This window comes from Eubalaena glacialis, chromosome 3 (genome assembly GCF_028564815.1).
Source record: "Eubalaena glacialis isolate mEubGla1 chromosome 3, mEubGla1.1.hap2.+ XY, whole genome shotgun sequence".
Classification (NCBI taxonomy): domain Eukaryota; kingdom Metazoa; phylum Chordata; class Mammalia; order Artiodactyla; family Balaenidae; genus Eubalaena; species Eubalaena glacialis.
In genome coordinates this window covers 44,263,318-44,398,955 of record NC_083718.1, presented here as the reverse complement: position 1 = coordinate 44,398,955, position 135,638 = coordinate 44,263,318, and the positions used below count along the sequence as shown (strand labels likewise).

General features: G+C 39.4%; 3 protein-coding genes and 1 pseudogene across 7 annotated transcripts; 2 read left to right on the top strand and 2 right to left on the bottom strand.

The window, feature by feature from the left end:
* Nucleotides 1-3,374: 3,374 nt before the first annotated feature.
* On the bottom strand, nt 3,375-3,767 carry LOC133086979 (small ribosomal subunit protein uS8-like; annotated as a pseudogene).
* Nucleotides 3,768-24,379: 20,612 nt separating this feature from the next.
* SPATA45 (spermatogenesis associated 45) lies at nt 24,380-24,670 on the top strand. The gene has a single exon (XM_061183749.1). It carries the CDS (start codon nt 24,380-24,382, stop codon nt 24,668-24,670), a length of 291 nt encoding a protein of 96 aa, XP_061039732.1.
* A 22,252-nt stretch (nt 24,671-46,922) lies between these two features.
* TATDN3 (TatD DNase domain containing 3) lies at nt 46,923-62,453 on the bottom strand. 5 transcript variants are annotated; one of them, XM_061185580.1, is made up of 10 exons: nt 62,334-62,453; nt 60,615-60,647; nt 59,618-59,691; nt 59,317-59,401; nt 54,895-54,957; nt 53,874-53,983; nt 53,654-53,709; nt 51,825-51,937; nt 50,132-50,212; nt 46,923-47,213 (listed from the first exon to the last, which is right to left on the bottom strand). In XM_061185580.1, exons 1-10 carry the CDS (start codon nt 62,397-62,399, stop codon nt 47,070-47,072), a joined length of 825 nt encoding a protein of 274 aa, XP_061041563.1. In that variant the 5' UTR covers nt 62,400-62,453; the 3' UTR covers nt 46,923-47,069. The 5 variants fall into 5 exon arrangements, with proteins under 5 accessions (XP_061041563.1, XP_061041564.1, XP_061041565.1 ...); XM_061185581.1 differs by having other exon boundaries at nt 50,132-50,209; XM_061185582.1 differs by lacking the exon at nt 60,615-60,647.
* Nucleotides 62,454-62,531: 78 nt separating this feature from the next.
* On the top strand, nt 62,532-114,300 carry NSL1 (NSL1 component of MIS12 kinetochore complex). Its single transcript, XM_061185579.1, has 6 exons — nt 62,532-62,783; nt 64,625-64,703; nt 70,143-70,273; nt 71,977-72,031; nt 111,847-111,914; nt 113,816-114,300. Exons 1-6 carry the CDS (start codon nt 62,553-62,555, stop codon nt 114,092-114,094), a joined length of 843 nt encoding a protein of 280 aa, XP_061041562.1. The 5' UTR covers nt 62,532-62,552; the 3' UTR covers nt 114,095-114,300.
* The last annotated feature ends 21,338 nt before the right edge of the window (nt 114,301-135,638 follow it).

Genomic DNA, 135,638 nt, shown 5'->3' with positions numbered 1-135,638 from the left:
TGAAGGAATATGTGCATTTTATGTCTTCCTTGGTCATCCTATATAAATTGCACATTCCACTCCTAATCCCCTTCATTTTTCTTCTTAATGCTTAGCACTCTCTAAAATGTCTTTTTTTTTTTTTTTTTTGGTTATTTCCTCCTTCCCCACTAAAATGTCAGTTCTGTGAGGGCAGGGCTGAAAGTTTTTTTGCTTTGCTGATGTTGCTGTATACTGAGAACCTGAAACAGTACTTAGCAGTAGGTGTTCAATAAATATTTACTGAATGACTGCAACTAACAAGCATTGGATATTTTAAATAATTACTTATTTTTAAAGTGAATCCATTTCTTTTTTAAAAAAACTTGTAAATTTCCTCTGCAAATATGATCTTCTAAACACTGATTTAGATATTATTTTAGATGACTGAGTGATGTCCTCTGAATGAACAAACAAATAACTAAATGTGGAATCCAAAGGACTTCATTCTTAGTTAAGAAGTCTATTATATGGATTTCTGAAAAATGAACTAATTGCATTGCTTAATATTCAGTACAACTCACTATTCATTATTCTGAGGCTTTTTTGTTTTAATACCTTCACGTACCATGAAACCTTCGACATAGCTCACACACACAAAAAAATACCTGTTCAGAAAGGAAATCAGGGACTTCTCTGGTGGCGCAGTGGTTAAGAATCTGCCTGCCAGTGCAGGGGACATGGCTTCAAGCCCTGGTCCGGGAAGATCCCACATGCTACGGAGCAACTAAGCCTGTGCACCGCAACTACTGAGCCCGCACTCTAGAGCCCGCGAGCCACAACTACTGAACCCGCATGCCACAACTACTGAAGCCTGCGCGCCTAGAGCCCATGCTCCGCAACAAGAGAAGCCACTGCAATGAGAAGCCCGTGCACGTCGACGAAGAGTAGCCCCCGCTCGCCGCAACTAGAGAAAGCCTGAGCGCAACAACGAAGACCTAATGCAGCCAAAAATAAATAAATAATAAAATAAATTTTTTTTAAAAAGGGAATCCAATGGATAAAATTTTATTTTATTTTTGATTCTTTTTTTTTTTTTTTGAAGCATAATTGACCTACAACACATGTTAGTTCCAGGTGCACAACATAGTGATTTGATATTTCTACACATCTCAAAATGATCATCACCAATGAGTAGAATTTTAAACAGACCTTTCTTTACTTGCCCCAGTAGTACCTCCAATCCACATGTTCACAGTAAACATTCAGGTATCTGCAAACTTCTCACCCCCTTCCTGAAACCAAAAAGTGGCAAATTATATTAGGCTTCATTTCCCCATTATCCAGTGAAGATTGGAGATTGTCTTCTGCCAGACTGGAAAGATAACTTTCCTTTCTGCACAGAGGCAGCTTCCTGAATGTACTCCTGCAGAGACGCCATTCTTTTTGATTCTTTAGGCTCCATCTGTTCAGAGATAATTTGTCTTCTCTATGTCCTTAGCAAGAATGATTGGGGTTGGGAGTTGGGAGTCCTCTGAGTGTCCCGGATACCAGTCAGCATCTAACTTCCCTCCATGGTGGACTTCCCTGGTGGTCCAGTGGTTAAGACTCTGCGCTTCCACTGCAGGGGGCACAGGTTCGATCCCTGGTGGGTGAACTAAGATCCCTGCATGCTGCTCGGCGCCACCAAAAAAAAAAAAAAAAAAAATTTCCCTCCACGCTTTTACCAGCTTGTGCCTATCTTATTCTTTTCCACCTTGTCATTTGTCTTCCCTGCACTTAACAAAGTTCTGTATCTGACACCATCATCATCTACATGGAGAATACCACCAAGAGGATCTAGAATAGTGGAGAAGAGTATCAGATCTAGAGCCAGGCTACCTGGAGTTGAATTCCAACTTCAGTACTCACTAGCTGTGAGAACTTGGGCAAGTTACTTAGCTGTTCTGCAATAGTGCATGCCTCGTTAGATTGTTGTTGTGAGGATTAAGTGAGTAAATAACACCTCTCACATGGTTTAGGCATTCTTAGTTACAGTTATTGAGATAGTCTACTATAGTGGTTAAGGGTCCAGGCTCCAGAGCCAAATGACCTGGATTCAAATTCTAGCTCTTTGACTTACTAGTTGCATGACTTTGGACTACTTACTCTGTGCCTCAGTTTCAACAGGGAAAATGAGGACAATATTCTTCATGAGATGGTTGTAAGAAATAAATGGCTAATAAATATAAAGTACTTAAATGGTGCCTTGATCCCTGATGTATAGTAATACTCAGTAAAATGTTATCTATAGCCATTATTATCAACTCATATCTCCTCAAAGTCATATCTCATTCTCGTGTTATCTTAGATTTGATCCCATCTTGTCTATTTAAACCTGCTTGGATTGTCCTGGAGCTACTCCAAGCTCTTTTAGACTGAATTTATGGTGGTAAAGTCCCTCCCTGGAAGATGCTCTGAGGATGTCCCTAAAGGGCAGTATGCAATGGCATATACTAATTACCCTTAACCTCACAAGAGGGAGATTTCTTATCATCAGAAGTGGCCAACAGTTGAATGGACCATGATGTGACATATCTAGACAAGAGTTAGATGAAATCTGTGTTGGACTAGGTATGTGGTGGATAAGATTCCCAAACTCCATGGAAAAGTGAGCTATGTTAGATCTAAGATTTCTTCTGACTTTAAGTTTCTATGATTTATGAAAAGTAAGATATTTCCAATGAAAGGATTTGACAAAATTTGTATGCCTCTTTCAGCAAAGTTCCATAAAGTAATAAATGGAGTACAGAAAGGGGAAAACTCAGGAGTATCTCTTTGTATTATCATTCTAATCTCTTAACCTTGTCTCCTGTCTCTTGAGGCTTCAGTGGTAGATACTTATGTACCAATTTAGGCATGAATCATACTTTATATCATATGTTTGGATATATAACATAACACGAACCTTAATCTCTGCCAGAGAGGACAGTACTGAGAACAGCACTTGGCTGGGAGTCAAGATGAGTTTGAGCTACATTATAGATGTGAAATGCCAAGTTAGACCAATTTGAGTGAGTAATAGTTCAGTGATATGAGATCTGAATGACACCCAGGAGCCAAGGTCCAAGATACTATTAAGAGTGATGTGGCTATTCCTGAGTAAAGGCTTCCTGAAGTCTAAGAGGGTAAGATACAAATCAGAACAAGATCCCTAGATGTAAAATCCATGTTTCATGGAGAGGGGTAAATTTTAGCAGCACTGTTTTCAGTTGGCACCACTATTACCATATCTGTTCACCTGAGCGGCCAAGGCAATGCTGTTCTACTCTGTGGAAAGGTTAAGTTGGGAATAGAGGCATGGAGGAAGCTGGAAATCAGAATCCTCCCATGGTGTACTTTTCCCCCCATTGAAGTGATTTATCTGTATCTATATGTTACATTCCTAGAAAAAGAATCCTAAGGATTTTCCCTTATGTGTGTTTTTGTCTTGCTTCCTCTTGGTCCATGATGCCAGTTAAGTTCATCAGCACAATGAAACCAAACTGACAGGATAGGAGCAGATTATTCTGCCATTTTTCTAGATCTTTGAGTTACACACCTAATCTAGGGCTGATCACTCCACACTTTAACTGCCCGGGAGGTTCACAATTCTCCCAACTCTGTGATCATCAATGACTTCGAATTTACCTATGTAACCATGCTTCAACATCAGTTATAAACCAGGCAATGACTTTGAAGCAATGCCTAGTAAGGATTTGACATTTGGGCCTCTTTTTGGCATTATTGATGCTCCTGAGAGCATCAGCCAGGACATTCATGCCTACCATTGCAGTGGCACGGAAAGATGGTGGAAACCATGTGTACATTTTTGTGCAGATGTGCTAGGGATTTAATTCTGAAGTGGAAAGAGCGTTCTGCCCTAAAACATCTCCATGGATTTACTAAATTAGATCCTGCCTCTCCTAATCTGGCTTAAAATTTGCCTATTGAGTGATTTAAGTACAACCAATGTCAAATCACACTAAATTATCCATATTATATCTTGTTCCTATTCCCTTTACCTGAATGAATTTATCAGATTTGGCGTGTTGGTTTTAAAGATGGTGAGATTCATAACAACAAATTTAAAGAAGAGATTTCCATTCACACATTTACCCCTGATGGCTCCCCTACCCCCAGCCATAGTCATTTGAGCTTATTTTGTTTGTTTTTTAATGTTAAGGGAGCATTTTGTGCTCAGGAAAACAAAACAAAACATGGTTACTTGTGTCTAAATCAATACAAAATTTATTAAAGTTGCTAATTTCAAATTTCAATCTCAGCTTCAGTGACATCATGTAGGTAGCGTGAAATTGACCATAATGGGAATATGTACACAGTGAAACTGGCAAATGCTACATCTACCAATGCACCACTGCTAAAAATCTAACAAAACAAATCATCCAAAGTATTTTAAACACTACTTACAAACTTAATAAGTCCAAAATTTTTGATCAAAACAAATTTTCTTAAACAGTGAAATACTGTTTGCAAAGAAACTCTTTTACAGCTGTGAGATAATACATATATATATATATATATATATATATATATATATATCGGTCTCTGTCACCACCCCTCACCCTGTTCCTGGCACAAATCTCCTAAAACCCTTGTAATTTCCTAATTGATAAGAGCACTAGGAGCATCTTTTGTTTTAATATTTGGTCTTTGACCCTAGTTCCTAACACAGAGTTGATAAATCCATTGGAATTTCCCGGGTGATAGCAGTGTCATTAGTCACTTTTAATGAGGTAACTCTTGGTGGGCTACTGGATGGGGGTTGGCCACCAGAAAGACCAAGCCATGATTAGAAGCTTGGACTTTTCAGCCTCACTTCCCATTCTCCAGAGAGGAGAGAGGGGCTGGAAATGAAATTAATGATCAATCATGCCTGCATGATGAAGCGTCCATAAAAATCCCAAAAGTACTGGGTTAGGAGAGTTTCTCTAACACCTGGTGAACACCTGCAGGTATGGAAGAGTGGTGCTCCTGGAGAAAAAATGGAAGCTCCACATCCTTTCCCACATACCTTGCCCTATGCATCTCTTCCATCTTGATGTTCATCTGTATCCTTTATCTTATCCTTTTATAATAAACCAATAAACAGTAAGTAAACTGCTTTCCTCAGTTCTGTGAGCTGCTCCAGCAAATTAATCGAAACCAAAGATGGGGTCATGGGAACCTTGATTTATAGTCAATCAATTGGTCAGAAGCACAGGAGACAACCTGGACTTGCAATTGTCATCCGAAGAGGGGAGAGGAGCAGTTCTGTGGGACTGAGATCTTCACTTGTGGGATCCGATGCTATCTCCAGGTAGATAGTGTCAAAATTGAGTTGAATTGTTGGACACTCAGAGGGTGTCACAGAATTGCTTGACATGGAAAAAAATCCCACACATCTGGTGTTGGAAGTGTTGTCAGTGTGATAGTAGTGTCGGAGTAAAGAAGAAACACATGGGAGGAAGAGTTTTCCCTATACAGAGCTTTCCAATAAAAATACTACAAGTGGGGGACTTTGCTGGTGGTCCAGTGGTTAAGACTCCATGCTCCCACAGCAGGGGGCACAGGTTTGATTCCTGGTCAGGGAACTAAGATCCTGCATGCTGTGCGGATCAGCCAAAAATAAATACATAAACAAACAAACAAAAGGACAAAAAAAAAACTACAAGTGGAATAGCAATTAAACATACATTAAAATCACAATTCTAGTAAGTCAGATTCTCTAATATATCAGGGTCTCTTAGCCATTCATACATTTAAACTAACAAAATTCATACTGATTATTATGATTACAAAAACATTACCAAAAATATTATATTATGATTTCTTCGTTTTCTTGTAGAGTAAGCAAATAAATAAACAGAAACCTCAATTAAATAGAGTTGGAAGACCAGCAGGGGGCGCTCTCACACCCCGCAGCAACAGCAGAGCGCAACAGGAAGAAGAAAGACTCCTTTCCTGACAAGGACTCAGCCAATGAAAAGCCACGGACTCTTTGTCTACTATAGCCCTCCCAGCTTCTTTCTCCCCTTGATAAAAGCATTCTCCTTTCCTTACTGTACAGGGAACTTGCATGTGGCTCGCCATGGTTGCAGACCCTGAATTGCGATTCTCTGCTGATCTGAATAAATCCATCTTTGCTGGAAAAATATCTAGCAGTATATTTGTTTCAGGCCAACAAGTCATGCAAACAAAGCTCAATTCAGTCCACTTTGTGAGACCAATACCATCTGGGTCCTCTTCCTTGCCTGCCTCTGGCTAAACTTCCCAAGGTCAATAGGAGACAACCTCGGATCCAACCCCATCATCTGAGAAAATTCCCACACTATCAGTTTTTGATAAATCAGTCATTTATGGGAAATCAGTCTCTTAGTCCTTAATTTTATCTTCCTGAGGGCACGTGCGAAAGATTCTCCATTTTATCTCCTCCAGTTCTATTTTGGATTGGAATTCTTTCACACTATCATAGCAAGTCAAATTCCTCATGTCCAGGCTTGGGAGGGTGAGGTCGCTAAGACAGTGCCCCCTTTGGTCAGGAGTGGTGAAGGAGCTGGGCATGGCTGAGTGTACAGAGTGGAGACAATAACTAGAGCAGAGGAGGACTGGCAGAGCAGAAAGTAAATCACACCACATTAATCCTCTCAGTGCAGCCAGGATGCCATGTGCATGTTTATCATGCAGTTGTCCTCATGATCTGCTAAGATTTGCTCTCCATATTCTCTCAGTTAGGCCTACCCATCCTTTAGGGTCCAAGTCAGCTCAGTTCCCACCTCCTTCCTTAGTCTCTCTCCATGACTGGAGCCCCTACAGACCTCTCTCTCTTCTGACCTCGTAGCACTATTAGAGCCACTCACCGAACTCTTCCTGGCAATGTTACTTAACTTCCCTTTGCATATTTTACCCCTTTTCTGGATTTGAGCTTGCTAAAGCCAGGGACTGTATCATATAGTATCTTATTTTATAACTCCCTCAGTACTTAAAAAGGCTTTTTACTTGGCAGTTCATGGCGTACAGAATCACTTGCACCTAACTTGGTAAACGCTTTTAGGTGGCAGTGACTAACATTAGGAAGATAGCCGGCTCCATTATTGTAAAATTTTAAAATTTAATCTATATTACACATTAAATCATGCCTTCTCTCCTTCTGAAATGTAACTAAACACAGTTTAAATTTAATTTTACATAGTTGGCCACAATTGTGCATGCCTAGTGTTGTATCCTATAACCCTAGAGTGGGAATGAAGTAAGACCTTGGTAAGGTTTTGTGAAATGTGAAATAAAATAGATTCACTTATGTCAAGTGGTTTTAAAATGGAGCCAGGAGGCCATTAAGGAGGTGAACCTCACACACGGATGGAACCATGGACTTTTGAATTGGGCCAAACCACAAATATTCCAAGGACTCTGCAAGAACACGTGAAACTTGTCACAGTCATGGACCGGACTTTCCCCTCCCTCTAGTGTTAGCCTTAGCACTCAAACCTGTTTAGTCAACACTAGCTTCTGCCTCCAACTACAATTAAAATTCTTTGTAATACAAATCTCCTGTCTTTGCCTTTAAAAGCTCCTGACTTTTATTCTCCAGCAGGACGCTATTTAGGTTGCTACCAGAATCTATGTGACATGAATTACAATTCTTTGATCCCCAAATCAGTTCCTTCCAAGACACAAATTCTAAACTTTCTGAAAAGATTTCTCAGTTACAAAAGACTGGTAACTCTTCTGTCACCCCCTCCAGCTCCTCAAGTCTGTCCTCCACACTTCCCCCCATCTCCCTCCTTCTTTTCCTCTTCCCTTGCTGAACTCCCTTTTTACTCCCCAAACCCTGAGGCCCCCCTTGATCCTCCACCCCCAACCTCTTTCATTCAACCAATTCAAACTCACAGGTTTAGGGAATTCCCTGATGCTCCAGTGGTTAGGACTCCGCACTTCCACTACAGGGGGCACGGGTTCGATCCCTGGTCAGAGAACTAAGATCCTGCAAGCTGTGCAGTGTGTCCAAAAAATAAATACATAAATAAATAGACAAACTCATACGTTTAAATTGAAACCCAATAATGAGGGCACCCTTTTAAATCTAATTTACATACTTGGGACTAAGGCAGAATTGCTAGCTATAGCCAAAGAGCTTTCCAAGCTTACTGAGAACCCTCACCATTTTGCAAAGGAATTTAACATTGTCATTCAAATCTATGAGCTTGTGTTTCCTGATCTTTATCAATTTTGAGGGAAGGCAGGCCCAACTTTGGATGGCTAAAGCTGGCTGGAATCATCCTTTAGAGGATCTTCAATGTTTCATGCCAGCTGACAGCTCTGAAGCCCAAGAAATAGCAAAATCTTTACATGAAGCCATTCCTTGGGCCTTCCCAAAACCTGTTGATTGGAATAAAATCAAAGCATGCACTCAAGGACTAACAAACCTGTGCATGACTATTACAACAGACTTGAAATTGTTTTTAAGGAAAATCCTGGACTTGTAACAGAGCAGGACCCTATGGGGCCTTCCCAGGACAGGCCTTCCCCCATATCCTCTGCTTTAGCTTCTCTCTGAAGTACCTAGATAATAGTTTTTTTTTTTTTCTTACAGTTCATCTCCATTTATTTCAACATTACATGTTTAATGATGACTTCAACATTATATTTGCAGTTTTAATATAAACTTAAGTAGGCTTTAATTTTTTAAAATAATTATCTATAGAACTACTTTTAGGCAGGCAAAACATGTTCAGTGATTTTTTTATCCTCAGCCATTGTCTTACTGCTCATTTTATCAAATTAATCCTTCCTGTCCCAAAGAAAATTAAGAGATCACTTTTATCTATAAATTGGGGGATGAGTTATAAAGTCTTTGTATATTATATGTTACATACATATATACAATATACATATGCATTTTATATATGTGTGTATATATGTAAAGTATCCTCCAGTTTTACAAAGTTTTAGTTACAAGTCCTAAGAGGGATAGAATATATAGAGACTACTTATTAAATCTTATTTGGGAATTGCTGAAATAGAATGTTACCATATTTGCCTCCTAATAACAACAAACACCATAAAACATAACTCAGTCAATAAATGGAATTCAATGAAAAATTTAAATATTCTTACAAACCACAGAGACTATAAATTCCAAAGAAAATCTGATGTCTATTTAGGTCACTAAATAAACATTTTTCAGTAAATCTACAGATAAAGAAGATTTCAGACTGAATGGAAAAAAAAAACCATTTGGAGGAAATTTATCTTTAAGTTCAAAAGTCACAAAATTAATCAACTGCATCAAAAATTAAGTTCAACACATTTCTTAACAAACACAAAGAATTCCATACAAGAAACTGATTATAAAATTCTGATAGGACTTCCCTGGTGGTCCAGTGGTTAGGACTCCGCGCTCCTAACGCAGGGGGTCACGGGCTCGATCCCTGGTCGGGGAAGATCCCACATGCCACATGGCAAGGCCCCCAACAATAAATAATTTAAAAAATTTTTTAAATACAGAGAAAGTAAGGAAAAGAAAAATGAAAAATAATAAGGTCTAATGAATAGTAAATATTATATAAATGAACGCAAATAAATCATTTATTGCAATAATTTAAAAAAAGAATTCCAGAGGAACAAGACAGGGGCTATTTTAATACCAGGCTGCCCGGCAGCAGCAACGGGTCTTCCTGTTCTCATACAGGAGACAAACTGCCCTCCCTCCACCTCCAAAACTTACACACCACACCTGCACAGCCTGCAACAGAGAAACTGAGTCATAAGGGAGCAGGGTCAGCAACCTGATGACCACCAGAAGAAATGAGACAGAGGTCTAGTTAAAACACAGAGGAGCAACACGTACATAAAGCTAAGACATGCCACAAAGTCAACAAAATGAGGCTTCAGAGCAGTGCAAAAATGATTTTCGTGTGCTCCAGAATACTCAGCTCCAGCCAGGCTTGCTCAGGTGCCAGGTCACGATAGTACCACCACTGAATATGCCCACATGCAGGGACATCAGAACTTAAAAGAAGTCCTCTAGGAATGCCTACTGGTGATCTCCTACAGCTGACTTCTCAGAGGGGAATTGAAACAGCAAGTCTGATACGGTCTCTGCAACGGTCTCTGTGCTTTAAATCACAGTCATTAAGGAAAGTTGGGGGAGCAGGTATGTTGCTGCTTATATCTCTAAGTAGAGCGTGTGGCCCGTTTCCTTGTTCCACTGGGAGTATGCCTACGATTGTCCTTTGTTTTGTAGCTTGGCTGTCCCTATTAAACGAGGACAACCCTGCATGACTAATTTCCACCCCGTCAGTCACAGGGGCCGCTGGAGATCCACGGGGCAGACCCATCATCACTGGAGGTTTTAAACTCCAAGTCGAAGAAGGACCCAACCTTGCTGTGTGGATATAATAATATCCCTCTCACCGACAGCACTCACAAAATCCTATAAAGCAGTCATTCACAAAGCCAGCTGTCCTCCAACGTGATAAACTGGGACCAAAATAGGAGAATGTCTCTTCTTTGTCAACACAGACACCTTTCACAAACGCTTCTGCCAGTTGCTCACAGATAACGGCTCCAGCAGGCTCTTCCCGGCACCGCCGCTGCCACGCTAGCCACGCGCACCAAGAACCACCCGGCCCAGGAGGGTCCCTGAGGCTGTCGGTTGTGTCGTAGGGGAAGTATTTTTGCTGCAGTCATCTGCGTTAGAAGAGGTGGAAGCTGGAGTCATGGGAACAGAATTATTGCTATTACCAGCGCAAGCTTTTGACTTATTTATGTTCTTAGGTTTTCGTTTCCTCGTTTGAATTCCCTCTTTTTTCATAGCAAGCGGTCAAGGCACCCCGCGAAGTTTCATGTAGAGTCCACAAGCATTGCACACAGGTTCACCCTCGGCGTTTCTGCGCCACAAAGTGGTGGCTGTGGTGTGACAGTTGGCACAGGACAATCCAAGCCAGCGGGAGGAAGGCTGGTTATTGTAAATAAGAGGTCCCTTGAGAGAAAAACCTTGAAGTGTAATTAGGTTGACCTTCCTGGACCAAAGTGTGCTCTATCCAATACGTAAGATTCTAGATAATAGTGTTTGATGCACATTTCCTGAGTTGTTTTGCAGCTGTGAACCCCCGTTCCCACACCAAATGGAAGAACTACTTGATGACCATGAGCACATAGCCCCAGCCCTCCTGGAGCCTAAGGACTGATAATGTTAACCCCTGTGACACCACCCTGCTGCCTTACCATCAGCCAATCAGAGAACTGTGCACAAGCTGATCACGTGCCCTGCGACCCACCCGTCTCCTGGCCTTTAAAAATGCTTTGCCTAAACCGTTTGGTGAGCTCGAGGCTTTTCAGGGCATGAGCCACCTCGTCTCCTTGCATGGCCTTGCAATAAACTGTTCTCTGCTCCAGACTCCGACATTTCAGTTTGTTTGGCCTTACTGTGCGTTGGGCACATGAACTTGTATTAACAGACTCTCTTTCGGTGCAGAGTCCACTAAGGTGGTCTTTAACTCCATGTTTAGAAGCGGCCCAGGTGAAGATCTCACAATTCTAGTAATGCGAGCCCAACTTAATTGGGAAACCATGGCAACTCCTGATTTGGTTAATTTGGCAAACCGACTGGGCCAGGACTATTCAAAATTCAAATAAACGAGAGGCCACTAAAATCATAAACTTACTGCTTCAACAGCTATCAAACTCCTCCCAGAGGCTTCAACAAACTAAATCAAAGCCTTCAGACTCTAAAAATATCTGCCATTTGTGTAAGAAACTTGGCCATTGGAAAAAGAATTGCCTTAAACTAAAACACTTTAAACAATCCTCCCGTGTTAAGCCTTTAGCTCCTCTTATGGACTGAGCTTGCTCTGAGGACAAACAAGGGGCTTTCCAATCCTTCCCCTTAATCATCTGGGTGAAACTTCCCTTATGATTGGAAATGAGCTCCTTGTCTTAACTGACACTGGAGCCACACTTTCTGTGCTTAGTCCCACCAATCCCAAACAACCCCTTCCTCAGAGCACTGAGATAATTCAAATGGTGAGAATATCTAGTAAACCCCCTATAGTTTATAAATCCCCTCCCTTCCCTTTCCAACTGGGCTCCCTCCAGGACAATCATTCCTTCCTATTGGTTGGTTCTTCTCCTGTCAACTTCCTAGAATGAGACTTTTGAGAGAAATATCATGCTGTCATCTCTTTTTCTCAAAAGGGGGAAATTATTCTTGAGATTGACTCAGTTCCCTCAACAACTCCTGGCACTCCAAGCTCCTCAACCCTATTAGCAGTTTTTGCCCTTAGGACAAGCTTGGAAGATAACATAAACTTAAAACTCCCCAAAGAAATCCCTGAGACATTCTGGGAAAAATCCACAGCTGACATTGGGTGGATTCATTCAGCTCCCCCAATTCAAATTCAAATTGACCCTGGTAAGCTCTTCCAAGCATTAATCAATATTCTTTAAATCCTGAGGCCTTAGCAGGAATTCAACCAATCACAGAGGAATATAAGACACAAGGCCCCATAGTTCCTTGCACCAGTCCTTGTATTACACCCATTCCCCCTATTAAGAAACCCCAAGGAAGAAGAGATTTGTCCAAGATTTGAGGGCTAGTTAGAACATCGTTATCCCTCATCATCTGACCATCCCTAACTCTCATAGGCTTTTAATAGCAATACCTACAGAGGGTAAATTTTTCACCATAATAGACCTCTGTAGTGCCTTTTTCAGCATCCCCATGGAACCTGAAATTCAATTTTTATTTGCTTTCACGTGGGAAGGGCAACTCTACACCTGGCTCTATGGAAAGCCCTTCCTACTTTTCACAGATCCTAAAAATGGATTTAGTAGACGTCATTTTTTTCCACAAAGGTCTGTCTACCCTCTTACAGTATGTTGATGAACTTCTCTGTTCCTCTTATAAGGAAGCAAGTGAGCAAAATAGCATCAGTCTCCTCAAGCCATTAGCAGCTAAAGTTCATTAGGTCTCTAAGGAGAAATTAGAAGTTGTTCAAATGCAGGTCAAATACCTAGGGTACTGATCTCAGATGAAGGACTCCTTTTAGACCCTAATAGGATCCAGTGTCTTACATTTCCAGTAGCCACAGACCAAAAGACAACTTCAAGTGTTTCGGAATCTGGCTGGATACTATGGGAACTGCATACCTGATTTTTCCTTAATTGCCCACTCTCTTTATACACTGCTCAAAGCTGAAAGACCAGATCCCTTAGATTGGGAAGGAAATGTCTTTATAACTCTCCAAAACCTGAAAAGCAGACTTCTCAGACCACCTGCTTTAGGTCATCCTAATTACCAGCTTCCTTTTTCCCTCTTTGTGTACAAAAGGGAGGGGAATGCCTTAGGTGTGCTTACTCAAAGGCACAGCTGTCAACACCACCCCTTGGCTATTGCAGTCAACAATTAGACCCTGTAGCCAGAGGTGTTTGCCCATGCCTGAGAGCTATTTCAGCCGCAGCAGCAGCTCTTACAAAATCAACTGAGGAAATAGTTATGGGCTGTCCACTTATCATCTGTGTTCCCCATGCTCAATTCTTTTTTTTTTTAATATACCTTTCATATCCATATCTGTATTCTTTTTTTTTTAATTAATTAATTTATTTATTTATGGCTGTGTTGGGTCTTCGTTTCTGTGCGAGGGCTTTCTCTAGTTGCGGCAAGCGGGGGCCACTTTTCATCGCGGTGCGCGGGCCTCTCACTGTCACGGCCTCTCTTGTTGCGGAGCACAGGCTCCAGACATGCAGGCTCAGTAGTTGTGGCTCACGGGCCTAGTTGCTCCGCGGCATGTGGGATCTTCCCAGACCAGGGCTCGAACCCGTGTCCCCTGCATTAGCAGGCAGATTCTCAACCACTGCGCCACCAGGGAAGCCCCCCCATGCTCAATTCTTATCACACTCTGCCTTTCTATAAGCCGTCTCACCTCATATGAAATATTGTGACTAACTTCTCACATAACCCTTTCCTACTGCAACAACCTTAACCCTGCAAGCCTTCTCCCTTTACCTACTGATGAAACTCCTCATGGCTGTTTGACCCTGACTGATCAGTTATTAATCCTTGGAGCTGACTTACAAGAAACCCATATTGCTAATGCTGAAATTTAAGTATACCGATGGTTCTTATTTGAAAAATGACAAAGGAAAATATTGTGCCGGGTGTGCAATCACCTCTTCCTTTGAAGTAATTGAGGAAGCTCCACTGACTACTGCTACTTCAGCTGGCATGCAGAACTCCATGCTTTAACTGAGCTTGCACCCTAGCAGAAGGTAACACTGTGAATATCTATATAGACAGTCACTTTGTGGTAGTTTCTGACCTTGGCACTTTTGAAACAGAGGATTCTTGACCTCAGGCAGGAAACCAGATTAAGAATGGAAATTGGGTGAATGAGTTGTTGGAATCAATCCAACTTCCATCTGTCCTAGTCATCGTTAAGGTGCCTGGGCATTCAGAATTAAATTCAGATGAAACCAAAGGAAATAATTTGGCTGATCAGGCTGCAAGAATAGCTGTCTTATGAGCCACCCAACCTGAAACGGTTATATTAAATTTTGACTACATTCTGAAAGAGGATCTAATGGAAATGATCAAAGCATCCCAAACTAAGGCACGGCATAAAGTCTTTATTGGGCTGATAATGGCTGTATTTTTATCCCATTAACTAATTTATAGTATGGCCCCAAAAGAAGACCTGTCTTGCCAGAGTCCATGTAAAGACCCCTGATGGAAATGACTCATCAGATGACCCACTGGGCCATGCGAAATGAGACAATACTGTTGGGAAAATATTTTTAAGGCCTCCAAGGAGGCACAATTAACTTGTACTGTACATCCTTAAAAAAAAACCAGAGAAACTATCCAAACTGCCCCTGGATATTTTGATTTCCCTAAAGGGCCTTTTAAGGTATAAAAGGCTATAAATTTGTTCTTGTTATGATTTGCATGTTTCCTCATTGGATTGAAGCATTCCCTTACTGGCAGGCTACTGCCTCAGCAGTTGCAAAAATATTGTTGGAAAATGTTATACCCACATGGGGTGTGCCCTCAGAACTGCATAGTGACCAGGGAATACATTTTACTGGCCATGCTATGAAACAAGTCTGTGAGGTTTGGCCTATTCTACAATGTTTTCATTTCAGTCCTCTGGACTGATGGAAAGAACAAATGGCATTGTTAAGACTCAAGTGGCAAAATCTATGCAGACCTTAAAATGGCTTGGCCTAAGGCACTTCCTCTGGTCCTTTCAATCTGAGAACTACCCCTTTTGGGAAACACAGTCTGTCACCACTTGAAGTCATTACTGGTAATCTATGCATTTGTCTCTCTCTGCTCTCGATATAGTCAACTAGTTAAAGGAGACATGCTTCAATATTGCAACGGACTAATCAGAGCACGGACTAATCAGAGCCTTAGGTAAAAAACATACCCTGGTAGAACAATCTTTCCACAGTGTGCTCCTGGGACACAAGGCAACAAACATCACATTCGATAAGCAGGTGGTTTTGTCTACCTGTAAAGACATCTTCAAAAAGATTCTTTTTTTTTTTTTAAAGTTAAAAAAATTTTTAAAAAATTTTTTTTCAAAAAGATTCTTTACAACCTAGATGGAAAGGACCATATCAGGTACTCTGAACTAATTCTTGTCCTGCAAAGCTTGAAGGTGTTGAGTCTTGGATTCATGTTTCTCTTTTTTATTTTTTTGGGGCACGTCACACAGCTTTCCTGACCAGGGATTGAACCCAGACCCCAGGATTGGAAGCGTGGAGTCCTAACCACTGGACCACCAGGGAATTCCCATGTTTCTCATTTTTAAAAGGCTCCAATGCCCAGCTGGACTTGTGAACTGACTAGAGAATTAAAATGAAAATTAACTAGGAAGTGAAGCCGACAACATCTGATGCTGACAGCTTTCCCAAGATTCAGGACCAGGCCTCTATATACATACACACTACTCTAACCTCATTACTAAGCCTTTCATAATTGTTCTGCTCTATTGTACTGATAAATTTACTGAGTTTGTTTGTTTTTTTTTCTTTTTTTTGGTTGCATCAGATCTTAGTTGTGGCACGCAGGATCTTTCCTTGCAGTGCACAGGCCCTTCGTTGTGGTGTGTGGGCTTCTCTCTAGTTGTGGTATGTGGGCTCCAGAGTGCACAGGCTCAGAAGTTGCGGTGCACTGGCTCTCTAGTTGTGGGACATGGGTTCCAGAGCATGTGGGCTCTGTAGTTGTGGTGTAAGGGCTTAGTTGCCCCAGCATGTGGGATCTTAGTTCCCTGACCAGGGATTGAACACACGTCCCCTGCCTTGAAAGGCAGATTCTTAACCACTGGACCGCCAAGGAATTCCCTTTATTGAGGTTAATACTAATTCAACATTCTTGCTAAGGAAATCCTACTCAGTTGGCTGGTGGTTTCAGAATATCACTTAACGACTTCCTTTATTATGTCCAAGATGGTGACTAGTCAGCATTTGGTTGGAATTTGTTTAATGTTAGCTGAAGTTTTTACCTTCCCTGAGGGTACTTATTTGGCAAATGGGAAGAGAATATTCTAGTGAACTATTCCCAAACTATAGTAACTGGAGGACATCTCTCTGAGTGCTGGGTATGTTTCCAAGGCCACAATCATCCAGATCTAAGGACACTCTAGTTATACCCATCACCAATTTCTCCTTGGTTCCCAATGCTACAATAGATTTTAAGCACTCAGCCCTTAAAATTGTCTGCAGAGTAAAACTATATGATGGGTGTCTCCACTTTGTTTTTGTTTGACCCTGCCACAAAACATTTCTCTAAAGCCCTATTCCTTTAACATTCCAACTGCCTGGATCCTCTCTCTTTTTCCTTTACCTCTGGCATGAAGCAAATGGCTGACCAAAATTTGTAAGAAATGTGATCCCACAAGTCTATGTCAAGCTTTTTGTTGCACTGGGGCCAGATGATTGTCAGCTGACCCCTTAATAGGCTGTAATGGCTGCACGGATCCATGGCTAGAACGTATCCCTAAGTTCATAACCTGTCAGTGGAAACGTGAAAAACCACTCTTGACTGGGTACACCTTTGTATGTGATTACAAAGGAGAACCATGGGCTTATGAATGTCTAGACAGCTGGCATATGACAGGACAATGCCTTTTGTGATACCATAGCATTTCACTTCAAGTTCTTGTTAAAGAAAAAAATGCAGCCATAATCTCATAGATCTAGATGAGACTTGGCTGTGCCCTTTTAATACCCCATATACTCTCCATTGATTACCACTGTGAAAGGATTTGTTCCTTGGACTGGTGCAGTCCATACTGACCTGTTGAACCACAGCTAAATTAACAAATTCTGCCACTTGAGGCTTGGCTCAACAGCAGTGATCCCTGGATTCCCTAGTGAGGGTTGTACTTCATTATCTCCTTGCAGAACAGGGCAGCGTCTGTGCCCTAGCCAACACCTCCTGCTGCAACTAGATTAACACTTCTGGTGAATCTGAATTAGAACTCAAAAAAATTAGGAAAACAGCACAAAACCTCTCTGTTCCCTATCAATATTTTCAGCTGGCTGTCTTCAGCTATAGGCACTTAGATAAGATCAGAACTTCAAATATTATTTATGATTATTATTAGAATTTTGCTATGTGTGCTTGTATTTAAACTTCTATGCTACCCCTCACTCAGACCTGCTGCAAAACTTCTACAAACACCAAGACTGTAGTCTCTGAATGGACTGAAATGATAGTAAGTCTTATTCACTTGAACATTCGGGTAACTTGATGAAATTCCTGGATGATGAAATTGCCTAAAGTCATTTCCTGAATGCCTCCCTGTGGCTCAGATGTGGCCTAGTCCTTATGACGCGACTTCTTGACGTGCCTATTTAATCAGAGGTTAAAAATTCCCCCGGATATGGGATCTGGTTTTCTGGGAGACGTCCAGTCCATCCCAGTGATGTGAGACAAAGCATATCTATAAGTTGATCAGTGATGCTTTCAGAGACAAATCTGGATCAAAAGGGGAAAATATGAAATGTGAAATAAAATGGATTCACTTACGTCAAGGGTTTTTTTTTTAAAGATTTATTGATTGATTGATTGATTGATTGATTGCTATGTTGGGTCTTCGTTTCTGTGCTAGGGCTTTCTCTAGCTGCGGCAAGTGGGGGCCACTCTTCATTGCGGTGCACGGGCCTCTCACTATCGTGGCCTCTCTTGTTGCGGAGCATAGGCTCCAGACGCGCAGGCTCAGTAGTTGTGGCTCACGGGCCTAGTTGCTCCACGGCATGTGGGATCTTCCCAGACCAGGGCTCGAACCCATGTCCCCTGCATTAGCAGGCAGATTCTCAACCACTGCACCACCAGGGAAGCCCTGTCAAGGGGTTTTAAAACGGAGCCAGGAGGCCATTAAGGAGGTGGATCTTATGCACATCCTCACCCAGTTAGACCATGAACTGGGCCAAACCACAAATACACCAAGGACTCTGCAAAAACACCTGAAACTTGTCACGATAATGGACTTTACATCCTTGTAGTGATAGCCTCAGTAAATCACTAGAGGGAAAAGTCACTAACGCAAACTTCCCCCTTTTTTTTTTTTTTAAAGGAATTAGTTTTTAATTTATTTTAATTTATCTTATTTTTGGCTGTATTGGGTCTTCGTTTCTGTACGAGGGCTTTCTCTAGTTGCGGCAAGTGGGGGCCACTCTTCATCGCGGTGCGCGGGCCTCTCACTATCGTGGCCTCTCTTGTTGCGGAGCATAGGCTCCAGACGCGCAGGCTCAGTAGTTGTGGTTCACAGGCCCAGTTGCTCCGCGGCATGTGGGATCCTCCCAGACCAGGGATCGAACCCGTGTTCCCTGCATTAGCAGGCAGATTCTCAACCATTGCGCCACCAGGGAAGCCCACAGACTTTCCCTTTTTGCCTTTAAAAGCCCCTGACTTTTACTCCCCAGCAGGGTACTGTTTGTGTTGCTACCTGAGTCTGTGTGCCCCCAATTGCAATTTTTTGATCTCAAATAAACACGTTTTTTCTTGATTGTTTCCTCCCAGGTTTATTTAGTTTGACAGTTTGCAGAGTGTAGCAAACGAGAACAAGTCCAAGAAAATGGGGGTGGGATACCTTAGAGTGCAGCCTGAAATCTCTTCTGGGAGAGTAATCTTTGAACAAGGAAAATTTGTTGGCTTAAGAATTATTCAAATTGGGTTTCTTATGTCACAAATTATTTTTTTAAATTTAGTTATTAAATTTATTTATTTTTGGCTGCCTTGGGTCTTCCTTGCTGCGCGCGGGCTTTCTCCAGTTGTGGTGAGCGGGGGCTACTCTTCGTTGCGGTGCACGGGCTTCTCATTGCGGTGGCTTCTCTTGTTGCTCTAGGCACGTGGGCTCAGTAATTGTGGCTCGCGGGCTGTAGAGCGCAGGCTCAGTAATTGTGGTGCACGGGCTTAGTTGATTCGTGGCATGTGGGATCTTCCTGGACCAGGAATTGAACCTGTGTCCCCTGCATCGGCAGGTGGATTCTTAACCGCTGCGCCGCCAGGGAAGTCCGTCACATATTATCATGTTGTAAAATAATGAGTGTTGCGCACAGCACACACAACTTCCTGAATTAATAATCTAATCTATTATACATTTTAGAAGAACTCATAATGCTTGTATTGTACTTTATAGTTTACAAGTGCTTTCATCTATTATCTTGTTTAATCCTCACAATACTGATATCAGCCCCATTTAGCGGCTAAGGAAGCTGAAGCTCAAAGATGTAGAAATCTTCCTCCAGGTTGCACTCTGACAAGGGAGGACTTGAATATAGCCCCTGGCCCTCAGGTGCCAGGGTTGTGTCCAACTGATGAAGTCTCTTGATAAGTTTTTTGCATATCTGGGAGCTTTGTTTTAAAAAAATGAAAAAAATACCTTCTTATCTTTAGCAAGTGCCCTGCATTGGTCTGAATGGTTTTTGTACTCCAGTCTCATTAGAGTTGGGGGATTTAGTTTCTTTTGCTGACCCTTGATATAGTTCTTTAGGGAATTAATTTCTCTGGCATTGTGAACTGCTTTCTTCAATACCAATTTCTTCCTTCTATCACTAATTTCTGTAAAGAGATAAAGAAATGATGACTTTTGTATTTGTGAAATGTATTTCTGAAGATTTTTTTAAGTTGGAGACATCTACTTCTGAGAAAAAACATTCGAATAAAATAATTACCCAAGTAAAACATGAAGTTTTAATAAAATCAGTAAAAACAGCTACAATTTACTAAGTACCTACCACAAGCTCTCAGACTATAAGCTCCTTAGGGGCAGGTACCTATTTGTCCTCAGTACCCAGAACAGTACCAGGCACAGAATAGGTGCTCAAGAAATATCAGGGATATAATAAATTGATGCCAGGCACAATGCAAAGAGCTTTATATGCATATCTCATTTAATTCTGTTAAAAAACAAAATTCAGCCAAGTAGATCTGAACATCAAATTGGCTTTATTAGGCAATTCATGACCTGGGCAGCATCCCACCTAGCAAGTAGAAGGGCACTCTAGGCTTGTACAAAATGGAAGGCTTTTATAGGAAGAAGGGTGGGGAAAGGGAGCTATTGGCAAAAGAAAAAAAAGGGTTGTTTTTAGGCCAGGATATCTTATTTTGGGGTCGGGGGGTGGGGTCGGGGGAGAGAAAGTCAAGGTTTTCATCATGCAGATTGCCTCTTCTTCCTCTGAGGGATGAAGAGGGCCTACATGGCAGATTACCTTTTTGGTGCTGACCAGAAAATTCCAGACTGGTTGATTAAGACTGCATTTCTGGTAAAGATGGAAACTGCAATTACATTAGGTATTAAATCTAGGCTTGGCATCATGGGCTTTAGTATAAGTGATGCAATTTGGGGTCTGTGGGTTTTCTCTGTAACAATTCCAACTCCTCCCTCCTCCACCGTATACACACAAACACACAACTTAATGAAATAGGTATCTTTATCCCATTTTGCAGATGAAGAAACTGATACTAAGAGAGATCGAGTAATTTATTCAAGGACACATGGCTGATAACTAAATGGTCTCTCTGACTCCAAACTCTTAACCAGGGTTCTATGAATGGAATAAAGTTGGAATGGCACAGATCAGAGTATTCCATCTCCAGGGTAATATCTCAGTAGGCTCATCCACACCAGTGGACTTCAAATAGGTGTTGGGTTGCTGTATGTTAAAAGGTAATTTATAATAATATACCTATAGAAAAATATACCTATTATATACCTATAATAATATACCTATAGAAATATACTATAGAAACAGTAATATATTTTCTATATATATACATTTGATTCTTGTTATTGTGGTAGTTATGTTGTAGTGGTAGTTACTGAATTAACAGATATTGAGCCACTGTTCTTAGGGAGAATACAGGGTTAGGTTCCTGTGAGCCTTTGGTTACAGCATTTTTGTCAGCCAATCAATATATAATCTTCTCTTATGTGTGTTTCAGTTTAAAGAAACATATTTAATATATGATGTTGATTCATTAATGTTGAACTCACAGCCGACAGCACTATAACTCATTATTGAACAAGGCTGATCTAACACACATAAGGCACATCACAGCCTTCTTGCTGCTTAGAAACACAAGACAGCACTTTAGCACTATGCTTGGGGGGCATTCCAAACAGTGAAATCAATGAAAAGAACCAAAATGAAAAAAAAAAGATGTGACACTATAAGGACCAGGAAAAGGACACACATGGTATGAGAGCTGAAATAAGAAGGCAGAGAGCTGCCTTTTGCACCTCAGCTGGGGATGTGCACATCAAGGAGACTCAGATTTTTTGCTGCTCTGTGCATGTTTGGGGATGACTGTGAAAGCTCCACAGTATTGATTATTGGATAACAAATAAATTTTAGTGAGTAGGAGAATTTGCAAATATGGAATCTGTGAGTAATGAGGATCTACTCTGTATATGTGCTTAATATTTTCAAAGCCCTTTAAACAGCCATAGGTTAGGCACATTATTTATCTCCATTTAAGAGGTTGTAAAACTGGGTGAATTAACCATAGAAATCAACTTGTTCCTATGTCATACGTACAGTCAGTTTCATAGGCATGTGGCCTCTACACTCACACAAGTGCCAAACCTCTTTCGCCACCAAAGGGCCCCACTTGGTCTAATGCTCTGCTGTCACCATCTTGAAATTCTCCGTGATTTTTCAACAAGGGTCCCTGCCTTTTCATTTTGCTCTGGGTCCCACAAATTATGTAGCTGTTCCTGATCACATAGCAAGTAAACAGGTTAATAACTGGGGGGACAAAAATACTATATATTTATCCAACTGAACAAAAAAATTTTTTTTACAGTGCCTAATGAATATATTAAACTTACCATTTATTGAGATTTGGTTGTACTAAGTTCTTGATAATGTATTAGCTCATTTAATCCTTATGACCCTCTGTAATTTGGATATTTCCATTAAATATATAAGAAAACTGAGGCCCAGAGAAGGTAACTTAACCAAGGTCATACAGTTAGCATAGCGTGAACAGGAATCAAATCTTTTTTTTTTTTTTTTTAATTAACTTATTTTTTTTGCTGTGTTGGGTCTTCGTTGCTGCACGCAGGCTTTCTCTAGTTGCGGTGAGCGGGGGCTGCTCTTCATTGCAATGCGCGGGCTTCTCATTGCAGTGGCTTCTCTTGCTACAGAGCATGGGCTCTAGGCGCACGGGCTTCAGTAGTTGTAGCACGCGGCCTCAGTAGTTGTGGCTCACGGGCTCTAGAGCGCAAGTTCAGTAGTTGTGGTGCACAGGCCTGGCTGCTCCGTGGCATGTGGAATCTTCCTGGACCAGGGCTCGAACCAGTGTCCCCTGCATTGGCAGGCGGATTCTTAACCACTGTGCCAGCAGGGAAGTCCCTGGAATCAAATCTTTTTGACTTCAAATCACATGCTCTTACCATTAGACTCTTGCTGTTTCTAATTTTAGTTGGCTCCAGTTTCCAGGCGATTTGTAATAAGGGTTTGAATTTTGTGATCTTCTTAGTGAATTTGTGACTAAGACATCTACATTTCATTTGCAGTAAATCTATATAATAGGCATTTAACAAAATATAAATTAGCTCAAAAGTACATAAGAGGGGCTTCCCTGGTGGTGCAGTGGTTAAGAATCTGCCAATGCAGGGGACACAGGTTCGAGCCCTGGTCCGGGAAGATTCCACATGCCACAGAGCAACTAAGCCCATGTGCCACAACTACTGAGCCTGTGCTCTAGAGCCCGTGAGCCACAACTACTGAGTCTGAATGCCACAACTACTGAGCCCGCACGCCTAGAGCTGGTGCTCCACAACAAGAGAAGCCACTGCAATGAGAAGCCTGTGCACCGCAACGAAGGGTAGCCTCCGCTCGCCGCAACTAGAGAAAGCCTGCGCACAGCAACGAAGACCCAACGCAGCCAAAAATAAATAAATAAATAAATTTATTTTAAAAAAAAGCCTTTGATTTCAACATGAGTCTTGTATTCTATTTATAAATTGAGTTATTTTCGTGTAAAGAATGATCATCCTTATTTTTTCTGAAATTAATGTTCGGTTAACCCAAGTTGAAAAGACTAAACACCTCTGGTAGTGTATTTACAAGTCCTTTAAATATTTTAAATTTCCTTTGCAAATTTAGCATATCTGAGTTTTAAGCACTTTAAATGCCCAAAAAGACAAATTTACAGGCCTAACAAGCAAAATCTTCCTAAATAGTTAATAAGACTTATACATTTTAAAATTTGTTTTAACCATAGCCAGTTTGATGTCTTCTGTACTTTTTTTTTGGCTGTGCCATGTGGCTTATGGGATCTTAGTGCCCTGACCAGGGATTGAACCTGCACCCTGGCAGTGGAAGCACGGAGTCCTAACCACTGGACTGCCAGCGGATTTCCTATACTTTTAATAATAAAATACCTTTGGATATTTACTGGGAAAGAAACATCCAAAAATGTTAACTTGGTTGTCTCTGGATCACAAGTGATTTTAATTTTTCTACCTTATACTTTTCTGTATTTTCTTCATTTCCTACAATAAATACATATTATTTTTATAATCAGAAAAAGCAACAAAAGTTCCTAAAAGCAAGAATCAATGCATAGTATCACTTAAAAAACCAAAATATATTCTCTTACGGTATCCTATTTTTTTGGCCTTTTTTTTCCCCTGAGGAAATACCAAGACCTTAGAAAGCAATAAGAAATGGAGAGAGGTTGGGGGAGGGGGCACAGTGGTGGTGGTATTTGCAGGAGGAGAAATACCTGACTGAGGTAATCACCTGATAAAGTAACTGGAGGTGCTGGTAAATACCTGATTGTGAAAATTGGCTTCAAGGTCAAGCAGGCAATTGATAGTATTTTTTTCATTTGTTAGCAGGACAGCAAGAATCACTTGATGATTAGTTTGTCAGCATAATGGCATCTGTAAACAGAACCAGTGAAATAATTAAAAAACTTAAAGCAGACAAACATCTCCTGGAGGAGATAAACGAAAGGCGTGAATCCAACTGCTTGGTGGAAAGAAGCAATCAAGTCAGCTTACTGAGAGTTCAAAAGAGGCATTTCAATGGTGCCTACAAGTCCCTTACTCATGCCCAAATCAAAGAACCTGTTCCTGACAGTGGCAGGAGCTCCTGGGTCAAACTGAGTCCCCTTGTTCACAAGGAGAAAAGGCACTTTCCACTAAAAAGTAAGATGTTGTGGTAGGATTCCTACCCAATCAACAGGAGGAATCCAGAAGTAAACTTAGGAGTTATTTCTGGGGTTGAAAGAGGTTCATATATATTGCTCCGGGATAGTTGAAAGGCAATCTGTCTGAAGTTAAAAGCATCAGTAAACTAGGCTAGTTGATGTGAGATCTACTACAGACCAGAGATTCTCATATTCTTGTGCTTATAGGATCCCAGAGTCCATCTCCAGGCTGGCTCATTCAGTAGGCTCTAGTTTGGGCCCTGGAATCTGCATTCTCAGCAGGCTAAGGTGATTCTGATGCTGATGGCCTGAAAACCGTATTTTGAGAAAACTCCAGAGGCCTCCTCTATCATCAATTTCTGTTGCCTCTGCAAAGGTTTCATGTGCAAAACTGAGATAAAATGGAAATGATTTTGATGACAAATATCAAACAAAAAGCCCTGAGAAACAATAAAATGTGGAGGGAGTTTGGGGTAGGGGTGTGTGTGGTGGTGGTATTACCTTGTAGGGGGCGGAAGAGGAACTGGTAAATACCTTAGCTGTGAATACTTGTTTCTAAGTCAAGACAAGCAATTGATGGTATTTTTTTCCATTTATTTGGAAAAAAAAATAAAAGAGTATAATTATGTTAAATACAACCAACAAATGATTAAGTTAGATAAGAAACAAAAGAATTGCCATACTGGAAATTTAACTTCTTTGATGAGGGGGCTGTGACTTTACACTTGCTCCATACTCTTTGTACGTGGGGTAGAGAGGGCAATGCAGCATGGCCTGGAAAACTGATGTTTTAAAGCTAATCTGTAACAGCCATGTTTTTATTTTACTCAAAAAGTAACTCTTTTACAAGGAGGAATGCCTTTAGTGTTCCTAATTCTAAGAGAATCTGCACAATTTCAGCCATAAAAAAGAATGAAATAATGCCATTTGCAGCAACATGAATGGACTAGAGATTATCATACAAAGTGAAGTAAGTCAGAAAGAGAAAGATAAATACCATATGATATCACTTATATGTGGAATCTAAAATACGACAGAAATGAACCTATCTACAAAACAGAAACAGACTCACAGGTATATTGAAGCTCTCTCTTCAATCTTCCAGTTGTAGATATGGAGGCCGAAAGAGGGACAGTCTTACTTAAACTTGCCTTAAATACAGAAGACTTGGTGTCTTAGTTTGGGCTGCTATAACACATTACCATAGACTGCGTGGCTTAAACAACATTTATTTCTCACAGTCTGGAAGCTGAAAGTCTGAGATCAGGGTGCCAACATGATTGGGTTCTTGGAGTGCCCTCTTCCTGGTTTTCAGAGGGCTGTTTTCTTGCTGTGTCCTCACATGACAGAAACAGCTACTTTGGCCTCTTCCTATAAGGGCACTAATCCCATTCTGAGGACTCCACTCTCATGACTTAATTACCTCTCAAAGGCCCCACCTCCAAATACCATCACACTGGGCCTAGGGTTTCAGCATAAGAATTTGAAGGAGCACAAACCTTCAGCCCATTGCACTTGGGTTCAAGCTCTGCCTCTGCCATGGAGTAGTCTCATGCTTTTACTCATTTAGTGTCTCTAAACCTTACTTTCTGTATCTGTGAAACAGTATTTATCCTCTCTGCCTTCAGCGTTATTTTGGAACTATGAAATGTATTATAAGATATGTGACAAATACTTATTTTTTATTTTTCAGATAACACCATATTTGGATAAAGTACATCTACAGAGACACATAGAAATACAATCTCTTTGATCCTTCTTCAACGTCTGTCTCAATTATTTATAAATATTAATTATAAAAGAAGCCAAAGAAAACTATTCACTAGATCACCAAGAAAACATTGTCACATAAAAGATATTACACCTTCATTCCATTCCATCATTTAGACTTAGATGTTTTGAAAGAGGATTTGAGTTATTAAATATACTTTCAAAGATGGATGACCTAAAAGTTCACTTTACAGCGATCTTCTCTTTACTAATCTAAAATGTTTAGTTTATATTGTTTCTTTTCTTTTCTTTTCTTTTTTAGGGTTTTGGGTGTTTTAATTTTCTTCTTAATTCTTTAAAAAAATTTTTTTAATTGAAGTATAGTTGATTTTCAATATCATGTAAGTTTCAGGTGTATAGCACAGCAATTCAGTTATATATAAATATATATATATTCTTTTTCAGATTCTTTTCCCTTATATGTTATTACATAATACTGAGTATAGTTCCCTGTGTTATACAGTAGGTCCTTATTGGTTATCTATTTTATACATAGTATACATAGTAGTGTGTATATGTTAATCCCAGCCTCCTAATTTATCCCTCCTCCCACGTCCCAGAGTTTATATTGTTTCTGTAAATCAGTGGAATGTGTTGACCAACTGCATTAATCAAGTTGAAGTCTAAAGTTTCCCAAAGTTAACACTTGCTTCTATTACTTAATTACATTAACTTACTCTGTTAGAGCTATGATTTTGATAATTTGAGTAAGTACATACTTGAGAAGGTAATAGAAGGTGCCTATAGAGTCTTTCATTGTATGTCGTTGCCCATCCCCGAAGTGGGCATTGCTTGAATCATCTCGTGGCCAAATCCTATTTGGTTACTATCACCTCTGTGTCACTGCTGCTTGGACATCAGACTAATTTTCAAATTTTAGCCTGGCTTGTGTTCTTGTCCATAATTTGTGTTAATTGCCATTCCATTCCTATTAATAGCCTATTCCATACAGCAAGCTGAGCACAGCCGGGCCTGGAACCCAGCTGTTTCTTGGCATTTGTCTTTATACCAGTGAAATATTCACCTTTTATTTGGTTGCCCTTTGCCTCCATAGAAAGCTCAGATTCATAAGCCAAAACATTTTAATACTGGAAGGGAGATGGATCAGTCATCTGGCCTAAAACCCTATCTCAGCCAGGACTACCGGGGCACAGTGTGGATGAGATTCATCAGCTCTGAGGGCATGTTAAATAAGCCAGACCCATAGCTGAGTTTTTGCTTTTCAAGAAGGCAAACACCTAGTGTCAAGAGCTGTGAAGGGTTAGCCTGCCACAGTTTCATGGGCATTGACAGAAGACATAAGACCCCCGATTCTGAGGTAAAGGACTTATTACTCGGAGCCCAGCAAGTAGTACAAACCTCATATTCCTGTCGGTTCCTCTTGCCTTCCCCTCCATCCTCCTTTCCCTAAAATCCACGGCATAATATGGAGCTGTCCAGATAGACACCACCCACACAGAGGTTCTGCCTCACCGGTAAAGACCATTGAGTTCAAGAGACCCAAACTTTGCCTGGTGGAGGACATTCTCTTTATTATACTGGACAGTAAATAAACCTGCCCTTTTATCCAGTGGGGACATTATCTCTGTCTACCAAGGCCCTTGCCAATACAAACACCCTTGAAGAGATAGTCTGGAACAAAAGCTATCGGTGCCTCTGGCACAAGACTGCAGAAATGTGAGAGACCTGTGCAAGGAGAATGATCTCCCAACACCTAGCCACCCAAATAAAGGTTACAAATATAGCACCAACCATTCTTTGGCTCAATCTAAGATGAATCATAGGAGATAAACACACAGTAAATGAGTGTCCGGTTGAGTATAATACACTTAACAACCTTTCTAACCTCTTTTCAATCCCCACTACCTCCTCCCCCCACTTTTCCGGTTTCATGGAACTACTCGTGCTTTTCTGCCTTATTCTGTCAACCCTCTTATTCTGTTCACTTGGCTAACTTTAGTTTAACTGTACAGTAGTCTCCCCACCCCACCATCCACGGTTTCACTATCCACAGTTTCAGTTACTTGTGGTCAACCATGGCCTGAAAATATTAAATGGAAAATTGCAGAAATAAACAATTCATAAGCTTTACATTTCGCACTGTTCTGAGTAGCTTGATGAAATCTCACACTGTCCTGCTCCATCCCACCTGGGACGTGAATCATCCCTTTGTCCAGCGTATGCTGCCCATTTCTCTCTTAGGAGCCGACCTAGTAGCTGTCTCAGTATCACAGTGCTATGTTCAAGTAACCTTTATTTTACTTAATAAATGGCCCCAAAGCACAAGAAGTGCTTCCGTTTAGTGAAAAGGTGAAAATTCTCGACTTAATAAGGAAAGGCAAAAAATCATTTGCTGGGGTTGCTAAGATCTACAGTAAGAATGATTCTTCTGTGACACCTTGAAGAAGGAAAAAAATTTGTGCTAGCTTTGCTGTCACACCTCAAACTGCAAAAGTTACGGCCACAGTGTGTGATAAGCGCTTAGTTAAGTTGAAAAAGGCATTAAATTTGTACAATAAGACATTTTGAGAGAGTCCACATTCACATAACGTTTATTACAGTATATTGTTATAATTGTTCTATTTTATTATTATTGTTATTAATCTCTTACTGTACCTAATTTATAAATTAAACTTTATCATAGGTATGTATGTGTCAAGGAGGAAGAAATTTTCCTCTACTCTTCTAGGCAATTCTGGCTGGTCTAAGAATTAAATTGACATGAGACAGATTAGCAGGAGAAAATCAAACATTTTAATAACATGTATACCTGGGTGAGACCCAGGGAAACTGAGTAACTTGCTTGAATGGCTGAAGCCATTACCTTAAATACATCTCCAGCTAAAGACTAAAGAGGACGTTGTGGGTAGTGGTTTGGGACTTCAAATGGGAGGAAGGAATTCACATGGAGATGGAGAAGGTCCTCTAGCTAAATTCTTTTAGGCAGATAGGGGGAAGGTCAAAGGTTCTTCCTGAGTTCTTTGGGACTTGATTGTTTTCAGCTTGAAATAATCCATGTGCCAAAGAGATACATTTTGGGGTGGCAAATTTTGCTCCCCTCAGATATATAGGGAAAATAGTATATATAGTGTTCTGTGTTATCCTCAGTTTCAGGCATCCACTGGGGGTCTTGGAACTTGTCCCTGTAGATAATGGGGAACTACTATAGTTTATAGTAGTTTGGACCACTATATAGTTTGGACCACTATAGTGGTCCAGTGGTTAAGACTCTGTGCTTCCACTGCAGGGGGCATGGGTTTGATCCCTGGTCAGGGAGCTAAGATCCTACATGCTGTGTGGTGTGCTCCCAAATTTTTTAAAATAAATAAATAAATACCACTTCCTTCTGGAAGCCTTCCCGCCTCCACCCCCTTTCCCTTGTTAATGAAAATGTTGCCTGCCATATCAGTAAACAAAGGATGTTGCAGCCATCAAGCCATCACATTACATCTGCCCTATGGTGAGCCCTGAGGGAACTCAGGATTGAAACAGGATGCACACCATCAAGCCAGCAGCCACTGCAGCCACCCCCCAGTGGTACACCCTGAAGAAGCTTAGGATGAGAAAGCATAGGATACTGGCCCCAAATAGCTGAGGTGCATATCAAAGGAATCTCAACCTTCACTGTCCCTGTCTATACAATGAAGGCCTTTACTTCCTTAAACTATTTTTGGGAGTAAGCTTTCTGGATGTTGTGAACGCTGCATCCTTTGCACTCTCTTGTGGGGACACGTCTTGAATTTTATGGTTTGAGTTGTTATTAACCTACTACTCATCAATGGCCAGATGATGGATACCTTAAACTGGAGAAACTTCTAAACTGGTAAGTTTTTAGAGAGCTCTCATTATAAACAGCTGTTTTACTGGTACCTATAAAAAGACCAAATTAGAAGGTGTATTAAAAAAAAATAATGCCTAACCTTAAGAACTCCCTTAATTTAAAACAAACAAGAAAAATAATTGATTTCGGAAGGCTTAATTGTCTCAGCTTCCCCTCAATGGGTCTTATGGATGCTAATAAAAACTTTGATTAATTAATGTTAATTAGGTTGATTAACAAGGGAATAGGAAGCAGCTGAGGGGAAAGTCAAGTGACTTCTTCCTAACAAGGTAGAAATTTTAATAGGACTCATCCCAACAGGATGGACATCTTTTTTTTTTGAATTTTATTTTATTTATTTTTTACACAGCAGGCTCTTATTAGTTATCTATTTTATACATATCAGTGTATATATGTCAATCCCAAACTCCCAATTCATCCCACCCCCACAATGCCCCCACCCCACTCCACCCCCGCTTTCCCCCATGGTGTCCATACGTTTGTTCTCTACATCTGTGTCTCAATTTCTGCCCTGCAAACCAGTTCATCTGTACTGGTTTTTTTCTAGGTTCCACATATATGCGTTAATATACGATATTTGTTTTTCTCTCTCTGACTTACTTCACCCTGTATGACAGTCTCTAGGTCCATCCATGTCTCTACAAATGACCCAGTTTCGTTCCTTTTTATGGCTGAGTAATATTCCATTGCATATATGTACCACATCTTCTTTATCCATTCGTCTGTCGATGGGCATTTAGGTTGCTTCCATGACCTGGCTATTGTAAATAGTGCTGCGATGAACATTGGGGTGCATGTGTCTTTTTGAATTATGGTTTTCTCTGGGTATATGCCCAGTAGTGGGATTGCTGGGTCATATGGTAGTTCTATTTTTAGTTTTTTAAGGAACCTCCATGCTGTTCTCCATAGTGGCTGTATCAATTTACATTCCCACCAACAGTGCAAGAGGGTTCCCTTTTCTCCACACCCTCTCCAGCATCTGTTGGATGTCCAGGATGGACATCTTTAGATGGTTATTAAGAAATGGAATAAATAAAAATGACATTAATGGGATTAAAACAAAGGTTTTAATACAACACCACCTGTAACAGGGAAGAGCCAATTTTGACTCTTGGGATCTGTTTCTTTGACTTTAACCTTTGCTTTTCATTGCTTTTGTTATTATAATCATACATAGTGGCCTGCCTCAGGGAACCCTGCCCCTCCGCCTGAATGTTAAACTAAAGTGCCTTTGTTCAGTTCACAGGGAGGCAATCTGACCCTGCCCGCCTGTGAATGGCTGCAGAAAAGAAGGAATTAACACATTCCCTCCCCAGTGCTGGCCAAGCCAGGCAAAACTAATGGCCTTTTTACTTTACTTCCTCATCTCCTCCCCATCTCTGTTCTATAAAAGAAACTGGCATCCAAACCCCGATAAGATGGTTATTTTGCGACATTAGCTTGCCATCTTCTTGTTCTGCTGGCTTTCCGAAGAATAAAGTCGTATTCCTTGCCTCAACGCCTCCTCTCCGATTTATTGGCCTGTGTGGTGAGCAAAGTGAGCTTGGACTCGGTAACACACCTAAGATTGAATGGGCCAAAGGGATCCCCTGGTGATTCCCCCAACATTAAAGGGCCTCGAACAAGTCTGCTCTATTTCCCCCAATTAAAAAAAAATTTTAAAGCCTGCAAGAAAATTACACTGAGATACCTGACCAGTAATTGCTTGGAGACAGTTAGGATAATAAATCAAGTTAAAGACTGACAAAATGGCCTGAGTCCCTTGGCTCAGTCCCTCACTGGGGATCTCAAAGCCTTTTATACAAAAATGGGTAAAATGGCTGGGGATAAAAAGTAAGTTTCTGAGACTTCTTGTTTCAGAAGATTTGTTGATGGGATCCTAATCAAGGCTAAAATTAAAGGTATAAGAGTTGATAGAATTGAGATGACAGTTTATAAAAATTGGTATATTTGAATGGACTTTATACAAGATGGTTAGATCTCTTTTGCCTAATTAGATTGTGGGATTGAAACTGTGCCCCTCAGATTGGGACTTGAACTCGTGTCGGGACTCAAACCCGGCCAAAACCCTGATTGGGACTTGAACCCACGGTCTTTTAATTAGAATCACTCACCTGGTGTCTGGACTTACTGAAGCTCAGGTTCTTTGTGTCTCAGCACAGAAGGAATTCAGCAAGAGGCAAAGTGATAGGCAAGAAGTAGATTTATTAATATAGGACACTTGTAAGAGATGCAAGCGGGCAGGCGAGGGAGCTCTGCCCTGAGGATTAAGTGGGCTACAATTTTATAGTCAAAGGAATGGGAGAGGGGAAAAGATCACCTTCTTCGAGTAGACATGAGTCTTACATCATTAGTTCCTCCTTCGTATCAGGCTGGAGAGTGTCTGACCCTATGAGGTCAAACTAGGATTATCAGTAGAAAGGTGGTGACACTGTTCTTCCACCTAATGGCCTGGGGCATATCTCGTGCTTTTATTTATGGCTTTATAGTTAAACAAGGCTGCTTCCTTCCACAACGTTCCAATAGCTTTCTTGAGTGATCATTAACTTACAGTGGTCTCCCAAAGTTTTCCTAGGTTTCCCTCTCTATGTATAGTCCCCTATTGGGACTTCTACGACTACCTGTATAACTATCCTATTCTATCCCTATCAGGAAAGGCATTATGTCTCACTAGGGAATGCTTCCCCTGCCTGGTATTATAAGACAGGGCACATAAATCTACTGCTCAGGCAATATTAATTAAACATACTAAAGGAAACCAATAGGGTTACCTGAGCCCACACAGTATAAAATAAAAAATGGGGGCTAATATTCAGGGGCTAATAAAAGCAATAATGGAGGGTATTTTTTTTTTCTCTTTTTGCCCCTAGGGTAAATTGCTAGGCCCACTCAGAAAGAGGGCCTTTGCTGTATGTCTTGCACAAACTTTTGAAAGCATGATAAATTGAACCCTAAAGTTCTAAAACTTAGAACTCCTGATATCCAGTTTAGTTGGAAATCTCTCTCTCTTTTTTTCTGATATAAAAAAAAGCAAATTAAAGAAAATGTAGTTGGGACTTCCCTGGTGGTGCAGTGGTTAAGAATCCGCCTGCCAGTGCAGGGGACACGGGTTTGATTCCTGGTCCAGGAAGGTCCCGCATGCCACGAAGCAACTAAGCCCATGTGCCACAACTACTGAGCCTGTGGCTTTAGAGCCCATGTGCCACAACTACTTAGCCTGCGGCTTTAGAGCCCATGTGCCACAATTACTGAAGCCTGTGAGCCTAGAGCCCGTGCTCCGCAAAAAGAGAAGCCACCACAATGAGAAACCCGCACACCACAACGAAGAGTAGCCCCTGCTCGCCACAACTAGAGAAAGCCCGCCTGTAGCAACGAAGACCCAACACAGCCAAAAAAAAAAAGAATGATACTATCCCATCTGATTCTTACAAGAATAAAAAAAAGATGAGAGCTGGAATAAGAAATGTTTTCTTTAGGGAGTTCCCTGGTAGCCTAGTGGTTGGGATTTGGTGCTTTCAGTACGGAGGCCTGGGTTCGATCCCTGGTCAGGGAACCATCCTGCATGCCGCGCAGGATGGCCAAAATACAAACACAAATAAATTAATACAAATTAAAAGAAAACAAGAAAAAAAATAGAAATTAAGAAAAAAACGGTTTAAAAAAGCTTTAAAAAAAAATGTTGCCTTTCGTATGGCAGGTCACCATATGCATATGCAGGAAAAGCTCTTTTTGCCTCTCAGCTGGGGAACAGCTCCTAGAGAATGCAAAAAGAGTTGCTTTTCCAGACCAAGCGAGTTTATTCCTATTTTTCAAAAGGTTTAACGTTAGAAAATCCTTGAGTAGTATTTAATATGTTTATAGGTTAGAGGAGAAAAATATGCATCTCAAAAAAAATGATAAACTCAGTGAAGACGTACATATTATCCAATATCCATTTCAAAGAGTAGATTGAAAGAAAAAATACTGGACTTCTCAACTGCAATCAGTTGGACTTAACTGCCTCCATTCCCTTATTTATTTTATTTTTTATATGTGATTGATAGATAAATAGACTCTTTTTTAAAAATAAATTTATTTATTTATTTATTTATTTATTGGCTGTATTGGGTCTTTGTTTCTGTGCGAGGGCTTTCTCCAGTTGTGGTGAGTGGGGCCACTCTTCATCGCGTTGCGCGGGCCTCTCACTGTCGCGGCCTCTCGTTGCAGAGCACGGCTCCAGACGCGCAGGCTCAGTAGTTGCGGCTCACGGGCCCAGTTGCTCCGCGGCATGTGGGATCCTCCCAGACCAGGGCTCAAACCCGTGTCCCCTGCATTGGCAGGCAGACTCTCAACCACTGCGCCACCAGGGAAGCCCTCCCTTATTTATTTATTCACGAATTCTTCTTCCAGTTTTGTTGACATATCATTGACATACAGCACTGAAAAAGTTTAAGGTGTACAGCATAATGATTTGACTTACATACATCATGAAGTGATTATCACAGTAAGTTTAGTGAACGTCTATCATCTCATATAGATACAAAATTAAATAGAAAAAAATTTTTTCTTGTGATGAGAACTTTTAGGATTTACTCTCTTAAAAACTAACATGTAGGGGCGGAGTCAACATGGCGGACTAGGAGGACGTGGAATTTGTGTCTCCGCACAACTAGGGCACCTACCAGGCACCGGAGGGGGACCATGGACACCTAAGGGATCGGGAGGAACCCCCAGCGACCAGGTAGGACGTGGGGCATGGGGGGAGTGAAGGCGGAGGAGAAGTGGAGGCAGGACGGGACTGGCGTCCCTGAGGGGTGGCTGGGGGAGGGGAAGGGATCCCATGCCCAAAGGGGAAAATTGGGGAACCATTGGGAGGGCAGAGGATCAAAAGGGAGCGTGGACAGGTTTCCCCTGCCCACTTGGGCCCCCAGGAACCTGCTGAGATCCCGGGCCTGATCCTCTGCCCACCTAGGCCCCCTCCAGCCATGCGGGTCCTGAGGGAGTGGGAGGGAGGGAAGGGGGAGCAAAAATAAAGGCCGGACCTCCAGGACCGGCACTCCTGAGGGGTGGCTGGGGGAGGGGAGGTGTTCCGACACCCAGTGGGACCCACCCATGGTTAGGGGTCCAAAGGGGATGGGGGAGACCCTGGGGGAGACCGTGGTGGGGGGCATGGAGGAATGGAAGGGAAAGCGGCCAATGCTTTCCCTGTCCACTTAGGTACCAGGGAGTCTGTTGGGCTCCCAGGCCTAATTCTCTGCCTTCGGAGCCTCCCTCTGCTGCCCAGAGCCCGAGCCCCGCCCCTATACCCCACCCAGGGCCCTACCTCTACACTCAGAGATCCCCTCTGAGACCCCCTCCAACCACACTGGGCCTAAACCACACCCACACACCCTCACCCAGGGCCCTACCTCCAAACTCCGGAACTCCACACTCCAGAGGCCCTCCTTTGGACGTGCTGCCTCTCCCCTTCAGCCCAGGTGCTAAGCAGAGGCATTGCCTAGGCCCCGCCCCCAAGGCCTTTTCCTGCTGCGTGGGTCCCGAGCCTAGGCCCCGCCCCACACTCAAACGTCACCCCCCCCACTCGCCTAGGTCCCACCCCACCCTAAACCCCGCCCCTACCTAAGTTCCACCCCCACCCCTAAACTCCGCCCCCATAGCCAAGGGTTTTTTTTTTTCTTTTTTCCTCTTTTAGATTGGGGTTCTGTTTTACCTTGTTGATTCATTGTTGTTGATTCATTTATATTTTTATTTTTCCTAATAAATCTTTTATTTTTCTAATTTTATTTTATTCTTTACACTTTGTTATTGTTCTCTCCTTTTGGCTTGTTCCCCCTATCCCCCCTCCCCCTTTTTTTGCTTTTATCTGTTGTGGTTTTATTTTACCTTGTTGCAGTTGTTTCAATTATAGTTTTATTTTTCCTAACATATTTTTGATCTTTCCAATTTTATTTTGTTTTTTATTCTTTGATATTGTACTGCTCCCTTTTTCCTTTTTTTCTTTTTTTTTGCCACTCCACGCAGCTTGCAGGATCTTGGTTCCCAGGCTGGAGGTCAGGCCTGAGCTCCTGTGGTGGGAGCTCCGAGTCCAAACGCTGGACTAACAGAGAACCTCAGACCCCAGGGAATATTAATCAGAGTGAGGCCTCCCAGAGGTCCTCATCTCAGCACCAAGACCCGGCTCTATCCAACTGGCTGCAAACTTCAGTGCCGGACGCCTCAGGCCAAACAACCAGTAAGACAGGGATACAGCCCCACCCAGGAAAAAAAAAAAAAAAGAAACGACAAAAAAATATGTTACAGACGAAGGAGCAAGGTAAAAACCTACAAGACCAAATAAATGAAGAAGAAATAGGCAAACTACCTGAAAAAGGATTCAGAGTAATGATAGTAAAGATGATCCAAAATTTTGGAAACAGAATGGAGAACATACAAGAAACATTTAACAAGGATCTAGAAGAACTGAAGGGCAAACAAACAGTGATGAAAAACACAATAAATGAAATTAAAAATACTCAAGAAGAAATCAATAGCAGAATAACTGAGGCAGAAGAACGGATAAGTGACCTGGAAGATAAAATGGTGGAAATAACTGCCAGGGAGCAGAATAAAGAAAAAAGAATGAAAAGAATGGAGGACAGTCTCAGAGAACTCTGGGACAACATTAAACGTACCAACATTCGAATTATAGGGGTCCCAGAAGAAGAAGAGAAAAAGAAAGGGTCTGAGAAAATATTTGAAGAGATTATAGTGGAAAACTTCCCTAACATGGGAAAGGAAATAGTTAATCAAGTCCAGGAAGCAAAGAGAGACCCATACAGGACAAACCCAAAGAGAAACACGCTGAGCCACATATTAATCGAACTATCAAAAATTAAATACAAAGGAAAAATATTAAAAGCAGCAAGGGAAAAGAAACAAATAACATACAAGGGAATCCCCATAAAGTTAACAGCTGATCTTTCAGCAGAAACTCTGCAAGCCAGAAGGGAGTGGCAGGACATATTTAAAGTGATGAAAGGGAAAAACCTACAACCAAGATTACTCTATCCAGCAAGGATCTCATTCAAATTCGACGGAGAAATTAAAACCTTTACAGACAAGCAAAAGTTAAGAGAATTCAGCACCACCAAACCAACTTTACATCAAATGCTAAAGGAACTTCTCTAGGCAGGAAACACAAGAGAAGGAAAAGACCTACAATAACAAACCCAAAACAATTAAGAAAATGGTAATAGGAACATACATATCAATAATTACCTTAAATGTAAATGGATTAAATGCTCCACCCAAAAGACATAGACTGGCTGAATGGATACAAAAACAAGACCCGTATGTATGCTGTCTACAAGAGACCCACTTCAGACCTAGGGATACATACAGACTAAAAGTGAGGGGATGGAAAAAGATATTCCATGCAAATGGAAGTCAAAAAAAAGCTGGCGTAGCAATTCTCAAATCAGACAAAATAGACTTTAAAATAAAGACTATTACAAGAGACAAAGAAGGACACTACATAATGATCAAGGGATCAATCCAAGAAGAAGATATAACAATTGTAAATATTTATGCACCCAACATAGGAGCACACATAAGGCAAATGGTAACAGCCATAAAAGGGGAAATCACAGTAACACAATCATAGTAGGGGACTTTAACACCACACTTTCACCAATGGACAGATGATCCAAAATGAAAATAAATAAGGAAACACAAGCTTTAAAAGACACATTAGACAAGAGGGACTTAATTGATATTTATAGAACATTCTATTCAAAAACAACAGAATACACTTTCTTCTCAAGTGCTCATGGAACATTCTCCAGGCTAGACCATATCTTGGGTCACAAATCAAGCCTTAGTGAATTTGAGAAAATTGAAATCGTATCAAGTATCTTTTCCGACCACAACACTATGAGCCTAGATATCAATTACAGGAAAAACTGTAAAAATACAAACACACGGAGGCTAAACAATACACTATTAAATAACCAAGAAATCACTGAAGAAATCAAAGAGAAAATAAAAAATACCTAGAAACAAATGACAATGAAAACACGACAACCCAAAACTTATGGAATGCAGCAAAAGCAGTTCTAAGAGGGAAGTGTATAGCAATACAATCCTACCTCAAGAAACAAGAAACATCTCAAATAAACAACCTAACCTTACACCTAAAGCAATTAGAGAAAGAAGAACAAAAAAACCCCAGAGTTAGCAGAAGGAAAGAAATCATAAAGATCTTATTAGAAATAAATGAAAAAGAAATGAAGGAAACAGTATCAAAGATCAATAAAACTAAAAGCTGGTTCTTTGAGAAGATAAGCAAAATTGATAGCCCATTAGCCAGACTCATCAAGAAAAAAAGGGAGAAGACTCAAATCAGAATTAGAAATGAAAAAGGAGAAGTAACAACTGACACTGCAGAAATACAAAGGATCATGAGAGATTACTACAAGCAACTCTATGCCAGTAAAATGGACAACCTGGAAGAAATGGACAAATTCTTAGAAAAGTACAACCTTCCGAGGCTGAACTTGAAAGAGATAGAAAATATAAACAGACCAATCACAAGCACTGAAATTGAAACTGTGATTAAAAATCTTCCAACAAACAAAACCCAATGACCAGATGGCTTCACAGGCGAATTCTATCAAACATTTAGACAAGAGCTAACACCTATCCTTCTCAAGCTCTTCCAAAATATAGCAGAGGGAGGAGCACTCCCAAACTCATTCTATGAGGCCATCATCACCCTGATACCAAAACCAGAGAAAGATGTCACAAAGAAAGAAAAATACAGGCCAATATCACTGATGAACATAGATGCAAAAATCCTCAACAAAACACTAGCAAACAGAACCCAACAGCACATTAAAGGGATCATATACCATGATCAAGTGGGGTTTATCCCAGGGATGCAAGGATTCTTCAATATATGCAAATCAATCAATGTGATACACCATATTAACAATTTGAAGGAGAAAAACCATATGGTAATCTCAATAGATGCAGAAAAAGTTTTTGACAAAATTCAACACCCATTTATGATAAAAACTCTCCAGAAAGTAGGCATAGAGGGAACCTACCTCAACATAATAAAGGTCATATACAACAAACCCACAGCCAACATTGTTCTCAATGGTGAAAAACTGAAACCATTTCCTCTAAGATCAGGAAGAAGACAAGGTTGCCCACTCTCACCACTATTATTCAACACAGTTTTGGAACTTTTAGCCACAGCAATCAGAGAAGAAAAAGAAATAAAAGGAATCCAAATCGGAAAAGAAGAAGTAAAACTGCCACTGTTTGCAGGTGACATGATACTATACATAGAGAATCCTAAAGATGCTACCAGAAAACTACTAGAGCTAATCAATGAATTTGGTAGAGTAGCAGGATACAAAATTAGTGTACAGAAATCTCTTGTATTCCTATACACTAATGATGAAAAATGTGAAAGAGAAATTAAGGAAACACTCCCATTTACCATTGCAACAAAAAGAATAACATACCTAGGAATAAACTTACCTAAGGAGACAAAAAACCTGTAAGCAGAAAACGATAAGACACTGATGAAAGAAATCAAAGATGACACAAACAGATGGAGAGATATATCATGTTCTTGGATTGGAGGAATCAACACTGTGAAAATGAGTATACTACCCAAAGCAATCTACAGATTCAGTGCAATCCCTATCAAACTACCAATGGTATTTTTCACAGAACTAGAAGAAAAAATTTCATAATTTGTATGGAAACACAAAAGACCCCGAATAGCCAAAGCAATCTTGAGAAAGAAAAACGGAGCTGGAGGAATCAGGCTCCCTGACTTCAGACTATATTACAAAGCTACAGTAATCAAGACAATATGGTACTGGCACAAAAACAGAAATATAGGTCAAGGGAACAGGATAGAAAGCCCAGAGATAAACCCATGCACATACGGTCACCTTATCTTTGACAAAGGAGGCAAGAGTATACAACGGAGAAAAGACAGCCTCTTCAATAACTCGTGCTGGGAAAACTGGACAGCTACATGTAAAAGAATGAAATTAGAACACTTTCTAACACCATACACAAAAATAAAGTCAAAATGGATTAAAGACCTAAATGTAAGGCCAGACACTATAAAACTCTTAGAGGAAAACACAGGCAGAACACTCTATGACATAAATCACAGCAAGATCCTTTTTGAACCACCTCCTAGAGAAATGGAAATAAAAACAAAAATAAACAAATGGGAACTAATGAAACTTCAAAGCTTTTGCACAGCAAAGGAAACCATAAACAAGATGAAAAGACAACCCTCAGAATGGGAGAAAATATTTGCAAACGAAGCAACTGACAAAGGATTAATCTCCAAAATATACAAGCAGCTCATGCAGCTCAATATCAAAAGAACAACCAACCCAATCCAAAAAAATGGGCAGAAGACCTAAATAGACATTTCTCCAAAGAAGATATACAGATTGCCAACAAACACATGAAAGGATGCTCAACGTCACTAATCATTAGAGAAATGCAAATCAGAACTACAATGAGGTATCACCTCATGCAGGTCAGAATGGCCATCATCAAAAAATCTACAAACAATAAATGCTGGAGAGGGTGTGGAGAAAAGGGAACCCTCTTGCACTGTTGTTGGGAATGTAAACTGATACAGCCACTATGGAGAACAGTATGGAGGTTCCTTAAAAAACTAAAAATAGAATTACCATATGATCCAGCAATCCCGCTACTGGGCATATACCCTGAGAAAACCATAATTCAAAAAGAGTCATGTACCACAATGTTCACTGCAGCTCTATTTACAATAGCCAGGACATGGAAGCAACCTAAGTGTCCATCAACAGATGAATGGATAAAGAAGATGTGGCACATATATACGATGGAATATTACTCAGCCATAAAAAGAAACGAAATTGAGTTATTTGTAGTGAGGTGGATGGACCTAGAGTCTGTCATACAGAGTGAAGTAAGTCTGCAAGAGAAAAACAAATACTGTATGCTAACACATATATATGGAATCTAAAAAGAAAATGGTTCTGATGAACCTAGGGGCAGGACAGGAATAAAGACGCAGACGTAGAGAATGGACTTGAGGACACGGGGAGGGGGAAGGGTAAGCTGGGACGAAGTGAGAGAGTAGCATTGATATATATACACTACCAAATGTAAAATAGATAGCTAGTGGGAAGCAGCTGCATAGCACAGGGAGATCAGCTTGGTGCTTTGTGACCACCTAGACGGGTGGGATAGGGAGGGTGGGAGGGAGACGCAAGAGGGAGGAGATATGGGGATATATGTATGCATATAGCTGATTCACTTTGTTATACAGCAGAAACTAACACATCATTGCAAAGCAATTATACACCAATAAAGATGTTAGAGCAAAACAAAACAAAAAACAAAAAAAACTAACACGTATAACATACAACAGTGTTCATTATATTTATCATGTTGTACATTACATCTCTAGTACTTATTTATCTTATAACTGGAAGTTTTTACCGTTTGACTGCCTTCATCCACTTCCCCCTCCCTGCACACCCACCTCTGGCAACCACAAATACGGTCTCTTTTTCTATGAGTTTGTTTTTGAAGTATAATTGACCTACAACACTATGTTAGTTCCTGTTACGTTATACATCACAGTGATGTCTATACATTTCAAACTGATCACCAAGATGTCTAGTTATGATATGGCACAAAACAAAGATACTACATAGTTACTGACTATATTCCCCACACTGTACAACTCATACCTGTGACTCATTTATTCTGCAATTTGAAGTTTTCACCTCTTAGTCTCCCTACCTTATTTTTTTCCTCCCCCAACTCCCTCCCCTCGGGCTACCACTTGTTTGTTCTCTGTATCTATAATTGTTTCTGTTTTATATTTGTTCATTTTTTTTTTAAGATTCCACATATAAGTGAAATCATACAGTACTTGTCTTCCTTTGTGACTTGATGACTATTTTTAGTGTTATGTTTGGATTCCTTTCTCTTTTTTGTTTGTATATTATAGATTTTTGGTTTGTGGTTACCATGAGGTTTATGTACATGTGACTCTACATGTGACTGTTTTAAGTTGCTGATTTCTTAAGTTCAAATGCATTTTAACAACTCTGCATTTTTGCTCCACTCCCCCCAATGTTTACTATCTTTGACACGTATTTTTTTTGTTTTGTATACCCCTTAAATATTGAGGATATAGATGATTTTACTACTTTTGTCCTTTAACCTCCCTTTATACATGATTGATTTACTACCTTTACTGTGTATTTGCCTTTACCAATGAGCTTTTTCCTTTTGTAACTTTCACGTTTCTAGCTGTGGCCTTTTCTTTTTCATTTAGAGAAGTCCCTTTAGCATTTCTTGTAAAGCCGGTTTGGTGGTGCTGAAGTCCTTCAGCTTCTGCTTGTCTGCAAAACTTGATCTATCAAATCTGAATGAAAGCCTTGCCAGGTAGAGTATTCTTGGTTATAGGTTTTTCCCTTTCATTGTTTTGAATCTATCATGCCACTCTGTTCTGGCCTGCAGAGTTTCTGCTGAAAAGTCAACTGATAGCTTTATGGGAGTTCCCTTGTAGTATGTAACTTGTAGATTTCCCCTTGATGCTTTTTTTTTAAAACACTGATTCCTTCCTTCCTCCTTCCCTCCCTCCCTTCTATTTTTTAGACACGCCGCACAGCATGAGCGATCAGATCCCCACCAGGGATTGAACCCATGCCCCCTGCAGTGGAAGCATGGAGTCTTAACCACTGGACTGCCAGGGAAGTCCCTCCCTTGATGCTTTTAATATTCTCTTTTTATCTTTAATTTTTGTCATTTTAATTACAATGTGTCTTAGTGTGGTCCCCTTTGGGCTGATCCTGTTTGAGACTCTCTGCTTCCTGGACCTGGATGTCTGTTTCCTTTCTCAAGTTAGGGAATTTTTTAGCTATTATGTCTTCAAATATGATCTTTGCTCTTGTTCTCTCCCTTCTCCTTCTGGGACCCCTATAATGTGAATGTTAGTATGCCTGATGTTGTCCCAGAGGTCTCTTTAAACTGTCCTCATTTCTTTTTATTCTTTTTTCTGTTCAGCATCAGTGATTTCCACTGTTTTCCAGCTTGCTGACTCATTCCTCCATATCATTTAATCTGTTGATTCCTTCTAGTGCATTTTTCATTTTAGTTATTGTATCCTTCATCTCTGTTTGGTTCTTCTTTATATTTTCTAACTCTTTGTTAAAAACTTCTAACTTCTCATTCTGTTCGTACAATCTCCTCCTGAGTGCTTTGAACATCTTTACGATCATTAACTTGAACGTTTTATCAGATATATTGCCTATCTCCACTTCACTTAGTTCTTCTGGGGTTTTATCTTGCTACTTTGTTTGGAACATATTCCTCTGTTACCTCATTTTGCCTAATTTGCTGTTTTTATTTCTGTGTATTTGGTAGATTGGTTACATTTCCTGACTTCGGAGAATTGGCCTTTCATAGGAGACATCCTATGCATCTCAGCAGCACACTCCCCTCTGGTCACCAGAGCTATATGCTCTAGGGGTGCCCCCTATGTGGGCTGTGTGGGCCCTTCTGTTGTGGCAGGCTGAGTACTGTGGGAGGTCTGGTAGTGTGGCTGGCCCCCGGTCTGGTTGGTTGCCAGGTGCTGGTTAGCAGGGCCAGGTCATGAAGTGCTTGCTGCCAAGTCCCAGGGATCACAGGGCTAGTGCTGGCCCACTGGTGGGTGGAGCTAGGTTCTGGGATTGGTGGTCGTGGGGCTGAGGTTCCCAGATCTAGCGTCAGCCTCCTGGTGAGTGGGCTGGTTCCTGACATGGCTGGTTGTGGGTTCTGGGGTGTCCCAAAGCTGGTGCTGACTTGCTGGTGAGTTGGGCTAGATACCAGAGCTGTTGGCTGAGGGGTCCAAGGTTTCTCTGAGCTGGTGTCGGGCTGCTGGATGAGGGGCCCAAGGTGTCACAGAGCTGGTGCTGGCCTGCTGGTGGGTGGGCTGGGTCCTGACATGGGCTGGGCTAAGGGGCTGCAGTGGTCCTGGGCCTGGTGTCTGCATGCCTGTGGGGGAAGCCAGGTCTTGGGGCTAGTGCTGGCCTGCTGCTGGGCGGAGCTGTGTCCCAGGATCTCTGGCTGCAGGCCCTGGGGGTCCCAGGGTTGGTAAGATGGTCTGCTGGTGGACGGGGCCCAGGCTGCAGCCCAGGTGATTGTGGGGCTGATGCACATCCACTGGTGGATGAGGCTGGTCCAGGGCCTAGCACTGGTGGGCAGGGCCATGTCCCAGGGTGACTGTGGGCTCAATGTGTCTGAAGACAGCAGGCCAGCTGGTGGGTGGGACAGCATCTTCCCCCAGCTGGTTCTTTGGGCTGAGGTGTCCAGTACTGGTGCTGACAGGCTTGTGGGCAGGGCCAGGTGCCGGCGCTAATAAACTTGAAGGAGGATTCCAAAATGGCACTTGCCAGCACCAGTGTCCACGTGGTAGAAGCAGCTCCACAAAATTTTCTGCTGCAATTATTTATGTCCCCTGAGTGAGCTCCAGGTGCCTCCTGCCTCTTGGGGAGGCTCTCCAAGATCAGCAGGTGGGTCTGACCCAGGCTCCTTTCAAATCACTGCTTCTGCCCCGGGTCCTGGAGTGTGTGAGATTTTGTGTGCGCCCTTTAAGGGTGGAGTCTCTATTTCCTGCAGCCCTCTGGGTCTCCAGAAAGTAAGCCCCCGTGGCCTTCAAAGCCAAACATTCTGGGGGCTCAACTTCTTGGTGTAGGACACCCGGGCCTGGGGAGCTTGATGTGGGGCTCAGGCCCCTTACTCCTTGAGAAAAACCTCTGCAGTTGTAATCCTCCTCCCATTCATGAGTCACCTACCTGGGCATATGAGTCTTGACTATACCATGTCTCTGCCCTTCCTACCTGTCTCGTTGCTGTTCCTTCTTTAGTTGCAGAAGATCTTTTCTGCTGGTCTTCTGGTCTTTCTCATCAACAGTTACTCTGTAAACAGTTGTAATTTTGTGTGCCCACGAGAGGAGGTGAGCTCAGGGTCTTCCTACTCTGCCATACCGGCCCCTCCTCAGAGACTTTCTCCATTCACTTATTTAAAAGATACGTGAGAGCATATGATATTGCAAACCTTGTTGCAAGACACGTAGAAGATGCAAAAACAAAAAAAGTATTTGTCCTCAAAAGGTTTGCAATCCCTGGAGGTGAAAAACATAAAGTAACCCTAGTAAAAAGGAGTTATGTGTTATAATGTCATCAGACTGGTTTTATAGTACTTCATTCTTCCTTTATTATAGTACTTCTCACATTGCTTAGAAATTTGTCCACTTGTCTATCTTCTTTAGTAAACTATGAACTGAAGGCCAGAACCATATCTTATTCCTCTCTGTAGCCTACGGACCTAGATTAATGGGTAACCTAGAGGAGGAGCAATAACTATTTGTGTAAAATGGAAGAAACTGATGAATAAATGAAGAAAATGGCTACGCAATTCAGAGGGCAAGGATCATGTCTGGCTGGGGTGATTGCATAGGGTGAAGTCATTTAAGTTGGATCTTAAAGGATTTAAAGGTGAGAGTCTGAGAAAGGGAATGGGAGCAGGAGGAGGTAGAAAACAGGCAAAAGAAATATAGAGTTGAAAGAGAGATCAGAAGTCCAGTTTTAATATAACCTCCCATTAAATGGGGGAATTTCATCTGTCATGATGCTGATAAGTGGTTAAGTATCTCATAAAGCGTTCTATTCTGCTTCTTAGATAGTCTAGTTTAATTTGGACAATCTTCCCTAGAACTAGTTTTGATTCTTCTATAAATGAATTCATTTCAAAGTATTGAAGATTATGTAAAATCACTTGGCTTTTTAGGAAGTTAACTTATTTCTCTGACAGGTACTTTTTCCAGTATTTGCTGCTTATATAATTTAACAAAATTAAATACTCATGCTTTGGCATGGATCACAATACCTTGTAAACTACACATAAGATTTTTTCTAAAAAATTGTGGTAAAGTACACATAACATAAAATTTACCATCTCAAGAATTTTTAAGGGTATAGTTTAATGGCTTCAAGCACATTCATACTGTTGTGCTACTATCACCACCATCCACTGGACTCTTTTCATACCAGAGATTTTTAAAACTTAAAAATATAAAATATTATTGCATGCAAAAAAGTCAGATACATTTTTAATAGAGCTATGTACATTTTAAACATGTGACAAAAGTCAGACTGGAACTTAAAACCAATTTATTAACTAAACTGTGGGGCTTGGTATTTAATGGTCATTGCACGAACCATGGGCTTTATAAGTCAAAATCTAAGATCAATATAAAAACCTTGCACATTTTTCTCTTAAAATGAGAGATAATTCAAAGTACTAAAAGTTCAATTTTGCAAACCCAGAAAAGATAAGATTTCTGATAGTATAAGAAGCTAGACGCTCTCCTTTCACTGGATAAATCCTGTGGGAAGTCAAACAGGTGGTAAAGGATCAAACTTTAGCCTATTCCATGCCATCACAGTAGCACTTACTTCTTACCTGTGGGAGCCACCCTTGCCAGAAGAAATGGTTTCAGTTCATTTGGTGGTTCTATTTAACAGGGCAAAGTAAGAAGCAGTGGTATTTCCCAATCTCCTGCTAGGACTCCGTTAATTGAAAAGCAGTGCAAGGTAGAATTAGAACCCAGGGTTTTAGGATCTAAGCCCAGTTTTACTTCTAAGAAAAATATTTCTCTAAAATTATAATCCCGATACAATGGCTTCTTCAGTTCAGACTCTTCATCAGAACATTTATTTTTCTCAAACAGTGCCCTCTGCAGTTGATTTTGTTATGAAGCTATTTCGGGAGCAGGTACTGAAGCTTGGGAAATAGTTTCAATGCGTTCTGTGTTGTCACTTCTATAACTTCCTCCACTGAGATCCCTTTCACCTGGGCAATATATTCTGCTGAAATGGAAATGTTTTGGGGCTCATTCCGTACCTGAGACAGACAAAGCAGACATTAATCAAACATGACACTCAAGAGAAGCAATCCTTGAAGACTGTAGATAAAAGAGATGAAAATGAGTTGGTAAAAACAACTGATGAGCACTTTTTTTTTTAATGGGGGTGAGGCGAAGCTGAGGAAAAGGCCCTGAGCTTCAGCTTGAAAGCTAAGGCTACAACATTAACTGTAAGTCTATGCTGCTCCTGAAAAGAGCCCTGGGGTATTACCAGTCGAGGTCCCAGCACCTAGCACATGAAGCAGTCTGCACAAAGTGGACACTTGGTGACCTGCCTGACTGATGAATTAACTGTCCTTTGGTTTGTTCCTCAAGTGAGTGCTTGCAAAGGTTGCTTGGCCATTTCACCTCACAGGCTACATTACAGTTTGACTCAAGTAATGCCATGGTGTCTGGAAGACTACATAGATTATGTAGTCATATTTCACTGATTCTAAGATGCATTTCTCCCCTAACTTAACATCTCTGAAATTGATATATATTTTACTGACATTCAGTGGCATGTGAAAGTATAATTGGTAGTGTTTTTTTCCTTAATGGTCACAAAACAGTGGTACATCTACAATCAGTGGCATTTAGATTTGATGAAATATATTATTGTTTTTATTATTAAGTTATCTACTCAGGATGATAATGTTCAGAGGAATAAGATAACTGTTAAGGTTAAAAAATAACCTTGATAACGTAGCCTAAGAAAACAATGAAAAATATGCACCAAGATTTAGGTTCAAGGACATTCATCATATTGTTTATAATACAGTTGACCCCTGAAAAACATGGTTTTGAACTGTGTGGGTCCACTTATACATGGATTTTTTTTTCAATAAATACTACAGTACTACACAATCCAAGCGTGGTTGAATCTGTGAATGCAGAACCATGAAAATGAGGGCTGAATCCGCAGATCCAAAACTGCAGACGTGGAGGGTGGACAGACATGTATTTTCCATGGTATGGGGCGGGGGTGGGGGGGTGGGAAGGGTGCTGGTACCCCTAAGCGCTTCTTGTTCAAGGGTCAACTGTACTGTGTTGGAAACAAACAACCTAAATGACAGTATCAAGTTAAATATATTGTGGCACATTCACACACTAAAATTTATATACTTATTAAACATGATGAGGAGAAGTATATTTATTGACATTTACATGTGTTCACCACATAAAAGCAAGTTATGAAATGATGTGTTGAGGCTAATCCTATTTTTATGAAAAAAATATTATGTGTACATATATGGACATAAAAAAGTGTGGAAGGACATAAGAACTTTCATTTTTTTAGTGCTTGTTGTAGGCAAGGTTTTGTTCTAAGGTTTTCATGGAATTTCTCATTTAATCCTCACAATAACTCTGTTAGATAGGTACTATTATTATTAGCATCCCTTTTTTACAGATAAGAAGGGATCCTAAACAGCGAGTAAGTAGCCCAGTTGAGGTTTAAACCTGTGCAACCTGACATCAGAGTTTGTGCTTTTAACCACTATACTATAGTGGTAACCTTTCAGTGGTAGATGGTTCTATTTTCTTATGATTTTCTGGGTTTTCTATTTTTCTAGAACAAACACATTTTACTTAACAAAAAGCATATTCAGTTTTTTTTTTTACTTTTTGGCTGCGCTGTGCGGCATGCAGGATCTTAGTTCCCCGACCAGGGATTGAACCCGTGCCTCTGTACTTCCTCTGCAGTGGACGTGCAGAGTTCTAATCACTGGACTGCCAGGGAATTCCTCAGTTTTAAAATTCATTTATTCAATAAATGTTTTTGAGTACCTACTATGTGCAAGACACTATGCCAGAAACCCACAATTTTTATCAAATCATCTAAATACAAACATAAAACTGAGTTATAAGAGCATTTGAAATTCATTTCTGTTTAGGGTGAAAAAGCTAGGTCTTTTTCATCCTATTTCACACTAACCAGGAAGGCAATTTTATACCATTCTGTCCTACACTCAAACAAGAAAATAAATGTGGTTATAATCCTCTATTCTCTCATTCCTCTTCTATATTCTTACAAGAGCTGATTTATAAAATTATGTAACTAATTGGACATTAATTAGCAAAATAATCATAATGTAATTACAAATAATCATAGTTTATTAACAATTACATCGCTACTGCTCCCAAACCTCTTACTCTCAAGTGCCAGTCCTCTGAATCTGGGAGGCATGGAGACAGCTCTGATGGGCAGTCAGGGGCACTTAGTAAGCTACACAGTGGTAGGTGATTGTAATAGGCACTACTGTCTTCCTTTCAGATAATTATAATTTATAATGGTAGCAATATTTAAAATATGATTCTTCGTGGCCTACAATAACAAAATGCACAGCAAAGATCACATAAATAAATCTATGACTGTATCAATACATCCTTGTACTGAAAGAAATTGAGGCTTATTTTAACATGCTAATTAAAAGAAGAAAAACATTTATTGAGCATCTACTATATACCAGACACAATAGGCACTTTCATATACATTACTTCATTTAATCCCCACTGTAATACTTCAAAGTATTTTACTATTATTTTACCCACATTTTATAAATGTAGAAACAGTTTCAGAGAGGTTAAGGAACTTGCCCAAAGTTACACATCTAATGGGTATCAGAGACAGGATTTGAATCCAGGCCTTTCTGACTCTAGACACTAAGCTTTTTACTATACTGGTCTGGATTTCAATATTACATAAATTTGGACATGACCCATATCAAATAATATTCTTTGTAGCACAAACAGCCATATTTACAAAAGACTTGAAATTAAGTCAATATAACCTTTCAACCTAGCATTAAAGTAGGATCCCATTGTATTTACACTGGAATGAGAAACACAGCTTAACTGAAAATAGTTCAAATAAAAGATACAATCTAAATAATGTAGAAATTAGAAAATCACTTACTTTTTTTTCTGGTCCTAGTGCAGGTGAATCTGTTTCCAAGCAAATCGAAGTTAAAGGCAACTGTTTCACAAGTTTCTGCTTCTTAGAGAAAAGAGAAAGCTAGTAAGTTTAAAACATGAGAAGTAAAGATTAAATAAGGAGCATTAAACCCACATGTCAATGCATACTACTCTGCAAGAATCTAAAATTCATGCTTTAATATTCAATTAATAAATGTTCACTATGTTCTCATCATTCTACATTAATGGTTAGATTTAAGAAGAAACATTCTTTGCCAAAAATTATCCAAAGCCTCTAGGAACCCAAAGAGTAGTAACCAAGAGCAAAAAATGAGGTAACATCCAGCAAGAACCCAAACATCTGATATCATATGCCTACTGAAAGATCCAAGGAAGAGCGACTTCCTTGGTGGCACAGTGGTTAAGAATCCACCTGCCAATGCAGGGGACACGGGTTCAAGCCCTGGTCCAGGAAGATCCCACATGCCATGGAGCAACTAAGCCCATGAGCCACAACTACTAAGCCTGCACTCTAGAGTCCATGAGCCACAACTACTGAGCCCACCTGCCACAACTACTGAAGCCCGTGCACCTAGAGCCCGTGCTCCGCAACAAGAGAAGCCACCCAATAAGAAGTCCGTGCACCACAATGAAGAGTAGCCCCTGCTCCCCTCAACTAGAGAAAGCCCGCACGCAGCAACGAAGACCCAACACAGCCAAAAATAAATAAATAAAAATTTAAAAATAAATAAATAAAAAAAATAAATAAATAAGAAATTTCTCCACAAATGATAAAAGTAGGAAAAATAAAAGTAATCATGGACTATCAATTAACATGACCTAATTGACATTTCTAGAACTTTCCACCTGAAACTGTATATAAGGCCCAGTGTCCCTGTATTTTGAAGTAAACTGCTTTCGCTTTAAGTCTCCCAGGCTTCCCCTGGGTCTCAAAAGGCTGGTTCCAGAGGTAGTGATTAGGAAATGTGAAGATGTAGGAGCAATGAATAGCTGTTGGGTCGGAAAACTGGTAACAACTTAGACTATGAATTCGCCACATAGCAGAGTCACCAAATTCCCAGTTCCCTGAAAGTTATAGATAGAGGCCTGACACACACTCCCAAGCTGTTGTTACAGGAAGCAGACCCTCACCAGATGGAAACTGCTGACCTCAAGCATGTAGACCCCAGATCAGCTGAAACCAGAAGATTGATGATGCTCAAAACTTCACCTTGATGCCAACCAATTCGAGAACTGAGGACAAGCTGCTCATATACCCTGCAGCCTCCTCCCTCACACTGCCTTTAAAATCCCTTTTCTGAAAGCTATCAGAAGTTCAGGTCTTTTGAGCATGAGCTGCCTAATTTTTTGTGAGTGGAAGTTTATTTTGATGATATCCAATTTACCTATTTTTTCTTTGGTTGCTTGTGCCTTTGGTGTCATAGCTAAGAAACCACTGCCTGATCCAAGGTCACAAAGATTTAGATCTGTTTTCTTCTAAGAGTTTTATAATTTTAGCTCTTATACTTAGGTCTTTGATCCACTTTTGAGTTACTCTTTATATAAGTATGAGGTAGGGACCTAAGATTAATTTTTGCAATGAAACCAGAATAGTATCACAAGTACATAATAAAAGTTCATATTTTAAAGTATATTTCACAAAGTATAAAATGAGGTTTAATGAAAGAATTTACCTGTCCACTTCTTATGATAGAGGGAGGAATTGAGAAGAAGTACCCAGCTTTTACTCCTTCCATGGCTACAGAAGGCCGACCATCAAATGCATGCAGCAACACTTTGTCAGCACCTCTCAAAAATTAAAGATAAATCACAGTTCCATTTTATTTCCTTAATGAGAGGTTTTCCCACTAATCAAATTGAACAACACAGATTTTAAGTAAATGTCGGTCACTATAAGGTTCTATGATTTCTAAAGAGTAGATAAACATATAGTGTTCAACCAGTAGAATAAAAACATAGTAAATTCTTAATCTTCAGAATAAAATTAATAAATACAATTGAGCAATTATTTGAACTTCCTATACCATCAAACCTTCTCCAAATCTTCAGAATAAAATTAATAAATACAATTTAAGCAATTATTTAAACTTCCTATACCATCAAACCTTCTCCAAAAGTTTCTGAACTGTCAAGTTATTGTTCCTAATAGGTTTTTAAGCAAATTGTCCTTAAGAAGGATGATAGTGAAAGAAGAAATGAGGAAATAAATGACTCACAAATTCAACACTCATAGTTTCACAAAAACCATCTCCAGTTCTTAAAGGATGGCTGCTCAGCCTGCACAAAAATCATGTTCTCGGTGAATCCAGGGGGATTCAGTACTCACCACTGAGAAATACAGTGCTTTCTAGTTTTAGGCAATTATGTTTACTTCACTATTTGATACTGTTGGTAGGTGTGACATTTAGTGGGTTACTACCATGAGTTATGAAATCAAATTAGTGGGTCACGACTGGCCAGTGTGTGCTTATATATTTGTGTGCATAAACACATGCACACACACATATCTATACACACATACATACAGATGTACTGCTTCTTAAACTTTTGTCAGTTTTCTGTATGTGTATATACTGAGTTTCGAAATAAAGTCAGTGCCAAAAACAGTATGTATGTGTATATACTGAGTTTCAAAATAAAGTATATTTCTTACCATGGACAGCACTTTAAAAATTTGAAAAGTAATCCTATGAGAAGTATTTTTTCTTTAGGAACAACTGGTGAAGATGACAGTGCATTTTATATAAGATGGCCACAATCTGTATAATACCATTTTCTAAAGCAGCAGCCACAAAACATGCAAAACAGTAACTCAATGTGATCACCCTTCTTTGCTTTGTTTTTTCCTCTCTCACATAAGCTGATTAAAATGTTGGAGCTGCTAATTTTTAAACTAAGGCATTAAAATTTCTTGATCCAATTTTTCATTTGTTTTATCCCGGCCTGATAAACATCATAATCACACTGAAAACCTTGTAAATAGTAGGCTGACTTGCAAAACCATCTTAGTTGATTTCCATCTCTACCCTTGACCCATTCCCTTCCCTTTAAGAAATCAAGTAGGGCTTCCCTGGTGGCACAGTGGTTAAGAATCCTCCTGCCAATGCAGGGGGACACGGGTTCGTGCCCTGGTCCGGGAAGATCCCACATGCCGCAGAGCAACTAAGCCTGTGCGCCACAACTACTGAGCCTGCGCTCTAGAGCCCACGAGCCACAACTACTGAGCCCACGTGCCACAACTACTGAAGCCCGCGTGCCTAGAGCCCGTGCTCTGCAACAAGAGAAGCCACCGCAATGAGAAGCCCTCACACCCCAATGAAGAGTAGCCCCCGCTCGCCACAACTAGAGAAAGCTTGCGCGCAGCAACAAAGACCCAATGCAGCCAAAAATAAATATTTAAAAAAAAAAAAAAAAAAAAGAAATCAAGCTATGTTCTATGAGAATATGGACTGGAATTGTCAAACTTAAACATTAGGCACATTTTTCTCAGGAACCTAAATACCTTGCTCATTTAACAGGCTGATGGTGGGTCTTCCAGCTGAACGTGAGTGAACATTTCTGGTAAACAACAAAAAAATTCCTTTTGAGTACTTAATATGAAATTATTATTTTTGTTATATTAAAGCAATTCAGAGAAAAAGAAAAGTAGAGCTCAATTTCAGGAGAATCATTACTTAATTTGCTCTGTAACTATTAATATAGAAAGATGATAATTAACCTACAAAGGCAAATTTAGTCTTTTGGCTAATTGGACCTGTCTGATTAGGACTTGTCTTTGCTCTTCCTTCTGTTCATCAGTGCCAGCAATTCTGGGGGAGAAATCTAGTCCAACCTATTACAGAAAAATAAAACAGAATTACATGTTTATGGTTTAATGAATCCCAAAAGACATATTATGGAGCAGTACGGTCCAAGAGAAATATAATGGGAGCCATACACACAAGCCACATACACAATCTTACAGTTTCCAGTAGCTACATTAAAAACACTAACAAGAAACAGGTGAAATTAATTTTAATAATATATTTAATCCACTATATCTAAAATATTATCAATATTATCGTATAGTCATATTATTATGTCAACACATAATCAATAAAAAAATTATTGAGTTATTTTACATTCTTTTTTTGAGGTACTGAGACTTTGAAATCCTCAGTGCATTTTATCCTGATAGCACATCTCAGTTTGGGCCAGTCACATTTCAAGTGCTGAACAGCTGCATGTGGTAACCACATTGGACAGTGAAGATTACAAATGACTGCTTCCCTTGATTCTATTCTGGCATGCATCGCGATAACCTAGATTCTGAATGTAAGTGCTATTCTTATCTTTTATCTTTAATTATAAGTGGAATTACCAAGTGATGTTTCACAACTGTGAATTATTTAATAAAAAATGTCCTTTAATTATAAACTCTAACCTGTTTAAAGTATGCTTGTATATACTATTTTAACTAACCAGAGGCATAACCCTATGTAAGCAAAAGGAAAAAAAGAGCAAAGTATATTGGAATGTTAATAGTTTTCTTCCGTTAACATAAGCCCATGGGGAGGCGTCTATTGTTTTATCCCTAAGCGCTTTTGCTTATTGAGGAAGTACTGACAAATTATTATTCAGCTGAACAGGGTGAACATAATTATCCAAGTCTGTTATAATCACCAATACTGAATTAAGGAGTATTTTCATCTATCACATGAAAGTCTGGATTAGAAATCATTTGATCAGCTAGTGGGTATTTACCTCTCCAATTGCCAACAATCGATCCTTATAATTCTCGATAATGGGCAAAGCTACATCCAAATCCTAGGATGAAAAAAAAGTAAATTTATTAAAATAGAAGGAGAAGGGAATTTTATAGGTTTTGTATAAACACCTATTATATGCCAGGCACTATGCTATACTGGGTCCTTTACATAGTCAATACCTTTAACCAGTTGAGGAACTAAGAATGTAATCCTTCTATAATGGTGGGTACTTCTGTCTGGAAATTTGAGTACAAACATCCCACATCCATTTAGGTTACAAGAACATGACTTCCTTTTTTAAAAAATATTTATTTATTTACTTATTATTTGGCTGCGCCGGGTCATAGTTGCGGCATACAGGATCTTCGCTGCTGCATGCGGGATCTTCATTGGGGCATGCAGGATCTTTTAGTTGGGGCATGCAGGATCTTTTATTTGTGGCATGCGGAATCTTTAGTTGCGGCAGGCGAACTCTTAGTTGTGGCATGTGGGATCTAGTTCCCTGACCAGGGATTGAACCCGGGCCCCCTGCATTGGGAGCGCAGAGTCTTAGCCACTGGACCACTAGGGAAGTCCCAAGAACATGACTTCTTGCGAAGATTCCCACTTAAACCCTTCCTTCTGTTTAGAAGGCATTTCCTGGCATTTAGGAGGAGTGAACTGGATTTCCTGGAATAGCTGAGCAAGAGAGAAGAAAGCCACCAGGTGGTCACCTTTGTTAGTTTTTGGGAGTGCACTGCTATGTTCTCCTCTTAGGGTACTGATGGCTTGTGAATTTTTAATAGTGATAATCCCCATACATCCTTTGCACTATTTTCACTGATTTCTTTTGTCTTTATAGTCCTGTGTAGCCTATTTTTGTCCTAAAGGTTCAACAATATACATACTAAATATCACAAATATGTTGTTTGCCAACTACTGAAGTAACTGTGTACTGTTAGTTTCCATGATATTACTATTTCCACTTAAAGAGAATTCCCCCTGTGAGGGATCCCTTTAAGACAAGGGAAAGACAAATACATGGAAAATTTGCTTCTAGATGTTTTAAACTACTTTGAGGATTTTAGTCTCAGAATATGTAAATTCAAGGTACTTCTAGTGAGGATAATCAGAACAAGGGAGAATTAAGAAAAGGGAGGTAAACCATATGGTAGAGGAAGAAGAGGAGATTTTATAATTATACCTCAAGAGAGAGAAAAGAAGATGAGGAAGGGTAAATCAAGGCCTTAGACACCCCAGTAGACTCAATGAAGAAGAATTAATATTGTCATGTGGAGCTAAGAGTATACAACCCTAAATACCAGAGAAGATGTCTGGCAATAGCTGAGTTGGTCAAAGTGCCAGGCAAAGATATTCCATATCAAACATCCAAACTACTGTGTGTCTGTGGGACCTCAAAGGGACTGGAGAAGTTGCAGAGATTACTCAAGAAATGTTTGACACTTAGAAAGTCTTCAGTCAGAAAGAAATTACACATTTGGATGAAGACCAGATACAGGGAAAAAATGCTTCTTGGAATATGTATTATCTATAAAAAGAAGCAAAATAAATTTACAATGAGACTGTTCCAATTCCTCATGAAATATTTTGGAAGTTTCTGGCAAGTCAGGTATAGTAAATAGAAATTAATATAATTCATACCACAGATTCAATATGTGTAAATATATGTGTGGTCTTTATCATTTTAATAGATGTAAAAATATCTATAAGGACATTCATAGGTCTAAATCTGACTTCAGTTCTATTCCCACTTCCTCCATAAAGTTTCAAGTTCTTTAACAGCTAATGGTTCTATTGTGGGGTTTTAAAATATCCTATACCTCTATACCCTATGACTGGGAATACTACAACTAAATAATTATTCACGATTTACAAATGAGGAAATTGAGACTTGGCAAAGTTAAGTGCCACAGATCACAGAAGCCATTAGGCCAAGTCTCTCTGACTTCAAAGCCCATGCTGTTTCCACTATGCTATTGAAAGAAGAAAGGAGAGAGAAGGAAAGGATGGAAGAAAGAAGGGCAAAGGGGAGGGAGGAGAGGAGAGGAGAGGAGATTTATTCTGAATGATTTAAAATAATTAGAACTGATTTTTTTATTAAAGAAAACGTTTAGTCTTCAGAACCTTTAGAACAGGGGTCAGGTGTGTAACCAAAATGAGTGAAGTGGGTTAAGTAGGGACAGGAGCCAACTGGACAGCACATGCCCTGCCTGGAGGGGGCAGGAGCTTGTAGACAGTGAATTGTGATTCCCCAGGGTATCCCAGGGGCTTAAATTCTGCCTGGTAATAATATTTATTGAATGAATGAATTCAGGAATATGCTGAAAGATTTGTGTGATGCTAGGCAATTTTCATTTTATAAACCAAGGTAATTTAATGAATACTTACTATTGTACATACCTACCTTTGTACCACATAGTAGGAGCTTGTAATCTAACCACGATGGGAAAACTAAACTATAGTGGCGACTACAAGCACATTAGGAACAAAACTGCTTAACTCTGGTCTTTTCCAGCGGGCTATCTTGAGATTTGCTGAGTTCCTGTCTGCTTTGAGAATCTAGATTTACCTGTATGTTGTTGGTATTTTATTTAGTTTTGTAAGTTAAATAGTCCTATCAGTTCTACATTCATGCCAAAAATATGCCAAATCCACTCCCTTCTCTTCATCTCCACTGCTACCACTCTGGTCCAATCCACCATCGTTTCTCACATGGACTATTGCAACAGTCTTTTAACTATTCTCCCTTCTTCCTTTTTTGCCCTCTTCAAAATTGATTCTTCACAACATTGCCAAGGGGATCTTTTCAAAACAGAAATCACATCTTGTCACTCCTTACTTTAAATCCCCCACTGATGTAAACTACAATCCAACAAGGCCCTGGATGAGGTGACTGGGGATCCCTGCCCAATCCCTCTGACCTCACTATTCCTTCCTCTTCCACCTAGTCACATCAGTCCTCTTTCTATTTCTTGACCACATCAAACTTGTAACTACCTTAGGACCTTTGTGCTTCATTGTTTCCTTTGCCTTCAACACTCTGAACCCTCTCTTTGCATGGCCAACTGCATTCAGGTTGCAGTTCAAACGTCACCTCCTCAGAGAGGCCTTCCTTGACTACACAATCTAAAAACCAGCATCCACAGTCCCCATCACATAATCTTGTTTCATTGCCTTTAAAGCACTTAGTTCATGTATCTAATTGTTGATTGTCTTCCCCAATCCAGAATCTGGCTTCTGTGAGAGGGATTTTACTCTATAGTGCTTAGAACAGTGTTTGAAATACATTACATGCTCACTAAACACTTGTTGGCTGACTACTGAAATGAAGGACTATTAGTATAAATCTCTACATAAATGAAAGAAATACTGTTCTGCTATCATCCCCAACATTTTGGGAATTGCAACTCTCTGGCAATTTAGCTAATTTTATCATATCAACAACTCAGGAAATCTACAGGATAAGTATTTATTTTTACCTGAAGTGAATTAAAAGTAATTTTGTTTCAAAATAAGTAGAACTACCTCGGGTATCCCATGTAGGAATACAGATTTATTATTATAAAAAATGACAGTCCTCATATCTTAATTTATTCATAGATAACAAAAAGTCTTTACTTCTTCAACATGGGGCTTTCAATCTCATTATGTAATAAAGCACTCAGGAAACTGTGCATCTCCCTGATGCTGAGTCAGGAGACAAGTCTGAAATATAAGACATATTGACTACTGTGAGTCAGTGAGATCTTGTGGGTAGGAATTTTTTTAGAGAGGGTATAAAAGTAATGCAGTTTAACAGATCAAGAGCACTCCTATAGGGATAGTTCAATGTTCAAAGAAGACACTATGTACTTGAACTCATCTGTTCCCTTATAGTACTGCATCTATGAATTTGTATCTTTCTTTTTCTGGATATTTTATCACTTTTTTTGCCAAAGCAATATGACAACATGATAAAAAATTTGAAAACAAGGTGCTTATAACTCTACCAGACCATCATAACGAGTATAATTTCTGTACTTTTCTCTCTAGTCTTTTCCTTACAGAATATATTTTTACATGGATGTCACAGTGAATAAACCATTTGGTATCCTGCTTGTCTCCCTACACTATACTGTAAACATTTTCCATGTTGCTACATAAACCTTATAATCCACACTTTCTATAGTTATATTTAACATTGTAGCATTATATTTAACACTGTATAAGTTAACTAGTTATTTATTTATTTCCTAACCTCTAGGCTGTTTCCGCTTTTTCTCTATTTCAAATAACTGCTGTAACAAACATCTTTGTGAAAGAAGATAGAATTTCTTTCTTTTGGATTATTGCCTTATAATATTAATTTGAAAGAGGAGGAGTACTGAGTCAAAAGATGTTATGATTTTTTATGGTTCTTGTTTTATAAGACTGTTACCTTTAACGTGACACTTCTTTGGTCTTTTGGTGAAACTCCCTGAACTGGGTGAACACCCAAGCATGGCAGGACAAATCCATTATACCTAAAAATGTAGAACGAATTAAAAAAGCAGAATATTAGACTAGGAGACAAAGTTACTCTGAAGAACAAGTAGGAAAGAATTTTTTTAGGGCTATGTTAATGTGATCGTTTTTCTTCTCATTCTCTTTAAAAATTGATTATCTTTGATATTATAAATATGACATCATAATTGCATCCTTATTAGCAACTCTTTCTAATTCTTAATGAGAAGTAACACCTTTCTGAAAGCTGCATAATCTTTTCAAATTCTTCTGAATGTTCAGCAACCACCACAAGAGCCACAACATTGGCCTGCAACAAAAATGAATAGAATAGTTAGAGTCTCAAACAATATACATCCAATATAATTAAATAAAAATTTAAAGTTTTCTGTGCTTTTAGTTATCCTTGCTCACTCACACTCCATCAATATAATCATAATAGCTATCACTGAGTAGTTACTATGTTTCAGGTATTACGTTCAGTGAATATAAATATTACCCCCCATTTAATCTACATACTCCTATGACGTAGGCATTGCTGTAATCCACTGGATGGATCAAAAGACAGAGTTTTGGATGGAGTCAAATAACTTGCCCAAGATCACTAGCCCTGTGTAACTCCAAACCCCATACTCGTAATTAAGCTGCCACAGTGAAAGATGGCTGTATGTAAAAATGGCAACCATTTCTAACTATCACTTTTGGGGAAGACCACAAAATGCTAGCTTCATAAATACTTCCAAAGATTAATAATTTTTTTCCCACACAAATCAAACTGTTTCAGAAAACTTTTATAATTTCTCCAAGATCTCCAGAATAATGTTAATTCAAGAACTGACAGATGGACCAATTTGTTCCATATTGCTGGTAAGTATGGTGGCTGTGGGAATGTGTTTTGGATTCAGACTATCTTGTCTACATCACTTACTAGTGGTGTGTCTTTGGACAAGTTAATCTCTAGGCCTTAGTTTCCGCATCTATAAAATGGGTAATGGTTGGCTATAAAATAGTAGCTTCCTCAGAAGCTTGCTGTGAAACATTAAATGAGATAATGTACAGGATGGGCTTAGCTCAGTGCCTGGCACATAGTAAACAATAAATGCTGTTTATTATTAACTTATTATTATTGAAGTAACAACAACATAGTATAACTAAATTTCAAGCTGTTTTAGATCAAAATTAGGAGGAAAATAAAGACAACCAAAAAAAGGGCAATTATAGGTATTGGCTCACTTTCTTGGCTTTCTCCAACACATCATCCAGATCCTAAAATAAACATAAGTAATCACAATCATTTTAGATGGATAAGTAAGTGTCCTTTGGCTGTGTATATCAATGTAGTTGAGGCACCATAAAGAATGACAATGATGGCAAGGAACAGGGTGGTGGAATGTGAAGAGCCTATGCTGACCCTACCTCCCATTTACTCTCTCAGTAAAATGTGGCTTCTGTTCCCACTCTACTAAAACAGAAACTGTTATTGTCAAATATAAAGGACACTTCTCTGTCCTCCTACTCTACCCCTCAGCAGCATTAGAAACTCACTTGTCCACTCCTTCCTTTTTGAAATATTTTCCACTCTTGGCTTCTGCAAATCCTCCTCTCTAGCTGGCTGCTACTTTTCAGTCTCCTTGACTGGCTCTCTCTTCTCTATCTGATTTCAGAACCCTATGCTTCTCTCTCTGACTCACCTTAAGTACTCTTATTACTATGCTCATTATGCTAATGAGTCCCCAGTTTTTATCTCCAGCCTATAAATCTCTCCTGAACCCAAGATTCACATTTTAAAATGACCATATGACATCTCCACTTGGATGGATATTAGTTTTCAACATGTGCGCAACGTAACTATTTTCTCCTCAACAAACCTATTCTTTCTGCCTGCCCTCTCCAACCTCAGTTTTCCCTCATCTCAGCACCACCACCTCTCTACAGCATCCTCAAGTTCTCCCTTTCCCTCTCTTTCCACATCCAATTCCTCTCAGCATGTACTACAGATTCTATCTCTAAAATATACCTTGAATCCATCTGCTTCTCTCAAACTCCCCTGCAACCACTATCTTTAGTCTAAATACTGCAAAAGCTTCCAAGCTGGTCTTCTAGGTTCCATTCTTGTTCTCCTCTGTCCATTAGCCACACATCAGCAAAATGGTTTTTAAATGGATTATCAGATCTTGTCTCTCTCCTTAAAAAACAAAGCCCTTTACTGGATCCCCACTGTGCTTCTAATGAAATGCGAACTCCTGCCTCACGAATCCTCTGCAAACCTCTTCGGTCTTGTTTTACCCGTCTCTCTTTTTAGCTCATCAGGCTCCACCCAGCCTTTCGGTAGCTGAATGTCCAAATTCTGTCTTGTCTGGAGGCCTGCAACCCGCCTGCTTTCCTCACCACCCTGCACTCACCGCTTCGTCTTTCCAGCACCAATTTAAGCTTCACCTCTTGAGAGGTTTTTCCCCTAAAATAGACCCCGCTCTTCTTTACTATTAGCCTCTAGTTTCCAATGTAGCGGGTAAAACACCTTGAAATTACGTGTGTGTGCGCGCGCGCTGGTTTTTGTTTGCTTCGCTCCCCTGTAGAACTGGAGCACGCGGCGTGCGGGAGTGAGCCCGAGTTTCGCGGACGGCGTCCTTGGGAAAGTGGCTTCTCCGCCCGGAGCTGAGAGGCTGGTAGGATAAACAGCCGGGCCAAGGCGGGGTAGGGGGAAGGACTCCAGTAGCCGGTAACAGCAAATAAAAGCCATGTGGAGATAGAGGACTTATGGATATTCGGGATGGGAAAGAAAAATCATTGTGAGTGAGATTAAATAGGGAGTAAGGAGCAAGTCGCACAGCACCACAGACGGGGGCCTGGGAGGATTTGGGGCTTCGCTCTAAGGGAGGAGAACAAGGATAGCCTGAAGGGAAAGGATGGGGGCCTCCCTGCTCCCACGGGCCCGACCTCGCCCTCACATACGTGGTCAAAGTCCGGGGCGGAGAGGTGGCAGTGACAGTCCACCAGCCCTACGCCCACCGCCCCCATCGCCGCAGCCACTGAATCTCTCGACTTGCCCGCAGAGCCTCACGCGGAACGCTGCTGCTGCGGGCCGAGTTTCCGGCCGGACGTATGCTCCTTCCTCCCGGGGAACAAGCTCTTCCGCTCCCAGAGTTCCCGCCCACAATTCAAGTTGGAAAAATGGAGGGGGCTGAGTCGGTGGCCCTTTCTCCTCCACGGGACGTGGAGAGAGTGGCCGGGACAGACGATGGGGCCTCGATCCTTGCCACCTCCCGAAAAGACTTCCGGGTGCGCTGCACCTCGAAGCGGGCCGTGACGGAAATGCTAGAACTGTGCGGCTGCTTCGTGCAAAAGCTGGGGGACGCGCTGCCAGAGGAGATTCGGGAGCCCGTGCTGCGAGATGCGCAGTGGGTACGGGCCCAGTCTTGTCTTATCACCCCCTGTCTCCACACCCCCGGTCTCAGTGGTCAGAAAGAGCGCACAGCAGCCTTCGGCAGAGTTAACGGTGCCCCACGCTTGGTTAGAAGCAGCCCGGGACACGGGAGGGAACGAAGTAGATGCTAGAGGCAGCTGGGTATTGTTAATTACTTAGGCCAGTGCTGTCCGATAGAAAATACAAGGCGAGCCATGTATGTAACTTGAAATTAAAAGTAAGAAAAAATAGGTGAAATTAATAACATTTATTTAACCATGTCCAAGATATCGTTTTAACTTGTAATAATTAAAAAATGAACGAGATAGTTAAATGAACGAGATAGTTTACATTCTTTTGTTCATACTAAGCTTTTCAAATCTGTCTTAAACTTACAGCTCATCTCCTTTCGTACTAGCCACATTTTAAGGCCTCAGCAGCCATCAAGTGGCTAGTTGCTCCCCTATTGGAAGGTGCAGACAGAGACTCTGCGAAATTCTCTAGGAGAGGGTAATCTTGGAAGTCAGTCAGTCAGTTACCAGGCTAGCTTTTGGTCTTTCCTTTTGTTTGTTTTAGAACATCTTGTGAAGAGAGCGAAAACTTTTTCCCTACAAGTCTAAAGTAGATAAGGAAGCTGTCTTGCTTATAAACTTCAGTAAGATCACACACTGGCCCTTATAATACATTTCCCCTTCCTTTCTTAAATATTTTGTAAAGCCCTGAAGAAGATAGTTTTTTGGGGAAAGACACAACAAATTGAGGGATTTGTGCCTGTCGAAAGGAAGCACACAATCTATATTCAGGAAAAAAAGTTAAAATGCTTATAATGCAGTACAGTTTTGAGTGTGAATGACCACAGTGCAACCAAAATAAAGGTTAAATGGATGAAGAATGAACACTCCCTGAGTTGTGATTCTGTATTCCAGTGTTGTGTACACTGGCTCTTATATCATTTTCTCCTTGCAAGCAAGGGAAGAATAGAGACATACCTGAGGACATTTTTAGTAGTTTCTTGGGAGAAGACTGTTTTGTTGTGTAATGATCTTAGAATTTACCCCTTTCTAGGAAGTGCTAAGGTGCTTAGAACATTTAATTACCTTACAAAAAAGAGGAACTTGGCTTAACCTATTATACCTTATTTAATGGATGAGAAAGTGGATTAGAAGATAAAAGGTGTGAAACTACCAAGGGAATTAACTTGTTTTACTATAATTAAGAGAGCAGATAAAAGGCAGAGACTTTATGTTGACATCTCTTTATCTAAAACCACATAATATAGTGTTATCACATTCTTTTTTGTGATAGTTATTTTTAAATTTATTTTATTGAAGTATAGTTGATTTACAGTGTATTAATTTCTACTGTACAGCAGTGATTCAGTTATATATGCATTCTTTTTAAAAAAATTTTTATTTATTTATTTTTGGCTGCACTGGGTCTTTGTTGCTGTGCGCGGGCTTTCTCTAGTTGTGGCGAGCAGGAGCTACTCTTTGTTGCAGTGTGCAGGCTTTTCATTGTGGTGGCTTCTCTTGTTGCAGAGCACGGGCTCTAGGTGAGCGGGCTTCAGCAGTTGCGGCACGTAGACTCTAGAGTGCAGGCTCAGTAGTTGTGGCGTACGGGCTTAGTTGCTCCGAGGCATGTGGGATCTTCCTGGATCAGGGCTCGAACCCGTGTCCCCTGCATTGGCAGGCGGATACTTAACCACTGCGCCACCGGGGAAGCCCCTGCTACTTTTTTAAATATTCTCTATCACAAATCTGAAGTTGTTATTTTGCAAAAATGTTTGAATTCAGTATGTAAAATTATTTTCAGTGACTTGACTGTTGTGACTTTATTGCAGACTTTTGAATCAGCTGTGCAAGAGAATGTCAGCATTAATGGGCAAGCATGGCAGGAAGCTTCAGACAATTACTTTATGGGTATGTGATTTCGCTTTGTCCCTCTGTCATTCATTTCTGAGTTATTTTTGTGGCTAGTTTTATTTATTAATTTAATTTAATTTTATTTTATTTTTGGTCGTGCTGCGAGGCTTGCAGGGTCTTAGTTCCCCAACCAGGGATCGAACCTGTGCATAGTCCTAACCACTGGACTGCCAGGGAATTCCCTCTAGTTTTATTTTGAGTGCTAATTCTTAATCCCCATTTTCAGTGTCACTTCTTTTAAAATTCCTTTAGTGGAAGAGTTCCTTTGCTGGAAAAAAGAGAAAACTAATCTAGAAGACTATTGAGGTCATAAGCTGAGGCAAGCAACGTAGTGGTTACTGTGATCCTTTATATTGATATATACTCTCTGGCATTCCCAACAAGACTTTCATCTGATTAAACTTCAAAAGTACCCTTGTCAATAGCTTATTGGAAAATACTGTAGAACTATCCCCAGATGAAGAAACAGGTCCAGAGACTCTCTATGCTTAATACTTTATAAATCAAGTTGTATTTTTACAAGTGATCCTTTGAGTAGAGAGTGAAGTGCTCTTAGAAATGTGAAGTTAAACTATAAAAGTACCATGTAAAGGATGAGGTCAGTATTTGTAGAAACCTCCTTAATAAAACAGAATATTTTCCTGGTCTAGAGCAGACTAGATTGTACCCTAACTAATGATGTTGACATATCTAAAGAAATAAAAGTTTTAATAGAAAGAAAATGGTCAGTGTAGGAAGGAAAAAATGTAGTAGAAAACGAATGATCAGTGTGGGAAGAGAGGCAGAACTCTCCAGCAATGTCCAGGAGAAGGGCTGCCCCGGTAAGAGGACTGGAGTGTCTTGTTGGTCCCCATGGTGATAGTATGGAGATTTGACCAACAGAGATTGATATCACTGCTGGCTGTTCAGATTAACCACTTATACCCTTGAGCTTATTCCAAGCCCATCAAGTAATTCTCTGTGGCTATAATTTTTCTCCTCAACATTAAGATAATTCTTTGCCCAGAAGACTTCACTGTTTAATCCTTGGCATTAATCCTCTTCGAAGTCACCAAAGTTCACTTTCCGGTTTATATATTAAAATGGAAAAAATAACATCAGATTTTCCAGATACTATGAGTGATTGCCAATTAGTGGGGGAGGGGCAGTGTATCAGAATCACCTAGGAGTATTTTCAAACTACACAGCTTCTACTGTGTGTTTATCTGACTCTTGTTCTTTGAAGTCACTTTGGAATCGCCTTATTGTTTGGTCCAGACTGCCTTCAGCAATATGATTCATCCGTTTATAGATTACCATGTATTTTCTGACAGGTTGGCAGCCTGGGTGGATGGCTCTGAAGTGTGGATATTCTCTATCCCTTTTCCCCCTTATAACTCTGAGGGGAAATAGTTGAGAATACTACATTTTTACCTTCTTTCAAGGGCACTTGATAAATGCCAGACACTATGCCAAATTCCAGGAAATAGATGAAAAGATATGGTTCTTACCATTTAGGAACTCATCATTAAGGAAAGGAAATGGACAAAGAATCACTATTACTCTTTAGGAAGTGGGAGAAGACGTAACAGAGTAGGTTGTTGTTAAAGGAAATGCATTTAATAAGTAAGCGCGTGCTAGACAGAAAGGAGGTAGGAAGGACATTTGAAGCAAAGAGAAAAGCATATGCAAAGGCACAAAGGAGTGATATGTTTGCAAAATGTCAGCAGTGAATTGGGAAAACTAATGACAGATGTGGCCAGAAAGATAAGTTGGGACCAGATCACAAAAAGCCCTGTAGGATATGCTGAGGAATCTGCACTTTATCCTGTAGGTAATAGGAAGCTGGTGAAGGTTTTTAAAGTAAAATTACAGTAGTCCTTTCTTATCTGAGGGGGATGTGTTCCAGGACGCCCAGTGGATGCCTGAAATCTCAGATAGTACCAAACCCTGTATCTACTATTTTTTAAAAAATTTTATTGAAGTACAGTTGATTTACAATGTTGTGTTAATTTTTTCTGTACAGTAAAGTGACTCAGTTATACATATATATGTATATTCTTTTTCATATTCTTTTCCATTATGGTTTGTCACAGAATATTGAATATAGTTCCCAGTGCTATACAGTACAACCTTGTTGTTTATCCATCCTATATATATCTATGATAAAGTTTAATTTAGAAATCAGGCGCAGCAAGAGATTAACAGCTATAACTAATAATAAAATAGAACAACTATAATAATACACTGTAATGAAAGTTATGTGAATGTGATCTCTCTCCCTCACTCTCAGAATATCTTATTGTACAAATTTAATGCCTTTTCCATCTTAACGAAGGACTTATCATGCAATGTGGCTGTAACTTTTGCAGTTTGAGGTACGACCACAAAGCTAGCACAGATTTCTTTTTCCTTCACAATTTCATGGATGGAAGATTTATTCTTACTGGCGATCTTAGCAACTTCAGCATACAATTTTTTTCCTTTATTAAGTTGTGAACTTTCACCTTTTCATTTAACGGAAGCACTTTACAGCTTCTCTTTGCCATATTTGAATTGCCAGCATCACTACTCTTGTGCTTTGGGCCCATTATTAAGTATCAATAAAATAAGGGTTCCTTGAAAACAAGCACCACGATACTGCAGCAATGGCTACCAAGTGACTAATGGGCAGGATACACTGGACAAAGGGATGATTCAGGTCCTGGGTGGGACAGAGCAGGATGATGCGAGGTTTTCATCATGCCACTCAGAATGGTGCACAATTTAAAACTTATAAATTTTCCATGTAATATTTTCAGACCATGGTTGACCGTGGGTAACTGAAACTGCGGAAAGTGAAACCACAGATAAGGGTGCACTACTATAACAAGAAAAGGCTTGTGTTTTAGAAAGCTAACTGTTGGCTGTGTGGGGGACAGATTGGAGAAGGGAGAAATTCAAGGGAGAACCTCTAAGACCTTAGGACGTTATTGCAGTAATACACCAAAAGGTGGCGAAGACTTACCCTAAGAAAGGAGAGAAGAGGACGGGTTCAAGAGGTGTTAGCAGGTAGAATTAATAGGATCTGTGTCTGATCTAATACATAGAATCAATAAGTAAGCTTCACAAGGGCAGAGGTTTTTGTCTGTTTTGTTCATTGAGATCATTGTGCAAATGAGTGAATGAATAAATGAATGAATGTGCAAATGAAACCAACTTCCTCCCTGCCCTTCTACCCTGAAAGGACTTGAATTCAGAAGGCCAGACCTGACACATTTAAGAATTAAAAGATAAGTTCCTTGAGAGCAGGGATTATATATATTTTTTCTCATCACTATGTTTTCAATACTTGGCTTGGCACACAGTACGTGTTTGTTAGATTAATGACAAATTCTTCCCTGCTCAAATTTATACATTTCAGTTTTGTAGCTTTATCATTAGGTGGCGCTAAGAAACCATTTTCTTCTCTACATGGAAGATTTAGCTGGGAGACTTGTTTTTTTAAACTGATTGTGAAATAGTTACAATATTCCTTTCAGGCTAGTGATTGAACTTTTTAAATAATAAATTAAAATATAGGGAAGACTGCTCATTTAAATGAGTATTCAAAGTAAGAAATGACTATATTTTATAATACTCTCAGAAGAAGTAGTTTAATTGGACTTAGTGAATATTCTTTTCACGAATGGAAGACCATACATGATATATACCTCATTAATCTTTATGATATATATGTTTATGCTGATGTATGTCAGCAGTGTCTCAAAATGTTCTCAAAATATGTAACGTTTCAAACTTCTCCCTAATGAAGCTCTACTCAATAAAATAAACAGATCTATTTCTATCATAGACTTTGACATAGCAGAACACAAATGACGTAAGACCAGTTAAGCTGAGGACCTAGCTCTTTAGTATTTTTAGCTACTTAATATTTGCTACGTTTTAAAGTGATTTTCAAAATAAAGTTGATGTATCCCCTGCATTAATTTCATCTGGGGTGCTTAATTTCTGGGCCCCATTCCAGAGAACTCTACTAGGAATCAAAATTTCTGCACTTCTCCTTACCAAAGAGTATGTACTATATGATTTCATTTATATAAGATTCTAGGAAATGAAAACTAGAATATAGTGACAAAAATTTGATTGGTGATTGCCTGGGGATAGAGAGCAGTTTGGGAGGAGCAGGAGGGAGAGATTATGAGGGAGCATTAGGAAACTTTTAGGGGTGATGGTTGTGTTCATTATCTTGACTGTAGTGGTGGTTTCAAGGGTATACACATATGTCAAAACTTATCAAATCGTATACTTTAAATATGTGCAGCTCACTGTATGACAGTTACACCTCAATAAAGCTGTTTTTTAAAAAGTAAAAAGAAATTTCTGCACTTCTGACAAGTTCCCCAGGTGATTATTCATTCTTTCAGAGTTTGAGAATCAGTACATTTGACTCTTGAACAACTCAGGTTTGAACTGCAAGAGTCCACTTATACAGGGATTTTTTTCACCAAACACAGTACGACACCATTTGTAGTTGGTTGACTCCACAGATGTGGAAACTCTAAAGTTTCCACAGAGGACAAACTATAAAGTTATGCTTGGATTTTTGACGGCAAGGATGGTTGGTGCCCCTAACCTCCACATTGTTCAAGGGTCAACTGTACTTTAAAACATAGGAAACCAACTGATAAGATAGCTTTAGCCAAATCGAAGAAACTCTAAAGTCACCGTATCTTTTACGTTTTCCTACCATTTATCCAGTTGTGCCTGTTTCAGATCTAGCTACTCCACTCACTGCTATTGTCACGCCTTTGGTTCAGCACATGATAAAGTCAAAACTTGTTAGCATCCCTGATGTTAAATGTTCTTTACAGTGTGGCTCTTCTATATATTATCATCCTTTTTTCCTTATACTTTAACCTGCAGCCATTTAGATCTTTTTCTGTTTCCTAAAGACTCTTTGATCTTGCAGATACTGTTTTCTCTGCCTCAAATGCATCTCCCTATTATTTTTTTCCCTACCTTTTTTTATGCAATGGATTTACACTTATATTTCAAGTTCCAAATCAAATGTTATTTTCTCTTTAAAGTCTTAAATTCCCAAGGCAGAGTTAGTGTTCCACTGTTCTTTGTCCTGATAGCATTTTGTTCATACCTCTACTGTATGTATTCAGTTGTTTTGCAGTTGTATGTCTGCTTCTTGCAGTGAACCGTGAGCTCTTAGAGAACAGGGATTATGTTATGTTCATCTTTGTATTTTCTGATTTAGGCTTGGCTTCCCATAGGGGCTCAGTAAGTAATCGACTGTTCAATGAATAAATGAACCAGTTACCAAAGTGGGGCATCCATTAACTTGCCATATTTGTTTTCCTTAAATTTTGTGTTTTCTAAATTTAGTTTATTATGTTACATTTTCATATAGAATATTAAAAAATGTGTTTTAAGGAATTTTTTGATATTATTTTTCCCTCGAAATAGATTCTGATATCAAAGTCCTTGAAGACCAGTTTGATGAAATCATAGTCGATATAGCCACAAAACGTAAGCAGTATCCCAGAAAGATCCTTGAATGTGTCATCAAAATCATAAAAGCAAAACAAGAAGTTCTGGTAAGATGATTTTCCTTTAAAATAGTAAATTTTATGTAATGTCTATTTTACTACAGTAAAAAAATTAAAGTATGAGATCCAAGTGGAGGTAAATGACATTTTGTTTTCTTTGTCTTTCCTGCCTCAGTTACTACTGTTTGTCTCCTCCTAAGTCACACTAGGTTTTGAATACAGCTGATGATAAAATAAAATAGAATTTGAAGATGGAAGACTGACAGTGACTTAATTCTGAGGCCAGGAGGGAAAAAGAAATGTATTTTTTAAGCCTTTTCCTTCTATCTGTCATTTGTGTTTGGCACATTATTTGTATATGTTTATATATTTTGGAAGACCCTTTAGTTAAATCGATGATGAAGATTGACTACCTGTTTTATAACACCAAAATTTGCTTTATGAATTGTGTATAATTTGTTTTGCTCCAAAAATCATGATGAGGTGGAAGTAGGTTTGCTGGGAATGGCATTGCCTCTGGAGTGAGACATACATGTTGCTTTCGATTGTGCTTTACTTTTTGTCATTAGTTTTTGAAATTAGCATACTTCCACATATAAATTTTCTAGTTGCTTTCCTTTCAGGAATTGTTTTAGAGAGTGAAGACAGGTACTTTCTCTAAAACATTTTAGTTATCATTCTGTGAGAAAAAGATGATTATAAGCAAAATTTTTCATTTTTTTCTTCCATAGAAGTCAGTCCTCCCAGAAATACCCCACTCCCTTTGCCTCATCCACTTTTAAAGTTTCCTCGGGAAAAACATTCAAAATGTATTTATTTTCCAGCATCTCCCTCTCTATTACTACCCTTCCTCCCCCACCAAAACCTAGTAATCAGTATTGCATAAAAGAAAGGAAATTGGCCGGCCTAGGTGGTACTGCTGTGGAAGTTTAAAATTGATGCAAAATGGATGGGGTGAGGATACTAAAGACAGCTTTTTTAAAAAACAAACAAACAACAACAACAACAAAAACACCTTTTTGGCTCCTGCTACTTTGGGCAAGAGAAAGGAGAGACATTCTTCTCTTTCTTTTTGCCTGAATTTTGGATCCCGTTCTTATAGTTCTGCTATTGCAGTCCCAGTGTATCACAGGATACATAGGTAGGCATTAGTGTGCTGATGTGGTAGTGGCCTGGCCATTTTTTAAAACAGAGTTTCTGTGGGAATATGAGTTCTGAGTTCTAAACACTTGTCTTAAAACGAACTTTTGAAAAACAGTCCATTCATAATTTGAAAACTACCTGGTACTTTATAAACACGAGATTCCATCTCTATGCCTCTAATTTGCTTGATTGCTTTTCTCATGCTTTTTTTTTTTTTCCTGGTTTTTTTTTTTTGGCTGCACCTTAGTTCCTTGACCAGGGATCGAACCCTGACCCTCAGCAACAAAAGCGTGGAGTCCTAACCACTGGACCACCAGGGAATTCCCTCTTATGCTTTTTTATGGTGCTATATCTTAGTGTATGCAGTAGGTGGCAATACTATAAAAGGTATAATTCAGACTTAGTTTGATCTTTTCTTCTTTTCTCCTCCCTTCGCTACAGATTTTCAGGATCTAATTTTGGGGGTTTTTGTTTTTATTTTTTTGTGGGGTTTTTTTGGCAAAAGAATGGTACTACTGACTAATAATATATTTGCTTGCATAAACTGACAGAAATGTTTGTATGAGGCACTAAGTTGTTAAATTAAATCTGTTTTATTTTATGTTTAGAAACAATACCACCCTGTTGTACATTCATTGGACCTAAAATATGACCCTGATCCAGGTGAGTCAGTGTTTATTTATGGTAAAAGTGAAGCATGAGCTTGTAATTTTCAGGAGTTCCTGATACTCTTAAAGGTTTCAGCATCAAGATTATCTTCCCTTTGATGCTCTAACTCACTACCAGTCATCAGTGTTTATCTCTTTTTTTCACTTAGGATTATAAGAACTTGCTCTAAACCTTCCAACTCAGAATCTCCAGGGCTAGGACCCAGGAAGCTGGACTTTTATTAAGCACTCTCCTGACCTAGACTATTATAACACCTTGTCAATCTCTAACTTCTGTTATAATACCCTCCCAGCTCTAATGCTATTAAACCATCCATTCTTTGCATTACAGCCAAAGTTATACTATTAAAGCACTCATGGTGTCTCTCCTCAGTGTGATAACCATCACTGGTTTCTCATCATTTACAGAATAAAATCCAACAAAAATATAATGTTGAACTTAAGAAGAGGTACATACACTTGTTATGCCTTTGAACTCAATTCTGTGTCCACTTAGGTGCACCCTCTAAATCACAAAGAAATAAAATTTATACCAATTTTGTAAATCCAGCAATAGAACCGACTTTGCTAAAAATGTGGATCATATGTATTTTTAAATGACTCTGTTCTCACATTTAAAAATTTCTAGCAGTTTTCTTGAGACCTTTTGAAATTTGCCTTTGGTGCTCAAGAGTACCATTTCTGAAGTATCAGTAAAACAGTTAAGACCTTCATTTATTTGTATGGGATTTCTATACTTATGGCTTTGAGTACCTCACCCTTGTTGAATTCTGATTTACTTTCTAACATGTCCTCTTGCCCTTCTTAAGTGTCCCAAGCCAGTGGGATAAACTGAGAGGGGGAAGTAAAGATACTCTGAAATTGGTTAAAATCACAGCACTCACTGTATTTGATAATAAAAATTGACCTAGGACCTAACACTTAATTGTCATGGTTCACTAAAAAGGGTTAGTTGCCAAAATGCAGTGGTTGACATATACTTGTTTTGGTTTGAACAACAAAAAAATAATAATTGAAAAATGTGTTATCACAATATACTCAAGTATTACTTTTTAACTGTAGTTAATTCTCGAAAGAAACTTGGTAACCTTTTTATCTTAGGAGGGAAAACCGGTTTATTTAAATGATCCTTTGACGGTCTACATGATTTTCTTCCTACCATTCCAGTTATGTAGTATTAGTGGAAAAATCTTCTTTGTCATGTGATTCTGACTTCACAGTTAATCAAATAATTAGAATCTATCTTTTGGATAAATTTTGAGATTTTTGTCATTATGCATTTTCATAATGTTTATAAGCTTAGAATAGCAACAGCTCTTTAAGCACAGCAAAATTAACTTATAGTTTTATTAGCTGAATGTCCTTGGGCAAGTCACTTGAAACTTGTGACTTGGGCAAGTCACAGGTTTCTTTAGGATGAAGTCTACATAGCCTGATGCTTTAGGTGTGAATTTCAGCTCTGTCACTAAATGTTATAGAAATGTCCTGCCTACTCATTGAGGTTGTTATGAATCACATGAGATAAGGGGGTCTATAAACTGTAACTAAAATATATAAGTAGTAGTTTATAAGGAGATGCTATGTAATAATAACCCTATTATAAATCCTATCCCTGGGCTTCCCTGGTGGTGCGGTGGTTAAGAATCTACCTGCCAGTGCAGGGGACATGGGTTCGAGCCTTGGTCCGGGAAGGTCCCACATGCCGCGGAGCAACTAAACCCGTGTGCCACAACTACTGAGCCCGCATGCCACAACTACTGAAGCCCGTGCTCCACAACAAGAGAAGCCACCACAATGAGGAGCCTGCACACAGCAATGAAGACCCAATACAGCCAAAAATAAATAAATGAATTTATTATAAATAAATAAATAAATAAATCCTATCCCTTTTACAGTGGTACACCTTATAATACTACATAGCTTATAATACATTCAACTGATAAAATCATATGAAATTAATTAAAATGGCTTAGGAGAAAAGTGGAAAGCATAAATTTGTATAGAAGTTAAAAATCTGAATAAGTAACATGGGAAAACTTTTTAGGGAACTTCTTGGAATTTTGTTTGTTTGTTTGTTATTAGAATATTAAGTGATATCAGGCTTATTTGAAAGCTGACACTTTTAAGGAAGGCTGTCTGGTTTTCAAAACATATTACTTAAGCAATGTATATAACAATTATTTGGCATAGTTATGTTAGTAACTCTGGGGGATATGGAGATAAAAAAAGATTCTCCCCATAAAGAGCTTATGTCTGAGTAGAAATAAGAGATGAACATAAAACAGGATTCTTTCATGCTCTCCAACTGATTCCATTCCCGGTTTTCCCCATCCGAGTAAACAGCACCTTCACCTACGTACTGCTTTAGTGAGAAGTCAACTTTGATTCTTTCCTCTCCTGAACTCCTCATCTACAATCCATCAATAAGTCCTACAAATTATTCCTTTGAAATATAATCTCACGTTCATCCACTTCTCTTCACCTCTCTATTATCACCTCTAATCTAGGTCACCATCACTCTAGCCAGGATTTGTAGAGATGCTTTCCTGAGGGTCTTCTGTTTCACTCTTATTCTCTTCCAATCCATTGCATACACATCAAGCAGAGTTGATTTTTTAAAAAATTCTTTGAAATATTTCAAACATATAGAAAACATGGAGTATAACATAATGAACATCTTTGTACCTACCACTTATTTTTTTTTCCTCAAAATTGTGTGTTTATTTATTTATTTATTTATTTTTGGCTGTGTTGGGTCTTCGTTTCTGTGCGAGGGCTTTCTCTAGTTGTGGCAAGCGGGGGCCACTCTTCATCGCGGTGCGCGGGCCTCTCACTATCGCGGCCTCTCTTGTTGCGGAGCACAGGCTCCAGACGCGCAGGCTCAGTAGTTGTGGCTCACGGGCCCAGTCGCTCCGCGGCATGTGGGATCTTCCCAGACCAGGGCCCGAACCCGTGTCCCCTGCATTAGCAGGCAGACTCTCAACCACTGCGCCACCAGGGAAGCCCCCTACCACTTATTTTTAAGGGCTATTCATATTTTGCCAAACTTGGATCAGACCTTCTTAGGAATTAAAAGGTATGGATACAGTTGAAACTTTCTTTGTACCCTTCACCATCCCATTCCACTCCCTCTTACTTCAGAAGTAACCACCATCCTCAAGGTTAGTGGTTCCTTCCTATCCATGTTTTTATGCTTTTATTGATACTTTATCAATGTATCCATAAACAATGTGTGGCATTTGTTTTAAAATTTTACATAAATTGTATCATACCAATCATATCATTCTGCAACTTATTTTCCCCACTCAATATTTTATACACACATCTCTCTATTCATTTAGTTTCTAAATAATATTCCTGAGTATGAATATACCTCTGTAAATCCATTCCTCTACTGAGGGACACTTAGTTTCTTTTTTTTTGGCTGTTATAAACAATATTACAATGAATATTTTTATACCTGTGTCCTTGTAAAGTGTAAATATGTCACGGATTTTCTGGGGTAGATTTCTGAAAGCAAAATTTCTAGGTCCACAGGGCTTGTCTCTGTTTAGCTTTATTACATACGAGCTTTACTACCCTTCCAAAAGAGGCGTATCAGTTTACCGTCCCACCAGCAATGTTTGAGAGTTCTTGCTTCTCTACATTTTGCCAACAATTATTACCGTCAGGCTTTCTGTATTTTTTTTTTTTCTGCCAATCTGATGAACATGCGGTAGTATTTAAAGTGAGGTTGCGCATCCTTGAATTGCCTATTTATATTCTTTGCCTGTTTTTCGGTTGGGTTATTTGAATTTTCCTTATTCATTTCTAAGAGACATATACACAGGCACATGAACGTACATGCACACACACATTATGGATATTTGTGTTATAAGCACTGTAAATATTTGCTCTAAATTTTTGGCTTGTCTTATAACTTTATAATGACCTTTTATATATGTTTACATAAGTTTTAATGTAGTCGGATTTACCAGAGTTTTTCCATTATAAATGCTCTTTCAGTGTCTTTTTTTTTTTTTAACATCTTTATTGAAGTATAATTGCTTTACAATGGTGTGTTACTTTCTGCTTTATAACAAAGTGAATCAGTTATACATATACATATGTTCCCATATCTCTTCCCTCTTGCATCTCCCTCCCTCCCACTTTTTCAGTGTCTTTAAGTGTCTATCTGAATGACATAAAGATCCTTTGTTATTTTATTTGTAGACTTTTGATTGTCATGTTTAGGACTTGAATACAACTGAATTTTTAAAAAAATTTTATAAGGAAGGGATCTAATTTCTACTATACTGGTAGCCAGTTGTCCTAGCATCATTTATTGAATAGTCCATCTCTTTTCCACTGCTTTGTAATGTCACTCTCTAATATACTAAGTTTCCATGTATTTGGGGGTTTGTTTCTGGGCTCTGTCTCTCTTTTTCTTTTTTTTTTTTTTTTTCTGGCCACACGGCTTGTGGGATCTTAGTTTCCTGACCAGGGATTGAACCCTGGCCCTTGCCAGTGAAAGTGTGGAGTCTTAACCACTGGACCACCAGGGAATTCCCCCGGATTCTCTTTTTAACGTTATTGGTTGACTTGGCTGTCTCAGCACCATTACCACACTTTTTAAGTTTCTGTAGTTTAAAAGAAGACTTGATATCTTGCAATTTCTTCCAAATTTTGTTGCCTGTTTTTGGCCCTTTACTCTTCCATAGGAATTGTTAGGATCAACTTGTAAAATTGCTTGAAAAACCTTATTGGGATTTGATTGGAATTGCATTTAATTTATAGATAAATTTGGAGAGAAGTGCCACGTTTACAATATATGTCTTCCCATTTGTGAACATATTATATCTCATTTTGGGTTTTTCAAAATGTCCTCCAATAGTGTTTTATAAACACATGTAATAAAGATGTTTATAAGAGTGCTGCCTGCTTGCTATGTTGAAAACAGTGTTATTTAAGGGACTGGATCTGATAAGATTTTCTGTAATGCATGTAGAGAAGTGTTTAAAGACATGTAATAAAGATGGTTTTAAGAAAAAAATAGTATTTTATAAATTTCTCCACATAGGTTTTACACATCTTTTATTTGTTCCTAGATACCTTTTTGTAGCTATTGTAAATGGTAACATTTTGGGATTACACATTGTAATTGAATATTCCTGGTGTTTAGGAATACTGTCGATTTTTATTTGCTGAACTCTTATTCTAATAGATTATCTAATTTCAACTAGATTTTTAAAAATGTAGATAATCATATCATTTGCAAGTAATGCTAGGTTTTATCTTTTTCCTAACTTTATACATGTTCTATTTTTGTCTTATTATTACATTGATTAGAGCCTCCATTATAAATATTTAGGGGGTGCGGGAGAGATAAATCAGGAGTTTGGGATTAGCAGATACAAACTACTACATATAAAATAGATAAACAACAAGGTCCTAATGTATAGCACAGGGAACTATATTCAATGTCCTATAATAAACCATAATGGAAAAGAATATGAAAAAGAATATATATATATATATATGTATAACTGAATCAGCTTGCTGTACCCCAGAAACTAACACAGCATTATAAATCAACTATACTTCAACAAAAAATTTTTTAAGGAAAAAAACCCAAAAACCAAAAAAAAAAAACAACCTCCAGTGTAATGTTGAATACTAGTAATGATAGTGGCCATGATATATATATTTTTTAAAAATTTATTTTATTTATTTATTTTTGGCTGCGTTTGGTCTTCTTTGCTGCGCAGCCTTTCTCTAATTGTGGCGAGCAGGGGCTACTCTTGGTTATGGTGCGCGGGCTTCTCATTGTGGTGGCTTCTCTTGTCGCGGAGCACGGGCTCTAGGCGTGCGGGCTTCAGTAGTTGCAGCATGCGGGCACAGTAGTTGTGGCTCGCGGGCTCTAGCGTGCAGGCTCAGTAGTTGTGGTGCACGGGCTTAGTTGCTCCGCGGCATGTGGGATCTTCCCAGACCAGGGCTCAAACCCATGTCCCCTGCATTGGCAGGCAGATTCTTAACCACTGCGCCACCAGGGAAGCCCAGTGGCCATGATATTTTAAAATTATGAATAAATGTTTAATTTTATTGAACACTTCTTTTGCATCAACTGAGATCATATACTTGTTTGACCAACTTTATTGAGGTATAATTTACATATAATAAAATACATCCATTTTATGCATACAGTTTGAGTTTTGACAAATGTATACAACTATGTAACTGCGACCACAATTCAGATATAGAATTTTTCATCACTCATGAAGTTCCCTTGTGCCCCTAGATGTACGCTTTTTTGTCTCTAACTCTGTTAATATGGTGAGTTAACAGTGACAGATTTTTCTGATGGTTATCTTTGCATTAATAGAGAAAACCCCACTTCCTCATTAGTATATTTTTTCTTTTATACACTTGAATTAAATTTACTTATACTCTATACCTGTATTTTATTTAGTATATTAACCTATAGTATATTTGCATCTGTAGTCACACAAAAAATAAACATGTGTTTTAAAACGTACTGAACCTATTTGCAGGGCAGGAATAGAGACATAGACGTAGAGAACGGATGTGTGGACATGGTGGGGCGGGGAGGGGAGGGTGGGACGGGTTGGGAGATTGGGAGTGACATGTATACACTACCATGTGTAAAAAAGATGGCTGGCATGAGCATGCTATAAAGCACAGGAAGCTCAGCTCGGTGCTCTGTGACGACCTAGATGGGTGGGGTGGGTGGGAGGTTCAAGAGGGGGGATATACATATGGCTGATGCACTTCATTGTACAGTGGAAACTGGCACAACATTGTGGAGCAATAATACTCTAATAAGGAAACAAATAATAATAAAGCAGGTGAACTTTAATGGAAAAAAAAACCAAACCATACTGTCCCTTTCCAGTTTTGTCATCAGGGTTATGCTGCCCTCATAAAACAGTTTCTAAATGTTAGAGGTTTTTTGTTCTTTGAAGAGTTGATAAGGTTCATGTATAAAACTGTGAGCGTGGTGTATGTATGGGGGTAAGTTTGACTTAACTGATTTAGTATACTTAATGGTTATTGATTTCTTCAGGTTTTAAATTTTTTTCTTGAATCAATTTTGGTAATATTTGTTTGGAAAATAGTCTCTTTCATCCATGTGTTCAATATGTTGGTATGAAACTGTTTGTAGTAGTTGCTTGTAATGTAAAAAATTTGTTCCGCATACGCTTATTTCTTAATGTTGTTTGTTTTTGCTTTCTCTTTTTTCTTGATATCTTGCTGTAGATTTCTTTGTTTTTATTGGTCTTTCCAGAGAGTCAGCTTTTAGTTTTGCTGAGTTTCTCTATTGTTTTTTACTTTTCTGGTTCCTTGAGTTGTGATCTTATCTTTAGTGTGGTCTTCCTGCTTTCTTGAGTTTTCTCTGTTATTTTTAGCTCCTTGAGTTAAACACTTAAGTTTACTTCAGTCTTATTTTTTAATAAATATGTTTAAGGATACAGATTTATCTCTAAGTCCTGCTTTAGCCATATCCTCGAGGCTTGACATGTAGAACTTTCATAATTCAGCTCTGAATATTTTTTTGTTTCCAAATACATGAGTTTTACTATTTTCCCTCTTTTTTGCCATCTATCATGTTGATAGATTTTTCTTTATTCTCTTATTTTCCTTTTTTCTGGTTTGGAAGCTATATGCTATGCTTCTTTTCCTTTAGTGTTACCTGTAAAAATTTTAGCATACTATAATTCTAAAATTATCTAACACAGTCGGGAGTTATACAGTATTTCAAGTCCCCTCCTGGGCAAGAAAAGGACTTTATTACACTTTACCCACTGAATAAGCACACCCCTCCCCCAGTTTTCCTTCTTTGTGTCTAGAACTTTAGTTCTTCTCTTGTTAAAAAACACTTCAATAGCTGCTACTCTTTTGCACTCAGTGATTAATTAAATTTATAGCAAAAATGTTCCAAACTCTCTGATTGTCATGGCTTCCTTCTAGGTTTACTACTCTGTTGATGGGTTCCTTAGGTACTTTGAGTAAAAGTCTGTGGGCGGTAGACTCTTAGTTTTTATTTCATGCTCTTGAATTTTGTTTTATTTACTTTCATTTACCATATGGAATATATTACATCATTATGTTTGACACTTATTTTTTTCTAGTTGCTTTATTGAGGTACAATTCATATACTATCCCGTTCACCCATTTAAAGTGTGCAACTCGATATTCACAGAGTTTTATGCAGCCATCACCATAATTAATTTTTAAACATTTTCATCACTTCAAAAAGAAACCCCACATTCTCCCCCAATCTCTCATCCCTCTCACCTGGCCCTAGGCAACCACTAATCTGCTTTCTGTCTCTATAGATTTGACTATTCTAGACATTTCTTATAAATTAAATCATGTAATATGTCATCCTTTCAGAATGGCTTCTTTGAATTAGCATGTTTTCAAGGTCCATGTTGTAGCATGTATCAGTATTTCATTTCTTTTTTTTTTGCCAAATAATATTCTATTTTATGGACATATGACATTTTATTTATCCATTTATCAGTATATTCTTGAGTTTCTACTTTTGGTTGTTATGAATAATTCTGCTATGAACATTTGTGTACAAGTTATTGTGTGGACATATGTTTACAGTTCTCTTGAGTATATATGCCTAGGAATGGGATTGCTGGATCATATGGGAACTCTGTGTTTAGAGGAACTGTTGAACTGTTTTCCAAAGTGGCTGCACCATTTCACATTTCCACCGGCAGTGTTCGAGGGTTCCAATTCCTCCACATCCTCATCAGCTCTTGTTATTTTCTGTCTTTTTGGGTTTTTTTTTAATTGGAGTAAAATTGCTTTACAATGTTATGTTACTTTCTGCTGTACAGTGAAGTGAATCAGCTATATGTATACCTATATCCCCACCCTCTTGGACCTCCCTCCCCCCTTCCTCCCCCCATCTAGGTCATCACAGAGCACAGAGCTGAGCTCCCTGTGCTATACAGCAGGTTCCCACTATCTATTTTCCCCATGGTAGTGTATTTATGTCAAACCTAATCTCCCAATTTGTCCCACCCTCCCCTTCCCCCGCTGTGTCCACATGTCCGTTCTCTATGTCTGTGTCTCTATTCCTGCCCTACAAATAGGTTCATCTGTACCATTTTTCTAGATTCCACATATATGCATTAATACATGATACTTGTTTTTCTCTTTCTGGCTTATTTCACTCTGTATGACAGACTGTAGGTCCATCCACATCTCTACAAATGACCCAATTTTGTTCCTTTTTATGGCTGAGTAATATTCCGTTGTATATATGTACAACATCTTCCTTATCCATGCATCTGTTGTTGGACATTTAGGTTGTTTCCATGTCCTGTCTATTGTAAATAGTGCTGCAATGAACATTGGGGTACATGTGTCCCTTTTTTTTTTTTTAATTTTTTTTTTGGCTAAGTTGGGTGTTCGTTGCTGCATGCAGGCTTCCTCTAGTTGCAGTGAGCGGGGGCTACTCTTCATTGCGGTGCGTGGACTTCTCATTGCAATAGCCTCTCTTGTTGTGGAGCATGGGCTCTGGGCACACAGTCTTCAGTAGTTGTGGATCAGGGACTCTAGAGTGCAGGCTCAGTATTTGTGGTGCATGGACTTAGTTGTTCCGCGGCATGTGGGATCCTCTCGGACCAGGGCTCAAATCTGTGTCCCCTGCATTGGCAGGTAGATTCTTAACCACTACGCCACCAGGGAAACCCTATGTGTCCTTTTGAATTATGGTTTTCTCAGGGTATATGCCCAGTAGTGGGATTGCTGGGTCATGTGGTAGTTTTATTTTTAGTTTTTTAAGGAACCTCCATACTGTTCTCCATAGTGGCTGTATCAATTTACATTCCCACCAACAGTGCAAAAGGGTTCCCTTTTCTCCACACCCTCTCCAGCATTTATTGTAGATTTTTTGATGATGGCCATTCCGACCGGTGTGAGGTGATACCTCACTGTAGTTTTGATTTGCATTTCTCGAATAATTAGTGATGTTGAGCCTCTTTTCATGTGCTTCTTGGCCATCTGTATGTCTTCTTTGATGAAATATCTATTTAGGTCTTCTGCCCATTTTTTAATTGGGTGGTTTATTTTTTTGATATTGAGCTCCATGAGCTGTTTGTATATTTTGGAGAAAAAAACCTTAGTCCATTGCTTCATTTGCAAATATTTTCTCCCATTCTGAAGGTTGTCTTTTTGTCTTGTTTATGGTTTCCTTTGCTGTGCAAAGGCTTTTAAGTTTAATTAGGTCCCATTTGTTTATTTTTGTTTGTATTTTCATTATTCTAGGAGGTGGGTGAAAAAAGATCTTGCTGTGGTTTATGTCAAAGAGTGTTTTTCCTATGTTTTCCTCTGAGAGTTTTATAGTGTCCTGTCTTATATTTAGGTCTTTAATCCATTTGGAGTTTATTTTTATGTATGGTGTTAGGGAGTGTTCTGATTTCATTCTTTTACATGTAGCTGTCCAGTTTTCCCAGCACCATTTATTGAAGAGGCTGTCTTTTCTCCATTGTATATTCTTGCCTCCTTTATCAAAGATACGGTGACCATAGGTGCGTGGGTTTCTCTCTGGACTTTCTATCCTGTACTACTGATCTATATTTCTGTTTTTGTGCCAGTACCATACTGTCTTGATTACTGTAGCTTTGTAGTATAGTTTGAAGTCAGGTAGCTTGATTCCTCCAGCTCTGTTTTTTCCCTCAAGATTGCTTTGGCTATTTGGGATCTTTTGTGTTTCCATACAAATTGTAAAAATTTTTGTTCAAATTCTGTGAAGAATGCCACTGGTAGTTTGATAGGGATTGCATTGAATCTGTAGATTGCTTTGGGTAGTATAGTCATATTCACAATATTGATTCTTCCAATCCAAGAACATGGTGTGTCTCTCCCTCTGTTTTTATCATCTTTGATTTCTTTCATCAGTGTTTTATAGTTTTCTAAGTACAAGTCTTTTGCCTCCTTGGGTAGGTTTATTCCTAGGTATTTTATTCTTTTTGTTGTGATGGTAAATGGGATTGTTTCCTTGATTTCTCTTTCTGAGTTTTCATTGTTAGTGTATAGGAATGCCAGAGATTTCTGTGCATTAATTTTGTATCCTGCAACTTTACCAAATTCGTTGGTTAGTCCTAGTAGTTTTCTGGTGGCATCTTTAGGATTTTCTATGTATAGTATCATGTCATCTGCAAACAGTGACAGTTTTACTTCTTCTTTTCCAATTTGTAGTCCTTTTATTTCTTTTTCTTCTCTGATTGCCGTGCCTAGGACGTCGAAAACTATGTTGAATAAGAGTGGTGAGAGTGGACATCCTTGTCTTGTTCCTGATCTTAGAGGAAATGCTTTCAGTGTTACACCATTGAAAATGATGTTTGCTGTGGGTTTGTCATATATGGCCTTTATTATGTTGAGGTAGGTTCCCTCTATGCCCATTTTCTGGAGAGGTTTTATCATAAATGGGTGTTGAATTTTGTCAAAAGCTTTTTCTGCATCTATTGAGATGATCATATGGTTTTTATTCCTTAATTTGTTAATATGGTGTATCACATTGATTGATTTGTGTATAATGAAGAATCCTTGCATTCCTGGGGTAAATCCCACTTGATTGTGGTGTATGATCCTTTTAATGTGTTGGATTCTGTTTGCTAGTATTTTGTTGAGGACGTTTGCATCTGTGTTCATCACTGATACTGGTCTAATTTTCTTTTTTTGTGATATCTTTGTCTGGTTTTGGTATCAGGGTGATGGTGGCTTCATAGAATGAATTTGGGAGTATTTTTCCCTCTGCAGTTTTTTGGAAGAGTTTGAGAAGGATGGGCATTAGCTCTTCTGTAAATGTTTGATAGAATTTGCCTGTGAAGCCATCTGGTCCTGGACTTTTGTTTGTTGGAAGATTTTTAATTATGGTTTCAATTTCATTGTTTGTGATAGGTCTGTTAATATTTTCTAGTTCTTCCTGGTTCAGTCTTGGAAAATTGTAACTTTCCAAGAATTTGTCCATTTCTTCCAGGTTGTCCATTTTATTGGCATATAGTTGTTTGTAGTAGTCTCTTGTAATCCTTTGTATTTCTGCGGTGTCAGTTGTGATTTCTCCTTTTTCATTTCTAATTTTACTGATTTGCGTCCTCTCTCTTTTTTTCTTGATGGGTCTGGCTAAAGGTTTATCAATGTTTTTTATCTTTTCAAAGAACCGACTTTTAGTTTTACTGATCTTTGCTATTGTTTTCTACATTTCTGTTTCATTTATTTCTCCTCTGATCTTTATGATTTCTTTCCTTCTGCTGACTTTGGGTTTTCTTTGTTCTTCTTTCTCTAGTTGCTTTAGGTGTAAGGTTAGGTCGTTTATTTGAGATTTATATTATTTCTTTTTTTTTTAAGATTTTTTTAACGTCTTTATTAGAGTGTAATTGCTTTACAATGGTGTGTTAGTTTCTGCTTTATAACATAGTGAATCAGCTATACATATACATATATCCCCATATCTCCTCCCTCTTGCGTCTCCCTCCCACCCTCCCTATCCCACCCCTCTAGGTGATCACAAAGCACTGAGCTGATCTCCCTGTGCTATGCGGCTGCTTCCCACTATCCATGCCACTCTCTCCCTTCGTCCCAGCTTACCCTTCCCCCTCCCCGTGTCCTCAAGTCCATTTTCTAGGTCTGCGTCTATTTTTCTTATTTCTTTTTTTTTTTTTTTAAATTTAGTTGTGTTTTACTTTCTTCTTTTTTTTTTTATTTATTTATGGCTGTGTTGGGTCTTCGTTTCTGTGCGAGGGCTTTCTCTAGTTGTGGCAAGCGGGGGCCACTCTTCATCGCGGTGCGCGGGCCTCTCATTATCGCGGCCTCTCTTGTTGCAGAGCACAGGCTCCAGACGCGCAGGCTCAGTAATTGTGGCTCACGGGCCCAGTCGCTCCGCGGCATGTGGGATCTTCCCAGACCAGGGCTCGAACCCGTGTCCCCTGCATTGGCAGGCAGATTCTCAACCACCAGGGAAGCCCTATTTTTCTTATTTCTTAAGGTGAGGTTGAATTGCTATAAATTTCCCTCTTAGAACTGCTTTTGCTGTGTCCCATAGGTTTTGGGTCGTCGTTGTCATTTGTTCTACGTATTTTTAAATTTTTTCTGTGATTTCTTCAGTGATCTCTTGATTATTTAGTAGTGCACTGTTTACCCTCCATGTATTTGTGGTTTTTACGGTTCTTTCTCCTGTGATTGATTTCCAATCTCATAGCGTTGTAGTCAGAAAAGATGCTTGATACGATTTCAGTTTTCTTCAATTTTCCGAGGCTTGGTTTGTGACCCAAGATGTGATCTATCCTGGAGAATATTCTGTGTGCACTTGAGAATAAAGTGTATTCTGCCACTTTTGGGTGGACTGTCCTATAAATATCAATTAAATCTATCTGGTCTATTGTGTCATTTAAAGCTTGTGTTTCCTTATTTATTTTCTGTTTCGATGATCTGTCCATTGGTGTAAGTGGGGTGGTAAAGTCCCCTACTATTATTGTGCTGCTGTTGATTTCCCCTTTTATGGTTGTTAGCATTTGCCTTATGTATTGAGGTGCTCCTATGTTGGGTGCATAAACATTTATAATTGTTATATCTTCTTCCTGGATTGATCCCTTGATCACTATGTAGTGTCCTTATCTCTCTTTTTTTTTTAACAGATTTTTTTAAACAAATTTATTTATTTTATTTATTTATTTTTGGCTGTGTTGGGTCTTCGTTACTGCGCGCGGGCTTTCTCTAGTTGCGGCGAGTGGGGACTACTCTTTGTTGCGGTGCGCAGGCTTCTCATTGTGGTGGCTTCTCTTGTTGTGGAGCATGGGCTCTAGATGTGCGGGCTCAGTAATTGTGGCTTTCAGGCTCTAGAGCACAGGCTCAGTAGTTGTGACGCATGGGCTTAGTTGCTCCGTGGTATGTGGGATCTTCCCGGACTGGGGCTCGAACCCATGTCCCCTGCATTGGCAGGCGGATTCTTAACCACTGTGCCACCAGGGAACCCCCTTCCTTATGTCTTGTAACAGTCTTTATTTTAAAGTCTATTTTATCTGATATGAGTATTGCTACTCCAGCTTTCTTTTGATTTCCATTTGCATGGAATATCTTTTAACATCCGTTCACTTTCAGTCGGTATGTGTCCCTAGGTCTGAATTGGGTCTGTTGTAGACAGCATGTGTATGGGTCTTGTTTTTGTATCCTTTCAGCCAGTCTCTGTCTTTTGGTTGGGGCATTTAATCCATTTACATTCAAGGTTATTATCAAAATGTATGTTCCTATTACCATTTTCTTAATTGTTTTGGGTTTGTTTTTGTGGGTCTTTTTCTTCTCTTGTGTTTCCTGCCTAGAGAAGTTCCTTTAGCATTTGTTGTAAAGCTGGTTTGGTGGTGCTGAATTCTCATAGCTTTTGCTTGTCTGAAAAGCTTTTGATTTCTCTGTCGAATCTGAATGAGATCCTTGCTGGGTAGGGTCATCTTGGTTGTAGGTTTTCCTCTTTCATCACTTTAAGTATATCCTGCCACTCCCTTCTGGCCTGCAGAGTTTCTGCTGAAAAATCAGCTGATAACCCTATGGGGATTCCTTTGTATGTTATTTTTTGCTTTTCCCTTCCTGCTTTTAATAATTTTTCTTTGAATTTAATTTTTGTTAGTTTGATTAATATGTGTCTTGGTGTGTTTCTCCTAGAGTTTATCCTATATGGGACTCTCTCTGCTTGCTGGACTTGGATGACTATTTCCTATCCCATGTTAGGGAAGTTTTCCACTGTAATCTCTTCAAATATTTTCTCAGACCCTTTCTTTTTCTCTTCTTCTTCTGGGACCCCTATAATTCGAATGTTGGTGCATTTATTGTTGTCCCAGAGGTCTCTGAGATTGTCTTCAATTCTTTTCAATCATTTTTCTTTATTCTGCTCCTCAGCAGTTATTTCCACCATTCTGTCTTCCAGCTCACTTATTTGTTCTTCTGCCTCAGTTATTCTGTTATTGATTCCTTTTAGTGTATTTTTCATTTCAGGTACTGTGTTGTTCATCTGTTTGTTTGTTCTTTTGTTCTTCTAGATCTTTGTTAAACATTTCTTGTATTTTCTCAATCCGTGCCTCCATTCTATTTCCGAGATTCTGGATCATCTTTACTATCATTACTCTGAATTGATAGGTAGGTTGCCTATTTCTTCTTCATTTATTTGGTCTTGTAGGTTTTTCCTTGCTCCTTCACCTGTGACATATTTTTTGTCGTCTTTTTTTTTTTTTTTTTTTTTTAAATAAGTGGGATTGTGTTTCTGTTTTACTGGTTGTTTGGTCTGAAGCTTCCAGCACTGGAATTTGTAGGTTGTTGGGTAGAGCTGGGTCTTGATGCTGAGATGAGGACCTCTGCAAGACCTCACTTCGATGACTATTCCTTGGGTCTGAGGTTCTCTGTTAGTCCAGTGGTTCGGACTCAGAGCTCCCACTGCAGGAACTCTGCCCCGACCTGGCTCGTGAACCAAGATCCCACAAGCTGCGTGGAGCAGCAAAAAAAAAAAAAAGAGCAAAACAATAACAGAGTAAACAATAAAACTAGGTTAGAAAAAGAACAGATATGTTAAAAAGAATTAAAAAATTAAAATATAGAGGAAACAACAACTGGAATGTAAAACAGAACCACAATAGTATAAAAGAGGAGAAAAAGAAAAAGAAAAAAAAAGCCGGAAAGGGCCTTGGCTGTGGGGGGTAGGGCTTAGGCAGGAACAGGTTTAGTTGGTTGGTGGGCCTATGCTTAGGACCCGTAGGGCAGGAAAAGGCCCTGGGGGTGGGGGTGGGGCTTAGGCTTAGCAGGAGGGGCCCAGGCCCCTCTGGCCTTGGAGGGCGGAGGACCAGGTCCAGGGCCCCAGCAGGCTCACTGGGCCTGAGTGGGCGGGGGAAACGCTAGGCATGTACCCCCCAATCCTCTGATCCTGGAGGGCCCCTCCCCATTGGCCTCCCTTCTTCTTCTCCACCCTCCCTCCCTCCTATTCCCCTGGGACTCATGTGGCGGGAGGGGACCCCGGAAGGCAGGTGATCAGACCTGGAAGCCCAGTAGGCTTCCCGGGACCGAGTGGGCGGGGGAAACGCCTGTGGCCCCTCCCCATCTGCCTTGCCTCTTCCTCCCCCTCCCTCCTATGCCCCTAGGACCCATGTGGCCTGGTGGGGGGCCTTGGAGGGCGGGGTACTCAGCACTGGGAAGCCTGCTGGGTTTCCCCTGATCCTCTGGTCCTGGAGGGTTCCCCCCAACACTGTCTGCCTGTCCTCTTCCCCCCTCCTCCCTCCCTCCCAGACTCTAGGACCCACGAGGCTGGAGGGTGCCCCAGAGAACAGAGGACCAGGCCCGGGAGCCCAGAAGGCTTTCTGGGGCCCGAGTGGGTGGAGGAAACACCTGCCACGCCTCTGCTTATCCTCCAGTTGGAGGGCTCCTCCCACCCGCCTCTCCTCTTCTCCCCCCACCTCCCTCCTATGCTCCTAGGACCCACGTGATCTGAAGGGGCTTTGGAGGGCAGAGGACCCAGTGTGGGAGCCCTGCAGGCTTCCTGGGGCCCGATTGGGCAGGGGAGACGCTATGCACGCTGCCCCCATCCTCTGAGCCCCTGAGGGTCCCCCCCTAGGTGTGGGAACCCCTACCCCTTCCCATCCACCCTTCAGTTGTGCTTGTCCTGTCCAGACTCCACTTCTCCTCCCCCCCTCACTCCCCCTTCATCCTACCCAGTTGCGGGGGTTCCTCCCGTCTCCTTGGGCATCGAAGTCCCCCACCAGCAACCTGTTTTTTTGATCATAGCCTTCCTAATGGGTTATTTATCTTTTATTGTTTAGTTGTAATGGTCCTTTATATATTCCAGGAACTATCTGTTATCAGATATATGATTTGCAAATATTTTCTGCCATTCTGTGGGTTGTCTTTTCACTTTCTTGGTGATGTCCTTTGAAGTACAAAAGTTGTACTTTTGTACCAGTTTATGTTTTTCCCTTGGTTGCTTGTGCTTTTGGTATCATATCTTAGAAACTATTATCTAGTATAAAACCATGAAGATTTATATTTAAGGGTTCTTTCAAGAGTTGTATAGTTTTAGCTCTTACATTTAGGTCTTTGATTCATTTTGAGTTAATTTTTGTATATGGTGTGAGGTAGGAGTCCAACTTCATTCTTTTGTATGTCTAGATCCATTTGTTTCAACACCATCTGTTGAAAAGGCTATTCTTTACCTTATTGAATGGTGTTGGCACCCTTGGAAATCAGTTAACTGTAATGTGTGGGTTTATTTCTGGATGTACAATTCTATTTCATTGATCTGTATATCTGTTTTTAGGCCACTACCACACTGTCTTGATTATTATAGCTTTGCAGTATGTTTTAAAATCAGGATGTGTGAGTCTTCCAACTTTGTATTTTTTTTTCCAAGATTGTTTGACTCTTCTGGGTTCCTTAACTTTCCACATGAATTTTAGAATCAGTTTGTCAATTTCTGCAAAGAAGCTAGCTGCAATTTTGATAGGGACTGGGTTGAGACTGTAGATTAATCTGGGAGTATTGCTATTTTAATATTAAGTTTTCTGATCCATGAACAACAAATACCTTTCCATTTATTTAGATCTTCTTTAATTTCTTTCAACAAAGGTTTCTAGTTTTTAGCACCTCTTTAATTACATTTATTCCCAAGTATTTTATTCTTTTCTTGCTAATGTAAATGTAATTAAAAAAATTTTCAGTTTGTTCATTGCTACTGTATAGAAATAGAATTGATTTTTGTATCTAGATCTTGTATCTTACAACCTTGCTGAACTCGTTTATTAGTTCTAATAGTTTTTTAGTGGATTCTTTAGAATTTTCTATATAAAAGATTATATCATGTCATCAGCAAATAGAGATAGTTTTACTTCTTCTTTTCCAACCTGGAAGCCTGGTATTCATTGTTGATGAGAAGTCTCCTGAGAGGCTAATTGCCATTCTTTTACAGATAATCTATTTTTTCTGTCCTGATTTTTCAGAATTCTTTTTGTATTCTTAATGTCCTGCAATTTTACCATAATGTGGCTAGATGTTTATTTTTATTTACGTAGCGTGGTGCTTGAGGTGCACTTTTTTTTTTAAACGTTGAAAGCAGCTTTATTGCTTTTTCTTGATTATATATAAATGCATTCACATTCCAAAAGTGTTAAAAGCGTAAGAAACAAATTTAAATCACACAAAATTATGTACTCAGGAGATAATCACTATTAACATGTTTATAGCCAGTGACCAAGTATTATGATGTATTGTTTGAGGCTACACCTTCAATCTACCTGAAGATCTTGCTGCCTTTACCTTGAAAATATATTCTGAATCCAACTACTTCCTACCAAATCCATCTCTACTGCTCTTGTCCTTGTCACTGTATTCTCCTAGTGGGACTGCTACAGTAGTCTCCTCACCGGTCTCCTTCCATTTCAGTTTGCCACACAGCGGATTCTTTTTAAAGCATAATCAGATTATGTCACCCCCTGCTTAAAAGTCTCCAGTGGCTCCCCATCATACTTCCCTTGGTCTCTCTGACCTGGTCCCTGAGTGCTCCTCTTATTTCATCTCTGACCCTGGTTTCTTACCACTCTCACCTTTGTTTACTGAGCTCCAGCTACACTAGCATTCTTTCTGTTTCACCAGGAATGTGCCAAACACACACTGGCCCTGTGGCTTTCACACTTGCTGCTCCCCCGTTCCTATCTGAAACTACCTGCCTCACTCTCGCTTCATTCAGCTCTCTGTTCAAAGTGTTACCTCATCAGAGAGGTCTTCCCTGACAATCTGTGTCAAATCCCCTCCTGACCCCCTTGGTCATACTCTGTCACTTTAACCTGCTTTATTTCCCCCACTACTTACTGACATTATGTAATTTCGGTTCATTTTATTGTCTTCATCCCTTCCCCCACTGTATTATAAACTCCCTGTGAACAAGGACTTCGTTTTGTCCACTTTTGTATCCCCTAGCTCTAAGATCATTATCTGACGTAGTACACTCAGGAAATATTTATGAAATAAGTACATAATTATACATGTTCTTTTTAAATTAAAAAAAATAAGGATAGCATTTTATTTTTTGTTTTTGGCCTCCTTTCTCCTTTCCCATCTACTGCTCCTTCAGATATCCAACATTAATCTGGTATGAATCCATTTATTCATTTTTCTCTTCTCATATAATCATATAGAAATACATATGTACTAGACATTTGGGGAGCATAATTTATTTTACAGAAAATTGATTTATGTATTCAGATTATCTACACCTTACTCTTCTAACCTAAGTACATGGGAGAATCCTGCAATTCAACTGCTGTAGATCTAACATTATTATTTTAAACTGTGTTATATTTTTATAATTAGTTTTTGTTTTGTTCTCTTAATAAATGTAAGCTTAATATAAACTTTTAAATAATCAGTGGTGTCTATATAGTAGAAAATGAAAGTCCACCATACTTGTCTTCCCAAGTCTATCTGATGCTACACACCTTCAAATAGATAACTACCGTAACTGTTTGATATGTCTAATTTTAGATCTTTATCAGTGCATTTGTATGTGGGCAGATAGGCACAGGGAGTTTTGAGTTATTTATTTTTTATATATAAGTATTATACAATATATTATATTCTGTGATTTTTTTTCACTCAACTATGTAACATATAGTTCAGCTCTGTGCTGCTTATTGGTAATTTCTTTATGTTTTTGTACATATACACACAACTTTATTTAAATAGATTATACACGTATTTTTTTTGGTTTTGGGTAGGGTGGATTTTTTATTTGTTTTGCTTGCTTCCTCTTTCTTCTCATCTTCCACTCAGATCACTGTGTGTACTTTCAATCTGAGGACTCCCATCTTCTAGAAAATCTTTAACTTAATATTCAACTTTGCTTCTTTATCATTTTTTCTATTTTTGTAGTATTCTTGTTTTTATTTCATAGCGTATTTTTTTTGCTGTAATGTCTGTTATGATTTCCTTTAGCTATTGGAGGATCCTAAACCTTTAAAAATCATTTTCAGATTGCTCTATTTTTATTCCATCTGCAGCAAGTTCCTCTCCTTGACATTGGTTATAGTGGCTGTCTTTCATGGTTGTAATTTCTTCATGTATTTAAGAATTTTGCTTAGGAAGTGCTTCTTGACTAAGTTTTTTTCATGTGCTTATTTTCTTATTGCTGCTTTCCCCTCTTCCTGTCTAGTAGTTTTGTGGTTTCCTTCCGTCTGGCCCCTGAACAGTCCCAGGCTAGAACCGTATCTTAAATTGACACTGTGGGGCCCCTGTTCCACTGCAATATTGGAGATAGTGGATCTAGTCACTAAGTCAGCAGGCAGCTTAATCTAGGCCTGGGCTTTGAGGTATTTTCTGCTTCCCATCAACTTCTAGTGTAGCTCTAAGTATGCTGCAGCTCCTCCCAGTGGTTAATGTCAGGGTTTTTTTTTTTTTTTTTTTTTTTTCCAGCCTCCTTTTCAGAGTAGGAAAACTCCATTTCAGCCCTTGGTTTGATTGTGAGGCCGACTCTCCCCATTTCCTGCCCCTCTGGAGCACTTTGATCCCCTTTTATCTTGTGGGAAGCAAATTCCTGGTTACTTATTGCCTACCTACCATCTGCCTACCAGTGGATCTGCAACTTTAGCCTGACTTACAGCTTTTTCTCGTCTGCTTTTTTCTGGTTCAAAGAAATGTTTACTTTGTGTATGCTTTGGGATTTGTTTTTTTAAATTTTCTATATTTATCCAATGGTGTTTTGGACAAAGGTGGGGAGTTTATGAACTTCCAAGACCAACTTGAATAAAAATCTAGGATACTCTTAAAAACACAAATCAAGTTTAATTCCTTTGCTTAAAATCCTAAAATCTTCCAATTTTAAAAAATATATAATAGACTTCAAACTTCTCAGCATTCCTTTAAATGACCTGGCCCCTCTAAATTCATTTCAGGCACTTTTTGCTGTAGCCCTAGACCCCATCTTTTAGTTCTTTGAAAGTGCCTCACTTTCACATATGCTTCTTCCCAATGCTTCTTTTTTTTTTTAATTGTTATTGAAATATAGTTGATTTACAATGTTGTGTTAGTTTCAGGTGTATAGCAAAGTGGTCTATATATATATATATATATATATATATATATTCTTTTTTAGGTTCTTTTCCATTGTAGGTTATTATAAGATAATGAGTAGAGTTCCCTGTGCTATACAGTAGGTCCTTGTTGGTTATGTATTTTGTATATAGTAGTGTGTATATTTTAATCCCAAACTCCTGGTTTATTCCTCCTATCCTTTCCCCTTTGGTAACCATAAGTTCGTTTTCTATGTCTGTGAGTCTATTTCTGTTTTGTAAATAAATTCATTTGTATCATTTTTTTTAGATTCCACATATAAGCAATATCATATGATATTTGTCTTTCTCTGTCTGACTTCACTTAGCATGATAATCTCTAGGTCCATCCATGTTGCTGCAAATGACATTATTTCATTCTTTTTACGGTTGAGTAGTATTCCATTGTGTATATATACCACAGCTTCTTTATCCATTCATCTGTCAGTAGACACTTAGGTTGTTTTCATGTCTTGGCTATTATAAATAGTTCTGCTGTGAACATTGGGGTGCATGTGTCTTTTCAAATTATAGTTTTCTTCAAATAAATGCCCAGGAGTGGAATTGCTGGTCGCTCTGTTTTTAGTTGTTTAAGGAATCTCCATACTGTTCTCCATAGTGGCTTCACCAATTTACATTCCCACCAGCAGTGTAGGAGGGTTCCCTTTTCTCCATACCCTCTCCAGCATTTATTATTTGTAGACTTTCTGATGATGGCCATCCTGACTGGTGTGAGGTGATACCTCATTATTGTTTTGATTTGCATTTCTTAAATAATTAGTGATGTTGAGCATCTTTTCATGTGCCTGTTGGCCATCTGTATGTCATCTTTGGAGAAATGTCTGTTTAGGTATTCTGCTCATTTTTTTTTTTTTAATACATTTATTTATTTTGGGCTGCATTGGGTCTTCGTTGCTGCTTGCGAGCTTTCTCTAGTTGCAGCGAGCGGGGGCTACTCTTTGTTGCGGTGCGCGGGCTTCTCATTTCAGTGGCTTCTCTTGTTGCGGAGCACGGGCTCTAGGCACGCGGGCTTCAGTAGCTGTGGCTCGCGGGCTCTAGAGCGCAGGCTCAGTAGTTGTGGCACACGGGCTTAGTTGCTCCGCGGCATGTGGGATCTTCCCGGACCAGGGCTCGAACCCGTGTCCCCTGCATTGGCAGGTGGATTCTTAACCACCGTGCCACCAGGGAAGTCCCTGGGCTCATTTTTTGATTGGGTGTTTTTTTGTTTGTTTGTTTGTTTTTGATATTGAGCCGTATAAGGTGTTTGTGTATTTTTGGAAATTAATCCCCTGTTGGTCACATAGTTTGCAAGTATTTCCTCCCGTTCCATAGGCTGTATTTTTGTTTTGTTGATGGTTTCCTTTGATGTGCAAAACCTTTTAAGTTTAATTAGGTCCCATTTGTTTATTTTTGTTTTTATTTCCATTACTCTAGGAGACAAATCCAAAAAAAACATTGCTGTGATTTTTGTTAAAGAGTGTTCTGCCTATGTTTTCCTTTAGGAGTTTTATAGTATCCAGTCTTACATTTAGGTCGTTAATCCATTTTGAGTTTGCTTTTGTGTGTGGTGTTGGAGAATGTTCTAATTTCATTCTTTTACATGTAGCTGTCCAGTTTTCCCAGCACCACTTGTTGAAGAGACTGTCTTTTATCCATTGTACATTCTTGCCTCCTTTGTCGTAGATTAATTAACCATAAGTGCGAGAGTTTATTTTCCCCAGGGCTTCTAAGGTTGACATCTTCTCAATTTTGCTTTCGCATTTAAACGCTACCTCCTCAGAGGATCTTCCCTAACTACCCTAACTAAAATAGCCTCTCTCCAGTTCTCTATCATAACCCTTGTTTATTTCCTTAATATCATTTGTTACGATATGTATTTGTGTGTTTCTTTATGGTTTCTCACAAAACTGAAAGCTCCATGAGCTTTTTACTTTGTGTTTGCATTAAACACTATTATACTATTGTGTTTGCTTCATGAGCTTTTTACTTTGTGTTTGCATGATATAGTATCATGCTCAGTAAATACTTACTGCCTGATTATTATTCACCCATCCATTCAGCATATTTATTGAATGTCTGCTATATGCCAGAACTGTTCTCACTGTGGAGGATGTAATGGTGAACAACACAGACAGGGTCCTTGCTCTGTGGAGCTTATGTTCTAGTGGGAGAAGAAAAGTATCAACAAATAGAAAAATAAATAAGTAAAATCAGTGCTAGGGTGGTGTGTTTAGGTGATGGGAAACACTTTTCTGAGGAAGCAGCAAGAAGGAATTTACCTTGTGACAATCAAGAGGAAGAACTTTTCAGTTAGAGAGAAGAGCTAGAACAAGGTTCCTAAGTTAAGAATGAGCTTGAGTATAGAATAAGAGACCACTGAAGCTGTGGTGGAAGAAATAGAGGGAAAGAGCATTACAGGATAAGGTTAGAGACTTGGCTGAGACCAGGTAACACAAGCTAGGAGTTTGAAAGTATGTGGTACCTTAAGACAGATGCAACTCTTCAGTATTGAAGGAGCTGGTGAGGTGCATGTGGGAGTGGTTGCAGAGGATTACATACCTGCTACCTAGCAGGTGTGTTAAACAGATGTTTAAATTGTAGCAAAGTGTTATCTTCCAGAAAGTCATAAATCACTGCTTAGTTTTTGGTTTCATTTTCACCAGGGATGCTACTTTTTAATTCATGGTTCTTATTCATGCCTTTGGTTACCCCTTTAGAAACTAGTACAAGCCAGACATCCTCTGTTATGCATGCTTGCTCATACATGCTCATAAAATACAGTGGAAATAGAAAGGAAGCATTTAGTTAATGCTTTTTTGCTGAATTTCTGAATTTGTGCAGGCTTTTGGAATTTCATGTTTTCTAGTTTAGTCAGTGCAATGACCTGAAAGCAAAACAAGGTTGATTACTCAATCTTTCATTTCCACTTTTTCATTTCCCTATGTTTTAGAAAGCAAGTGACTAGGGAAGGCAGTGTACTCAAGGGTGCGTAACTTCCACATTTTTAAGAGCAAACTGTTTTTAATATCTTTGCAGCAATCTTTTAATTAACTATCTACTAATAGGATGAGTTTTCATTTGTCACTTATAACCTTTTGTGATCCTATTAGTAAAACTAATCATTGCTTCCATATCATCATCATTTTTTAAAAGTTATTTGAAGTTTATCGATGAGACTCCCTTTTAATTATTTCCTGTCCTTCTCTAAACATGTAGTGATGACAAGGAGCTATTTTAAGTTTCTCTGTAGTAGACTTTATGATAGTTCCAGTTCTTTTGCTGACCCTACAAGCAGAAGACTTAGAGGCAGTTCCTCTTCTTTCCTAATAATGACTTGCTTAAGCCACTGCCGGAATATTTACAGGTAGTCACCCACTTACATTTCAGACATTCATATTTAATCTGAGCTTTGGAATTTGAATTGTATTTCCCCCCTGAAAAAAAATTTACAAATGGTATTATAAATGAATAAGTTTCTAGGCTACCCTTTAAAGATCTACGTAACCTACAGTGTAGCTGAAATATCAATACTGCACATTTATGATGAAAAACATTAGGAGAATCACATTTCAGATGCACATTAGTTCTACTACATGATGTTTAAATAGGAGGGAATAGTTTGGATTCCTAAACACCTTTGTTTGTGGTGAGAGGATGAACAGTGGTGCCATGAAGATGTTCCCATCGAGGCTATGGAGAGAGCCACTGGGAACGCTTCTGGAGGAAGCCCATCCCCATCTCCTGCATGGCAGGGACCAGCCGTCTGCATGTGAGACATTCTTAAGTCAAATGGGTGTATATCAGGAGTATCTGTATGCTCTTACTAGTTACAAGAAGTGAAAAATTCATTAAAAGGAATCTTATGTGAGGGATTGAAAAGTTTATATATTTTGAAATTTCCTAAGCAGATGTTAATGTTGATAAATGCTTTTTTGATACATTTACAGACATTTCATGTTTAGTGATATTTAATTGTGTGTTCCCCAACCCCTGTGGTTTTTTTAATCTTTGTGTGTTTTGGGACTTACCTGGCAGTCCAGTGGTTAAGACTCTGTGCTTCCAATGCGGGGGCAGTGGGTTCAATCCCTGGGTGGGAAATGAAGATCCCACATACTGCATGGCATGGCCAAAGAAAAAAAATCTTTGTGTGTTTGGTTTTATTCCTAAAATTATTGATGATCCTTAATTTTCAAAGAAAGGAATTTAATTCACTTAACTAAAAAGAAAGAAAATGGTACTGTAATGTTAACAGTTGAAACAAATTTAACTCTAGACTTATTCTACTTTTAATTCTTTACCAGGCATAATTTATTTTTATTTCAAGAGATTTTCATTATATTGGAGCTAATTATTGATCATTCTTCTGAGTATAGTATAATTCCTGGCAAAATGATATTTTGGAAAGTTATATATAGAATACAGAAGAGCATGTGCTGTGGGTTCTAATTCTATTCAATGTTTATTCAGTTACTCAGTCAGTTCAGATACATTTCTCAGCCCTCAACAGCTTCTTTTTCCCTGTCTATAAAAGGAGGCTGATGAAACCTGCTTGCCTCACAGAGTTGCTAAAGTTATTACATAAGATTGATTGGCAATGTATGACAGCCCATAATACTACAGAAATGGGCTGTCATAGGATCTAGTAGGGAAAGCTTTCATGCCATTGTGTTTCTTTTCCCTGAACTCTCCTCCTTTTCATAGCCAGGTTTCTCAAAAGAATAATCTACACACATCAGCTTTACTTGTAATCTCTCATTTTTGTCAGAAATAATCACTAGTATTTAGCATTGATATTGTTATGTTAAATGTTCTTCAAATGAGTCAGGTAATCATACTATGAGTATATTTTCTTTCTTGAACATCTTCCCATCCCCCTTCAGAATGCTTTATTTTTCTGTTTGCTTTGTTTGCTGTTGTGTCTTTCACTAATTCTTTCCCAAACACTTCAATAAAACTGTAAAATTCCTCTCAGAATAGTAAACACTTCCATCAAATGGTTATCCATCAAATCCATTTTTAAAACCCTTTCCTTTTTTCTTGGAGGTATTCCTCTGGGAGCCTTTTGTCTTCCTAGTCTAATCTGGACTGTTTGCTCTCTAGGCCTGCTGCAAAGCTTTTCATCCTGTCTGTTCCTTTCCTCATCATCCTGGGAATTTCCTTTACTTCTTCTCTGTTTTGGATCATGTTTCCTGGTTCCTGTGTTTTCTTCTTTCTTGATTTATTCCCTTGTTTTGGTATAGCACATCCTCTACCACCCACCTCCTATTCCCACTTACCCCCAGCCATCCAAATCCTCTTAGGCTAGGCAACTCTCTTGCAACATCTATGAAGTTTTTACTCTCCTTTCAATTCCCCTGTTGGATTGACCTCACCTCCCTTTGTGCCTCCATAGCATACTTTATCATAGCCTTGGTCTGTCATACTTATTAAGCACCTACTCTACATGTCAGGCACTGTGTTCAGCACTAGACCATCCAAGATTAGGAGAATGAGGTTCTTGTTCCCAGGGAAATTCTGAAAGGTGAAAAAGAACACCATGGTTCTCACTGGAGGCAGTACTGCCCCCTAGCGGCCCTTTGAAAAAGTGGGGGGAAGTTTTCTGTTACCACAGTAATGGGAGGGTACAAGCTGGCATTTTGTAGTCAGGGGCCAGGAATACTAAATGTCTTATAAGTGCAGCACAACTTTACAATGTTCCACCAAACATTCATGTGTGAAAATCTGTTCATAGTTATCCAAGCCTGGGACCTAACTCCATTTTACACACAAACCCAAACTACTTGGTGCTTTTTACGTTGTCTTTGCTTGTGCAACAGATGGAAACAGCTACTGTCCATCATTGTGGGTTTATAGAAGAAACATTTTTTTAAGTAGCATGTGTTTATAAAAAAAGTTAAGAATCCCTTGGATGATAGATTCATGCAATAGCAATGAAGAAGAAAATGATTGCCTTACTCTATACATAAAAGTAAGAACTTTCTAGAGTAAATGTTAAAAAAAGATTCTATTCATTATTGTGTGTATGTTTGTATATACTGAGCTATAATATACAGTGCACAGCTTGATGAATTGGTAAACACACGTACACATTAAGACATGTAACTGCCACCTGGATCTAGATAGAGTGTCTGCATAGTTGGGAAACAGGATAAACTTATTTTTAAATAGTATGTTACATTATCAAATAATGTGCCCATTATATTTTCATGTGTACAATAAATTCATTCGAAGTGTCCAAAAAATCGGGAAACATCAGGAAAATATCCTATTTATTACATTTTTTTACATTTTAGCAGTTGGACCCATTGTTTTATTTTATTTTATTTTATTTTTTTAACATCTTTATTGGAGTATAATTGCTTTACAATGGTGTGTTAGTTTCTGCTTTATAAAAAAGTGAATCAGTTATACATATACATATATCTCCATATCTCTTCCCTCTTGCGTCTCCCTCCCTCCCACCCTCCCTATCCCACCCCTCTAGGTGGTCACAAAGCACCGAGCTGATCTCCCTGTGCTATGCGGCTGCTTCCCACTAGCTATCTATATTACATTTGGTAGTGTATATGTCCATGACACTCTCTCACTTTGTCCCAGCTTACCCTTCCCCCTCCCCGTATCCTCAAGTCCGTTCTCTAGTAGGTCTGTGTCTTTATTCCCGTCTTGCCCCTAGGTTCTAAATGACCTTTTCTTTTTTTTTTTTTTTTTTAGATTCCATATATATGTGTTAGCATCCGGTATTTGTTTTTCTCTTTCTCACTTACTTCACTCTATGACAGATTCTAGGTCCATCCACCTCACTACAAATGACTCAATTTTGTTTCTTTTTATGGCTGAGTAATATTCCATTGTATATATGTGCCACATCTTCTTTATCCATTCATCTGTTAATGGACACTTAGGTTGCTGCCATGTCCTGGCTATTGTAAATAGAGCTGCAGTGAACATTGTGGTACATGACTCTTCTTGAATTATGGTTTTCTCAGGGTATATGCCCAGTAGTGGGATTGCTGGGTCGTATGGTATTTCTATTTTTAGTTTTTTAAGGAACCTCCATACTGTTCTCCATAGTGGCTGTATCAATTTACATTCCCACCAACAGTGCAAGAGGGTTCCCATTTCTCCACACCCTCTCCAGCATTTATTGTTTGTAGATTTTTTGATGATGGCCATTCTGACCGGTGTGAGATGATATCTCATTGTAGTTTTGATTTGCATTTCTCTAATGATTAATGATGTTGAGCATTCTTTCATGTGTTTGTTGGGAATCTGTATATCTTCTTTGGAGAAATGTCTATTTAGGTCTTCTGCCCATTTTTGTTTTTTTTTTGATATTGAGCTGCATGAGCTGCTTGTAAATTTTAGAGATTAATCCTTTGTCAGTTGCTTCATTTGCAAGTATTTTCTCTCATTCTGAGGGTTGTATTTTTGTCTTATTTATGGTTTCCTTTGCTGTGCAAAAGCTTTTAGGTTTCATTAGGTCCCATTTGTTTATTTTTGTTTTTATTTCCATTTCTCTAGGAGGTGGGTCAAAAGGGATCTTGCTGTGATTTATGTCATAGAGTGTTCTGCCTATGTTTTCTCTAAGAGTTTCATAGTGTCTGGCCTTACATTTAGGTCTTTAATCCATTTTGAGTTTATTTTTGTGTATGGTGTTAGGGAGTGTTCTAATTTCATTCTTTAACATGTAACCGTCCAGTTTTCCCAGCACCACTTATTGAAGAGGCTGTCTTTTCTCCACTGTATATTCTTGCCTCCTTTATCAAAGGTAAGGTGACCATATGTGTGTGGGTTTATCTCTGGGCTTTCTATCCTGTTCCATTGATCTATATTTCTGTTTTTGTGCCAGTACCATACTGTCTTGATTACTGTAGCTTTGTAGTATAGTTTGAAGTCAGATAGCTTGATTCCTCCAGCTCTGTTTTTTTCCCTCAAGATTGCTTTGGCTATTCGGGGTCTTTTGTGTTTCCATACAAATTGTGAAATTTTTTGTTCTAGTTCTGTGAAAAATGCCAGTGGTAGTTTGATAGGGATTGCATTGAATCTGTAGATTGCTTTGGGTAGTGTAGTCATTTTCACAATGTTGATTCTTCCAATCCAAGAACATGGTATATCTCTCCATCTATTTGTATCATCTTTAATTTCTTTCATCAGTGTCTTATAATTTTCTGCATACAGGTCTTTTGTCTCCTTAGGTAGGTTTATTCCTAGATATTTTATTCTTTTTGTTGCAATGGTAAATGGGAGTGTTTTCTTAATTTCACTTTCAGATTTTTCATCATTAGTGTATAGGAATGCAAGAGATTTCTGTGCATTAATTTTGTATCCTGCTACTTTACCAAATTCATTGATTAGCTCTAGTAGTTTTCTGTTAGCATCTTTAGGATTCTCCATGTATGGTATCATGTCATCTGCAAACAGTGACAGCTTTACTTCTTCTTTTCCGGTTTGGATTCCTTTTATTTCTTTTGTTCCTGATCTTATTGGAAATGGTTTCAGTTTTTCACCATTGGGGACAATGTTGGCTGTGGGTTTGTCATATATGGCCTTTATTATGTTGAGGTAAGTTCCCTCTATGCCTACTTTCTGGAGGGTTTTTATCATAAATGGGTGTTGAATTTTGTCAAAAGCTTTCTCTGCATCTTTTGAGATGATCATATGGTTTTTCTCCTTCAGTTTGTTAATATGGTGTATCACATTGATTGATTTGCATATGTTGAAGAATCCTTGCATTCCTGGGATAAACCCCACTTGATCATAGTGTATGATCCTTTTAATGTGCTGTTGGATTCTGTTTGCTAGTATTTTGTTGAGGAATTTTGCATCTATGTTCATCAGTGATATTGGCCTGTAGTTTTCTTTCTTTGTGACATCTTTGTCTGGTTTTGGTATCAGGGTGATGGTGGCCTCGTAGAACGAGTTTGGGAGTGTTCCTCCCTCTGCTATATTTTGGAAGAGTTTGAGAAGGATAGGTGTTAGCTCTTCTCTAAATGTTTGATAGAATTCGCCTGTGAAGCCATCTGGTCCTGGGCTTTTGTTTGTTGGAAGATTTTTAATCACAGTTTCAATTTCAGTGCTTGTGATTGGTCTGTTCATATTTTCTATTTCTTCCTGGTTCAGTCTCGGAAGGTTGTGCATTTCTAAGAATTTGTCCATTCCTTCCAGGTTCTCCATTTATTGGCATATAGTTGCTTGTAGTAATCTCTCATGATCCTTTGTATTTCTACAGTGTCAGTTGTTACTTCTCCTTTTTCATTTCTAATTCTATTGATTTGAGTCTTCTCCCTTTTTTTTTTGATGAGTCTGGCCAATGGTTTATTAACTTTGTTTATCTTCTCAAAGAACCAGCTTTTAGTTTTATTGATCTTTGCTATTATTTCCTTCATTTCTTTTTCATTTATTTCTGATCTGGTATTTATGATTTCTTTCCTTCTGCTAACTTTGAGGTTGTTTTGTTCTTCTTCCTCTAATTGCTTTAGACGTAAGGTTGTTTATTTGAGATGTTTCTTGTTTCTTGAGGTAGGATTGTATTGCTATAAACTTCCCTTTTAGAACTGCCTTTGCTGCATCCCATAGGTTTTGGGTCATCCTGTTTTCATTGTCATTTGTTTCTAGGTATTTTTTTGATCTTTGATTTCTTCCATGATCTCTTGGTTATTAAGTAGTGTATTGTTTAGCCTCCATGTGTTTGTATTTTTTACAGATCTTTTCCTCTAATTGATATCTAGTCTCATAGCACTGTGGTTGGAAAAGATACTTGATATGATTTCAATTTTCTTAAATTTACCAAGGCTTGATTTGTGACCCAAGATATGATCTATCCTGGAGAATGTTCCATGAGCACTTGAGAAGAAAGTGTATTCTGTTGTTTTTGGTTGGAATGTCCTATAAATATCAATTAAGTCCATCTTGTTTAATGTCTCATTTAAAGCTTGTGTTTCCTTATTTATTTTCATTTTGGATGATCTGTCCATTGGTGAAAGTGGGGTGTTAAAAGTCCCCTACTATGATTGTGTTACTGTCGATTTCCTCTTTTGTAGTTGTTAGCAGTTGCCTTATGTATTGAGGTGCTCCTATGTTGCATGCATATATATTTATAATTGTTATATCTTCTTCTTGGATTGATCCCTTGATCATTATGTAGTGTCCTTCTTTGTCTCTTGTAATAGTCTTTTTTTAAAGTCTGTTTTGTCTGATATGAGAATTGCTACTCCAGCTTTCTTTTGATTTCCATTTGCATGGAATATCTTTTTCCATCCCCTCACTTTCAGTCTGTGTGTGTCCCTAGGTCTGAATTGGGTCTCTTGTAGAAAGCATATATACAGGTCTTGTTTTTGTATCCATTCAGCCAGTCTCTGTATTTTGGTTGGAGCATTTAATCCATTTACATTTAAGGTAATTATCGATATGTATGTTCCTATTACCATTTTCTTAATTGTTTTGGGTTTGTTATTGTAGGTCTTTTTCATCTCTTTTGTTTCCTGCCTAGAGAAGTTCCTTTAGCATTTGTTGTAAAGCTGGTTTGGTGGTGCTGAATTCTCTCAGCTTTTGCTTGTCTGTAAAGGTTTTAATTTCTCTGTCAAGTCTGAATGAGATCCTTGCTGGGTGGAGTAATATTGGTTGTAGGTTTTTCCCCTTCATCACTTTAAATATGTCCTTCCACTCCCTTCTGGCTTGCAGAGTTTCTGCTGAAAGATCAGCTGTTAACCTTATGGGGATTCCCTTGTATGTTATTTGTTGTTTTCCCCTTGCTGCTTTTAATATTTTTTCTTTGTATTTAATTTTTGATAGTTTGATTAATATGTGTCTTGGCGTGTTTCTCCTTGGATTTATCCTGTATGGGACTCTCTGTGCTTCCTGGACTTGATTAACTATTTCCTTTCCCATATTAGGGAAGTTTTCAACTATAATCTCTTCAAATATTTTCTCAGTCCCTTTCTTTTTCTCCTCTTCTTCTGGAACCCCTATAATTCGAATGTTGGTGCGTTTAATGTTGTCCCAGAGGTCTCTCAGACTGCCCTCAATTCTTTTCATTCTTTTTTCTTTATTCTGCTCTGCAGTAGTTATTTCCACTATTTTATCTTCCAGGTCACTTTTCCGTTCTTCTGCCTCAGTTATTCTGCTATTGACCCCTTCTAGAGAATTTTTAATTTCATTTATTGTGTTGTTCATCACTGTTTGTTTGCTCTTTAGTTCTTCTCGGTCCTTGTTAAACGTTTCTTCTATTTTCTCCATTCTATTTCCAAGGTTTGGGATCATCTTTACTATCATTATTCTGACTTCTTTTTCAGTTAGACTGCCTTTTTCCTCTTCATTTGTTAGGTCTGGTGGGTTTTTACCTTGCTCCTTCATCTGCTGTGTGTTTCTCTGTCTTCTCATTTTGCTTATCTTACTGTGTTTGGGGTCTCCTTTTCGCAGGCTGCAGGTTCATAGTTCCTGTTGTTTTTGGTGTCTGTCCCCAGTGGCTAAGATTGGTTCAGTGGGTTGTGTAGGCTTCCTGGTGGAGGGGACTAGTGCCTCTGTTCTGGTGGATGAGACTAGATCTTGTCTTTCTGGTGGGCAGGTCTATATCTGGTGGTGTGTTTTGAGGTGTCTGTGGCCTTATTATGATTTTAGGCAGCCTCTCTGCTAATGGATGGGGTTTTGTTCCTGTCTTGCTAGTTGTTTGGCATAAGGTGTCCAGCACTGTAGCTTGCTGGTTGTTGAGTGAAGCTGGGTGTTAGCGTTGAGATGGAGATCTCTGGGAGATTTTCGCTGTTTGATATTACGTGGAGCTGGGAGGTTTCTTGTGGACCAGTGTCCTGAACTTGGCTCTTCCACCTCAGAGGCACAGCCCTGACGCCTGGCTGGAGCACCAAGAGCCTGTCATCCACTCGGCTCAGAATAAAAGGGAGGAAAAAAAAGAAAGAAAGAAGAAGATAAAATAAAATAAAATAAAATAATTAAAATAAAATAAAATAATTAAAATAAAAAATAAAATGTAATTATTAAAAAAAAATTTTTTTAAGTAATAAAAAAAAGAAAGAAAGAAGAGAGCAACCACATCAAAAAACAAATCCACCAATGATAACAAGTGCTAAAAACTATACTAAAAAAAAACAACAACAGCAAAAAAACCGGACATACAGAACCCTAGGACAAATGGTAAAAACAAACCTATACAGACAAAATCACACACAGAAGCATACACATATACACATTCACAAAAAGAGAAAAAGGGAAAAATATATATTTTTTTGCTCCCAAAGTCCACGTCCTCAATTTGGGATGATTCGTTGTGTATTCAGGTATCCCACAGATGCAGGGTACAAGTTGATTGTGGAGATTTAATCTGCTGCTCCTGAGGCTGCTGGGAGAGATTTCCCTTTCTCTTCTTTGTTTGCACAGCTCCTGGGGTTCAGCTTTGGATTTGGCCCTGCCTCTGCGTGTAGGTCGCCTGAGCGCGTCTGTTCTTCGCCCAGACAGGACGGGGTTAAAGGAGCAGCTGATTCGGGGGCTCTGGCTCACTCAGGCCGGGGGGAGGGAGGGGTACGGATGCGGGGCGAGCCTGCGGCGGCAGAGGCCGGTGTGACATTGCACCAGCCTGAGGCGTGCCGTGCTTTCTCCCGGGAAAGTTGTCCCTGGATCACGGGACCCTGGCAGTGGCGGGCTGCACAGGCTCCCGGGAGGGGAGGTGTGGAGAGTGACCTGTGCTTGCACACAGGCTTCTTGGTGGCTGCAGCAGCAGCCTTAGCGTCTCATGCCCGTCTCTGGGGTCCGTGCTGATAGCCGCGGCTCGCGCCCATCTCTGGAGCTCCTTTAAGCAGCGCTCTTAATCCCCTCTCCTCGCGCACCAGGAAACAAAGAGGGAAGAAAAAGTCTCTTGGCTCTTTGGCAGCTCCAGACTTTTCCCCGACTCCCTCCCGGCTAGCTGTGGCACACTAGTCCCTTCAGGCTGTGTTCACGCAGCCAACCCCAGTCCTCTCCCTGGGCTCTGACCTCCGAAGCCCGAGCCTCAGCTCCCAGCCCCCGCCCGCCCTGGCGGGTGAGCAGACAAGCCTCTCGGGCTGGTGAGTGCTGGTTGGCGCCGAGCCTCTGTGCGGGAATCTCTCCGCTTTGCCCTCTGCACCCCTGTGGCTGCGCTCTCCTCCGTGGCTCCGAAGCTTCCCCCCTCCGCCACCCGCAGTCTCCGCCTGCGAAGGGGCTTCCTAGTGTGTGGAAACCTTTCTTCCTTCACAGCTCCCTCCCAGAGGTGCAGGTCCTGTCCCTATTCTTTTGTCTCTGTTTTTCCTTTTTTCTTTTGCCCTACCCAGGTACGTGGGGGAGTTTCTTGCCTTTTGTGAGGTCTGCGGTCTTCTGCCAGCGTTCAGTAGGTGTTCTGTAGGAGTTGTTCCACATGTAGATGTATTTCTGATGTATTTGTGGGGAGGAAGGTGATCTCCACGTCTTACTCTTCTGCCATCTTGAAGCTCCTCTCCTAAATGTTGTGGCTGTAGGTAGGAGGCCTCAGTTCCTTGCCACATGGCTCTCTCCTTAGGGCTGCTTGAGTGTCCTCATGACATGGCAGCTGGCTCACCCCAGGATGAGTGATCTGGCACAAGGTGGCCATCCCTGGTTTCGCATCAACATGATCTCAGGTGCAAACCTCCTTCTTTTTCCATTTTGTCTTTAAGTTATTGTTGAAACAACTGGCCCGCAGTCCCCAGGACTGTTGCGGCTTTGGCTGGTGGGGCCCCTCCAGAGGCGGCTGGACCCATTGTTTTAAATTTTACTTGAAAAGGTAATTTGAGGTTGAAGGAAAAGATATTGAGTATATTATTTGCAAATGTAACTAGCACACATTTATCCTGCTTCCCAACTTTACAGACGCTCTGTACCCAAAAAAGTTTACTTACATTCCTTCCTGGTCAGTATTCTGCTGCTATCAGAGGTAACCACCATTCTGACTTACATCATCATATTTCTTCAAATATTCTTTCTATCTCTGTTAGTTTACATGTGCAGGAAAGGTAAATTGAACTAAAAAGAAACAACTTTGCAACCAGTTACATTTTATCAGTCTAATTATGAAATGTTTTAGATCCAGTTACAACTTTCATACTCCCTTTTTTCAAAAGATGATGAATTACTTAGAGCGTTGTGTGTAGAACAAAGCTAATGGGAAATATGTAATAGAAGATTTGAGAGTCCTTTTAATAGAACCAAATGTTACTGAATCAATAGAAGCACACGAAATATAGGAATCTCATTTTTTTATTAATAAAAATGATTTTTAAATACTTCCTATTATTGCCACACTAAATATTAAAAACTATTTTTGTACAGTGATAAGAAATTATGTGACTATTAAATTTTTAATTCGATTTTTAGATTGCTTGTCTTTACTCTTACTCTGAATCTATCCACAAAGGTCAACCACATATCTTCTCTGTAGTTTCTCATATTTTTGTTTTTGTCTTATCCATTCTCTATTGCCCACTGCCTTTCAACAGTGTGATCTCTGAATTCTTTTTGAGTGGATGTATATACTGAATGTAATCTGATATATGGTGGAATTTCAAAGTAGGAGATATGTTTTCTGTTGGATTTAATCTTACACTTGCCCATGTTTTAATGTAGGGAATTATTTTGATATGACACTTTTAATAAGGCTATCTCATTTGTAGATATATTGTACTTCCTAATTTTCACCATTTCAACCTCCTGTATTTTGTCTTGGTATGTTATCCACACTCTTAAGATTATTTCCTCCTCCTTGTCATATTCAAATAAATCTAGTCTGTTACTTCTCTGATCTTTTGTTTTCTATATAGAATAGTCTCTGATCTTTTGTTTTCTGTATAGAATGGTTTCTAAATATAAATTTTCTTAAATCCAAATGTACCCAGTATAAATAGGTACAGGCATCTGAGTACTTCATTACATTTTTTTGATATGGTTGGATCTGAACATATTAAATATATTAAATAATACTCTATTATGATAAGTATATATGTTTATATTTCCATTTACGTGTGTAGAAATATCTATGAAATTTATTTTAGAATAGCAAAGGGGACTTTACAAAATACGTTTTAAAGGGGAAGGTTAGATCCGATAGGGTTGAGAAACACTCTTCTAGACAGGTTAGTGCAGTGGAGTCTTCCAGGTATTTTACTAGAACTGTTCAGGACCCAGTGGGAGCCTGTCACAGGGGAATGGTCAGTTCAGGCAGGGAGTGGAATGTGTGGCAGTGATCATGGAAACTAGAGACTGCCTGGGGCAAGTTTGAGCTGATTTTGAAGAAGTATGACTTGTTTATGTTTCCATGTGTCTCTCTCTTTTAAACTGAAAGTTCCTTGAGGGGCAGAGACCATTTTTCCTTACTCTGAGTACCTACTGCTGGTATTTGTCCACGGAAAGTACATAATAAATGTTAGAAGAATGGGCAGCTCCACATAGGTGTGCAAGTTTGATGAGGAGAGAATGTGGGCCTGGCTGGAAGCCAGATTGCTACAAGAGTACTGAAGGTTGGATCATTTATTTGCCATACCCAGGGGAAAATTTAATAATTGCCTGAGTGCTCTTGGGGGAATCTCCCCAAATCGTAAAAGAATTGAAATTAAATTAGCATATTATTTTAAGGCAAGGGTCCTGAGAATATAGGAGGCTGTGAACTTGGAGAGGAAAAAAATTACATTGTTATTTTTATTAACCTCAAACTGAAATTTAGCATTTCCTTCGATTTTGAATGCAGGTAATGGTGGTAGTATTAGCAGTACCTGTAATTTTTTTTTTTTTTTTCTACTGGAAGCCACAGATATTTTCAGTTTCAGTTGTTGCAGACACCTCGCAATATTGTTTATACTCATTATTTTCTTATTATGGTAATTAGACCTGCCACTCGATCTTTTTGTTTAAATCATTAATAAAGAAGCGCCTATATTACCTATTACATTTTTTAAGTAATTATATTTTTAAATTATATTTTAAAACATTGTTCTGAAATTCTAGAGCAAGCAAAACTAACGTATAATGATAGAAATCAGATGAGTGGTTGCTTCTTGTATAGAAGATTGGGAAAGGGGCACAAGAAAACTTTCTGGAGTGATGGAAATGTCCCATGTCTTTGGTGTACATTTGTCAAAGGTGATTGAATGCTAAACTTAAGTTCTTCATTTAACTGTATGTACATTATACCGCAATTAAAACAATAAATACATTAAAAAATATTCTAAGAAGGGGTCCATAGCCTTCACCAAATTGCCAAAGAAATCTCTGGGAACAAAAAAAGGTCAAGAACCCTTTTTCTGAGGCTATCATGTTGCCTTTGCCTTTGCCTTTCTCCTTTAAGTGCCCGTTCTCTCAGTTCCTTTTTTTTTTTTAATTAATTTTTATTGGAGTATAGTTGCTTTACAATGTTGTGTTTTTACTGTACAGCAAAGTGAATCAGCTATACATATACATGTATTCCCTCTTTTTTGGATTTCCTTCCCATTTAGGTCACCACAGAGCATTGAGTAGAGTTCCCTGTGCTATACAGTAGGTTCTCATTAGTTATCTATTTTATACATAGTATTAACAGTGTATATATGTCAGTCCCAATCTCCCAGTTCATCCCACCCTGCCCCTTCCCCCTTGATATCCATGTTTGTTTTCTACATCTGTGTCTCTGTTTCTGCTTTGCAAATAAGATCATCTATACCATTTTTCTAGATTCCACATATATGCATTAATAAAAGATATTTGTTTTTCTCTTTCCGACTTACTTCACTCTGTATGACAGCCTCTAGGTCCATCCACGTCTCTACAAATGGCCCAATTTCATTCCTTTTTAAGGCTGAGTAACATTCCATTGTATACATGTACCACATCTTCTTTATCCATTCATCTTTTGGTGGACATTTAGGTTGCTTCCATGACCTGGCTATTATCAATAGTGCTGCTATGAACATTGGGGTGCATGTGTCTTTTTGAATTATGGTTTTCTCAGGGTATATGCCTAGGAGTGGGATTGCTGGGTCATATGGTAGTTCTATTTTTAGTTTTTTAAGGAACCTCCAGACTGTTCTCCATAGTGGCTGTATCAATTTACATTCCTACCAACAGTGTAAGAGGGTTCCCTTTTCTTCACACCCTCTCCGGCATCTCTCAGTTGCCTTTGCTATTCATTTTCTTTTTCCTAAATGTGTTCTCACTTTTTTGAGCTAAGAAAAGTCAGAAAAGAAAAGGAGCAGCTATGAAAGAAATTCTTTGCTTGGCTTATTTGCCAATCTGTTGAAGTCAGTACAACTGTGGCCTTCCTAACATAGTTATATACTTGCTTAGACTTTAAGAAATTTCTAGTGAGAACTACTCTTCTAAAAACTAATTTGTAGATGATTTCATAATGGAATGATTTTTCTTATCTCCAGTTTCACTTGGAGTTTTAGTAGGATTTTTATACAGAGGTATCATTGAATATGCAGTTCTGTTATGAAGTAGGCATGAACATTTGTAACACAGATTGGAAGAAAAGAAAATGTATTAGGAATCAGAAAAGCATCGAGTGGGGCTTCCCTGGTGACGCAGTGGTTAAGAATCTGCCTGCCAATGCAGGGGACACGGGTTCAAGCCCTGGTCCGGGAAGGTCCCACATGCCGCGGAGCGACTAAGCCCGTGTGCCACAACTACTGAGCCTGCGTGCCACAACTACCGAAGCCCGCATGCCTAGATCTCGTGCTCCACAACAAGAGAAGCAACCACAATGAGAAGCCCCCGCACCTCAATGAAGAGTAGCCCCCGCTCGCCGCAGCTAGAGAAAGCCCGCGTGTAGCAGCAAAGACCCAACGCAGCCATAAATAAATAAACAAACAAACAAACAAATAATTTAAAAAAAAAGAAAAGCATTAAGGAAGTAAGGAAAGAAAAATGAATATTACTGACAATCTAGTCCACATTTTCTTTTTCAGAAATTCCATGTAGGTGTCCTTGATGTAATGTGACTGTATATTCTAAGTTCAAATATGTTTTACTTTTATAAAATTCAGAGTACTACAGATACCAAATATTAGCCTATATTTATTTTAAAATGTGGCGATAGTGCTTGAAGATGTTAAACATAGTGGTAGATAATATGCAGAACAAACATTAGGTTCTTTTTTAGGGACACACAGTGTTAAGACTACTCATAGTACAACTCTTGTCTATCATTTTACTTTATTTTTTAAAAATTATTTATTTATTTATTTATTTATTTTTGGCTGCATTGGGTCTTCGTTGCTGCATGCAGGCTTTCTTTAGTTGCAGTGAGCAGGGGCTACTGTTTGTTGCAGTGCGCAGGCTTCTCATTGTGGTGGCTTCTCTTGTTGTGGAGCACGGGCTCTAGGTGCATGGGCTTCAGTAGTTGTGGCTCGTGGGCTCTAGAACGCAGGCTCAGTAGTTGTAGCGCACGGGCTCAGTTGCTCCACGGCATGTGGGATCTTCCCAGACCAGGGCTCAAACCCGTGCCAGGCAGATTCTTAACCACTGTGCCACCAGGGACGCCCCTGTCTATCATTTTATAAGCATAAGTTTTTCTCTGCTATTCTAATATTTTCATGGTCTTTTTATTTATCTAGATAAACTTAATAGGACACTTGTTTTAAATAGATTACAAAGTATTCTAAGAAAGATTGAGCTAAGGTGAATAGTCCTAACAGATTGTTGTCCAGATAGCATCTGCATGTCTTTTATAACTTGGTATTAGATTAAAAGCCTAAAATACTGTTTGACGGTTTCTTTGCAGCCCCTCGTATGGAAAACTTGAAATGCAGAGGAGAAACAATAGCTAAGGAGATCAGTGAAGCCATGAAGGTAAAAGCTACGTACTAAATTATAAGTGAATAACATGTGTGGCTAGGTGTTTGCTTTTAGCATTCATAGGTGTTTTAGTCTGTTATAACAGGAATTCTCAGTAGTCTTTTAAATAGATCTTTAATGAATTTATTAAGTGATAGTAACATTCAGAATAACTACCATTTATTAGGCACCTACTATGTGCCAGTATTATACCTGGCTTCTTTAAAGGTTGGTTATATTTTTGAGTTCTGAGAGTTAGCAATCCATCAAACAATTCTGGATAATAATACCAGTTAACATTTAGTCAGCATTTAGTATGGATCAGGCACCATCTAATTGCTTTACATGTATTATATTTCTTCATTTAATCCTTACACTAACCCTCTGAGATAGGTACTGCTACTGTTTTACAGATAAGGAAACCAAGGCACAGAGGGGCTAAGTAGATTGCCCAAATAAATAATTGTGCCAGGATTTAAACCCTAGATGTTTAGCTCCAGAGCCTATACTCTTAACCACTATATTATACTGTGTTGACGCAAATAATCAATAAACAATATACAGTAAGAATAGAAGAAGAGTTTTATTAGAGCTAAACTGAGGACTATAGCCCAGGAAACAGCTTCTCAGTAGCTCTGCTGGGACTGCTCCGAAGGGGTAGGGGAGGAGCCAGGATATATGAATTTTTTTGGCTGGAAAAAATGTGGTCAAGGTTACAGCTTGGTAAAAGATTACTGCTAACCACAAAGAACAGACATCTCAAGTAAATGAATTTAGGATTTTTTCTGTGTATGGGAAGATGCAGGAATCTGGGGTCATTGAAATTCATCCTTAAATATGCATCTTAACTATCTAGAAACCTGTACATCCAAAGCACAGAATGCCTGAATTCCCCTGAGGGCTCACTGTCTTGGGTGGCTGCAGTGGGTTGCAGCTTAACCCTTTATGTAAGTGGATGATGAACAAATTCTTTTCTTTAATGATGAAAGCAGATGTACAATGTATGTTTGACAGGCCACAAGACAGGCTGTTTCAGTTAGCCTAAAGTTCAGGCTAAATCATGTATAAGCCAGAGTGATTTCCCCATACCTCAATATGTGAAAATTTCTTCCATCAACTGCATATCCAACTTGGAGTTTTAATATTATTATCATAAAATTGTTTATATTATTGACATTTATTTTGCCCAAACAGAAAATATTTAGATTTCTAGTACATGAAAATTATTTTAAAACTCCTTCAGAATCTCCTCTGTTTTGATCATCTTCTGTAACATTCTTTTGTGGTTTGTACTTATGCCATGATTTTCTGGTACTCACACTTCTCTCATAACATGTTCTTAATCAGGAGTTGGCAAACTGTGGTGGGACAGGGTAAAATCCAGCCTGCCACCTGTTTTTGTAAATAAAACTATTTTGGAACACAGCCATGTACATTCATTTACTTATTGCCTATGGCTTCTTTACATTACAACAGGAAAGTTGAATACTTGCGACAGAGATGTAAAGGCCCTCAGAGCCTAAAATGTTTACTGTATGGCCCTTTACAGGAAAAATGTGCTGATCCCTGCTCTTGATAATTAAGATTTCTAAAATACTTACTATCCTAAAATATGGAATTTCAGACATTAAATTTTAAACTCTGAAATTCTGTTACCTCTTATTTTGCCAGAGTTTTATTTTACTACCAGGCATTATAGGAACAGAACATATCTTTTTAGTTTTAGCTTTTTGTTAAAATTCCTCAGCTAAAACTGGTATTTTAAGGTAAAGTTGAATATCTATGACCTAAAAAATTAGGTTTTAGAAAAAGCCTTGACCTGAAGAGTTAAAATACTCAAGTGTTGTGTCTATCTCTGTGTGTTTGCGTTTCAACCTGAGATTAATGTTAAGTATTACTGTTGTTTGTTTTTTAAGTCCTTGCCTGCATTAATTGAACAAGGAGATGGATTTTCCCAAGTTTTAAAGATGCAGCCTGTTATCCAGCTCCAGAGAGTCCACCAAGAAGTGTTTTCCGGTTGTTGTAGGAAACCAGATGTTAAACCTGAGAGCTTTATAGCACAAATAGAAACCACACCAGCAGAGACTTCTGCTAGGAAAGACACTGACTTGGTACTGAGAAGAAAGCGAACTGAAGACTGCCCCCAGAGAAAATGGTATCCATTGCGGCCAAAGAGAATCAGTCTTGACACATAAACTCTTTTTGTTTATCTTGGGAGTTGAGATTAGGCACTATCAACATTTAGATTCCAGCTTAATGCCCAGACCGGACTTCATTTAAAACAACAGATAAGTAGTGATTCTTTTATACAAATATAGTAGCTCTGTGCTGGGATATGATGTAATATTGTATTTCTTTCCTCACCTTTGCATTGATAGTCAGTGAAAAGCGTATTGTTTGAATATTGGCACAAAGCCTGTCAATGGTCATTAAGAGTGCAAACTTTTACTGTCCTTGAATACCATCAACACTTGGCTGCCTTACAGCTTTTATGGAATTTCAGAAGTAACATATTCCATTGGGTTTCCCAGATATACATCTTTCTTTTAAAAAAAGAGCTGTGTGACAGTTGTCGTTATTTAAGGGCTGAAAGTCATCATCAGTTCTGTACAGGAGCAGATGCAGTCCTCCCCCACCCCTGCAAAGCAGTTTGATTTATCAAATTAGCGTGCAGGTGACAAGACTGGCTCTGAGTTTGTTACTCTAAGTTCCGCTAATTTGGATTTGTGGGATTAATTTTAGGATTTTTTGGTTTTGTAAGATAAAGAAGATGATTATTTGTGTAAAAATTTCTCTTAGAAATAAAAATTGGCATGTAGCCAATGTTTCTTACCCACACTTTTGTTTTCCATAGATCTCTTAACTTTTAAACATAATTTGACTTGGAACTAATAGTTTCTTTTCAGGATTTCTCATTATTTCTTTGTAAATGACTCCAGGTCAAAAATATATATCAGATTAATACATTAAACAAATTGTCATTGTGGAACAAATATAGATGCAATCATACTGAACTATTTTACATTTAAGAATGTTTATATATCAAGTATATAATCATGGGTAGAAGTTTGAGAAAGCTATATTGCCTATACTTCTAACATTAACTGCAGTTTCTTATCTCTTATTGTGTCTCTTACATTGATACAATGTAGGCAGGGTCATCTAATTTGCCAGCTGTTTCCCTATTAATGACTGAATACCTTCATTCCTTTGCAGAGGAATTTACTAATCACGAGGCTGGAAAATCCATACTTCTCTTGTTCATTATGTCTTAATAATCATAAAAGTCTAAATGTGACAGAAAATCTGTCTCAGTGAAGAAAACTTACAAAGCTACTTTATCGCATTCTGTATTTGAATGTTACAACTTGAGATCTGTATATTTGTACACAGCAGTGTGTTTTTTATTAAAATAATGTACAAAGACTTCAACCTTATACTGTGTATTTTTTAAAAATTAACTTATTTATTTATTTTTGGCTGCATTGGGTCTTCGTTGCTGTGTGCGGGCTTTCTCTAGTTGCGGCGAGTGAGGGCTACTCTTCGTTGCGGTGCACGGGCTTCTCATTGCGGTGGCTTCTCTTGTGGAGCACGGGCTGTAGGCGTGTGGGCTTCAGTAGTTGTGGCTCACGGGCTTCAGTAGTTGTGGCTCGCAGGCTGTAGAGCGCAGGCTCAGTAGTTGTGGCGCACAGGCTTAGTTGCTCCGTGGTATGTGGGATCTTCCCAGACCAGGGCTCGAACCCGTGTCCCCTGCATTGGCAGGCGGATTCTTAACCACTGAGCCACCAGGGAAGCCCCTGTGTGTTTTTAAGAGTTGTCTCAGGCCTTCTTGAGCTCAGGTTTAGTTAGATGGTGGATCAGCACCTTGCATTTCAGAACATACTAAATTTCACTTTAAAACTGTTTTGAGTCTACAGAATATTGCTATACAAATGCAGTGCTAACTTTTTCATAGTACAGAATTCTGTATGAGTAATTTCACTTCAAAAGCATGCAGACAAAAGAATTATTGTTAATTCTCCTAGATTAGATAATTGCATTGTGTTTACATAAGAAAATGTCTCCCTTTTTTAAGAGATTCATATTGAGATACATAGAGTTTAATGACTTGATGTCTTAGATTTGTTCTGAAATATGTCAGCAAAGAAAAAAAAGGAAAAGGAATAGATTAAGCAAGTGTGGCAAAAATCTTGATAATGTTGGATCTGTGTGAGGCTCTAATCTTTCTACTCCTGGGTCTGGAAATTTTTGTAATTAAAAAAAAGTTTTGTTGTTTTTAAAGTGCTCAGACAGGCAGCTGAAACTTTTCTTGGGGGGGGGGAGTGGGAATCGAACCCACACCCCCTGCGTTAGAAGCACAAAGTCTTAACCACTGGACTGCCAGGGAAGTCCCTGAAACTTGAAATCTTTCAGAGAGCCCCAACTTTCACTCCACAGTTATAGCAGAGTTACAAATGAAATACCATTAGGAAAGAAAAAATATTAGCATTATTAACTAAGATAAACATGGCTGATATCAGTAATAATATTGATAATATACATTTTTAAGAAGAGAAATTGAGTTTCTGCATAGACCGAGAACTAAGCTAGCTAAGGTGATAAAAGGTCAGAAAGTTTATAGTTGCAGGGAATGTTGAAGGAAAGAATAGAAAATCAAATATTGACCTACCTATGGTAAAAAGAAGGCTGGATTGGATGGAGTCTTAAAATTTCTTTTCAACAAAAACCAAAGCCAAACAAACAAAAAAACACAACATGGAAAGGTTAAATCCAGTTCCACTGGAGAGAGAACACTGTTAAAGCAGCTGGTTTCTGAAAACATTGAAGGAATATCTGTGTTTTCCAAACTTCAGCCATTAGAAACTGTATTAGTCGGCTTGAGTTGCTATAACAAAATACCACAGACTGGGTGGCCTAAACAACAGAAATTTAATGTCTCACAGTTCTGGAGGCTTGAAGTCCATGATCAAGGCAAATTCGGTTTCTGGTGAGGTTTCCCTTCCTTCATGCATGCATTGGGGGTTGGGGGATGTTGGTGTCTTTTCTTATAAGGACATTAATCTTATTAGATCAGGGTTGCACCCATATAACCTCATTTGACCTTAATTACTTCCTTAGAGGCCCCATTTCCAAATACAGCCACACTGGGGGCAGGGTGGGGGCAGGGTTAGGGCTTCAACCTATGGATTTTGAGGGGAAGCAAACATTTAGTCCATAACACTAGATAAGAGAAATCTTTTCCTAGACCTCTTTCTCTGGGTCTTTATGGCTTGGGCTGCATAGAGAACAAAGCCAATGAAATCAAACTTTTAATTTGCTTCAAAATGTAGCTATCTCTAAGAATGAGCTTGTTTGACTTCTATTGAAGGCCTTGGTTTTTCCCTACACACCTTCATTCATTTGTTAATCCATTCAGCAGATTCCTGTTAGTCACTACTCAGTTCAAAAGTCAGAGAGATTCAGAGCATAGTCTCTCAGCCAGATCATCTGCATTCAGATTTCTGCTCTCTTATTAAACAGAATTGGACAAGTTGCTTAACCTCTCTGCACTGCAGTGTTCTCATATGTAACATGGGTGTGATGATAAAACCCACCTTATAGTGTTATTATGGGAAGTAAATGAGTTCATAATATAAAGTCCTTAGACTAGTACTTGGTGCATAGTATACATAGTAAGCATTCCATAAGCATTATTATTACTTGGTTTGACAAAGGAAGTGAAAACACCCATAGAATAAAACTTGTCTTCAAGAATCTCATATTCTAGTGAGGAGAACAAGCATGTGAACAATGATTGTGCAATGCAGCAAATGCTATATAAATGTGTGTGGAGGGAACTTTGGTGAGAAGTCATGGAAGTCTTTATGGAGGAGGTGACATTTGAACAGTCTTGAATATTTTAGGCAAGTAATCAGGAAGATTCCTGGCAGCCTGAGAGAATTTTTTTTTAATTTAATTAATTAATTAATTAATTTATGGCTGTGTTGGGTCTTCGTTTCTGTGCGAGGGCTTTCTCTAGTTGCGGCAAGTGGGGGCCACTCTTCATCGCGGTGCGCGGGCCTCTCACTATCGCGGCCTCTCTTGTTGCGGAGCACAGGCTCCAGACGCACAGGCTCAGTAATTGTGGCTCACGGGCCCAGCTGCTCCGCGGCATGTGGGATCTTCCCAGACCAGGGCTCGAACCCGTGTCCCCTGCACTGGCAGGCAGACTGTCAACCACTGCGCCACCAGGGAAGCCCCAGCCTGAGAGAATTTAACAAAGCAGGTGGTTGTGAGGGAGCGTTGTGTACTGGAGGACCATCAGGTAAGTCTCTCTATGTGGGTCTTGTTTAAAGAGGCTTGCTACAGGTGAACCTGAAGAGAGAAGCAGGATCAACTCTTAAGAATTTTGTACTTCTTAGAATTGGTGATGAGGAGCCATTAATTTCAGCAAATGAGGGGAAAGGAAGTGGAAATCCACTGAATCCATTTTCCTCCTTTTGTAGCATTTACCCCAAAATAGCAAAAGAAAGAGAAACACAAGCATCTTTTGATGAAACCAGGAGATATGTTGCCCCAAACCTTAGCATATGAAGAAGGAAAGTGTATAGAGGAAAGAGAAATGAATTAGCAGATCAGAGGAAGATCAATCCTAAGTGTCTGCAGAGAGATGCACTGATAAGAGAAATCCAGTTTTCCCCCCAGAATCTCTGAACAGTTGAAGAATGGAGGACACTACAACACCACAAAAGGCTGAGATGAGATGGAGGAGCCTGAAAAGGAGATTGTGTCCTTATCCCCTCCACTCACTGTCAGTAATTAATCTTCGCCAAAGGAATTTGTTTTCTGAAAAACTGAAGTAAAGATGCCCTGGAGAGAAGGGTGAAACTCAGTACAAAAAAATGGGCAAAATGAAATTCTGCACTGGAATGATAAGACTTGAAGTTCCAGAATACTGGCAGCCTGGCTCACACATCGTAGATGGTCCTTCTTTAGAGAAACTGAACAACCCCCAGAGAAAAGAGTTATAGACAGTGATATTTGGAGGTCCCAAACCACATTTCCAGCTGGCCAATCCAGTAGCTCTACTTTAGTCTGTAAGCCTCACTTACATAGAGCTTCCAGAAACATTTTTGTATGTATTTTACTCTCAAAAATGAATAGACAGGGACTTCCCTGGTGGTCCAGTGGCTAAGACTCCACGCTCGCAATGCAGGGGGCTTGGGTTTGATCCCTGATCAGGGAGCTAGATATCACATGCCACAACTAAGAGTTCGCATGCCACAACTAAAAGATCCCGCATGCCGCAACAAAGATCCTGTGTGCTGCAACTAAGACCCGGTGCAGCCAAATAAATAAATGTTTTTTAAAAATTAAAAAAAATGAACACATAATGAAAAACAGGAAGCAACCCAAATATCCATCAATGGTCGAATGAAAAAATAAGTTACGGCATAATGAAATACTACACAGGAATTTTTTTAAAAGGTAAAATTACTGATACACGTAATATGGATGAATCCCAAAGACGTTATATTGAATGAAAGAAGCCTGGCTTGAAAGAGTACGTACTGTGTATGAAATCACAGAATAGGCAAAACAAATCTATGGTGGTAACCTGTGGGGAAAGAGGAATTATTAACTGGGAATGGGCACGGGGAACCATTCTGGGTGACAGAAATGTTCTATATCTTGATCTTAGTGGTCTCATATTGCTGTATACATGTGTAAAATTTCATTGACCTATACACTTTAATTTCTGCATTTTATTTTATGTAAGTTTTATTTTAAAAAATAAGAAACACACAAATGGAAATTCGCCAGACATTTGAAGGAGGCCTGCAAATGCAGAGACCAAAAGACTGTGAGTCCCATAAAGGCAGGAATCTTTGTATCTAAAATACAGAGTACCTAAAATAGTGCCTGCAGGGCCCATGATAGTTTCTTAATGCATATTGGTTAACTGAAAACAACACAAAAACCAAAGGGAAATTAGGACCTCAGAAACAAACAAACAACAGATAAATACAAAACAGAGTTCAGAATAATTACTACTCTCCCAGAGATAAGAGGAGATAACTGCATCCATTCAAAAAATGCTATTAAAGAATTTAGTAAACAAGAAAGAGTTCTCAAAAATTAAAAGTTGAAGTGTAAAAGTTGAAATAAATTCAGTAGGAGAGCTGAAAGATAACATGAGAATTTCCCCAAAGTAAAACAAAAAGATTAGAAGATGGCAAATTAGAAAGCAAAGATAAGAATAAAGAGAATAAATTTAGAGGGCCAATGTCGAATTGATAACCTTCCCAGAAAGAAAGGGCAGAAAAAACAGAGGAGTCAAAATTATCAAAGAGGTAACACAGTTACCATATGACCCAGCAATTCAATCCTGAGGTCTAAACCTAAGAGAACTGAAGGCATGTCTGTGCAGTAACTTGTACATGAACATTTGTAGCAGCAACCCAAATGTCTTATCAATGGACAAATGGATAAAATGTGGTATATCCAATTGATGGAATATTATTTGGCAATAAGAAGTACAGTACATGTTACAATGTGGATGAAACTTGAAAACATGCTAAGTGGTAAGTCACAAAAGACTGTCTTTTGTATGACACCATTTATATGAAATGTCCAGAATAGGCAAATCTATAGAAACAGAAAATAGATTAGTGGTTGCCTAGGACCAGAGGAAGGGAGAGGGTGGGAGGAACGGGCAGTGACCACTAATGTGTATGAGGTTTCTCTCCAGGGTGATGAAAATGTTTTATAGCAGTGATGGTTGCTTGGTGAATATACTAAAACCCATTGAACTGTATAGTTTAAGTGGGTGAATTGTGTGGTACGTGAAGTATATCTCAAAAAGAGAGTAAAGAAATAGGAATAATACAAGAAACATTCCCAGATACCAAGACTCCAGAGGATGAAAGCTGAGTATTCAACACAAGGAATGAAAAAAGACAAGAAACAAAAAACAAACTCACACCCACCAAGGCACATAACTGAGAAATGTTAGATAAAGAGAAGTTCCTAAAAGCTTCCACCAGAGGAAAAAGATCATAAAGAAAAGGGAATTGGAATGGCATCAAACCACTAAATAACAATCCTGAATCTAGAAGTCCCTGGAGCAATACAATCTGGAAATTCTCAGTATAAGTGATTTGCAACCTAGGACTCTATACCCAGCCAAACAATCAAGTGTGAGGTTAGCTAAAAGCCATTCTCAGACATGCAAAATCTTAAAAAAAAAAAAAAGAAAAAATTACTGCCAAAGCATCCTGTTTGGGGACACTTCTAGAGGATGTGCACCACTACAAAGGGTAAACCAAAGAAGAAACCCATGGGATCTAGGAAAGAGAGGCTACAAGATAGCAGCCAATTCAAGTCCACAGGACACTGTTCAGCAGATCTGGAGAAGAGTCCAGTCAGACCAGGTTGGAATATGAACATGTAAGACTCCAAAAGAGAGATTTTGGGGAGGAGAAAATATAACTGACAACATGGAAAATTTTACAGAAGAGGTATTTTATAGTATGCAGATGTTCAAAGAAACAAATCAAATCAAATATCAGGCAATTATTCACTACAATAAAAGCAGAAAGTTGCACAAGAAAAGAAATGTAGTAATAGTTGGCTCCACAGTGAATAATATTTATATAGACATAATAATGTATACTCCAAATCTGAATTCAATAAAAAATCGAGACAGTTATATTGGGAGGGCAAGAGGATTGGGAATTAACAATGAGTACAGCATAAGTACTGGACATTCAGAACAGACAGTGGTCAAAACACTGGAGCAGGGGATCTGGAATGCCCGCTTATCTGCTGGGTCCTGGGGAAGTCCAGGGTTTCCCAGGATGGGAACTGGAGCAGCCAGGGTAACGGGGATAGGATGCTGAGGAAGCTTCTGTACCAACCAGTACAGAAGTTCATTTTGCAGTGTTGAAACAACTCATATGGTTGTAACTCTGACCATCTGAATATCAGCCACGAAGTGGGAATGTTGGGGAGTGAAGTCTTCGTCAGTGCAAAGTGTCTAAAATAGCCGACTCGAGATAGCTGGAGATGGATATTATTCAGTAAATGCCAGAAAAACACAGCTAAAAGAATGGAAGTAGCTAACTTTGTGGATGAATCTAAGTGGGAAAAGTGGGCCAAGGGACTGATATTTTTTGTTATAACCCTTATAGACTTGATTCTTTATGTGCATATAATACTTGCATGAAAATAGATTCGATTTTTAAATGATTTAAAAACTATAACACAAATGCAAGTGAATATGAATTGTCTTTGGCACTATCTTCTCTTCTTCCTATCATTGAGAATTAAGAAACGAATTGTACCCCAGAGGCTCTTTCAGCCGTTTCAGTTCCATTATCTCAGTATATTTCAGATAAGACTGTTTTTAGCTGTTAGTTTTGGTTTCTTTGGAGTTGCCCCCTGCCCCCTGCTCCCTGCTCCCTGACCATTTGTTCTGCAAACAGATTCTATTATCAAGCCTCTGTGTACAAAACTGAAGAAAAAAAAAATCTTTCTAGAGAACCACTAAAGGGTTAGTGGAGATTTTATATGAAAGGATTTGGGAAAATTAATATTATATTCATTTGAAGCTTCAGGGTTAAAGAGTCCTCCTATAATTCATTGCTGTATCTCTAAGTTGTTTGTACCCAGTGGGCCCTCCACTAATATTAGTTGAATGAATGAATGAATGATTTCATATTGCAAATTTCTAACTTTTCAGTTTCCCTATATCACAATCTCAGGCATTAATGACCTGTGGTATTCATATTCTTTATTAATTGAGTTTAGAAGACAGTCTTCCTAGCGGGAGGCAGGGGAGTGGAGTGGGGAGTAGGTGGGTAGCTGGGGGATTTCAAGTCTTGAAGGCAAATCACTGGGAAACTCCCCTGAATTAGAACTCTGGAGTCTTCTGGCTACTACCATTGAAGTCTAGTCCCTGTATCCCTGAGGATGTCAGAGCAGAGGAGGGCATACACACCCCTCAGACTGACTCCCTGGTACCAGCAGATATATTTGCCCTCTGGCCCTCCTCTCCTTTGGCTACTAGGTGGCCTGGGGGAGCCAGATAAGGAAACCTGGCTCTTCTGGGTCTCCTGCTCCAGCCGATACCTGTGACTGTGAAGGCTCAGGCCGACTGTATTATCACCTTGACTAGCTTCATTTCAGAGACTGTCTCCCATGCCTTGGAGCTCATACCTAGTCACGGGTTTTAAGGCCTCCGTTGTTGCCCACATATGTGGCTCTGTGGCCCACGTCTTCCGCCATGATGGCACTGGAGCTTTCTGTCCATTTCTGCTCCTGGCGTCGCCTGGATGGGAATCCCCTTCACCAGTCCGTAAGTATCTGAGACTTGGGCATTTCATTCTTTTGGTTCCTTCAGACTCTTCTGAGGTTTAGTTCCTCCATGAAGCAGCCGGTGGTTACCCTCGCCCTTCAGGGCTCTTGCTGCCTGCATCACCTCAACAGTGCCTGGATCCCCCCATCCCTGCCCTTTGCAGCACCAGCTGGTTCAGTGACTTTTCCCGGGTTAGAGTTCCTTTGTTCCTACATTTGAAGCTCCTTTTCTTTTGAGCCATTTAGCACCTGAGCATCTCCACCAGAAGTGTAGGTGGGAAAAAGGGGAAGAGAGGCTTTGACCTGCATATCTTGCTTCATTTCCTTCCCTGTTGAAAATAATGTGGTGGGAAGAAGGTTCAAATAAGTGTGGGTATGAATTCTCTCTGATTTGTCATACTTTACATATGTCCTGTCTGCTGCCCACCTCTGATCCTGTGAGGGTGTGGAAATTAGGGAATGACAGGATAGAGTAATAACATTTGACCAACTTGTAGGACACCTCTGGGCCAGGTCCCACACATCCCAGCTCCAGAGCCTTATGATCTTTCCCAGTCACATTCCAAACCATTTTAAAATCATTTTCCACAATCACACCTTCTTTTATTCTACAAATACTCAAATAGTGTGCTAAGAGGTATGGCTATACACGTGTAAACCAAGGCACAGACCCTGCCCACAAGCAATCTGCCATTGGTCATGGGTGACATCAGTGGCAGCTGGGAATTCAATGGGGTGACAAAAAGGAGCAGAAGGGAAGGGCCAGCAGTGGGGTGGGGGGGTGGGACTTGTACTGTTGCTAGGGTTCCAGGCTCCCAGAGGGAAGATGAGGGTAAAACTCATGTGTTCTGAGACTTCTGTGGAATTAGCTGCCTGCAAGAAATTGTTTTGTCTAGTTTCGAAAACTTAAGATGTAGCACTAAGAAATTCCTGTAATTTACTGGCAAATCTTAATACTTTCTGCGATTTCTGTTTGTTATAAGCCCAATCCAAGAATTCCTCTTTTAAAGGAATTTTTCAGATTTAACAAATGATTGCTTCTCCAGAAATACTCCTTAAACAAATCCTCGTTTCATTTGTCTTTCACACTCAAAAGGAACAAAGTTCAAAAACATAAATCAAGGGACTTCCCTGGTGGCGCAGTGGTTAAGAATCTGCCTGCCAATGCAGGGGACACAGGTTCGAGCCCTGGTCCGGGAAGATCCCACATGCCGCGTAGTAACTAAGCCCGTGAGCCACAACTACTGAAGCCCGTACGCCTAGAGCCCATGCTCCGCAACAGGAGAAGCCACCACAGTGAGAAGACTGCAGGCACCACAACAAGGAGTAGCCCCCACTCGCCACAACTAGAGAAAGCCCGCGCACAGCAATGAAGACCCAACGCAGCCAAAAATAAATAAATAAATAAATTAAAAAAAAACAAACATAAATCAATATTGTGTTCTCTCTGCCTGGGTGATGGACTCTGTGGCCACCCCACTGCCGACTTCCAACACTCCCAGGCTTGCCCTCCCTGAAACATAGGACTTAATCTGCTGGGGGCTCTGCCCTGGACCCCTCTTCCTGCCTCCCAGCTGCTGTCGGATCAGAGAGGGAGGAAACAGAGCAGGAACAAGACAAGATGTGGCATCAAAGGGACCATGATCAAGTTTACTCCGTGTTATCTGTGAAGGTGTCACACTCTCCAGAGATTTCCTCGAATGGCTTACAAGATGTGCAGATAAGCCTGTGGTTCCCTTCACTATTTAATACATCAGATCAAAGCCTCAGAATTCTCAGAAACCATTTTTTCCCCCAACACAACCTCTTTTCTCTTTCATACCTCCCTTTAAATATGATTTGAAAAAATTGTTTAAACCAACCCACGATGTTACAGTGCAGCAAAATTGGGTGAAAGGCCATTAATAGAATGAATTATAAAATTGTTTAAAGCAACATATTTTTGTTTTTTAGTTTCTTTATTTTTTAAGGTTTTGGGTTTGTTTTTTTTTTTTAATTCATTTTTAATTATTATTTATTTATTTTTTGGCTGTGTTGGGTCTTCGTTTCTGTGCGAGGGCTTTCTCCAGTTGCAGCAAGCGGGGGCCACTCTTCATCGCAGTGTGCGGGCCTCTCACTATCGTGGCCTCTCTTGTTGCGGAGCACAAGCTCCAGACGCGCAGGCTCAGTAGTTGTGGCTCACGGACCCAGTTGCTCCACGGCATGTGGGATCTTCCCAGACCAGGGCTCGAACCCGTGTCCCCTGCATCGGCAGGCAGATTCTCAACCACTGCGCCACCAGGGAAGCCCTTGGGTTTGTTTTTAAACAGTTTTTTTTTTAAATTTATGGCTGTGTTGGGTCTTCGTTTCTGTGCGAGGGCTTTCTCTAGTTGCGGCAAGCGGGGGACACTCACTGTCACGGCCTCTCTTGTTGCGGAGCACAGGCTCCAGACGCTCAGGCTCAGTAATTGTGGCTCACGGGCCCAGTTGCTCCGCGGCATGTGGGATCTTCCCAGACCAGGGCCCGAACCCGTGTCCCCTGCACTGGCAGGCAGATTCTCATCCACTGCGCCACCAGGGAAGCCCTGGGTTTGTTTTTAAAGTAGCATATATTTGTTTGTTTTTTAGTTTTATTTTTTATTAAAAAAAATTTTTTTGGTTTGTTTTTAAAGCAACATATTTTTAAAACGAGCATATAAAGAAACCACTTGGGAATTCCCTGACGGTCCAGTGGTTAGGACTTGGCGCTTTCACTTCGGGGGCTGGGTTCAATCCCTGGTTGGGGAAATAAAATCCCGAAAGCTGCATGGCTCGGCCACAAAACAAAAACAAACAAACAAACAAACAAAATCCACTATATGCCCAGAATTGTACAAAAATGCTTTCCTATAAATGTTTAAACATAACCTTATCAACTTATTTGCTGAAGATAATAGTAGTAAAATACTAATAGTCACTATGCATTCAGTGCTTCCTATGTGCAAAGAACATGCTAACAGCTTTACATGAATCATCTCATTTAAGCCTTAAAACAATGCGCAAGGTAGGGGCTGTTATCATCTCCGTTCTCAGGGTGAGAGATAGAGGTGAGAGAGTGTACGCGCCCAGCCACCTCCCCGGGGGGCTCTGCAGACTATACACAGTGTAGCGAGGTGGTGTGACTCCAAGCTCCACCTCCAGCCTCTCCCCATGATACACAGCAAAGACCCCTTGCCCTGGGTTGCAGATGTCCTTGCCATTACACCACAGCTCCCTTGCTGGCTTTTTTTTTTTTTTTTAAATGACATATAACAACATACAGTAACAACAAACATTTCTAAATTTCCCAGGAGTTAATGAATAGCTAATATTCCCAGGTAAGAGCAGCATCTAAGAAATAACGAAAAGTGGTTTAAAGAAGTTGATTATCTTAAGAAGATTACTTTTGCTGTTAATTGCTTGGAAAATATACATCATCATAGCCAACCATTCCTTCAGGGCGAGAAGCTAACAGTCCTGCCTGTTCAGTATTACAGTTATAAATTCTGAATTGTGAATTAATAAGGTTTCAAAGCAACTTCCAGACAACTGAGTCACCAAGTTTTTCAGAGAAGTATGTGGTACACATTTAATTCATTGTCCTCTTTGGTGACATGTTTATGACATTAAATTATAAAAGAGGGACGTCCCCGGCAGTCCAATGGTTAGGACTCTGTGCTTCCACTGCAGGGGGCACGGGTTTGATCCCTGGTCGGGGAACTAAGATCCCACAAGCCGTGTGGTGTGGCCAAAAAAAAAAAAAAATTATAAAAGAAATAATTTTAGTTGACTGGTGCTCCAAATTGTATCAGTTTTCCAAATGTATATACTGTCTGTTATAAGGATAATGTTTGGAAAACATTAAACTGACTTAGTCTCATTTTCCCAGTTAAACCTTGTTGCCTCCTGGTCTTCCATATTTAAGGCTGAGTGCTGAGGCTTTACTGCCCCCCAGTAATGAGTAGGGGAACATTGGCCCCACCTGGAACAAAGAACTGTGGAACAGCTGTGAGTCTTTTTTTAAAATTTATTTTATTTATTTATTTTTTGGCTGTGTTGGGTCTTCGTTGCTGCACGCGGGCTTTCTCTAGTTGCGGTGCGCGGGCTTCTCATTGCGGTGGCTTACTCTTGTTGCAGAGCACGGGCTCTAGGCGCGCAGGCTTCAGTGGTTGTGCCTCGCCGGCTCTGGAGCGCAGGCTCAGTAGCTGTGGCGCACGGGCTTAGCTGCTCCGCGGCATGTGGGATCCTCCCGGACTAGGGCTCGAACCCGTGTGCCCTGCATTGGCAGGCGGATTCTTAACCACTGCGCCACCAGGGAAGCCCCAGCTGTGAGTCTTAAGGCAAGTCTGAGCGCCATATTTTTTTTGGTAGAGAAAAGGATTTTCTAAATTCCATTAGCCTCCATGTAATACATTGTCAGGTCTGGTGGACTGGTTATAAGCACAGTCTAGGAGAGAAGGGAGACCAGGAACCTTTGTCCATTTTGTCCCCAGTGAACTGTGGGAAGATGAAGAGGATGAAGCTGGTAGACTCAGAGCCTGACTCCTTCTCTTTGGGTAGTGGTCTCAGACTAGATCGAAGGGACTCCAAGAGGACAGAGCCTGGAAGCATGCTGTCCCTGTGCTCCTCACCCACCATGATAAGAGAGAGGAGTAAAATCAGTGCCTGGGTGGTGGTCCACAATTCAGTCCCTGAACCTGTCTTAGCTCTGTTGTCTCACAGAAGGCATTTGGAGATCTCTACATGCCACGTGGAGGATTGTGGGAGGAGCCAGTGGAGACAGCTGGCAGCCTATTGAGGAATACAAGGGAGTGACCCAATCATCCCACATTAGTCTTCACATTGAAGGGGAGTCACAGCCATCCTGTGGGTAATGCAGTGCCCCTGGGAGCTGAGGTGAGCCAAGTGGTCTGTGGGGGGGTGGGGGGCAGAAACCTGGACCAAATCCCATAAACCACAGCATCAGATGGGCCCAGAGACCAGGTGGATGGGGGCATTGCCATGGAAACCAGAAGGGCAACAGAGGGTACAAGGTCCTACACAGATGGCTCTAGAGTGCAAGATGCAATCTTGGTGAGGAGCGAGGAGATCTGAAAGATACCAAGTCATCCAAAGAGCTGGAGTTACCGCCTAAAAACTGTTTAAATAATTGGATTGCACTGGATTTTCTGAGCTGGACTAATGTTAAGTGTTTATTTTTTTCTCCTATTACCGAGCAGAGTAATAGTTTAGGGGGGAGATTCGATTCCTTTATTTTCTTTCAGATGAATCACCACATGTCCCAACAATATTTATTTAATAATACCTCTTTTCCCCCACTGATTTGAGATGCCACGTTTTTCATTTAATAAAATCTGATATATGTATGTCTGTTTCTATACTGTTCTATTCATATGGTCATACCAAACTGCTTTAATTTTTATAGTTTTATGATGTATTTATTTTCTGTTGAGACTATCCCTCTGCCACTTACTATTTTTCAAGAAAGTTCCTGGCTACTTTTCTTATCCTCACATGAACGTTAGCATCAGATGCTCCCCCTCCAAAAACAATCCTGTTGGTGATTTTGTGTGATTGCATTGATTTTATAGCTTATTTTTAAGGAAGATGGACAGATTAATTCTTATTTAAGAACTTGGTATGGTCTAGTTTTTGTAAAGGCCTATTGCTGCCGTAACTCTGCTTGATTATTAAATTTCTAAGCCCTTGGTCTATTAAAGTATCTTGAAGCCACTTTGGAACACCATATACTCCTCTCCTGTTTTCAGGAATTATAGGGTGTTGTTGTGGTTTGTGTGTTTGTGTGTTGTTTATCAATTGCTGTATAACAAATCATCCCCAAAATAGTGGCTTAAAACAACAACCGAATGTTTACCTGCTCACAGTTCTGCAGTCCGAGCTGGGCTCAGCTGGATGGTTCTTCTGCCGTTCTTGCTGGTGGTCAGTCATGTGGCTGCGTTCAGCTGGCATGTTGGCTGGAGGCTAGGTTCAGCTGGGACCTGGGATGGCCGAGCATCTCTCTCTCTCCCTATAGTCTCAGTGCCTCTCTCTTTCCAGATGGACTTTCCACGCAATTTCTCCAGCAGGGTAGCTGGACTCCTCACACAGTAGCTCAGGGCTTCTCAAACCACAAAAGCAGAAGTTTCCAGGTCTTCTTGGGCTTAAGCCTGGAACTGGCACAGCATCACCTGTACTATATTCTATTAATTAAAGCAGGTCCCAGGCCAACTCAGATTTAAGGGGGGGGGATGGGGGCTCTACAAGGGCATGAATGCTGAGAGGCATGGTTCATCATGGGCCACCACAAGTCTTAAATTTTTTCAATGGGCACTATATCCCCAGTATCTAACCCAGTGCTTGGCTCATAATAGGTTCTCGGTAACATCCATTGAATGACTACTACTGAAGCATCTGGCTAATGCTGCACATATAACCAGCACCCCTGGAATATAGAAGTTCAGGTTCTGAAGGCAAACTGGGCAGCTACCTGCAAAGTCACACCTATAGCAGCACCACTTGTTTGCTGATGTGTTGGGGTGTGCTGGGGTCATTTGCGCATCCACAAGACACCGTCCTACTTCTCAAAAGGCATCAGCTATTATGACATCCTTCCTGAGAATCTATTCAAACCACACATTAGACAGTAAATAAATTGCAGCGTTTACATCCTGTGGAAACAGAGGGGACGTTCTTTGAGGAGAGTGGTTAGTGCGCAAGGAGACCAGTGATTTCGTTGCTCTAGTTAGTCAAGGAAGGTTTCCTGGAAGAGGTGGTTTCAGGAGCTCTATGAATAATGCGAGAAGATAGAGGTTGATTGGGGGATATTCTGGGCAAGTGGTATGGCCTTAAAAAAATCCAAGACACAAGAGTAAGATGGCTGAAAGGAGTGGCGAATAACTGTTTGCAAAGAAGGAAGGGCCAATTTGGGAAGGACTTTGATGGAACAGTCCAGGCATTGCCTGCAGAAGTTTGGCAGTGCCTGGAATGTTTCTGCAAAGGTTGAGCATTTACTGAGTCTGAGACTCGCCGTTCCTCCTCTGCTCAGGCCCCCACCCCGTCTGGCTTCCCAGTCACTTCTAGAGGGGTTCAGATCAAGGCACAGAGGCAAACATGGCTGGATCCCTCAGGTTCACAGGTAACAGGGTGCAGCCATGCACAGCCTCAAAGCCACCATGTTTAAAAGCGGCTTCCCTGGAAAGAAACATGGAAACCAGGACAAGGCAACCTGGGAGAGCCCCAGTTACCTAGAGCTCCGTGCCATATTGAGTAAAGCAGCCCCTATGAAGCCAGAGCTCCTTGAAGAACATATCCCCAGGGCTTGCCCCCTGCCAGGGAACACACTGCAAGGGGCAAAGTGAGGTCCCTCAGACCTGTTCTTTGTGGCCCTTCCTTTCGTCATGAATGTGGGAGGAAGTGACCAGGAAATGGGTCACTTATTTATTTTTCCTGTTTGATCCACCGCCCCCGAGAAACCAGCAAATTCCTGGAACTGCCTTTACCGTTTGTGGCTCTTATTAGCAACCACACTTCTTGAGTCAGATAGCCAGTAATGCTTACTAAATATTTGCTGTATGTAGAACCCTAAGCCAGGCTCCATGAGAAGATGCATAAAATCAGAAGTGAGAGGAAGGCCCCAAAGTCATCTGATCTAGCCCCCCTGCTACCAGGAATGAGAATAACCAAGTCAACTAGTTGTTAGGAAAATATGCCTTGCTCACAGCCTCTTAGAAGATTCCAGGGATACCTCAACACTTTGCGGTATAAATAAAATAATTGGAAAATGAGACTCAAATGCCAAAGAGAAAGACAGTTGATCGATTCACCCCAGAGAAGAACAGGTTGACGGTGCAGTGGTTCAATTAGTTCTGTGGACGATTCTCAGGCAGAGGAGACAGGCCAACACTTCTCTGCCTCTGACGGGGAGAGAACAAGAGGAAATGAGTTTGAAGAACAGCACGTGGAACCGAAAATAAACATGAGGAACTGCTGACCATCAGCAGTATTACGTCCTGGAACACTGAGGGTGGGTAGCGACTCTTCATAAAAAAGAAAAAATCTTTCAGGTATAGTTTCCCCAAACAGGAACCAAAAAGGATCTAGAACAATCTTGCCAAGGTCTTTCAATGTTATCAGCAGTGGTCGCTGAGTAGAGGGATTACAGATGGTAACAATAAATTAATTATTTTAACCAGTTATTAATTAAATATATAATAGTTTATTATTAATTATCGATAAGTATTACCGTTGTTATTTCCTAATTTTCTATTATACTTGTTTCATTTTATAATAAGATAAGAATCTTTATTTTAAAAAGTTTCTTCTGGTCTTCTGTGACTTACACATTTATAGCTCACTTTTTAATAAAAACTGGAATTGCTTGGTGTATGAAATTGCACACATGTGAGATATGAAAATTACAGCTACTTTTATGTATGTAAGTGTATGAAACTTACCTGGAATTTTCTACTTTAAAAATAACATAGTATATTATCTAGATTTGTTTTTTTTTAAGTTCTTTTATGTTATACAGTCTACTGAAACTTCCACCTTGCTTGAAGAAATGAAAGGTTTTTTTTTCCTTTCAGTTTTGTTGAGGTATAATTGACATACAGCACTGTATAAGTTTAAGGTGTAAGAAATAAATGTTGGAAACTCAATGGAGTGTTGTCCATTTCCATGCACAATAAAACAAGTCAGAATTTTAAAATACACTTTTCAGCTGTTTTGCTATTGTGAGAATAGTTCATCTGGCATGTACGTAGAAATCACTTCATAGCATGAGTTAATCAGTATTCTGAATAGTTCATTCTTCCAATTTGTTGTACAGGTGATATTTCTGCTCAACAAATTGGAAGTTTGCCTAATGTACCACTTGTGGTGAATTTGGTCACTGGAGATGGAATTTTAACAGTGTTCACTATGTGAGCTAGAATATTAATAAAGGAGATGCACTTTGCCTACAAGCCAAGACATAGATGTAAAGAAACAGCAAGACAGTCCTGGTCTGAATCACTGATGAGAGGCCACCCACTGGTTTCTCAGATGTGTGCATTTTGATACCAAGCCACCCATCATATGACAAATGTTAGAGCACAGTGGAAGAGGGCAATCACTTCCAGTTGGAATGATCAAGAAAGTCTCCATAGAGGAAGCATTTGAGCCCTATTTTAAACGTAAGTAGGGTTTGGTTGACAAAGAGCACTCCAGGCAGAGGGAATGGCATGGGCAAAAGTGTGCAGGCAGGGACCATCTTAGCTGGGGCATACTGAGGCATTGACATAGCTGGATTTGTTAAGTCAGAAGTATGCCACGAGCTTTAAATGTTAGGTTAAGGTTTAGGGTGGTATTTGTCGGAAAGTGGGGAGTCACTGGAGGTTTTTGATCTAAGTATGTGTGTAATTGCTTGTGGCACTGTGCCAGGTGGAGATATACAAGGAGACTTACCCAGTGACATATTCCTGGCTTCTCTATTCAGATGCATCAGCAGGGTTCGCTACATATGTAAAAACAGAAACAAAAAACAGAAATGAGAGGAAAAAGCAATAGGTTTGAATAATTGGTAAAGTCTCAAATACATGTTTTAAAAAGTGCAATTTGATAGAGACACAGATGTAGAGATCAAACATGGATACCAAGGGGGAAAGGAGGGGTGGGATGAATTGGGAGATTGGGATTGACATGTATACACTATTGATACTATGTATAAAATAGATAACTAATGAGAACCTACTGTATAGCACAGGGAACTCTACTCAATGCTCTGTGGTGACCTAAATGGGAAGGAAATCCAAGAAAGAGGGGATATATGTATACGTATAGTTGATTCACTTCGCTGTACCGTAGACACTAACACAACATTGTAAAGCAACTATACTCCAATAAAAATTAATTTAAAAATAAGTGCAATTTGGGAGGAAGGAAAATATTTAATTCATCCTCAATCTTACTAGAACTCAGGGAAATGCAGATCAAGACCACAATACAACAGCGTTTTCCACCTCCTAGAAAGGCAAAGATTTAGATATCTGATGATCGATAGGATAACTAGACAAAAATCAACAAGGATGTAGAACTCAACAATACCATCAACCAACATGGTCAAAGCAATATTTATGGAACACTCCACCCAACAGCAGCAGAATGCACATTCATTTCCAGTGCCCATGAAACATATACCAAGTTAAACTATATCCTGGGCCATAATACCAACCTCAACAAATTAAAGAGAATTCAAACTCTACCGAGTATATTCTCTGACTATATTGGAATCGAACTGGAAAGCAATAACAGAAAGATAAAAGGAAAATCTTCGAAAACTTGGACTAAACACTACTAAATAATTCACGAGTTGAATAGGAAATTGCAAGGGAAGTTTAAAAAATACCTTGAACTAAATGGAAATGAAAATATGATATATCAAAATTTGCTTGACACAGCTAAAGTAGTACCAAGAGGGAAATTTACAGCACTAAATGTCTCAAGCTTTCACCTCAAGAACCTAGGAAAGAGCAAAATCAGTCCAAAGCAAGCAGAAAGAAGGAAATAATAAATAGCAATGAAATTAAAAACAGAAAAACAACAGAGAAAACCACAGAAACAAAGAGCTGATTCTTTGAAAGATCAACAAAATTGACAAGCCTCTAGCAAGACTGACCAAGAGAAAGAAAAAAGAGAAAACACAGATGACCAATATCAGGAATGAAACAGGGGATATCACCTGAGAACCTCCAGGCTCAAAAGAATAATAAAGGAGTATTATGAGCAATTACATACACAAAGATTTGACAACTTGGATGAAATGGACCCATTCCTTGAAAAACATGAACTACTACAACTCACCCAATACACAATAGATAATTTTAATAGCTTTATAACTATTAAAGGAATTGGCTTCATAATTTTAAAACTTATAAAAAAGAAAACTCCAGATCCAGATGGTTTCACCAGAGAATTCTACTAAACTTTTAAGGAAGAATTTTTTAAATTTCTTTAAAAAAATTTTTTTTAATTTATTTTTTATTAAAGTATAGTTGATTTACAATGTTGTGTTAGTTTCAGCAAAGTGACTCAGTTACATACACACATATATATTCTTTTTACATATATAATAGTCTTTATACATATATCCATATTCTTTTTAAGATTCCTTTCCCATATAGGTTATTACAAAATATTGAGTATAGTTCCCTGTGCTATACAGTAGGTCCTTGTTGGTTATCTATTTTATATATAGTAGTGTGTATCTGTTAATCCCAAATTCCTAATTAATACCTCCCCTCCCCTTTCCCCTTTGGTAACCATAAGTTTGTTTTCTATGTCTGTGAGTCTATTTCTTTTTTGTAAACACATTCATTTGTATCATTTTTTTAGATTCCACATATAAGTGATATCATATGTTATTTGTCTTTTTTTGGCTGACTTACTTCACCTAGTATGATAATCTCTAGGTCTATCATGTTGCTACAAATGGCATTATTTCATTTTTTTTATGGCTGAGTAGTATTCCATTGTATATATATGTACCACACCTTTTTTTTTTTTTTTTTTGACCACGCCATGTGGCTTGCAGGATCTTAGTTCCCCGACCAGGGATTGAACTGGGCCCTTGGCAGTGAAAGCTCAGAGTCCTAACCACTGGACCACCAGGGAATTCCCTGTACCACATCTTCTTTAGCCACTTCTCTGTCAGTGGACATTTAGGTTGCTTCCATGTCTTGACTATTGTAAACAGTGCTGCAGTGAACATTGGGGTGCATGTATCTTTTTGAACTATGGTTTTCTCTGGACATACACCCAGGATTAAAGCAGAATTACTACCAATTCTATACAATCTCTTCCAGAAAATAGAAGAGGGGACATTTTCCATTTTATTTTATGAAGCTAGTATTACCCTGATACCAAAACCAAAGTCAGTACAAAATAAAGAAAAATACAGACCAATAGCCTTCATGAATATAGAAAAAAACAACAAAATATTAGTAAGTAGAAATCAGCAATACATAAAAATGAATTACACACCATGACCAAATAGAGTTTATTCCAGGGATACAAGGCAGTTTCAATACTTGAAAATCAAGCAGTGTAATCCACCATATTAAAAGACTAAAAAAGAAAAATCACACAATTATATCAGTTGATGAAGAAAAAGCGTTTGACAAAATTCAACAACAATTCATGATAAAAACTCCCAGAAGAATAGGAATAAAGGGGGACTTCCTCAATTTGATAAAGAGTATCTACAAAAAAACTACAGCTAACATTACAGTTAACATGGCGAAAGACTGAAAGCTTTCTCATCTAGGATCTGGAACAAGGCAAGAAGGTTTGCTCTTGCAGCTCTTATTAACATTGTCCTGGAAATTCTAGTCAGTGAAGTAAGGCAAGAAAAAAAAGCATACAGATCAG

What these genes read in the sequence shown, in the direction of transcription:
- SPATA45 (XM_061183749.1), top strand. Translation starts at nt 24,380, where the DNA reads ATGGCATCTGTAAACAGAACCAGTGAAATAATTAAAAAACTTAAAGCA.
- TATDN3 (XM_061185580.1), bottom strand. Translation starts at nt 62,399, where the DNA reads ATGGGGGCGGTGGGCGTAGGGCTGGTGGACTGTCACTGCCACCTCTCC. An exon ending in AAAAGACTAAATTTGCCTTT is followed by an intron (nt 53,710 to 53,873) that starts GTAGGTTAATTA and finishes GTTGTTTACCAG; the next exon opens with AAATGTTCACTCACGTTCAG. An exon ending in CACTAGGACCAGAAAAAAAA is followed by an intron (nt 47,214 to 50,131) that starts GTAAGTGATTTT and finishes TGTCTGTCTCAG; the next exon opens with GTACGGAATGAGCCCCAAAA.
- NSL1 (XM_061185579.1), top strand. Translation starts at nt 62,553, where the DNA reads ATGGAGGGGGCTGAGTCGGTGGCCCTTTCTCCTCCACGGGACGTGGAG. An exon ending in TGCTGCGAGATGCGCAGTGG is followed by an intron (nt 62,784 to 64,624) that starts GTACGGGCCCAG and finishes ACTTTATTGCAG; the next exon opens with ACTTTTGAATCAGCTGTGCA. An exon ending in TTCAGACAATTACTTTATGG is followed by an intron (nt 64,704 to 70,142) that starts GTATGTGATTTC and finishes CCCTCGAAATAG; the next exon opens with ATTCTGATATCAAAGTCCTT.